The sequence below is a fragment of the Bos indicus genome, chromosome 22 (assembly GCF_029378745.1).
Source record: "Bos indicus isolate NIAB-ARS_2022 breed Sahiwal x Tharparkar chromosome 22, NIAB-ARS_B.indTharparkar_mat_pri_1.0, whole genome shotgun sequence".
In the NCBI taxonomy this organism is placed as follows: Eukaryota; Metazoa; Chordata; class Mammalia; order Artiodactyla; family Bovidae; genus Bos; species Bos indicus.
In genome coordinates this window covers 20,151,599-20,295,777 of record NC_091781.1, presented here as the reverse complement: position 1 = coordinate 20,295,777, position 144,179 = coordinate 20,151,599, and positions in this window count along the sequence as shown.

Below are 144,179 nucleotides of genomic sequence, written 5' to 3'. Positions count from 1 at the left end.
AGTGGGTTGCCAACTCCAGGGATCTTTCTGATCCAGAGACTGAACCCGCGTCTCCTGGGTCTCCTGAACTGCAGGTGGATTCTTCACCACGAGCGACCAGGGAAGCCCCCTAAGAAAATCCTGCAGTTTTGCACTAAGTGATCAGATTCCACCAAAATGGATCTTGAAACTGAGTAACAGAGGAGGTTTTCTTCTTTAATGTTATAGTCAATCTGTATATAAATACATAATGAAAACTTGTATTATACTGTTTAACACAGGCTATTTTTACTCTCTGTGATAGAGAAGACATACACAATGAACTATGTTGAGAGAAAACACGACTTGGACAAATCTCAAAATCTAGTGTTTTCCAACATTGTTCTCCCTACTCCATCTGCTTTTTCTCTCCTTGGAAAACTCAACTTTGTCCCTCAGGATGTATTGCTACGTTAGAGGTAAGATTCTCTGCTTCAGAATCACCCACATCTCCCCCTCTGCTCAGTAACATTCTGTGCACACTCTTTTAATATTATGATTTAAAATGGGCGAAGATAAGTACCAGTTTTTACCTCCTATTTCAATGAGTGATCTTCTTGAGGACACAATTAGTGTGCTATTTACTTTTAAACCTTCACATCTAACAGTGTTTGACTCGGAGTAATTACTCAGTCAATATTTGCAGTATTTGTTGGTTAATCGAATACATAAATCCCTGGGATCCTGTCTGGAGCATTTAACTATTCCTGTAAGATAACTGTAGAACACGAAATAAAAAAAATGGAAGTTAAAACTTAGCTCAAAAGTTATTTCTACCTCTACTCACTAAGGTAACAATTTAACAATGTGATGTGTCTTTCCACAACTTTACACACTGCATCAGTTAACTGTTGCTGTATAACAAGCCACCTACAGATTGGTACTCACAAAACAAAAATATGTATTATATCAGACTTTCAGAGAGTCAGGAATCCAGGAGAGACTTAGGTGGGTGGCTCAAAGTTTCTGCTGAGGTTGCGGTTAGGATGTTGGCAGGGTCCTTGTAAGAGGACTCCCTCACGCAGGCTCTGGCCCCAGTTCCTGGCTGGTTCTTGGCAGGAGGCCTCAGTCCCCACCATGCGAACCTCTCTGTGGAACTGCTAGAGACTCCTCACAATACGGCCACTGGCTTACCCCAGAAAAAACCCGTTCTATAGAAAAAGCAAGGCATACGCTTTAATTTCTTTTATGACCTAGCCTTGAAAAATCACACACTATCACTTCTGTACTTTGTTGGTCACACAGACCAATTCTGAGGGAAGGAATGACACAAAAGCATGAACACTGAGGGGCGGCCATCATTGGGAGCCATCTTAGAGACTGGCTGCCACCCATATAGACAATTTTGGATATTGCTTTTATCAAAATATAATCATGCTATATATATTCATTTGCATGCTTTTCTTCACATAAAAATACTTTACTTCTCTTCCTACCAGTCTGGTAATCATGAATCTAATTCACTCTTTGTATTGTATCTAACATTAGGTTCAATTTATTCTGCCTCTATTGACTCAAGTTGTTTGCAGTCTTCCATAAGAATAGTAAACTAATAATTATTCTTATATGTATATTTTTGCATTCATTTCTATAGAAACTGCCAATAGTGGTAGCTTGTTTGATCAAAAATAGGTATTTTGCTTTTTTTACTTCCAAAGACACTGCTAGATTTCAAAAGAGAAACAGCATTTAGTTTTGTGCACCAATGATGCACAAGACGGAGAAGGCAATGGCACCCCACTCCAGTACTCTTGCCTGGAAAATCCCATGGACAGAGGAGCCTGGTAGGCCGCAAACCATGGGATCGCTAAGAGTCGGAAATGACTGAGTGACTTCACTTTCACTTTTAACTTTCATTTCATTCACATGTGTTGGAGACGGAAATGGCAACCCACTCCAGTATTCTTGCCTGGAGAATCCCAGGGACAGGGGAGCCTGGTGGGCTGCAGTCTATGGGGTTGCATAGAGTCGGACACGACTGAAGGGACTTAGCAGCAGCAGATGCACAAGAGGGGAGAACGAACTCATGTATATGTATGACTGACCCCCTTTGCTGTCCACCTGAAACTATTATGACATTTTAACCTGTTATACTCCAACATAAAATAAAAAGTTAAAGGGAAAAAAGTAATAATTTTCCTATATCCTCCCCAGAATAGGATTGTTTATATACATTTCACCATTCTGAGGGGCAAGAGACATGCTACCTCGTTTTCCACCATATTTATAGTCTGTTTATTTTCAGTAAACTTGAACATAGTTTATTATGTGTATTAGCCTTATATCTTTTCTTTCCTGAAAATTGCCAACTAGCAACCTTTTCTTCAGAGATTTGTCTCTTTTTCTCATCTACTTATAGGGAGCTTTCGGTATTTGCACATAAGTAGAAATTTAATTATCTCTGATCTGGGAAGTTCATAGTAGAGTGTCCTTAAAAGAGGAAAAGGCTTACATTTTGTCTTTTTTTTTTTGATGGGATATACCTAACACTCCACTAGGATTTATATGGATCAAACATAAACAAAATATTGAACATTTTATTTCTAGAGAACTTTAGGTGAAAAACTGGCTGGAGACATTACTAAATGAAACATTCTGTCCCTCAAAGTGGTGAATTAAGCAGTCTGTTGACTTTAAGATTACCTTGGAGATAGATCACAGAATTTGAAATGAAGTCACTCAGAAAGCAAAATTGCTTGGGAATAAAAGGCAATAATTACTATCACTCTTTCTGCAACTAGTGAAATGAAAAAGGAAAGAAAAAAAAAAAAACCCTCCCACTTTAAACCTTGAAACCTCAGCAAATATCTAGAGACTCTTCAGATCACATTTTATGATCAAAGCTGCAATCCTTAGGGTAAGCAAAAACTGCAAACTTCCCTCTCTCTGCGTGTTTTTAAACCCAAGCTACTTTGATTACTTTTCTGTCTAAACACAATAAACACCCTTGACCTTGAATTATACTGTTAGGAGATAAAAATCTGGTGTCTGGAAGAGCACTTAGAATGAATTCCTTGCTCTCTGGCATTTTAATGAACAGTGTGAGCAGTAACAAATCAATAGAGATAGTATGACAAGCTGTGATTAAGGGATTTTTAGATAAAACTCCCAATATAATCAATGTTTAATATATTGGATATCTAAAAGCACATCTCTTGGACTCTTGCTTTACTATTTAGGAATCACTTTGGGCAAATAACGACAGTGATTATTTGGGAAAGAGCAGACAATTTTTGTTTAATATTCCCAACAATGTCTTAAAGGATACCCTTAGAGTTTTAAGTTTTTACTTAAAAAAAAACAAAAAACAAAAAACTTTAAACTTACCTGGGGCATATGCAGGGAAGCAATACCATGGTTTTAATTATTTGGCAAATATGTTCTTTCACAGGATAATTCCTGATATATTATCATTGAAGATCAGTGTGCTGTGTGCTCAGTCATGTCCGACTCTTTGCCATCCCACAGACCGTAGCCCACCAGGCTCCCCGTCCATGGAATTCTCCAGGCAAGAATACTGGAGTGGGTTGCCGTTTCCTTCTCCGAAGATCAGTGAGATATCTATCGTTAATAATCCCTCTTTCCTACGCTCACCACTGTGTCACCATAGGACAGCACAGAAGCCTGGATTATTTTTCTCTATTATTTGCTGCCCTTTCAGTGTCCCAACAGAAAACAGATGGTGCACCCAAAGTAGGAGAAATCCAAGTGTTGTTATTTACAAAGAGACTATTAATTAAGACAGTGCAGAATATAAATGTAATAGTCTAAAACCTTAGTGTTCAAATGTAGAGATGCTGTTACTAATCAAAATGTAAATGGATGAGCTCAGGGAGTAGGACAGAACTTGCAAGGCGGGAATGCTACAGGGAAGGAAGCCCAGAGAGCAGTGGCCTCAGGTCGAGACATACAGCAGGCTGGAGGTGACATCATCTGGAGGTGACCAGGGATTAAACAGCCTCACCTGACTTCCCTTCCTTCCTCCGATATCCCAGAAGACATGGGAGTGCAGGGTTATGGTTTCTATGGTTTTAGGCAACAGAGGCACTTGAGAGGCAGACGAAAGATGGCAAAGTGGGGGGACTTGCACTTGTCTTCGCACTACTGATGTTAGACTTGGCCTTTGTGTTACTCTGGCCAATGACATGTGTGTAGAGGTGATACACACCACTTCTACACAGGATCTTTAAGAACCACCCTGTGTTTCCCCAGGCTCTTTGCTTCTGCCTTCACAGAAATACATATGTGGAGGGAACTTCCATCAGTCTGAGTTCCTGAGTGACCTTGTTCACCTGAACCTTCTTCCCAACCATAAGGAAGAAATATACTGAGTGGTTTAAGACTTTGAGATTTCTGCATTGATATTACTGCAGTATAATTTTGCCCATCCTGATAGGTACAGCAGGTTATTAAATCTCTGAGCCTCACTTTTCTAGCTGTGAAGACAATGTCCTAAAATATATATTAAACTGCTTCCCAAATATAATAAAAGCTATGTGAATTCTAGCAATTTTAAGATGCAGGCTAGCACTTCTACTTTTTTTTTAAGATAGCATATCTGGGAGTATCATAATATTTAAAAGCTAGGGTGAATTTAAAGGAAATTAAGTTTTTGAAATAATAAAGGCTTTTAACTTACTGTTTAACTTCTTTGGGGCTTTTTTGAAAAGGTTATTTTGAAAATGTACGTGTGCAAGCTCATTTTAAGGCTGATTTCAAACTCTGCTAGGATAGCATCTAACCACAAGTTGAATTACTACAGTCTCAAGGGACTGAGGCCCTCCTGTGCCTTCCGTACTAGAGCTCATTTTAAGAAGAATGCTTCTCATCCAGGATGCAAGAATGGAGGACTCAACTCTCATGTAGAGAGGCAACTTTACCTATATATATAAAAAAAAAAAAAATTCCTGCTTTACGTGCCACTCTCCAGTCTGCTTTTATATTGCTGGTTGTGGCAGCTCCGTAAGCGAGCTTTGAAGATCATTATGGAGAAAAGTCTGACATCCTGGATGTTTTGATGCTCATTTATTTCCTCACTGATAAAATGGGAATAGATATCATAAGGGTAATTTGATGGTTAAGTAAATATCTATTTTAAAGCTTGTAGAAGAACCACGCCTTGCAACTAGTAAACTCACTAAATGGTAGCTATGCTGCGGCTGCTCCTACAGCTGCTCCCTCAAACGTGGGGGTTCTGTGCTGACTCTTTTATGTGTGTGCATGGCGCTGTCACTGAAATGTGCAATGGCAGCCTGAAAAGAATGGCCTGCTGACATTCCACTTGAAACACACAGTATGAAGGAAGATCATTGAAATACCATTTATGGATCTAGTCTGACCTACACTTTCAGCTGAGTCTCGGATGTCTGCCACACTGATTCATACTCCTAAACATTGATTGAAAAATCTTTCAAAATCCACAAACTTCTCAAGGGCCATCTGGAAGTAAAGACGAATAAAGTAACTCATTAATTGGTAGGGGAAAAATACAAGGCATTTGATTTCTGTGATAAATGGGAGAGAGTCTTTTTGCAAAGTTGAGTGTATTGGTGCTTCTTGGTGAGATCAGAGACTGAGTTCTAAAATATACTCTCAGGGCCTCTTGCATGCTAGTGGACTTGGTCTCCAGTGGGCTCTCAGCTTGACACTTACAGCACAGCAACTCCCAAGCTTTTAATCACTGCTAAGTGACGAACCAGGATGCTCACTAAAAGGTGAGCTGCATTTCAATAGCTCGAGATTTGGTTTCACAATGTTGTCATGCAATACTTGGAATAGAAGGACATGCCTTGCTTAAGTAACTTAACAGATCATAAATAGACTTATAATAGTCATCGGGACATGCATACACAGATGCATATGCACACAGACTCACACACATTCACATCCCTTATCTCAGAAAGAATTAAGTGGATGGGATGGGGAGGGAGGTGGGAAGGGTGTTCAGGATGGAGGGACACATGTGCACCTGTGGCTGATTCATGTTGATGTATGGCAAAAACCATCACAATATTGTAAAGTAATTACCCTCTAATTAAATAAATTAACAAAAGGAATTAAGTACAGATCTATTACAACTAATTTTAAATTAACCTGAAACATGGACACATGTTTCCTACTTTGAGTCTCTGATAGATTTAAACCTACATGAAAAACGAAACAAGTCTTTGGTTTTCTGAGAGGAAGAATGATTTTTCCTGTTTACGACAACACAAGTAATGTTTTGAAAGCAGGAAAGTGATCCAACTTTTCTAAGCATTTCATTCTCTGAATATCCATTAGATATTTGGGGAAGTTTTATTAGACCTACTCTTGGAGATGCCCAGTGCCCTAATTTGCTTTAAGGAAGATATTTTCCTTTGTGCTTTATCTGGGAATCTGCAGGTCATCAAGAACCAGGTGTCAATACTGTGTTGCACAAAATCAGGGACCAAATGTGTACTTGAGAAGATACAACTTACTATGTTTTATAGAAATGGAAGATAGAGCTGTAATATTCCAGTTAAGCTAGTCTGTGCTGGGATAATGCATCAACCCTCAAAGCTCAGAGGCTTAACTCACAAAAGTGTGTATCTGGTTCTTACAATGTCTGCTTTGGCTCCAGCTATTTTGGATTGCCCATCATCAAGCAAAGTTCACATCTGTTTCTATCTTGTAATTCCCTCTTCAAAACCGTTAGCTTTCAAGATTGCCATTGTTTTCCACGATGCCTGGTTTCATCCTCTTAGATCTTTCTTTCATCTCATTCTCTTTCTTGGCCACAGTCGAAGTTTACCTTAGACATATGCTCTTCTTGGAGCCCAGGCCTTCTTGGAGGCCACACGGCCTGCTCATCCCATAAGAAGTGGTGGACCAAGAAGAATTTTAAGTTTGACATTAAGTCACAGGCCTTTTTTCATTTTTAATTAAGATTTCTTTGATAATAAAATGATTGGAAAAAAATCTTATGAAGCTTTTCTTCCACTCTGTGCCAGTAACCGCACATAGCATTTGTTTATATATTTTCTTAAATCATTATTTCTTTGCTTTCTCATCCCCATGTTTATCAATTTAAGTAGATTATTAGGCTTTAGATGGTCAGTCCTGAACTTGACTTTTTGTCTTCTCAGGGAAATCCGCTCCCCCCCAGGCCGGCTTCTTTAATACATGGACACTACTTCCATCACATTGCTCTGCCATCTCAACATATTGCTTCTGATTGTTGAGACAGAGGAAGAGAGAAATGGGAGGATTCTTCACATGTTTCTTTCACCCAAGGCTCCTCAGAATTATCTGTATGGTAGGCTGGGAGGTATAGAGTTCTGTATACATAGGGAAGAAATAAGAATTGATTTAAATTCCAGAGTCATCAAATGTCAAAATAGGGTGAGGTTTTTTTGTTTTGTTTTTTGAGGTAATCTAGTCCTATGGTGCTAGTTTAGATATGAGGAAACTGTGATGCTAAAAAATTTATCAAGAATTAAAAGTGTTAGTGACAGTGATCCAGAACTAGACCCAGGTTCTCTTGAAGTTCAGTCCAGAAGTATAGTTACTGTCCATCTAATCCAACCATTGTTGCAACAGTTTCTATGCCATTAAAACTAAACAGCTGGATTTGCATTTCAAGATCACATATAGATGAGTGGGTATGAGCATATTGGTCATTTTTTCTCACTCATTTATTCAATGTGTTTGACCTTGTGTTCAATAGAAAGGAATATGTATATAAATCCCATCCACTTTGTCATTAAGGAAGAATCAGAATGTTGGAAACAGAGATGAGTAAACAGAAGATAGTAATAAAATATGCAAGTACTAGAATAAGCTGTACACTGACCCAGGGAGGTAGATCTCTCAGAATTTGATATGGAGGCTTCCTAAAGTGGTACAGAAGAATCACATACACAAGAAATGATTATTCCAGTTTCCCCTAATGGAACTAGACATAGATGTCATAGTTTATAATCAATGTGCCTTTGGCAGATTTCTATCTAAACCTTACTTTTCTCAATCATAAAATAGAGCCAATAATCCCTGCCTTGCAAGGTTGATGTATGGAACAAATTAATACATACAACGTGAAGGTGAAAGTGAAAGTCACTCAGTAGTGTCCGTCTCTTTGCGTACAGTCCATAGAATTCTCCAGACCAGAATACTGGAGTGGGCAGCCTTTCCCTTTTCCAGGGGATCTTCCCAACCCAGGGATCGAACCCAGGTCTCCCCCATTGCAGGCGGATTATTTACCAGCTGAACCACAAGGAAAGACCAAGAATATTGGAGTGGGAAGCCTATCCCTTCTCCAGGTGATCTTCCCAATCCAGGATGAACAGAGGTCTCCTGCATTGCAGGGGGATACTTTACCAACTGTGCTATCAGGGAAACATGCTTTGTATGTTAGTACATACAAAGCACTAATAAAAAATTTAGCATTTGGCAGGGATTCAATAAATGGTACCAATTATTGTTATTCATGATTTTACTTCCATATTCAGATTCAAAATACCTGAAATGTCATACTCAGTACTAAGGGTGGGTTAACTATGTTAATGCCAAAAATAATTGTAGTACATAGAAAGGATATCAATTCTGTAACTCACAAAGACATCCCCATACCTCCTGCACAACTGCTGCTGCCATCATCATCATCATCATTATAACATTTATAGAAATAATAACAGTTGATGGCATGGATGGCAAGGACTTCTATATTACAAGATATTGTACCTTATGTGTCTGATCTCACTGAACCTTCATAGAGGTTCTGTGAGGTAGTCAATATTATCACCACCATTGACAAATGGAGATCCAGAAGTCTGAATAATATGCTCATATTGATGGAAGACCTATTAATTTATTCTCATGAATGATGCCTTAGATATTTTCTAGTATCAAGTGTGATATATATATATATATATATATATATATATGAATTCATGCATAAATATGGGTGAATGAATGAATATAAGACCTGGAATATAGAATACATAAGATAATGTCATAAAATAAAAAATAAAACAAAAATAAGATTAATAACTATGAAAGAATGCTAATATATAAAGAAGCAAGAAACTCCAAAGACCCAAAAGATATTTCACACATTTCAAGCAGCAATTTGAACTGACACCAGGGTCCAATGGATCTGGTATTCTATTGCAAATCCACAGATAAACTTGGTATTTGCAATGCTTTTTCTTTGCACTCAACAAATATTTATTATAAGAGTGCTAGGCTGGAAGCTTACAATCTAATGGAGGGGATTAAACAAGGATACCAGAAACTATAACAGAAGACAGATTAAGGTAAATGAAATCCCAGCTAAAAGAAAAGCAACCTGTTATCATAAAGCCTCGAAAGGAGGAAAATGTGTATTTGACAAGCTGGATCCAATGAATAATGCTGTTCTTTCAACTTGTTCTGTTCCACCAGCAATAGAAGGGCGTGCTCATCCAACCATGTACCTTCCCTAGGTGATGATATTCTTAGTCAAGGCTGAGAAAGAGACGTAGGCAGTGGGCTCTGCTTACTCCCTGGCCTCTTGTCCTGCCACTTTCCCTGTTAGCTTCTAAGGTCTTGATGCACCAGTCATCTTTGGTTCCTGAACTCTACCAAGCTCCCACTTCTCACCCATCTTTTGCACATTCCACCATATGGCCATTCTCTCTCATCCAATTTCCCCATTTCCTCCTTTCACTTGTAAATTCTACTTATTACTTTATATCTCAGGTCTAGATTCACTTTCTAAATTTTATAGATTAGTTTCTCATGGAATATAGTTGCTTTGCTTGCTTGCTTGCTTGCTAAGTCACTTCAGTCGTGTCCGACTCTGTGCGACCCCATAGATGGCAGCCCACCAGGCTCCCTCGTCCCTGGGATTCTCCAGGCAAGAACACTGGAGTGGGTTGCCATTTCCTTCTCCAATAGTTGCTTTATACTGTTGAATTAGTTGCTGCTGCTGCTGCTGCTAAGTTTCTTCAGTTGTGTCCGACTCTGTGCAAGCCCATAGACAGCAGCCCACCAGGCTCCCCCATCCCTGAGATTCTCCAGGCAAAACCACTGGAGTGTGTTGCCATTGCCTTCTGAATTAGTTTCTACTGTATAGCAAAGTCAATCAGATATATATATATATATATATATATATATATATATATATATATATGCCCTCTCTTTTGGATTTCCTTCACATGTAGCTCACCACAGAGTATCAGGTAGAATTCTCTGTTCTACACAGTAGGTTCTCATTAGTTATCTATTATATATATATTGTACAATAGTGTAGATTCACTTCTTTAGTGAAGCCTTCCCTTTTCCAGTTCAACTCAAGTGCTGAAAGCATAGCTTTGTTATTACTTTGTGGACTATGTTCACTTCCCTCAGAGCTCTCTCATCTCTAGTAATAATTTGCACGCAATTGTCACCCCGCTTATTTAACTTATATGCAGAGTACATCATGAGAAACACCAGGCTGGAAGAAGCACAAGCTGGAATCAAGATTACTGGGAGAAATATTAATAATCTCAGATATGCAGATGACACCACCCTTATGGCAAAAAGTGAAGAGGAACTAAAAAGCCTCTTGATGATAATGAAAGAGGAGAGTGAAAAAGTTGGCTTAAAGCTCAACATTCGGAAAACGAAGATCATGGCATCTGGTCCCATTACTTCATGGCAAATAGATGGGGAAACAGTGGAAACAGTGTCAGACTTTATTTTTCTGGGCTCCAAAATTACTGCAGATGGTGACTGCAGCCATGAAATTAAAAGACACTTACTCTTTGGAAGGAAAGTTATGACCAACCTAGATAGCATATTGAAAAGCAGAGACATTACTTTGCCAACAAAAGTCCATCTAGTCAAGGCTATGGTTTTTCCAGTAGTCATGTATGGATGTGAGAGTTGGACTGTGAAGAAAGCTGAGTGCCAAAGAATTGATGCTTTTGAACTGTGGTGTTGGAGAAGACTCTTGAGAGTCCCTTGGACTGCAAGGAGATCCAACCAGGCCATTTTAAAGAAGATCAGTCCTGGGTGTTGTTTGGAAGGACTGATGCTAAAGCTGAAACTCCAATACTTTGGCCACCTCATGTGAAGAGTTGACTCATTGGAAAAGACTCTGATTCTGGGAGGGATTGGGGGCAGGAGGAGAAGGGGATGACAGAGGATGAGATGGCTGGATGGCATCACCAACTCGATGCACATGAGTTTGAGTGAACTCTGGGAGTTGGTGATGGACAGGGAGGCCTGGTGTGCTGCAATTCATGGGATCACAAAGAGTCGGATACAACTTAGCCACTGAATTGAACTGAATCAGTTTAAGAGTGCTTCCCAGGTGGTTCAGTGGTAAAGAATCTGCCTGACAATGAAAGAGACATGGGTTTGATCCCTGGGTTGAGAAGATCCCCTGGAGAAGGAAATGGCAACCCACTGCAGTATTCTTGCCTGGGAAATCCCAAGGACAGAAGAACTTGGCAGACTCTTGACTGTTCATGGGGTCACAAAAGAGTTGGATATGACTTAACGACTAACCAATAATAATAATCAATTTAAGGGTGGGCTGGCCTATATAGGACACAAACAGGGAACTCCTTCATAGAGACCATCATATAAAGTCAGGAGATGTAGAAATTTATCTCAACCATTTGCTGATCAGTGGTAGAAGGTTTGGGCATTCATGCTAGATGTTTCCATCAACCTTCACCATTTCCCCTACCCTCTCCAGGACCCATGCCTTCCCCTCCCAGCTCCTGTCCCATCCACTTCCATTTGCATTCTGCTGTGAAACAACCAGCGGGTCTTCTTCTGTTCCTTCCTCTGTGGGTCTCTTGGACATCTTTGGCTTCTGTGTCTTGTCTCACACTGTCCAGTGCATCTAACAGCTCTTACTCCCATCTTCACATACCCTGTGAAATTCAGTTTTTGGTTTGAAGGCATCTGGTTAACATCCTTCTAAAATCCTTAGGGAAAATGAGCAAAAGACAAGAGTAGGCATGAAAAAACTAAGATGATCAGCCAATGTACAGCACCAGTCTGGAGGCAATGCTAACCAAATAAAATGAAAGTGTGATCATTTTGCTAATATGTAGCTCCAAAATTATGATTTTTTTTTTGGACAAACCTATGACAAATTTGACATATGTGCCTTTCTGACTATCCACCCAAATAGTTGTGTTAGGTTTCCAGAGAGCCTTTAACCTTGAGGTAGTTCATAAAATGGCAGATGAATAGATAACCTTGAAAGTAAATTTATTTGAATTCAAGCAATTGATTACATAAAAATTTTTAAATGTGCCAAGTTCAGTTGTCACTAAAGTACTGAAGTATTCAATCCACATATTTCATTTGATGTTTTCAATTATAAAGGGGAAAACAAAAAACAACAGTAAAAGCTATCAGATATATGATTTGTACTTTAACTCCTTTCTCTCTTCTGTACTGATTTCAGCTCTGTGACCAAAAGCCTTAGACACAGATATTTTTGAAAAATTGCTGAGGGATTCCAGCTCCTCAGAGGAGATGCCCTGACGATTGTTTCTCTAATTAGAATTGCCACTTTAAGAACTATGGTAGTTTTATTTTAATGTTGTTAGAGGTAAATTATGGAATTTTCTTTACAACCACAGTTTGTTACATTTTTGGATGATTTGAGGTCTAGATCCATTATACATAGCAAAGATTTTGAGAAATGAAAATTGCAGCTTAAGTTAAAAATACATCAGTTATATTTCTCAACAGTTCCTTAAATACAGTATGTTAATTTAAAAGCTGTGCTGCACAATGTTCTCTTCAATTGTGTTATTACATGACAAGCATTGTGAGAGCATAATAAAATATTGAATGAGTAGTGGGTTGAATGTGCTGATGTGCTCAGTCGTGGCTGACTTTTTGTGACCCCATGGACTATAGCCTGCCAGGTTCCTCTGTCCATGGAATTTTCCAGGCAAGAATATTGGAGTGGGTTGCCATTTCCTTATCCAAGTGGGTTGAATCGTGGCCCACAAATATTTGTATTCATGCCCTAAGCCTTATGACCTGTGAATGTGACCTCATTTGGAAAGAGAATCTTTGTAGATGTAATTAGCAATGTGTAGATGAGGTTTATGATGTGTTGCTGCTGCTGCTAAGTTGCTTCAGTGGTGTCCGACTCTGTGCGACCCCATAGATGGCAGCCCACCAGGCTCCTCTGTCCCTGTGATTCTCCAGGCAAGAATACTGGAGTGGGTTGCCATCTTCTTCTCCAATGTGGGTGAGCCCTATATCCAAACATAATTGTTCTTTTTTGAAAAAAAAAATTTGTCTACATTGGGTTTTAGTTGTGGCACACTGGCTCAGTATTTGCAGCACACGGGCTCTCTAGTTGTGGCATGTGGGCTCTAGTTGTGTGGGCTTAGTTGCCCCTTGGTATAAGACCTTGGGGTCTTAGTTCTCCTACTAGGGATCAAACCCGTGTCCCCTGAATCAGAAGGCAGATTCTTAACCACTGGCCTGACAGGGAAGTCCTGAAAAGTGTCCTTTTAAAATAAAGGACTCAAGAGAAGGAGTCCCAGACACAGAGGATAAAGCCAGCGGGAGAGAGAGGTAGAGATTAGAGTAATGCAGCCAGGAAGAAGGTCTGGAGGCAACAATATCTGGCAAAAGTGAGGTAATTCTCCCAAAAACCCTCCAGAGGGAGGACAGTCATGCTGACACCTAGGTTTTGGAATTCTGGCCTTCAGAATCGTGAGAAAATAAATATCTGGATTTTTTTAATCCATCAAGTTTGTTGCAATTTGTTATGGCAACCCTAGGAAATGAATATACTACCTACCTATTCTGTATACCGTTGCAGTCTTTGATTTCATTTATTATAGGTTATTATATTCATAATATATTGTAGTCTATTCTATTCATAATAAAATAATATTAAATATGCTATTATATTTATGTATTTCAAATTGATTTTGTTGCTGGAATAAATAATAGTTTAACATGTGAAAAGTGAAAATGTTAGTTCCTTAGTTGTGTATGACTCTTTGTCACCCCATGGACTATAGCCCACCAGGCTCCTCTGTCTATGGAATTCCCCAGGCAAGAACAGTGGAGAGGGTTGCCATTTCCTTCTCTAAGGGATCTTCCTGACTCAGGGATTGAACTCATGTCTCCTGCATTGCAGGCAGATTTTATATAATCTGACCCACCAAGGAAGCCCATGTGCACATCTAAAAATATTTATAGAATGTCTACTATGTACCAGACACTTTGCTTACATGTGGCCCACCACACACATGTTGGAGAAACTAAGACTTACTGTTGTGTCACTGTATTGCCCAGTAGTTGGGAAAATCAGTTAAACTGGTACCTTCTGGATGTATCTTGTGCCAGCTTATTAGTTTTTATTTTACAGGAACTAAAAGAAAAATTAAGAATCGTAATGTTGGCAGACAAGGACTAGAGACACCTGCTGTCACTTAAAAGGCAATCACCATGCCAGTCAAAAAACTCATTATTTGACATCTATGGATATTAATGTTGGAAGCAACTAGTTAGACTTCCGTCCCAATACTTATTCTCTTTACTTAAAAACTGTAACTCTTAAAAATGCTAGGGCAGGAAGGAAAAGTTATCAAACTATATACTTTCTACTCTACAAAATGTGTACCCAATAATTAAAACATCAGAATGAGAAGCAGAGAACAGAAGCACATTATTAATGTAGGGAAGAAGCAGATTTTCATTTTTCATGTTATACTGTATAGCCTTTGAGCATCACAGAAAGAAGCAGTGAGTAAGGGCTTTGGGGAGCAAAAGATGTTTACACCAATTCAGATTAGTCATATTACATGAATACTGAATGAGGAAGGGATACATAGAAAATCTGAAAAGGGATTTGAAAATGTATTGTTTAAGTATTTCCTTTGGGCAGAACACTGTGCTAGGTGTGGCAGTGCTGAAATCTTCCTAATGCCTCATAATTCAGTCAAATTACATGTCCTACATGAAAAATTTTCTTTTTGTTTAAATCACATCTGTGTCTTGTAATACACAGCAGTAATTATGATCTACATAACTAGTCAAGCACTCCCATCTAGATCTGCAAGACTCAGTGTTACTCAGCGAAGAGAGGGAATCAGGAAGTCTTGGCTTGGGTTCTCATAAAGGATATGTGTCTTCACAGCAACCCACCCTTTGAAAATCTATTACTCTCTCACGGCATGTGATCCGTGAGGTGGTCACTGTAGTAACCTACAATTTTATAGTAAATCACACACGGCTAAAATATTTGGGAGCTGTTTATGGATGTTTGCAATTGACTGTGAGGTGTGTAAACATGAGAAGGTTTAATGCATAGAGGTACAGATGAATAGATATGTAAAACAAAAACAAAATTAGTAGAATACTAACAGTAGAATGTAGATGGTCAGTATTTTTATGTTCACTGTGGAATTTTTTCAAATTTGCTCTATGTTTAAATAAACTTTAATCTTGGAAAAATCTAATTGTGCCTTTTGGTGCGATTTTCATTGTAAGTTATGTTACTTCTTAAATATCTTATTTCAGGAGAGAAAAAACCTGAAATTTGTTTCAGAATGAAGCTCCTGGCTTCAGCTAATTGGCCACAAACAGCTAATTCTGATGGAGAAGAAACCACCTGGTATTCTATTTTTTTATTTCTGACAAAGGTAGTTTTGACATTTGTGCAGATGTTGCAAACACTTAACTTTGTCGCTACTTCCTGGTACTTTTTCAATAACCAGCTGACCCAATTTTGATGACTTCATCTGCAGGTATTTTTGAGGAGATCTAAATAAGAACTCTTTGGGTACCTAGTAGGGATCCCAAGAACACACACCAAAGTAGCCTTTGGCAGGACTGCTTTAGCTCCAGAGAACAACTACACACATGTCTACAGTGACTGTCTCTTTCAAGTGCAATGACAGAACTGTTCTCTTTGAAACATCAGCTCTTCTGGGCACTTATGTACAAAATTCAATTCTAGACACAGGGAGTTCAAAGATGAATCAGGCATTCACTTTGCCCCTTAGCAGGATTCATAAAATGGTCTAACCACACTGCTACCTTAGAGCAAGTACAATGTTACTCGGGCCACAAGTAGAAAATGTTATGAAAATGATGAGTAAATTAATGATAGGAATCCATACATAGGACATCACTTTTTTTCCTCCAGCCTCACCCATATCTTTAGGAATTTCCATCCCTTTTACCCATATCTCCTCTCCAAAGAGTGTGGGAAAATCCTCTAAATTTTCATGTAGCTTCTATTAGGTTAATTTTGGGTTTCAATGCCCAGGTTATTCTTGTACCTAGAAATACATAATTACAACCCTTTATTATTGGGGGGGGGGTCCTTCAGGGATCAAAATCAAACTCTTAATATAAAATGAAGAAATAATCCTTTGAGGTAAAATAACTTGCTCAGATCACATAGGAACTTCTTTGTCTTTCAAATTGTTGTACTCAATAATTGAATGAAAGTCCTTGATGTTTCAGAGTAGAATTGAAATCTATGAATGGACATTTTAAGTTGCTCTAACATTTAAATTTCAGACATAAATTGTAAAGAATTATTTTGAAGCATAGTCCTTAAAATTATGTCTTTTAGTGAATCCCTCTTTTATTTTTCCATCTAAAGTATGCAAATATTTCACTTTTTTACCCTGTTTGACACCGCAGGCTTTTTACAAATGCTTCATCTGATTTCCTGGTGGCTCAGAGGTTAAAGCATCTGCCTCCAATGTGGCAGACCCAGGTTCGATCCCTGGGTTGGGAAGATCCCCTGGAGAAGGAAATGGCAACCCACTTCAGTACTCTTGCCTGGGGAATCCCATGGATGGAGGAGCCTGGTAGACTACAGTCCACAGGGTCACAAAGAGTTGGACACGACTGAGCAACTTCACTTTCACTTTCACTTTCATCTGACACTTGATTTTATTTTCAATAGATTTCACTACCTTCAGTCTTGCTCCTCCCTGATTCCTTTTTCTTGAGGCAGTCAGGTATATTTACATTTATTTATTTCCCCAAAACTTTTCATGGATTTCCCAACTACTTAACAGAATTTAACTTTAGCTTGCAATACCCTAGAAGACAAGGTTACAGCTTATCTTTCTTTCTGTCTCTCTCCATGTTTCCCTCTCTTTTTTCTTTTTTATCAAATATATACTTAGTTTCTTCTATGAATGATGGTCTCAATAAATGCTGAATACATTGATTTCAAAAAAAAAAACAGACTATATTATTATGGAGAAAATCCTAATCTTTTTGAAAAGTATTAAAGATAGCAATGGAAATGACACCACCCTTATGGCAGAAAGTGAAGAGGAACTCAAAAGCCTCTTGATGAAAGTGAAAGAGGAGAGTGAAAAAGTTGGCTTAAAGCTCAACATTCAGAAAACAAAGATCATGGCATCCAGTCCCATCATTTCATGGCAAATAGATGGGGAAACAGTGGAACCAGTGTCAGACTTTATTTATTTGGGCTCCAAAATCACTGCAGATGGTGACTGCAGCCATGAATTTAAAAGATGCTTACTCCTTGGAAGGAAAGTTATGATCAACCTAGATAGCGTATTAAAAAGCAGAGACATTACTTTGCCAACAAAGGTCCGTCTAGTCAAGGCTATGGTTTTTCCTGTGGTCATGTATGGATGTGAGAGTTGGACTGTGAAGAAAGCTGAGCGCTGAAGAATTGATGCTTTTGAACTGTGGTGTTGGAGAAGACTCTTGAGAATGTCTTGGACTGCAAGGAGATCCAACCAGTCCATTCTGGAGGAGATCAGCCCTGGTATTTGTTTGGAAGGAATGATGCTAAAGCGGAAACTCCAGTACTTTGGCCACCTCATGCGAAGAGTTGACTCACTGGAAAAGACTCTGATGCTGGGAGGGATTGGGGGCAGGAGGAAAAGGGGACGACAGAGGATGAGATGGCTGGATGGCATCACCAGCTCAATGGACATGAGTTTGAGTAAGGTCCAGGAGTTGGTGTACACCCAGTCCTGGGTGTTCATTGGAAGGACTGATGTTGAAACTGAAACTCCAATAGTTCGGCCACCTGCTGTTAAGAGCTGACTCATTTGAAAAGATCCTGATGTTGGGAAATATTGAAGGCAGGAAGAGAAAGGGGCAACAGAGGATGAGATGGTTGGATGGCATCACCGACTCAATGGTCATGAGTTTGGGTAAACTCTGGGAATTGGTGATGGACAGGGAGGCCTGGCATGCTGCAGTTCATGGGGTCACAAAGAGTTGGACATGACTGAGCGACTGAACTGAACTGAACTATATATTGTTTTAACCAATATATTTTGTATATTGTTTTAACCAATATATTGTGTATATTGTTTTAATCAATCTGGCAAATACCTTGGCATTACTTAGTAAAGTTGAAGATGGGGAAGCCCTATGACCCAGACAAATAGTATCTGGGATAGTCCCTAATAAAACAAGTAAGTCCCTACTCTTATACCAGGAAACACACGTGAGATCATTAACAGATACCCAACAAGAGTAGACTATAAAAATCAAGGTTGGCAAATCATGCAATGAAGTACTATATATCAGAAAAATGACTTAAAGACAGCTATATACAATAATATGTATCATTCTCAGAAATGACACAACAAGCCAAAAAACACGTCATGGCAAAATATAATTGTGAACATTTTATTAAGTAGATTTGATACCTGCTAGATTAATCAGTATATTGTTATGAAGATCTATGTGTGGTAAAATTATAATGAAAATCATGGGTACTCTAGGGAAAGGGAGGCAGTAAAAGAGGAATACACAGGAGCCTTTCAAAGGACTGAGATCTGGGTAACAAGCATTTGTTGTATCATTATCCTTTAAATCATACACATTTTCACAAATTACATATTTTTTCCTACTCAAACTTGCTTATAGCAATTAGATGGGGAAACTGAAAGAACTTTTTGGCCAATCCAATATTTTAAAAGTGCCAAAGTGACTTCTTAACTCATCCCCCAAAGCCCAAGGATTGCCCTTGCATGCCTTCCTTCTGTGGGAACAAGAAATGCATCAAGAGCCTCAGCTATGAATCTAATAACTAAAGAAATGTACTTATGTTTGTCGGAAATTGATTCATTCTGGTGTTTTGGAAAGAGAGAAGAGATGCTTCTAAGTAGTTCAGGGAATAAGCCTTGGCTGATAATTCTTTTTAAGATGACAACACTCTGTTCCTGTACTTGATGAATGAGGATCGTGCCCATGGCACTTAGATGTTCCAATAATGGCAAGTTTAAAGCCAAATGGAAATGTTCTTAGAAAGAGAAACTTTTAAGCAGTGAAATGGGGAGAGTGTACGAGAAGAAAAAAGTGAGAGCTATTAGAGATTTTAATTCTCCAATATCCATTTAGATTGTTCTTAAGTTTCTACAATGGAAGTTGTTTGCATCTGCAAGAACAAAGATCATGCCTGAACTGCACAGCACCTGTTTGCAGAGTCACTCATCAGTTTCTTTGGTCCAAAGGTAGAGCACTTAGCCGGAGAAGGCAATGGCAACCCACTCCAGTACTCTTGCCTGGAAAATTCCATGGGCGGAGGAGCCTGGTGGGCTGCAGTCCATGGGGTCGCTAAGAGTTGGACACGACTGAGCGACTTCACTTTCACTTTTCACTTCCATGCACTGGAGAAGGAAATGGCAACCCACTCCAGTGTTCTTGCCTGGAGAATCCCAGGGACGGGGGAACCTGGTGGGCTGCCATCTATGGGGTCCCACAGAGTCGGACACGACTGAAGTGACTTAGCAGCAGTAGCAGAGCACTTAGCCTGGCCTAATCAATCAGTACCAGATTCTCCTGATCCAAAGTGACTGTTAATTTGATTCCCATATTCCAAAGGGGATCAAACAAAAGTGGTTATTAGTTGATTTGTTTATAGATGGCATATAACTCAATTCAAATCTATGCATTATAACAAAACTGGCTAGAGTTTCTGAGAAAGGGCTAAAAGAACTGCCGCTGCTGCTGCTAAGTCGCTTCAGTCGTGTCCAACTCTGTGCAACTCCATAGACGGCAGCCCACCAGGCTCCCCCGTCCCTGGGATTCTCCAGGCAAGAACACTGGAGTGAGTTGCCATTTCCTTCTCCGGCTAAAAGAGCTAAGGAAGTATAAAACCTGGAGTTGAAAAGTGCATGAAAGTGAAAAGTGAAAGGGAAGTTGCTCAGTTGTGTCTGACTCTTAGTGACTCCATGGACTTCAGCCTACCAGGCTCCTCCGTCCATAGGATTTTCCAGGCAAGAGTACTGGAGTGGGGTGCCATTGCCTTCTCGGGCTAAAAGAGCTAAGGAAGTATAAAACCTGGAGTTGATGTGGCCAGCTGACTAGGTTGAAAGAGGAAACTGAGAATGCAACCTAAATTGAAAAAGGTGACTGAAAGGTGTAGCCAAACATCAGTGATATACGTTGAGTCCTAAATTAGTTGTACTTGATGATGGAATCAAAAGGCTCAAGAAAGATAGCATCCTAATAGATATCTTTTATCTCATCATGGCAGGAGCAGGAACTAAAACAAACGGAGAGTCAAAGCAGCCTGGGAATTGGACAAGATGATCCAATGTTGAACTTCTGAATATTTGGTTCTAGGGCTGAGAAATAGAATGAAAACTCTACCCATTTTCATGATTACATTTGCTCTCTAATCTCTACTTGGACTGGTGGAGCAGACAGGCAAAAAAATACTGTTTTCACAAAGCTCTTTCTGTTTTAAGTTCTTAAGTGAGAATATGAATTGTTTCAGTGCATATGGTAAAGGTATGTAGCAAGGTCTGAGGAATCTGTATTGCTTGTTTATCCTGATGTTAAATAAGCATATACTGGATGCCTCCTATGAGTCAGGAACTTCCCAAGCCCAGATAAAACTGTAAAATGTACCTCCTCTCTATTCTCAAAGAACAGAGACCATGGTATTAGTGACTAGAAGCATGCATTTTGACTTCAAATCCTGACGGGCTTCACCATTTATTAGCCACCTAACATCTCTACCCTAATAGCTCAGTTGGTAAAGAATCCGCCTGCAATGCAGGAGACCCCAATTTGATTCCCGGGTCAGGAAGATCAGCTGGAGAAGGGATAGGCTATCCACCCAAGTATTCTTGGGCTTCCCTTGTGGCTCAGCTGGTAAAGAATCTGACTGCAATGCGGGAGACTTGGGTTGGGAAGATCCCCTGGAGAAGGGATAGGCTACCCACTCTAGTATTCTGGCCTAAAGAATTCCATGGACAGTCCATGGGGTCACAATGAGTCAGATATGACTGAGCGACTTTCACACACACACACAACATCTCTACAGCTTAGTTTCTCCACTTTTAAAGCAGGGTTTATAATTGACCCTACCTGATAAATGTCCTGTAATGATTAAGTGAATTTTTATATATAAAGCACTGAGAAAATTACCAGTCACACAGTTACATTATATATGTGGTCATCAAATAAATATAAGTTAAAAAATGTAAGGAACTCTTACTCCAAAGGGCATGTTTCACAGAGAGAGAAAAATACTGTTTTTGAATGTTTACTATTTTTCAAGCGCTGTACTCAACATCTTATTTACATGATAATGTTGACGTCTTCCATGTTGGGTGATATTCAAAAGGAAAGTTATACCTCAGTACATATATGATGAGAAGTCCTTTCCAAACCATACCATCAGTATTATAGGTTGTTACCAATGTCCTGGGGGAGTCAGTGAAAGTGGAGCCTGACTTTTAAACTTTTACCTGAACTAAGGATATTATCTATGAATTTAATAAGTCCTTCTTGACTTTCTTTGTGACTTCATGCCATAACTGTGGTGTATTCAGAATACAGAACATCTTCTGAGCTAGTAGTTTATTCCTATAAAACCCACCGGCTCATCTTGGCTATGAAACCATGTCTGAGTTTTGCTTGGGCCTCTTGTGCCACCTCTGTGTCCATGTCTTGGTAACACTTCATCAACACCCTAAGATCATTCTCCTTGACATTCACCTACCAGGAGAACATACCTATTAAATACTCCATCTCCCTGCTGCTTTCAGGACATTTCTGTTATTCTGAAAGGTACTGCCTTTCATGTGCCTGCACTCTGAAGGAGAAGCTGAGCCTAGCTGGTCGTCCAAGTGCCAATTGTGAAGTTATTATCTGCTGCCCTGAGGCAAGAGTGGCTGGCAGCCCCTGATGGCAGCCCCTTCATGGGGGCTCCAGGTTGCCATAATTGGCTTTCTTGCCTCTACTCCCTGCCTTAATGAGGATATGCTATGTTGGGCTTCAACCACCCACCACTTTTCAGTGGGGCAAGTTTCACTCCATGTAAAGTTGATCAAGCAAAAGCTTCAACAGCTGAGCAGAGGAGTTTTGAATACAATGAATCCTTTGGAGGCTGGAGCTGGTTGTCCTAGTGCAAAAGTCACAGCTGCTAGCTCAATGCGGGGCTCATAGACAAGGAATCAGGAAATTTTGCCTTCAACATCAATTTTTGTCACTGGTCTCCATTTTTCTTGATTATCAAGACTTGAAGTTGTGTATGATCTGTTTTCCTGGCTCCCACTGTGTATTTCATTCAGTGCATCAATTAAGACTTTGTCTGAAATTGTCACTTTGGCCACAGAGCTTATGGACATACTATTTTAATAAGAGTAAATATTTATTCAATGCCTTCTGCATTCCAACCAGGAATCTAAGAGTTTTAGCTCTATTAGCTTTTTTACGGTTCATAGAAACTCTATGATGTTACAGTGAACATCATTCCAATTTGCAGATGAGATTAAGAAAATCAAGTCACATAAATAGGAGATGGCCCTAGCCTTGAAATTTAGGTAGTCTGCTGTCAGCACCAGTAAACTGAACCACAAAGCCTCAAAATGAAGTGTAAGGACTGTGGGCTTTCATATCCCTGATACTAGCCCACCTGCGGCACCCCTCATTTCCCCCACAGCCACATCCTCCTCTCAGATTTCCCTCATATGCCAACTGTTTCCTCAGCTATAGCCAAATGTATCTCCTGGTACAGCATACCTGACCCAGGATACCCCAATCCAATTCTGTGTCAAGACTTTGGAATAAGAAACACAGTGAGTTACATGAGCCCATGGGGGCGTCACAAGATCACATGGAGATGAGGTGATCTTGTGACCCTTTAAGATGGCGAGGCCAGAGGACCATGAAGTCCACTCCTCCTAAGACGACAGCAAATCTACAGCTACATATGGAATGACTTCCCCTGAAAAACAAACAAACAAAACAGCAACAACAAAAAACCCCTAAGAGCCAGGGAGCAACTCCTATGTATCACATGGGGGCAAAATGGAGGAGTTTTCCTGGAAGTAGGTTGCAAAGGCCAGGGCACCATGTGGCCAGTAATGCCATCCCAGTGCCAAGACCCACAGTTAGGAGGAAACTCGACACCCAGAGCTTCCTGAGGACTCGACTTTGAACTCCACATCGAGCACCCCAACTTTTAAGATCTACACCTGGGAGACAAGGCTCTAAAACATTCAGCTTTGAAAATCTGCAGAGTTCAGTGTCCAGGAGACACACAAGGGTGTGCGGATCTAAGAAAGGCATGCAAAGGGCTCCAGCCCGGACTTAACCCGCCTCAGGTCTCCGTGGAAACTGCGGTTGAAGGGTGCCAGAGGTCGTGTGGGAAGAGGTGCCTTTGCTGTTTCGGAGCGTCAACCTGAGGGGCAGGTGTTAATGTGACACACGTCGAGGTCCCGCTGGCTGGGCAGCCCTGCGGAGGGGGCCAGTGGGCGGTGTCATCTCCCCCCCTCCGCCCCCCACCACCCGCCATACGCGGGGCTCCTCAGCGCCCGCCCGGAACCTTCCACAGCAGCACCTGTCAGTGCCTCTCCGGTCCAGATTTTCGTAGCTGCCACCAGGGTACCCATGTACTTTCCTTGTTCTGGTGACCCAGTGGGGTCCCACAGGCTTGTCACCCACGAGAGAAAGTTCTTCAACAGCCGCCACCTCCAGGGCAGAGCAGGAGGTGACAGATCAGGAGCTGAGTCTTTCTCTGTGAAAGAGGCCTAATTTTCATCCCCATAGTGCAGCCTGACAGGCGGCTTCTAATTAGACACGTGGTGAGGGCAACTGTGATCCTTTCCAGAGACTTCCCGAGGCTGTTTTCTGCACTCCCTCAGCTGCGGTGCTCCATGCACCACTCTGGGCAGGGTATACACTCTGGAGCCTCACGGGACTGCAGGCACCAGAGACCCAGTTTGTGGCAGGCAGAGCCCAGACTGAGGACTGAAACACACCTCCATTTTAATTTATTTTCCCCCTGAGAAAGAGGCCTGTTTGTGAGAAGCTCCAGCCTGAGGGGAAGCTCTCACGTCCAGCCTCCCCACGTGAAGAGGCTGCGCTGCCATCTTGGCACCCCCTCCGCCCGCACGGCTGTCCCGGGCGCCACACACGGGAGCTTCCACACTCGTCCGGAGCCCCGGTGTTTGTCACTGCCCTGGAGACAACTCCAGACGCCTGGTTCTGGCGGCTTCTGTTCCCGCCCCCACAGGACCGTGTCTGTGAGTTTGTAGAAGAGCTGCCGCCTGAAGCTGAGTTTGCTGTCAGCCCCCGTCAGGTGCCCACGGAGACCCCCGCCGCCCCCATCAGGATGCTGACAAGTCTGGTCACAGTCTCACCCACTGGGAGCCCAAAAAGTAAAATAGGCTGCTGGCCGGTCAAAAAAGCCGAGAGACGTCCACTAGCCAGGGCAGGGCTGCAAGATAAGGGCCATTGGCGCGACACCTCTCTTTCTAGACCTGAAAGGTGGCTGCTTCATCTCATGCACAAAAACCAACCCGGAGAGTCCAGCAACATGGACTGGAAGAAATGGAGGAATATGTTCTAAATGGAAGACCACATGGAAAAGGGGCTGGAGTGGCATCTTTGTATTTCAGAAGCACTGGCAAAATGCATTTCCAGGAGGAAGTACCAGAAAGGAAGTAAACAATGTTCCAGTGGCAAGTTTCACAAGATAGAAAAAAAGGGGGGGATAGAAATTCCATTTTTACCAGCATCCTTAATCCTAGAAAAGAGACATTAATCTGGGAGAAGAGAATGATGCGGATGTGCAGAGATATGAAGTGAAAGGAAGACTATGAAATCTTAGATCACCTCCTGGAGAAACTCCAGCTTTCATGTGAGAGTTAGCTACACCTGCCCTGTTTCTTGCCTTGTGGTTCTCTGTTTCCTCTGTAGACGTCAAATAAAGTCATCTCGACCTTAAACCAGCTGAAATGACTGTTCTCTTCAGCCACAGGACATCGGACCAAGATATTCAGGAGAGAATTTGGTAAGTAGCTTGATTTGATCCCAGTATTCCATATTGAGGTTAATTCTCCCAGATTAAGAAATATAATTATGCTATATATTTTCTTGGTATTTAGTGGAATATTATGTTTTCAGGTTTTGACTTCTACCTTTTGGCATGTTTACAGAATCTTGGTTATTTTTGGACACTCAGTGTTTATTTACCTTGTTACTGGGGTCAGTCTCTCTTAGGTTTTAGCTGGGAAGTCACTCACTATCTTCATTTCGGTCCTTCAGGTTGGGGAAAGTGGAATGCCCAGTTCAAAGGGAAAAGATTATTAGGGATTCGCACAGCCCTAACCCAGGGGATTTGATGAAGGACAAACTATTGACCTAAGTCAGTTCAATCAGTAAAAGAGAGTAAAAAGTGTAGGGAATATTGGGATAAAAATGCTCATATTCTGGCTGACAAAAGTGAGTCAGCAGGGAAGGAGCCCTAGGATCACCAGAGCTTACTTTTTGGCCTCCCTCAAGGGAAAAGTCTAGGAAAAGAATTGTTCTAGATGAAGGGGGAGATGAAAAAATGTTGATTGAGTCCCTGTAACCAGCCATGCCTGAATCTGTATTTTTTTTCCTGGATTAATTTATTTGAGCCATGTTTTTAACTTTTTCTTTTCTATACCATTTAATTTGGAGGCATTTTCACGTTATACTGGACAATGTTGAAAGATGTGATGTAATGTATATACTATGACTCCATTATCATTATATAATCAATGCCAAGAAACCATCTCCCTTTCCCCTATTCTTCTCTCTCTTTCCTCATCTATCCAATTATGGATGGATGCACATCAGATTTTAAAACACTGATTACTTAGGGGTGTATATTGCTGCAGGCGGAGTTAGAGGAAGACAGAAGAGGTGGGGATAGTCGTGAGGAATTATCCTGTGATGGTACTTGATTTATGCAAAACCACATAGATGTGGATAGAAACATGATTGTATCATCAATAAAATGTTGATAGTGATTTGCCCAGGTTGATGGGACTTTAACTGATTTTTATATATTTATACTTTAATATATTTTAGTATTTTAGCAATAAGAAGATATATTCAAAAGAAATATGAGTTATACACAGAAAAATATGCAAAGTACTATTCAACATTTCCTAATCTTTAATCAACTGTTAACATTTAAATTTATTAATACTCCTTTTGGTAACATAAGTTTAATAATGCTTTAAAATGATTCCTTGAAAAATGTGTTAATTAAATACTGGAGTCAACAGAATTGAATGCACTTCTTTATGGACTACATATAATATGAATGTATAATGTCAATTTCTATGAGAGGTTATTTAGCATTTCCAAATTTACTGGACCATAGAATACCCCAAAGAACTTGTATAATGTGGAGTACATTTTGGGAAATACAGAAAAAACAAGAAAGGAAAGAAATACTAAGCCTTCAAAGTTGTATATCCTATAGTCATATCAAAAGATGAAATAATTGCCTGGTGTGTGATCTTGAATTAGTCATGTGCCTTCCTCATGTCTCATTAGTCTTATAAACCTCATTCTCAGGGTTACTGTGAGAATCTTCTGCAATAAATGTGATGTCATATTGAAAACAGTCTGTGAATTTGTGGGTGAGGGGTCGCAAAGAGTTGGACACGACTGAGCGACTGAACTGAAATGAACTATATCATTTTCTCTTATGATATGTGTTCTCCAACCCACAAAATAATGTAAACAATTTCAATGCATTTTGTGTTATTTTTTATACCCTTCCCTACTGTGGCTACCACACACTCACATATATACAAACACAAATATATTCACATTTTTTTCTGTTCTATTTTGAAAGAACAACCATTGCACTTTTTATGTGGGCACAAAGCATAATTTACTCTGAGACTGAAAAAATTAAAATCCCTCAAAGAAGCAGTCAACCTTGTGTATTAGTGGAGAAAGGGAAATGACAAAAACAGTTGTATTGTTTATGTCTAATTTAATAAAGCCAGACAAAAACATACTTAAATTAGGCAAAAAGATAAAGTTATTCTGACTTTGAGTTGCTTTACCAAACCAAAGCAAGAAATGCTGTTGGTCCCCCTTGAGTGGCAAGAAATACACCTGGACACCTCAGAAACAAAGAACAGCATCCTCTCTGCTTCCTTACACATCATCTTTTTTCCTTCCTTCTCTGGAAAGCTTCTTTTGCTTTGCTCTATAAATGAGGGAAGCTCTCAGTGTCTGAGTCTCCATTTCTTTAATTCAAATGATGAAGCAAGACACTTAACTCTGTCATCTCCAATGAGAAATTCCCAAAGGAGTGGTTTTTATTGGTTGGTGCAGTTTAAGTCATTATCCACCCTGATCCAGTGAGCCATAGGCATATAGCAACAAATGGCATTAGTGCCACTTATGCCCACCATGTAGGTGGGTTGGTACAGAGCCCAGGGAACTGTGTTTGTGTCCTGTGCATCCATCTCCAAAGACACAACTCCAAGAATATTGGAGTGGGTTGCCATTCTCTTCTCCAAGGAATCTTCCTGACCCAGGGATAGAACCTGGGTCTCCTGCATTGCAGGCAAGATTCTTTGCCGTCTGAGCCACTCTGCACCCTTTCAAACCTGTGAAGTATTGATAAGATGGAGTTGGGGCTGCAATGACAACCTGGATCCTCTCCCCCTAGTTCACATCTCCCCAAATGTCTATAGAAAAGATGGTTAACTAGTCACTGTGGCAGTGGTACTGGAGCAATAACTAGCTAATAAAAAATGGAAACAATCCAACATCCACTTTATTTTGGTTTTCAATGTATTTTTTGACTATTATTTTGGCAAAAGTATTGGTAGATGAAACTGGAGCCTATTATACAGAGTGAAGTAAGCCAGAAGGAAAAACATAAAGACAGCATACTAACGCATATATATGGAATTTAGAAAGATGGTAACAATAACCCGGTGTATGAGACAGCAAAAGAGACACTGATGTATGGAACAGTCTTATGGACTCTGTGGGAGAGGGAGAGGGTGGGAAGATTTGGGAGAATGGCATTGAAACATGTAAAATATCATGTAAGAAACGAGTTGCCAGTCCAGGTTCGATGCACGATACTGGATGCTTGGGGCTAGTGCACTGGGACGACCCAGAGGGATGGTATGGGGAGGGAGGAGGGAGGATGGTTCAGGATGAGGAACACATGTATACCTGTGGCGGATTCATTTTGATATTTGGCAAAACTAATACAATTATGTAAAGTTTAAAAATAAAATTAGAAGGAAAAAAAAAAGTATTGGTAGCCTATACTATTCAAATTAATGTGTATTTGCCATCCTTCAAACCAAGTACATAATACCATAGGCATTTGTGGTAAAAAATAGAGTTGTGATTTGTGATGCAGGATCTCTAATGTAAAATTAAAAAAAAATTCATTGATAATGTGCACTTACTGAAATAAATTTATTGAGCGCCTATTATATGCCAGGCACGGGGCTTTACATGCAATATCATATTTAACCTTTACAATAATCTTATGAGGAAAGTACCATTTTATTCCCATTTTGTAGACAGTGAAACGGAAGCTGAACTCTTAGGTAACTTGATGGATTTTAGTACTTGATGCATTGGAGCCCAGATTTGTTTGGGTTTGGTTTGGATCTAGGTCTGAGCCCTTGGATTCTGTATGACCTTAATAAATAGAAGGTTTATTTTCAGATAATTGTTAGGCAGTTGAAAGATGATTCCTTTGAAGGATAGTGACCTGAGACTCTGCAAAATTGGGGAAAAAAACTCTCAGAACTCAAGTGAGGCCTACATAGTACTTGTTATAAATTCATATGTTGCCCTTGGTCACTCTTTCACTGACCCAGTTTCTGCAGAGGCTAAGCTTTGGCCACTTATTGGCTAATATCTGCTCTTCAGAAAGTTCATAATTTATTTCCTTCTTTGCTAACAAGTGGACAGGGAAAAAAACAAGCAAACTAGAATTTGCACAAGAAGCTTCTACTGTAGATGATCCTAATTTGGAATCAAGTAATAGTGTGAAATAAAACAGATGAAGGAACAGTGCCCAACATAATAGTTTTGTGTCACACAGGAAAGATAACTTGGAAATAAAACCAGATTCATTGCATGAGGTTCAAGTCTAATGAGGTGAAGCTTTGAGATATTATGGAAACATTCCTCAGGAAGTATTAACATCAGAATATTAGAGTGTTGTGTTTTTTTAGTGCTATCTTAAAGCAGTCGCTCTGAACATGAATCACTTTAAGGACTTTGTTCCATATAAACAATTGGTCCTGCTACTTTAGTTCACAGTGAATAATATAAAATGTTAATAAACCTTTTAAAACTTCAGAACTAGCAGTATATTCAAATAATACATTTTATAGCTTATGGTATTTAGGAGGCTAAATCAGACATTATTGTTTGTATTTAATGCTAATTGATCTGCTACAAATGCAGAAGTCCAAACTCTATTTATATGGATGTTCAGTTTTATATTTAAATAACTTTTAATGTTTGCTAGTTGGTTTTTTTCCCTGTGATGAAATTATCAGAGTTTTAAATTCAAGGGACTTACAGTCATAAAGGAAATTAATAGAATACTTATGTTTTCCCCCTAAAAACTACACTAATTTAGTCCCAATGTAGTTGAAGCTATGCCTTTTAATGGAGCTTATATTAGATTTTTTAAGAGTCTATATTCAAATCTACTGATATGCTAAATAATGTATAAAATTGCCTACTGATTATCTATGAGTAGATTATTTATTAAGTAGAAACTCTGATAATTTAGTATAGCAGATAGATTTTTCTTTTTTATTTTTCAGTTTTTTGAGCTCAATAAGGCACAGACTTAGAGTAACCAGGTACATTTTTATATTAAGTAAATACAAATTCAAATATAAATTAACTTTAAGTTATCTTCTGTTGGAACCATGGTACCTATAATTATCAATATTTGTATATTCAAATGGCTGCCAGTATTCTTGTATTTTTAAAAGCTTCTCCCACACCAAAAACTATTTAGATACAAGATTGGATGCTTGGGGCTAGTGCACTGGGACGACCCAGAGGGATGGTATGGGGAGGGAGGAAGGAGGAGGGTTCAGGATGGGGAACACATGTATACCTGTGGCAGATTCATTTTGATATTTGGCAAAACTAATACAATTATGTAAAGTTTAAAAATAAAATAAAATTAAAAAAAAAATAGATACAAGATTGTACCCAGATATAATTTCTCCCAAACTTACTATATTAACTAATTTGCCTTTTATATTTATTCTTAAAATAAGTGTCTAGGATATCATATTGTTTGGACACATCTTAAGTGTTCTAGTATCAACTCCAACCTGGGAGGTGGGTTCTTCCACACTACCAGACCAGTAGAGTGTCTGAGAATTTAAATCAATTCTGATAGTATCTATTTGAAGATAGCATCACATTTAACAGGTTAAGAGTTCAGACCTACAGGACTGCTCACTTGCTGCCCGCCCCCAACACACACTTCAGATGCAGGTGGCAAGACAAGGTACTACCTGTCCTTCTGACCAACCCACTATTGATCGGAGGTTCCAGTACCCTCCTTCAACTCAGGATGCCAGTTGCAAATTCAGGTTGTCACCTGTACATCTAACTAACTGGCTATAAATAAAGGTTCCCATGACCTCCTCCTCAGATCTGATTAGCTAGAGTGGCTCCCAGAACTCAGAGATATGTCTTACTTTCTGGATTGCAGATTTACTAAAGAAAGATACAATTCGGAAACAGGCAGATGGGAGAGATGCACAGGGCAATGTGTGGGGAGATGGTGCAGAATTTCCTGACCTCCCCGAGAGTCATTCTTTCATCACCTCTGCTTGTTTCTCAACCTAGAAGCTCTCTTAACCCAGTCTTTGTGGGGTTGAGAAGCTTTAGATCCTTAATGGAGGCATTATTTAGAGGGATGATTGATTAAATCTTTGGCCATTGGTGATAGAAGTCAATCTTCTAGTCCCTCTCTCCTCCCTTGAGGTTCTGCATCAGAGAATGAGAATGAAAGTTCCAGTCTTCTAATCACATAGCTGGTTCTGCTGCTGCTAAGTCACTTCAGTCGTGTCCGGCTCTGTGCGACCCCATAGATGGCAGCCCACCAGGCTCCCCCATCCCTGGGATTCTCCAGGCAAGAACACTAGAGTGGGTTGCCATTTCCTTCTCCAATGCATGAAAGTTCTGCTGGCCATCAATCCCTATCCTAGTCACCTAATTAACATAACAGAGACATCTTTATTGCTTTCAGCCCTTAGGAAATTTCAAGCTTTTTAGGATCCCTATGCCAAAAATTGGACAAAGACCAAATACGTATTTTGGTGCTCGGGGCTGGCTGCCCTGCAGTATACCAAAGTGGCACAGAGAGACAGTGACTGTCTGAGAGCAGAAACTGAATCTCCCATGTGAAAGGTGCTCTCCAGGCTTCTGGAGGTAGAAGGACACCCTTATTACCAGAGACAGGGAATTCAGGCCTACAAGCCTACACAATAATTTCCAAACATACGAACTTTCAAGTGGTCAATTTCCAAAGATGTGAATGTGCGTTCACACCTCCAATCACTTGTACATTCGTGTGTCTGGTGTACATTGTCACATGTATGCATCCTCTACAAGTGGCTGTGCTTTTGTGTATTGTTCTGTAAGATTAAAAAGGTTTTACTTTTTGTTTTTCATATATTATTTGTATGAAAAGTATTATAAACCTATTATAGTAATGTACTATATAGCCAGTTGTGTTGGTTGGGTACCTAGGCTGACATTGTTGGACTTAAGAACAAATTGGATTTAGGAAAGCTCTCTGTACGGATTTCATTCATAGGTAGAGGACTTACTGTATAAACAAACCTTGTTACTTCATTTCTAATTTACTATCCAAGCCCAAACCTTGCTTAAATTTCTTACTAAGTAGGCACTCAAACCTAAGTTTCTTTGTCCTGTCAAATCCTTATAAATTTGTTTCTTTGTATAAAAAGATATAAGAGCTGCCTGCTTCTGGTTACTCTCTGAGCTTCATTTTATAATCACAAAAAATTAAATTGGCTTTTATCTTGTTAATATGTCTTGTGTGTTAGTCTACCCACAAGAACTCAAGAAAGGTAGAGGTGGACACTTTCCCCTTCATGACAATTTATTATTATGTATCACAATATCACATACACACACATACACATACAAATAAAATCCCTGGACAAAGACATGTTAACTCTTTTTTTTTTTTCATGTTAACTCTTAAAACTGAGAATTCATTGAATAATTCAAAGCTATGATCGGAGCCTTAAGATTTATAGACTTTTCAGGAAATGTCATCCTACCCTTTCATAATGTGCTTTTTTTGGAGTATAGCTGCTTTATATTGCTGTCAGTTTCTGCCGTATAGCAAAGCGAATCAGTCATATACATACATACATTCCCTTTTTTTCAGGTTTCCTTCCCACTTAGGTCACCACAGAACATTGAGTAGAGTTCCCTGTGCTATACAGTAGGTTCTCATTAGCTATCTATTTTATATATAATAGTGTGTGTGCTAAGTCACTTTGATTGTGTCTGACTCTTTGCTACCCCATGGACTGTAGCCCTCCAGGCAAGAATACTGGAGTTAGTTGCCATGCCCTTCTCCAGGGTGTCTTCCCAACCCAGGGACTGAACCCATGTCTCTTTGGTCTCCTGCGTTGGTAGGCAGGTTCTTTACCACTTTCAATGGCAACCCACTCCAGTACTCTTGCCTGGAAAATCCCATGGATGTAGAAGCCTGGTAGGCTGCAGTCCATGCAGTCGCTAAGAGTTGGACACAACTGAGTAGCTTCACTTTCACTTTTCACTTTCATGCATTGGAGAAGGAAATGGCAACCCACTCCAGTGTTCTTGCCTGGAGAATCCCAGGGACAGCGGAGCCTGGTGGGCTGCCGTCTCTGGGGTAGCACAGAGTCGGACACGACTAAAGTGACTTAGCAGCAGTAGCAGTGCCACGTGTGAAGCCCATATATAATATGGGATTGACATATGTACACAATTACGTCAATCCCAATCTCCCAATTCATCCTACCACCTCCCTTTCCCCATTGCTATCCATACATTTGTTCTCTATGTCTTTGTCTCTATTTCTCTTTGCAAATAAGGTCATCTGTACTATTTTTCTAGATTCTAGATAAAACATTAACATACAATATTTGTTTTTCTCTTGCTGACTTACTTCACTCTGTATGACAGCCTCTAGGTCCATCCATATCTCTGGAAATGGCACAATTTTGTTCTTTTTTATGGCTTATAATATGCTTTTGACTTAATAAGTTTTATTTTTTAATTTAAATTTTATTTTTAATTGAAGGATAATTATTTATAATATTGTGATGATATCTACCATACATCAACGTGAATCAGCCACAGGCATACACATGTCCCCTCCCTCTTAAACCTCCCTCCCCAGCTCCATCCCCATCCCACCCTTCTAGGTTGTCACAGAGCACAGGCTTTGGGTTCCCTGCATCATACAGCAAATTCCCTCTGGCTGTCTGTTTTACATATGGCAATGTACGTTTCAACACTATTCTCTCATGACTTGGCCATTTTAAAAGAGCAATTCCAAGTTATTTAGAAACTAGACACTTCTAGTGTCTAGTTTTAACATAGTGTCTAGTTTTAACTTCTAGTGTCTAGTTTAATATTAACATATTAATATTGAAGGAAATATCTGAGGACTCTGTTCTATGACTGAGGACAAAAGACATGTTCCTGTAAAAGATGGCATTATTTTGTCAATTCATCCCATGGAGAATCCAGAGTCATTCCTCAATTGTAAATACAGGAGTCTGTCATCAAGGCCATGGTGATTGGCAGAGCATTGCTATCTCTTTTCACAGATGGTACTGTCCTGCAAGCTGGGTGAAATACAGGATGACTTCCTGTTTTCTTTCAGGAAAATTCAGAATATTGTGTTCTGTCCTTCTTTGCATCCTAAGGTCTCCTCAGCCCTGTCTGAATTCTGGACTTGCTAGTTTGTTTCATTTTAAGTGAAACCTAAGACACAGGTTACTGTGTTTAGGAAAAAGTGTTACCTAAGACACATGGTGCTTTTTAATTTGAAGAGTGAGACAGTCTGTATTTAAATCTGGAAAGTTGCTGTCTCTCATTATTACATTAGCACATTGTTGGTAACAAACAGTGAGTAACTTGGTTTCTTTGCTGAAGTCAGTTTAACAAATGTGTCTAGCTTAATCTGTTTCTGATATCCGCTTTTCCATCCATTGCCCTATCCATACCTAGACACTTGCTTTTCTGGAATTTCTTTACAATCTGTGAGTCTTACTAAAGAAAAACTACCAAATGCACCTGGAATCTAGGTAAGAGAATCAAGAAAAAGAATGAGGCAAAGAATTAGCAAATGAATCCACTAATAAAATGAAGTTGGTTCTCAAGTTTCTTTTTGAATGTTTCCAAAATGGGATTCCATATCAAGGACATTGATGGATTTATTATGTAAGAAACTGAATGATTCTCTTATTTCTGTAATAAGACTTGGAAGCTGAAAAGGCACAACTCAATAATGCAGTTAATAAGCACTGCTTTCATTTGAGAGGTTATAAACACATGATTCTTACACTTTTGACATTTCCAGAAAGTTGAATCATCTGATTAAATCTTTGGTGGTTTTGTATCTGGCAAGACAAATTCCCTTTCCAAAGCATGTTTTAGTACAGAAAGAATAAGTAATTTTTACTTCCCTTCTCCTTGCCCTACAGCCAGCAAGTATCTGTCTATATAAGAAACCATCAATAACAGCAATTTCCCTCTGTGACCCAGTACATTTTCTTCTGGATATTTACATAAAGGTTATTCTCATTGAAGGTGGAGGCCTTGGTAGATATAAGAAACTCTATCATTATAGATAATAATAGTAAAAACATTTATTAAGAACTATTTGCCAGGCACTTGTATCAGCTATGATTCTTGTAATTTGCAAGTAAAAGTAATGAAACAAGGAATTAACTGCTCACAAAACTGAAAAGCCATGGGCAGAATGAGTATCAGACCATTGGACTAAATGACTGAAATGATCTAACAAGGTCCATCTCAGGCTGTAAAGGGGACAATATGGTTGAAGACTGGCTGAGGCAGTTCAGCTTCATATCTTTGATGTGAACCTAATGACAAATGCCATTTTTCTACATTTAGAGCAAAAGCTAGGGGTTGACTCTTATGGGCTCTTTGGTCAAGTTTTGATCTTTGTGTTGGTTCCCGAAGCAAATAAAGAATATGGTAGAATGAGAAGATTCGTTTATACCTAGTTGTTATGCTTTACCCTGGAAGAAGTGGTTAAAACCTACCAGAAATTTATGAACTAGGAATGAAGGATGAGTGATTCTCTAGAATAAAAATTTGGGATTTATTGGCAAAAATAGGTTAAAGATACTGGATAGGCCCAGGTCAACAGATGTCCACTTTAATACTTCATATATATTTTACAAACACTGAATTTATTTAATGCTTACAAAAACTCTTATCAGAGAGTTTATAGGGACTTCTCTGGTGGTCCAGTGGTTAAGATTCCATGCTCCCAGAACAGGGGACCTGGCTTCTATCCTTAGTCAGGGAACTAGATCCCACATACCACAACTAAGACCCAGTGCAGCCAAATAAAAAGTTTGTATTATTTTCCCCATTTTACAGATAAGATCTCTCAAGTAAACAAGTTATGGTAACGTATGAGTTGTGCGGTAGAGTGGGCTTTAAACTCAGGGTTCTCTATCGGCAGAGCCTGGACCTAACACTCTTCTCCACAGTATCACTGAAGGAATCGCACACAGAAAAGCTGTGGCATCTTTAGAATATTTTTGGCAGGAATCTGAATCAGAATGCTGGGAGCCAGGGTCTAGAGAACCAGGGACATCAGAGCTAGATTTGGGGCATTGATTTTTGAGTGTAATTAAAATTAAAAATTAAAACATTCATTTAACTAAAAAATTAATGACTCCAGGAAAAGCCTATATCCTTATGACAACAAAGCTGTGGAGTCTAGAAATGTGGGTAATGCATACAAGATTCTTTATACCTGGAAGACTAGAAATAGGCAAGTATGAAGCTAAGTGCACACTCTCCTCCAGTGCCTAAAACCTCAATAAAATACCATGGCATTCTAATGCACCTGTGAGGAATATATACTATGCAGGGGCAGAAGGATCTTTTGGTATTTTTTAAGACCAATTAAAGATATTTTTGAAAATCTTGAGGACCATGGTAGAATACTAACCTTTCTAAGGGTGACAGTTGAGAACCTAAACCACCCACACACTCAGTCTGGGCCCTAAGAACCAAAACCATACCCTACTGTCTACACTGACATCACTTTACTATGTCTCTGTGTTCATTAGCATGCTTTGTGTTTCCACAACTCTCCTTCTCATGCAAATGGTTTGATTGTTCACTGCAGCAACATCCCAAAAGGCCTATCAACTTTTCAGCTGACGGTTTACACCCTAAGATTCTTTGAATTCTTTAAGTCAAAACATTCACAGTACTCAAATACTTGCTGTTTTCACTATTCTTGGACTGTTGCATCATGATTCTAGTCAAGTCTCTAGAATCTAGAATAGTGGGACATTGAAAGCCCCGCTGTAAATCAGATTTCCAGTTCCCAGTAAATTCTAGCATCACCTTTCCTCTAAGAGACAGTCACAGCTTTGAAAGTTGGGGTTCTGCCTGACTTCCCTAAGCAATAAATTCAACTTGCCCTATCAATAAATAGGTTGTTTGGATGATACACGGGGAGCCATTTTTTTGATGTAGCCTATAACAGTGGTTCTCCACTCAGAGGGTTCAGTGTTGTCTTCCAGAAGACAACTGGCAAATGTGTGGAGATAAGCAGAGGGGTAAGAGGTGGTTGCTGTTCGTACATGGTGGGTGAATGGAGGGGTACTGCTGAATGTCTTCCAGTGCACAGAAAAGGCCTCTGCAACAAAGAATTATCCTGCTCAAAATGTCAGTGGTGCTGAGGATGAAAAATCCTGGTCTATAATAATTCATGGCATGTCTGCCCAGTCTAGATGAGTCAGTTGTATTTTAGGCTACTTCTGTGAATATACATACATGCTGTCCCAAGTGCTAATGTGATGGTAAGCTGTAGGTGACTCATTCTGAGTACCTGGCACATCTCATTTTTGTCCTCAGAGGGGCTTGGCTGAATCATCGGAAGTTTTGAAATTAAGGAGACCTCCAGGGTGGCACCCTTCAAGGCCCATACTACTGGAAATGCAAGTAGTGGGAAGAAGGCTCATGTCAGAAGAACACCTAGATTGTAGCCTTTGATCTGCTGCCAATCAGGGAAAAGTCACTTTGGTGTCATAGTTTGTATCTATATTAATGAGGACTTTGGTATCGATGGTTTTCAGAACCCCTGATGGCTCCAGTACCCTAAGATACTATGATCAGTGGTCTGACAGCATCCAGGGCTCATAAGGAAGGCCTTGTGATCTTCTCCATGGGGACTGAAGCACATTGCATGACTCTCCTGAGAGTCAGTAACTGATAGAAGATGACCTGAAAGGCCTGCACACTTCTAGTGTGTGGCTCTGTTTTTGTAAGTGCCCTTGAATTTTCATAGCACATGTATATATTCTAGGTCAAACTTCCAGCTCTGAGATTATACAGGCCCCTTTATTGTCCTCCGATTTTAGTGATAGTGAAAGTTGCTCAGTCATATCTGACTCTTTGCCACCCCATGGACTGTAGCCTGCCAGGCTCCTCTGTCTGTGGAATTCTCCAGGCAAGAATACTGGAGTGTGTAGCCAGTCCCTTCTCCAGGGGATCTTCCTGACCCGGGGATCAAACTAGAGGATTCTTTACCAACTGAGCTACCAGTAGTCATCTGAACACAAAAAGTAAGAATCAGTCCCCAACCTGCCCCCACCCCTACCCCAGCACATATCAAGGAATCAATCTCCTTGATTGAGACCAACCTAGCATGTCAGATACAAGAACACATATTTTGCTATTTTTTGTTTACTTAGTTTCTCCTTCTCTTACCCCAGGGAGAAGTAGCCCTTCTCTATGATCTCAATTTTTTTAAAAACATATATTGTTATTATTCTAATTAGTTTCCTCTTTGGTTGTATGGTAGGTAACAAAAAATACTAAAGAAATGAAATCACTCTTTTGCAAGCAGCCTGAAGCTGTTTTAATTCTCACCAGGAAGTGATAAAGATTTCATTCATGGAAAAGGAAAACAGGTTTGGGGAAAAAACACTTTAATGGACGTTTGATTTTGCTAAAGCTGATTTCATAGGTTCTTCTAGGAACAAAGTAGAGACAGTGAGAAGCTAAACTGTTCTGCAGGGTCAACGGAAGTGCTGTCTTATAAGAGTAGTTGACTTTGGATTCCTACTGAGCAGAGTGAGAAGATGAAGAAGAGTTGAAGAAGATGGGAGAGGAAATTCATTGATTTATATGAAAATAGGTTACAGAAAAGTGAGTGCCATTTGGGCTCCTGAAAGCAGAGGTATGTCTGAAAAGATGCAGGCAAGGAGAGAATAGATGGAGAACCTCTGAAAAAAAAAGTTATGAGTGATGGACTAAACATAGCAACAGTTGTATAGGGTGTTCAGTCTTTCTTCAACTGAATATTAGTGGTCGTTGAAGAATTAAAGGAAATGCTTTGTCCAAAAAAAAAAAAAAAACCAAAACAAACAAACAAAAAAAACGAGTCATATGGTGACAATTATCAGATGGCCAGAGTGATGAGAGAAAAAGTTGGATGTAGAAGTTAGTCACAAGAGGTGAGAAACAACTGGGACAATGAAAACTTTTATAGGGATCATTCAAAGCATGTGAGGAGGGCCTGGACTTTAATTAGATCACATGGCAGCAAATCATGGTTATTTGGAAATGAAAGATGGAGCCCAGAATGCTGGGACACTTAGTATCATGTATTTCACCTCGTTTCTTTTTTCCCGTGGGACTTAAGACATGGTTTATGCTCAATAATTATCTGTTAACTTGAGAGAGAGAGAAACATATGAATGCAAAAAGAATCAATACTGAATTTCTAGGATCATTTCCAGTGATTAAAACATTGTCTATACTATGCAGTTATTTCTCCAGGTTAATTGGCCATCTATATAATTGATTGTTTTCAGGAGATCAACCATACTAACGAAATAAGGAGGTATATATAGGTATTGACTCTTAGTGGATTTTCAGAACTAAGAATGGAAGGATACAGAGAAGGCTGGAAATAATGCAAAAGACAGAAAATAAAGGAAAAACAAGACAATTACAGTGTGAATGCATTTCTTGGACATATCCTCAGTTCAGTTCAGTCGCTCAGTCGCGTCTGACTCTTTGCGACCCCCTGAATCACAGCAAGCCAGGCCTTCCTATCCATCACCAACTTCCGGAGTTCACTCAAACTCATGTCCATCAAGTTGGGACATATCCTAGACCAGTAGAAAAGGCAAAATGTTAACCAGCCTTATAAACTTGCTCCCTAGAGAGGAGTGAGTCAAGTGAATATCATCTTTAAAAACAAAAGGAAAATAACAACACAACAAAAAGAAAGAAGAATGTATGCTTAACTGAAATTGGCTTGATTAGTTGGTTGCATCATGGATAGATACACTGGAAAATTATCAATATTCTTTTGGTAGTCTAGTGAAATCTGAGAGAGATCAATCCAAGCTAATTCATCAAAGTGGGCTGTTAACCAGCAGCAAATTAATTACCTGACAAGATTAAGAGGTCTGACACCTAGAATATCTATATTTTATTTTACTGAAACTTTAGAATTTAAATACTTGTAGATATTCTCTATTTGAACTTCATAAGGGAAGGGTCTGTGTCCTATGTAGCCTCATTGTCTAGGCCAGGGATAAGCAAGCTACAACCTGTCAGCCAGTTCTGGCTAGACACTCATTTTTCTAAATAAAGTTTTATTGGAACACAGCCATGCCAATTTATTTACTTATTATCTATGGCTATTTTTGCACTGCAAAGGCAGAGTTGACTAGCTGTGACAGAGACCATATGGCCAAACAAATCTAAAACATTTATTATCTGACCCTTTACAGGAAATGTCTTCTAACTCCTAGTCTAGGTCCTTGCTATTCAGAATATGTTCACTGACCACTAGTATCAGCATTGCCTGGGGCCTTGTTGTAAATGTAGCATCTCAGGCTCTAACGTAGACCTCTGTTTTAAATTAATTTTTTTATTGAAGGATAATTGCTTTACAGAATTTTGTTTTTTTGTCAAACCTCAATATGAATCAGCCATAGATATACATATATTCCCTCCCTTTTGAACCTCCCTCCTGTCTCCCACCCCATCCCACCCCTCTAGTTTAATACAGAGCTCCTGTTTGAGTTTCCTGAGCCATATATCAAATTCCCATTGGCTATCTATTGTACATGTGGTAATGTAAGTTTCCATGTTACTCTTTCCATACATCTCACCCTTTCCTCCCCTCTCACCATGTCCATAAGACTATTCTCTACATCTGTTTCTACATTGCTGCCTTGTAAATAAATTTTTCAGTACCATTTTTCTAGATTCCATATATATGTGTTAGAATATGTTATTTATCTTTCTCTTTCTGACTCACTTCACTCTGTATACTAGGTTCTATGTTCATCCACCTCATCAGAACTGACTCAAATGCATTCCATTTTATGACTGAGTAACATTCCATTTCCAAGGGAGCATTTCAAGCAAAGAAGGGCACAAAAAGGACAGAAATGGTATGGACCTAATAGAAGCAGAAGATATTAAGAAGAGGTGGCAAGAATACACAGAAGAACTATACTAAAAATATTTTCATGACACAGATAACCACGATGGTGTGATCACTCACCTAGAGCCAGATATCCTAGAATGTGAAGTCAAGTGAGCCTTAGGAAACATCACTACGAACAAAGCTAGTGGAGGCAATGGAATTCCAGTTGAGCCATTTCAAATCCTAAAAGATGATGTTGTGAAAGTGTTGCACTCAATATGCCAGCAAATTTGGAAAACTCAGCAGTGGCCACAGGACTGGAAAAGGTCAGTTTTCATTCCAATCCCAAAGAAAGGCAATGCCAAAGAATGCTCAGACTACCACACAATTGCACTCACCTCACACGTTAGCAAAGTAATGCTCAAAATTCTCCAAGCCAGGCTTCAACAGTACATGAATCATGAACTTCTAGATGTTCAAGCTGGATTGAGAAAAGGCAGAGGAACCAGAGATCAAATCACCAACATCCACTGGATCAAAGAAAAAGCAAAAGAGTTCCAGAAAACATCTACTTCTGCTTTATTGACTATGCCAAAGCCTTTGACTGTGTGGATCACAACAGACTGTGGAAAATTCTTAAAGAAATGGGAATACCAGACCACCTGACCTGCCTCCTGAGAAATCTGTATGCAGGCCAAGAAGCAACAATTAGAACTGGACACAGAACAACAGATGGGTGCCAAATCGGGAAAGGAGTATGTCAAGGCTGCATATTGTCAGCCTGTGTATTTAACTTATATGCAGAATACATCATGTGAAATGCCAGGCTGGATGAAGCACAAGCTGGAATCAAGATTGCTGGGAGAAATATCAATAACTTCAGATATGCAGATGACACCACACTTATGGCAGAAATTGAAGAACTAAAGAGCCTCTTGATGAAAGTGAGAGAGGAGAGTGAAAAAGTTGGCTTAAGACTCAACATTCAGAAAATTAAGATCACGGCATCCAGTCCCATCACTTCATGGCAAATAGATGGGGAAAAAACGCAAACAGTGGCTGACTATTTTTGGGGGGCTCCAAAATCACTGCAGATAGTGACTGCAGCCATTAAATTAAACGATGCTTGCTCCTTGGAAGAAAACCTATGACCGACTTGGACAGCATGTTAAAAAGCAGAGACATTTCTTTGCCAACAAAGATCCATCTAGTCAAAGCTACGGTTTTTCCAGTAGTCAAGTATGGATGTGAGAGTTGGGCTATAAAGAAAGCTAAGCAATGAAGAATTGATGCTTTTGAACTGTGGTGTTGGAGAAGACTCTTGAGAGTCCCTTGGACTGCAAAGAGATCCAACCAGTCAATCCTAAAGGAAATCAGTCCTGAATATTCATTGAAAGGACTGATGCTGAAGCTGAAACTCCAATACTTTGGCCACCTGATACGAAGAACTGACTCATTTGAAAAGTCTTCTTTGGAGAAGTGTCTATTTAAGTCTTTTCCCTACTTTTTGTTTGGGTTGTTTGTTTTTCTGGTACTGAATTGTATAAGCTGCTTGTATATTTTGCAAATTAATCCTTTGTCAGTTGTTTCATTTGCTGTTATTTTTTTCCCATTCTGAGGATTGTCCTTTCACCTTACTTATAGTTTCCTGTGCTGTGCAAAAGCTCTTAAGTTTAATTAGATCCCATTTGTTTGCTTTTGTTTCTATTTCTGTTTCTCTAGAATGTGGGTCATAGAGGGTCTTACTTTGATTTATGTCATTGAGTGTTCTGCCTATGTTTTCCTCTAAGAGTTTTATAGTTTCTGGTCTTACATTTAGGTCTTTAGTCCATTTTGAGTTTATTTTTGTGTATGGTGTGAGGAAGTGTTCTAATTTCATTCTTTTACATGCAGTTGTCCAGTTTTCCCAGCACCATTCATTGAAGGAGCTGTCTTTGCCCCATTGTATATTCTTGCCTCCTTTGTAAAAAATATGGTACCCATAGGTACATGGGTTTATTTCTGGGCTTTCTATCTTGTTCCATTGGTCTGTATTTCTGTTTTTGTGCCAGTACCATACTGTCTTGATGACTATAGCTTTATAGTATAATCTGAAGTCAGGAAGGTTGATTCCTCCAGTTCCATTATTCTTTCTCAGGAATGCTTTGGCTATTCGGGGTCTTTGTGTTTCCATGTGAATTGTGGAATTTTTTTTTCTAGTTCTGTGAAAAATGCCTTTGGTAATTTGATAGGGATCACATTGAATCTGTTGATTGCATTTGGTAGTATAATAATTTTCACAATAATGATTCTTCCTACTCAGGTGCATGGAACATCTCTCCATCTGTTTATGTTGTCTTTGATTTAATTCATTAGTGTCTTATAGTTTTCTGTGTACAGTTCTTTTGTCTCCTTAGGTAAGTTTATTCCTGGATATTTAATTATTTTTGTTGCAATGGTGAATGCAATTGATTCTTTAATTTCTTTTTCTGATTTTTCATTGTTAGTATATAGAAATGCAAGTGATTTCTGTGTATTGACTTTGTATCCTACAACTTTGCTAAATTCAGTGATTAGCTCTAGTAATTATTTGATACAATCTTTAGGGTTTTCTATGTACGGTATCATGTCATCTGCAAACAGTAAGAGCTTTCCTTTACTTCTTCTTTTCCAATCTGGATTCCTTTTATTTCTTTTTCTTTTCTGATTTCTGTACCTAGGACTTCCATAACTATGTTTAATAATAGTGGTGAAAGTGGACACCCTTTTCTTGTTCCTGACCTTAGGGGGAATGCTTTCAGTTTTTCACCATTGAGAATAATGTTTGCTACAGGCTTATCCTATATAGCCTTTACTAAGTTGAGGTAGGTTCCTTCTATGCCCATTATATGGAGTGTTTTAATCATAAATGGGTGCTGAATTTTGTCAAAGGCTATTTCTTCATCTATTGAGATGATCATATGGTTTGTATCTTTCAATTTGTTAATATGGTGTATCACATTGATTGATTTGCATATATTGAAGAATCTTTGCATTCCTGGAATAAACCCAACTTGATCATGGTGTATGAGGTTTTTGATGTGTTGCTGAATTCTGTTTGCTAAAATTTTGTTGAGGATTCTTACATCTATGTTCATCAGTGATGCTGGCCTTTAGTTTTCTTTTTTTATGTGTTGATTTGTTTGGTTTAGGTATCAGGGTGATGGTGGTCTCCTAGAATGAGTTTGGAAGTGTTCCTTCCTCTGAAATTTTTTGGAAGAGTTTTAAGATGGGCATTGCTGCTGCTAAGTCACTTCGGTTGTGTCCAACTCTGTGCGACCCCATAGATGGCAGCCCACCAGGCTCCCCCATCCCTGGGATTGTCCAGGCAAGAACACTGGAGTGTGTTGCCATTTCCTTCTTCAATGCATGAAAATGAAAAGTGAAAGTGAAGTCGCTCAGTCATGTCCGACCCTCAGTGACCCCGTGGACTGCAGCCTTCCAGGCTTCTCTGTCCATGGGATTTTCCAGACAAGAGTACTGGAATGGGGTGCCATTCCCTTCTCCATTAGCTCTTCTCTAAATGTTTGACAGAATTCTCCTGTGAAGCCATCTTGTCCTGGGCTTTCATTTTTGGGGGATAGTTTTGAAAGTGCTGCACTCAATATGCCAGCAAATTTGGAAAACTCAGCAGTGGCCACAGGACTGGAAAAGGTCAGTTTTCATTCCAATCCCAAAGAAAGGCAATGCCAAAGAATGCTCAAACCACCACACAATTGCACTCATCTCACACGCTAGTAAAGTAATGCTCAAAATTCTCCAAGCCAGGCTTCAGCAATATGTGAACCGTGAACTTCCAGATGTTCAAGCTGGTTTTAGAAAGGGCAGAGGAACCAGAGATCAAATTGCTGACATCCACTGGATCATGGAAAAAGCAAGAGAGTTCCAGAAAAAACATCTATTTCTGCTTTATTGACTATGCCAAAGCCTTTGACTGTGTGGATCACAATAAACTGTGGAAAATTCTGAAAGAGATAGGAATACCAGATCACCTGATCTGTCTCTTGAGAAATCTGTATGCAGGTCAGGAAGCAACAGTTAGAACTGGACATGGAACAACAGACTGGTTCCACATAGGAAAAGGAGTTTGTCAAGGCTGTATATTGTCACCCTGTTTATTTAACTTATATGCAGAGTACATCATGAGAAATGCTGGACTGGAAGAAGCACAAGCTGGAATCAAGATTGCCGGGAGAAATATCAATAACCTCAGATATGCAGATGACACCACCCTTATGGCAGAAAGTGAAGAGGAACTCAAAAGCCTCTTGATGAAAGTGAAAGTGGAGAGCGAAAAAGTTGGCTTAAAGCTTAACATTCAGAAAACGAAGATCATGGCATCTGGTCCCATCACTTCATGGGAAATAGATGGGGAAACAGTGGAAACAGTGTCAGACTTTATTTTCTTGGGCTCCCAAATCACTGCAGATGGTGACTGCAGCCATGAAATTAAAGGACGCTTACTCCTTGGAAGGAAAGTTATGACCAACCTAGATAGCATATTGAAAAGCAGAGACATTACTTTGCCAACAAAGGTCCGTCTAGTCAAGGCTATGGTTTTTCCTGTGGTCATGTATGGATGTGAGAGTTGGACTGTGAAGAAGGCTGAGCGCCGAAGAATTGATGCTTTTGAACTGTGGTGTTGGAGAAGACTCTTGAGAATCCCTTGGACTGCAAGGAGATCCAACCAGTCCATTCTGAAGGAGATCAGCCCTAGGATTTCTTTGGAAAGAATGATGCTAAAGCTGAAACTCCAGTACTTTGGCCACCTCATGCGAAGGGTTGACTCATTGGAAAAGACTCTGATGCTGGGAGGGATTGGGGGCAAGAGGAGAAGGGGATGACATAGGATGAGATGGCTGGATGGCATCACTGACTCGATGGACGTGAGTCTGAGTGAACCCCAGGAGTTGGTGATGGACAGGGAGGCCTGGCATGCTGCGGTTCATGGGGTTGCAAAGAGTCGGACACGACTGAGCGACTGATCTAATCTGATCCATTTTATTGCCATATAGTTGTTCATAATAGTCTCTTATAATCCTTTGTGTTTCTTTATTGTCCTTTTTTTCCTTGATGAGTCTAGTTAAAGGCTTGTCAATTTTGTTTATCTTCTCAAAGAACCAGCTTTTAGTTTTATTAATGTTTAGTATTGTTTCATTCATTTCTTTTTCATTTATTTCTGCTTGGATCTTTATGATTTCTTTCCTTCTAATCTGGGTTTTTTTGTTCTTTTTCCAGTTGTTTTAGGTGCAAAGTTAGGTTTTCTATTCAATGTTTTTCTTGTTTCTTGAGGTAGGATTGTATTGCTATAAACTTCCCTCTTAGAACTACTTTTGCTGCATTCCATAAGTTTTGAGTTGTCTTGTTTTCATTGTCATTTGTTTCTAGAAGTTTTTTGAATTCTCTTTTGATTTCTTCAGTAACCTGTTGGTTATATAGAAATGTGTTGTTTAACCTCCATGTGTTTGTGTTTCTTACAGGTTTTTTTCTTGTAATTGATATCTAGTCTCATAGCCTTGTGGCCAGAGAAGATGCCTGATACAATTTCAATTTCCTTAAATTTACTGAAGTTTGATTTGTGACCCAAGATGTGGTCTATCCCTGGGTAGGGTCCTGCTCTGTAGTTCAGTGTGTCAGGCATTTTATGGCCAGCCTCTCTGTTATTCAGCTGCCAGTGCTGGCGTGTGGGGAGAAGGAGGTGATCGCTCCACCTGCTATGCATGACTCATCAGTATTGCCTTGCTTCCATGGCTGCCCAGCTTTCCTCCATAGGCATTTCCCATCACAATCTCTCTCCTCCCCTCCCCTCGATCTGTCTCTCCACAGTCAACAGCAGCCCTCATCCTGGGATCACTCCACACTCCCCAAATGCCAGCTCCAAGCCACTTCACCTTCCAGGGGACCCTCCTCCCTGTCGGGGTATGTATGGCTGTGACAAGGACTGTCTGATTCTCATTCCATTTAGGCTGCTACAGATCAGCTGTTTCACTCTCAGCCTTAAATGTTTCTCCTCTGACTCAGACAGTTGCCCAGATGTGGGGATCGGATCCCTGCTTCAGTTCCCCCACCCACCGAGGGCAGGTCCAGTCCTTCTAACACTCCTGTTTCCCTCCCTTGTTCCTTTGTCCTACCGAGTTTTGTGTGGTTGTATATATTCTTTTCCTCTGGTCAGGTACTCCTGTTGTCTCTCAGCTGGTTTTCTGAATGTCCTTCTGTGTCTGAAGGTGTATTCCTGATATATCCATGGAGAGAGATATACTCCATGTCTGCCTAACTTCTCTGCCATCTTGTTCTCTAACTTAGATCTCTTATATCAATATCCTTATTTAAAAAAAAAAAAATCCCCAGTTGATTCACACGATGTTTGAGAAACTGTGATCTGGAATAAAGGCTGGGTCTTAATACAATAAGTAATTATTCAATGAGCAAATAATTAGACCAATATGCAACCTTTAAAGTCAATCAGTAGATGTTTGTTTACTATGTATGATGTATCCATCCCTCAGCTAAGTTTGGAAAGTGGTCAGAGAAATGATTCTATTCCTCAAGGCATATAAAATTTATTTGGGACCAAAAAATCTGCAGATGTGAAATGTAGAGAATATTACAATGGAACACATGTGATAGTATGCTGGTTATGTGTAGCAAATGGTAAGTGATGAAGCAAAAATCATATTGGAATCTCAAAGAAATAGAAAAACTCATCAGTATGAATGGCTTTGGACTGATTAGGGTAGAGTCTCAGGTGTGGTTCATAAATACAAAACTTTGGAGGGAGTCGTTCCTTAGTTTATCCAAGGGCTTTTTGAATTATAGAGAAGAGTGAAATGAGCTCAGACAAATGGTTCTAAGGCTCTTAGTGAAGCGAATAAATGCATGAACACGTGCGTTTTTATGGCAAATAAATTAGGCTGTAAATCAAAGAACAGAAGATAGAACTGAACATTTCAGCAGTTAAAAATGTGACAAGAAATACCTGAACAGCCTCCAATGAGATAATTGATAATGGCATGGTGAATTAAATGTCTACAGTAGAATTAGGTATGGCAAACTTCATCTTTTTTCTACATTAAATGCTAATTTAATGTAGAAATTACATTAAAGAATAAGGCAATTACAAAGTCACAATCCTGCCACCTTTTGTTTTTGCTGTTGAGCTATATGTAAGCACTTAATTAGTGCTTTCTTGTCGGGGGTTCTTTCCTTTCAGAATAAATAGCATTTCTTAAAAAGTCAGATGCATTTTAATTACTTGACGACAATCCTCTACTTGATGCAGTTAATAACGTTTGAGGAAAACAGAACACCCAATCTCTAGATATAGAGGCCCCCACTAATTTATTTGTTTTGCATTTGTTTAAGTAGAGTACAGAGAAACTACAGTATTCCATTTAGAATCTCAAAATAAAAGGCCACAAAGTCTATTTTGTTGCTTTTATAGACACGCTGGTGGAAGAGAGTCATGAAGTACTGGTGGTGAGACATAGTTGATTTTTAATTACTTCTGTGCACTTGATAGCTCCTGAGTGTTTGGCTCAGATTTCCATGTCCTGAAACATAAAATTCCAAGAGTCTCAGGGTCCCTATACTGTCCCTGTACTCTAGTTTGATCCATGGTGAGGACAGTAGGACTGAGCCAACAAGGAGAGTGAGTTAGTACATGGATAAACGAGCAGCACGTTTTCACATAGTGAGTGCTCAAGTCAGGGCAGGGCTATAACTGTCATCACATTTCAGCTTCACCTCGAACCCTAAGCCTTGCTCCTAGCATGTGTACATGTCTAGAGGTAGTGGGTTGAATAGGGTCATTTGAGATTCCTACTTCACTTGTTTTTTAAAAATATTTTTTTTTAACTGTGCATATTTGGTAGTTCTAATTTGAGAGTAGCAGGTATCTCTATGGTGGGAAGAGGGATGTTATCAGGGAATATATACAAGAACTTCATTCATTTGGGGAGTTGTTATCTTTTGTGGAAACATGGCAGGTACACAGCTACATTCTTATGGCTCCAGCTTTCCATTCAGAAGCTGTGGCCCTAATTTGAATACTAACTTTAGAAATTGGAATATTGAATTCTGTAGGGAATCTAAGAGATCCTTTTTGTGTCATCACATCTGTGGTTCTTGCCCACTTTGTTCAAACTCTAGAGAATGGATAGATTGAGTGGATCACAGGAATCGTATCTGTCAGCTCCTAGAGAGAGTTTTCTGTCCAGCAGAAAGTAGGACCTGAGTGTTTCTGGGCACTGACCCAGAGCTTGACAGTGGGAAGAACAGTAGGTGGATCTGAACTCTTGAGTTCTGATCCTGGTGATGGTAAAATGCCATCCTTTCTCACACAAGCCAGGTTTGCCTTTGGGTATTGGTTTTCTTATCTGTGAAACTAAGCAAGTATATAAAACATAGAGTTCCCAAAACTGGTTCATCATCAGAATCGCCAGAAGGAGATAAAGATACAGATTCCTTGCCATCATACCTCTCCCCTAGGGCCTAATCCTGAGATATCAATTTGCTAGTTCTAGGCAAAGTCCAGAAATTTGTATTTTTAAATATTCTCAGAATATTCTGATTTACAGAAAGATTTGGGAGCCCCAGAAGTAGAGTATTTCACTGGTTTCTTTTATTGATAAAATATCTGTTATTATTTGATTTCAGTGAGCTAAGCAGATTTAATGAGTGTAGTTTGTTTATTTCTATTGGCATGTTATATTGAGTTCTACTCCGTACCTGGTTTTCCTACATAAATATTTCTTAGGTAATTTAGCTTCTCAGTATTCAGTATCATTTCTGTAATTGTCTAACTTTCTTATCACTGAAGAAATTAAAGAATGAATGTAACATGGTAGCTATATTTTCCTGATTTCAAAGTAGCTAGTGATTTATTTTTTCTATTCAATTTTGTATTCTTTCATCTATTTAAAAATGGGTTTATTGGGTGGTTATTATGTGCCAGGCACTGTTGTAGGCTCTTGGGCTATAGCTCTTAATAAGATGTACCATAATCCCTGCCTTTATTGAGCTTATATTCTATTGAATTTACCTTCCCCATTCAGAGAGTCTAGGTGAGCAGAGGTAAAATGTGTCACTTCCAGGCTAACCCATAAAATCCTTCCACAGGCGATTCTCCATGCTCCTTCCCTTCTTAATGCCAGGTTGAGGCCCCCATGATGATGACTTTGGATACCAAATATTAAAGATGGTGGAGCCAGGACACAGAGCTTGAGTCCCTGACTCACTGCTTTGGGAAGATGCAGCCAGTGATCAGGAACACCCAGTTTGGATTTTATTTGTATAAGAAATAAACTTTAGTTTATATAAATCATTCCACATTTTTCATTAGTCTGTAATAGCAGTTAGTATTACTTTATCTAATACATTTAGGAGTCCCTATTAATGGCTGGTTTGGATTACACACTGGTCTTTAAACAATTACCGTTTCTTGTATGTGTGTCTATGTTAGGGGTGTTTCTCTTACCAACCAGGGTTTGGTTATATGCTTATCCCTAAAGAAGGCTCAGTCCCTCTATAGCATCTGGAATGAATAAGAGTGGAAGGGTAGGACATGTTTCCAAAAGATTATTGGATTGTGTTAGGGAAAAAAAATGATTCAAGGTACACTGAACAGCAAGTGTTGAAGATACACTTTATATATTCTCTAAGTCCACTGAAATCTATGCTCTGTTTTACCCTGCAGCCTTTAGCAGTGCCAGAGTTCAGTAAATTTGTTGAATGCATGAGTGCATTTATAGAAAGAAACCAGAAAATCAGCTCAAAAACCTTGCCTTTTCCTCAAGTGCAGCATTATTTAAATGAATTTGAATTTTCTCCACTCTCTCCCTCCCTTTGTCCCTGTTCAAGCATAACCTAAACTGCACTTTAAACCAAGCATGGATTTAATGAGTCAACACAAGTCCCTCTGCAATCTGCTTACATTCAGACTGTGTCTATAGAATATTCAGACCTCAGGCATCCTTGGAACTAAGAAAAAAAGACACAAACATAGCAAATAGCTACAATAGCAAATGATTCATAGTGATAAACCCAATGGTGAAATATAGAACAATTGACCAAGATATGTATTCTGGCAATTTCTGTTTTAGCTTGTAAAAATTATCATTAATATAATACAAAGAGGAAAATTATAGACATTCATAAACTCTCTACTAGAGGCAAGTAATCTTAGTCCATTTCCTTCTAATCGTTAATCATGTGTATGTGTGAGTGTGAGTGTGAGTGTGTGTGTGTGAGTGTGAGTGTGAGTGTGTGTGTGTGTGTGTGTGTGTATGTGTGTGTGTATCTCCTTTTTAACTTCCACCACATCTGGGAGTTAATGCAGGCACAATCTATTACCAGAAAAATCTTGATCTCCTTAGGAGCTGACAACTAGCTGTCCTAGAGTGCAAAGTATAGTACACAAATACTTATTTCTCCTTCCTTTTTGAAAAGTTTTTCTATTGATATCAAATTCTTTTAATTAGGTACTCAGGAATTCTGTCCCAATTGGCTTTCCTTTTCTACCTCTCCATCTTTCTCCTCTTATTCCATCACATTCTGAGGGTTCCTGATCCTTCTGATCCTTTCTACCTATCTTGTGTTCATGTAACCTCCTGAAATGTTTCCTCTACACCAGGAAGGCAACAGTAGACACCTACAGTTTTCAGAGTGCAGCATCTATAAGGTAAACACATCAGATAAAAATTAGACTTACAAGTTTATTTTGAGTAGTTCTATATAAGGCATATGGAATAGTGCCTGGCACATTGTAACTACTTTGCATTATTATGATTGTTGCTTTACTGTTGATTTCCTTCTGTAACAACTTCCTGTTGATTGACTTTCCTCCCTGTTAATTTCCTTTAATCACAGTTTGAATTCATTATTGTTACAAAGTCTTTCTCCTTATCATGATTGACAATGATGACATATGATGGAACAGGGGGAAGAAACTCTATCTTGTCGTGCATTTATATTTTTACATATTCAAGTGCACACTAGATATATTATAAAAATGCATTTCGTGCATTTTATTTATATTTTTTGCGTGAGCATTTTCTCATGTCATTAAAAAAATCTCCATGTAATGTGACAAAACTCAGCAAGGATTATGCTTTAGATTTTAAATAGGACTCTGAAGTCCTGTCAGCTTGAGGGTCAAAGATTGTCTATTTCAAGCAGTAAGGACTAACTAAGGAATCATTACTTACCTTAGCCTTAACTGAAAGTCCAAATCATTTGCTCAGTTAAATCATTTGTGCATCCATTCATTCACCTAATATTTATTGAGTCTGTATTATGTGCTGAGTGCCGTGATATCTACTGACGATACAAAAGAGATCAATTTAAGTATGGCTTCCATGAGGCCTCCATGAAGCTTATGTTCTGGAGAAGGAGTGATTCTTCAAATAATTCCATAAATATAGTGGTGTAGGATGCAGTGAAGGAAAAACAGTGACAGGAGATGATACTTTGAGGACTGTATTTAGTCTTGGAGCTGGCATAGTGGAGTTGACAATAAGGAGGAGAGCTTTAGGGAAGTGTCTATAGAAAGAGACATTTGAAATGAGAGTTAAACAATGAATAGGTATAAGCAAAAAGGACCAAGAGAAGATTTTACATAGATGGAAGATCATGTGCAAGAGTCTTGGGGTGGGAAGGAGTAAATCTGTTTGAAAAACTGAATGAAGGCCAGGGTAGTTGAAATTTAGAGAGTAAGGACAGAGACAGGAGATAGGAGTGTGTCTGGGGGAGGGTACATGGGGAAAAAAAGCCCATGTTAGCCTTCTACAGAATTTTTTCTTCTATTCTCGAAGCAGAAGAACTCTTTGAATAGTTAGGCCCAGAGAGTTTACCTGTGCAAGACACTATTAGGAAAATTAAGAGAAATCTATTTTCTTTGAGATTGTATGAGATTCTATTAGGTAACAAAGGGTTATTTCCAGTATGTAAAAAATTCTGTATGAAATCATGAGCATATCCATGAAATGGCCACACTAAACTGTAATTATAAAACCAATGCTGAGGGAATAGATGGTAACTTGTAAGATCAGAAGTTTGACATCTGGAGTAGGAAATGGCAACCCACTCCAGTCTTCTTGCCTGGAAAATTCCATGGACAGAGGAGACTGGCGGGCCATAGTCTATGGGGTCACAAGAGTTGGACTCAACTGAGTGACTTTCATTTTCAAAAGAAAGAAAAAAAAGTCACTAGCTAATAGTCACATATTTGGTTCTGAAGGACAACTGTTATTTGATACAGTTTTGATTTTTGGAGAAGATCAAATTTTTTAGTACTCATGTATAGGTTTTCTTCTTTCCTTTAGTATTAAAGGACAAAGTTGAAAGAGTATTCTATATGACAGTTAAAGTGCATACCAAATGCATATTTGATCCCACAGGATTGATTTATTAGTTCTTGCACAGCCTTGTGAAAAGTGCCTGATGTGCCAGGTCCCTTGGGGTCACACTCATTCTCACAGAAAAGAGTAGCATTTCAGAGTCAGGAACCATGGTTTCATGGGGAGAAGTTCTATAACTGACACCAAAAATATTTTGGAAAACAATTATGTTCAAAATTTTAAAATAAATGGGAAATATATGCCTTAAAAAGACACAAAACCAAAGTCTCCACTCCTTACAGACTGCGCTTTAGAAGCTTCAGGGATTTTCACAACAAAAATCTTTGTTTTGTGTGCTATTTATTCAAAGAAATTAATTCAATGATGTGCAATAACGGGTTTCTCAAAGGAAAAAAAAATGTTTGACCTCTTAATTGTGCCTTTAATGGATCTAAGGAAACAAAATTAGCGTTACCTAATAGATCTTGCTGGACAAAATCTTAATATATATGGAGTCATTTGTGAGAATAGAAGAACATAATTAAAGGGGATGCTTGCTGCTGCTGCTAAGTCACTTCAGTCGTGTCCAACTCTGTGCAATCCCATATACAGCAGCGTGCCAGGCTCCCCCGTCCCTGGGATTCTCCAGGCAAGAACACTGGAGTGGGTGGCCATTTCCTTCTCCAATGCAGGAAAGTGAAAAGTGAAAGTGAAGTTGCTCAGTCGTGTCTGACTCTTAGTGACCCCATGGACTACAGCCTACCAGGCTCCTCTATCCATGAGATTTTCCAGGCAAGAGTACTGGAGTGGGGTGCCATTTAGTGATGAACAAAGTTTGGGAACCACAAATGCATAGTGAGAATTCAATTGGAGAAAGGGGTTAAGAGATATTAGAGATTAGAATGTTTTAAGCATTAAAAGATAGGTCACCAGGTAGAAAGGAAAAGGATGAGAGCTATCTATAACCCCCAGAAATTCCCCAGTGCCCAGGGATTTCAGGATTCTACATAGGGCTGATCACACAATTCTTTAGAAAAGAAGGACAAGTACATGCAGAGAAAGCTCAAAGGATGTTCATGGGGGTAGGTGTCTATTACAAGAAATAGGTTAACAGGAGACAAGTCCTCATTTAGATGACTTCTGATAGGGGAAAATTTGATGTCATCGTCCAGATGTCTGCACTGTCTGATTAAGAACAACTGAATATTTGGAGACATCTGGTAACAACATATTTAACTGTTTTCCTGGATATGTGATTTATATCCACAAACACGTGTATTAGATCTGTTGGCTGTGTAATAGGGCATTCTCAAAAGGTTATGATTTCCTAGATCACTTTGTAGATATTATCAAATTCCTAAATCCTGAAAGAAGGTGGTTCTCATGTTAAGATATCAGTATCACCTGGAGTGAATTTTACTGAACACTTAGCTGGTTCTGCTTGCAGAAAATCTGGCTTGTTCGACTGAGGTAGAAGTCCAAGTATTTACATTTTTAACATGTCTGTAGGTGATGCTACTGGTCTAAGGACCACACTTGGAATACAATTGTCCTAGAAAACCCTTTATATTGGTAGTTGGCTGGGGGGAAAGGTAAGATCCAGGCAGAAGTCAGGGACAAGTAGATAAAATCAGAGGGTATCCATCAAATGCTCTTGATAGCCTTGATTCTAAGAGTCAGGGAAGTTATTCAGCACAGAAGTGATTCACATTCTAGTTCAAATTCTCCATTCAAGCATCATAAGATTTATTTTAGCAATCATTTTTGTTCTAAAAGTACCATGTTTTAAAAATGGAGATGAACTAAAGTGAATTTTATTTTGAAAATTTCATGGACCATCACAGAAGTGTTACAAACCATAGTCTGGGAATCACTGTGCTGATGGTGACTCAGCTTCCTGTTAAAGGAAATAAAATGCAAAACATTTGTCACAGGTCCCCAGATGTGATATTATTTCTTTTGAATCCCAAAGTCAGTGTTTTTATTTAGAAGCATTTGGATGACTTTGTTCTGAGGCATTGGACAGACAGGCCAGACAACGCATTGTTGGTTTATTCCTTAACTTGACATATAAGATGTCTAAGTTAAGATGTATGAAGATAGAACTGAAATAAATTGTGTGTCCAAAAGCAGTATTGATTTTTTTTCTTCTGTAAAGCTCTATTCCAACATTAGACAAAAGAGCAAATAAGGGAGACTTAAGAAAATACAGTGGCTTTGGAACTATAAATATACATCACTCTGTCTTTTACTATAAATCCCACAGTATTCTTATTTTATTTTTCTTAAATACTTTCACTATTATTTAACTGTACAAGCATTAGCAAATCCGAGGTTCAGTTTTCATTTGCCCAATGTTGAAATAGAAGTCGATTAATTTTTAAGTTTTGCTTTATTCTTATCTTTCCTTTTAATAATATTTGATTGAAGTTAACTTCCAAGTATCCCATTGCTCAGATCACACTTTGTAAAGAAAAGGTAAACATTATTCTTAGCCTCAGAGAATTTACAATTTAGCCTGATACAACTGTGTTCTTTCTGAATGTATTTTCTCTAAATGATCAAGTCAAAATTGTGTCCTTTATATGAACGCAGATAATCACTATGCTGACAAATAACTGGCTCTCTGTAATAAAGAGGTGATACGAACAAAGGAGAACTGATTGGTAGCATTTGTTTATTTCTATGCCATATATCGCCCTCCTGTGCTGATTTCAAGCCTCCAATGTGACATTACTGCCCATAGACAGGTGTGTGGTATTATATTACTGTATAGAATCTACACCATTAAAAAAAGTATATATTCAAGAGTATAAGTTATGACAAATAGTAAATAATTAGGAAATGATGGTTTTTGAATATTGTTACTTTTATTTTTAATTTTATTTATCTAATTCTAAGTAGTTAAATTTTTGACAATGGAGTTTATAAAAACTGGCTTGCACAATTCCTGAAACTTTCATTGTTGGCTCTCATGAGATTGTATGAGTTGTCTCCAGTACACCATTGGTGTTCTGTCCTCCAAGGAGATGCAAAGGCAAGATGAAAGGTGCAAGGAATTTTGGGGGAGTTATGCTAGTAAACAGGAGGGAGCCAGATAAGGCTGGGAGAATCGTGAGATCATGGCACAGATCTGGCTATGAGGGAAAGAGGGGGAGACTGGAGGTTGCTGGGAAGTATCCTAGTCTAAGGATACTCCCTCATCTAAGGATAGTTCAACAAGGCCATCAAGGAGTCTTTGAGCCAAAGTTAGCAATTAGAGTTCTTCATATTTCCAGGAACAGGACTAGCTTGGTATTCCTGCCATACTTCCCAGGTGGTGCTAGTGGTAAAGAACCCACCTGCCAATGCAGAAGACCTAAGAGACCCGGCTTCAATCCCTGGGTTCAGGAAGATTCCCTGAAGTAGAAAATGGCAACCCACTCCAATATTCTTCCCTGGAGAATCCCATGGACAGAGTCTGGCAGACTACAGTTCATGGGGTTGCAAAGAGCTGGACATGACTGAAGTGATTCAGCAAACACTCAGTCATTGCCAGTGCGCAACTGGTAGGAAGCATGGACTCAGGAAAAATGCTAGGCAGGGTTTCAGAGGAAGCTGGGACTTTTGGTCATTTTGGCTTCTTGTTCTTGGAAATCTGCCAGGTACTGTTCTATGGCTGTTATATCCTCAATACTTCTGTGTTTTATGTCTTCCTCACCTGGTCCATCACCATAGGTTTCCTTTTAATACCATATGTGATCATGTTATGCCTCTCACGTTTTCAAGTGGCTCCCAATTACTCTCGGAATAATCCTCAAACTTTCCAATACAACAAAAAGAGATCCCAGAATGACCAAAGCTTTTCTCCCTGTCCTCAGCTCTCTATACCCTCTGTGCTCTGACCTCACCAGACGTCCTGTTCTCCAGTGTACCACTTCCACCTTGCCCATCCATCCATTCATTCATCCAAAGAATATTTTGTCTGCATCACATGTATGCAAAGACTTTGCTAGTCATAAACAACTTAGAGTCTCATGGAAGATAGCTTGAAACATTACACCAAGAAAAAATACAGATTGTTCATTACTTTGTGGCTGTCCCATGCATAATACAAATCATGGCATGGCACACAGCAAAATTTGGGTGAGTGCCTATCAACTGTTAACTGAGCAAATTTGAAAACCCAGAGAAGACTACTGAAAAGACAGAACTAGAAGAAAATGCAGATGAGTCCTAAACAGCCAGACAAAAAAATTATATAAAATAATAAAGGAGCAGGAGACAAATCCTGCTATTATTCTGTACTACTAAAGTGTGGCACTTGACTTAGTTATTTTCAATAAATTTTCTTTCATTTGCTAGATGCATTGTTAGACATTAATTGATGCCAAATACCAATTAGAAGCCAAATTGCACAATGCGACCTCCTAAGAAAACTAATTTTTCACATGGATAATTGCCATCAGGCTGGATTTGTTCTTTTTAGCACAATTAGTTGGCCTGTATTAGCAATTCAAATAATATTTCATAATTTCTTTGTCTGTGCATATGAAAATTAACAAAAGAGAGAAGAGGTTTAATGCTTGATTGAAAACTATACTTTTAATGGATTTGGAATGTATTTTTATTATTTAATGATAACTGTTTGACCCCAAACTTATTTTACATCTAATGGAAACCCAATAACTAAAAATAAAACTTACTTATTTTTTTTACTACCTTTCTTTGTGGACAATCTAAATAAAAAAAGTTGTCTTTTCTAAATTTAGGTGATACAAGTATAAAAGATGACTTCCCTGTACTTCAAAATAGTTTTTCACATAATGTTAGATACTAATTAATTTCCATTTTAGAGTCAGTCTTCCATAGTTTGATCATTTGTGCTTAAAGATACTTAGGGTAGAATTAAATGGAAAGAAAGAGTAGATAGAATCTGAGACAGCTGAGTAGTGATTCTAACTGATCTTACTAATTGAGCAATAGCAAGGGTACACGTATGCTCAGTCGCTTCAGTCATGTCCGAATTCTTGAGACCCTGTGGACTGCTGTCTGCCATGCTCTTCTGTCCATGGGATTTTTCTGGCAAGAATACTGGAGTGGGTTGCTCTGCCATCCTCCAGGGACTCTTTCTGACCCAGAGATCAAACCTGCATCTCCTGTGTCCCCTGCATTTCAGGCAGATTCTTTGCCACTGAGCCACCAGTGAAGCCCCGAGCAATAGCAAGAACAGGTTGCAAAATTTGCAGCAGATTATTGTCCCAACTACTTTAGATTTTTAACTTTATTCTGGATACAGTAGTTTTAGTAATCTTGAAATCATTGATACCAATGCAACCTTATTCCATATGTTGTGGTTAGAATGTATATTAAGGGAAAAATAATTATGCCCTTGCCTTTTAAAAATCATCCTTCTGAATATGGTTTAGATGTCTTTGTTTAAGAGTGAATTCTCAGGGGGGGGAGATGGGAGGATAATTGAAATAGGTGAGGGAGATTAAGAAGTACAAACTTACAGTTATAAAGTAAATAAATAACAAATGAAATGTACAGCATGAGGAATATAGTCAATAATGTTGCAGTACTTTTATATGCTGACAGATGGTAACTAAAATTATCATGGTGATCATTTTGTAGTGTATAGAAATATTGAATCACTATGCTGTACACCGGGAGCTAGCATAGTGTTGTAGATCAATATTTCAATTTTAAAAAGTGAGTTTTTCAGTCAAATGTGCTGACTTTTTATCCCAGCTGTATTGTTTCTCAGCTGATTGGCCCTATAAAATGCTAGGCAAATAAAAGCTGGCATTATAAGTTATTATCATTGTAATTCTTACTGCTTTAGATCAGATACATAAATATTTTAAATAAAGCAATATGACAGTGCATTTATAATATATTGAAGTAATTGTGGTAAAAAAAATTTGTTCAGAGAACTTTAATTTGTACAGTTTTTAGTAGTTTAGAATGTGATTTCTGTTTGAGCCCTGCCGTAACTCTAGACCATGTATAGGGCATTCATGGTCAATGCTACCATGTCACACTTAAGGAGACTGAATTTTAAGTGACAAAATTTAAACTCAAGCTTTAATAAGGGCATTTTTTGGTTTATGTGATTAAGGGTGATGTTGGGAAGATCTGGGAAGGACTCCAAGATCTGGAAGGAACTATAGGCATGAATGCTCCAAGGCTGGAACTGGGAACTCAGTTCATTTTAAGCGCTCTCCTTCTTCTGTGATTCTTTTCGATTGCAGAGAAGACTTTTCCACATGCAGATAATTTCTTCTAGAACAAGATATAAATCTGAGGGAAGAGTGCTGCTTGGGCCTGCTTGGGTCACATGACCTCTAATGATCCTCTGATTGGCCAGGCCTGGTCATGTGCTTCCTGTGTGGTCAGGATTGGAGAAGTAGAACCAATCAATGTGAGACCTAAAATTGTTGGGAAAAGAAAACTACTGGGTCTCCAGTTCAGGATGACCTGTTTATGAGCTGTGGTGAAGACAAGATTGAGAGGCTCCTCTGACCATGCACCTGCTGCTATCTCTTCTTCATCCTTGCCCATCCTCTCAAGGCTTCTTAAAACCATCGTTTCTTTGTCTCTTTCCCACTTCCACATCCCTAACTCAGATTTCAATTATTTTTCCCATGGTCTAGGATCTAGTTCAATAGATGCTACTTTCTTCACAGTAATCCGCAGTAATACTCGGCCACACTGCTCTTTCTAAACAACATTTTGCTACTTGAAAATTCTTCAGTGGCTATGAAGCTAAGGACAGTCTTGTGCCCTTGCATTCAAGGACCTCCAGAGTATGAGTATCCTTTAACTTTTTAACTTTATTTTGCCTATTGCCCTCTGAAACTGAGCTAGCTATTAGGACTTAAATGTAATTTAAGCTGTTCTGTCTACATTTTTCTCCTAGTTGCTCTTCTTTCCCCCCAAATATAATTTATCTCATTAATGCTCACTTTAAATGTCTCTTTAATACAAAGGAAGAACAGAGTTTAGTCCAAAATATCTTATTGCTAATGTAATCAGATTACATTGAAAGGAAAGTTCTTGGATTGAAGCTATTTCACAATCTGTAAACAATCACTGCCAAATTTGTAAAATAGTGATTTATTCCATTTTATAATTTTTAATTATTTTCCCAATTAGCATTACTAATTTGTGTATTTTTTGATGAAAAAAAATCAATTCAGGATTTCTATAAAACCCATATTTGTTTGTTATCACATTTTTTATCTGAAAAAATTATTATCGTTTATTTAAGAGTACATTGTACCTAAGAACATATTATTTATAGTCAAAATAGGTGCCTGTATATAGAGTAGTTGCTATTTTACTCAGGATGTATTTATGCTGTTCTTTTCTTCAGTGAGTATGTTATTAGTATACTTTAAAAGTGTCAGACACTGTCTAAAGAGCTAGGGTAATGACATGAACATGATAGAGAAGATCTCTAACACTCTGTGGAGAAGATAAGAAATACACAAATATATTATTTCCTCTGATCCTTTAAGCTGACCTAATGCCCTTCTGAGTTAATACAGATAACAAATTCTCTCAAACTAGTTTAAGTTGGATACTGTCATTTGAAACCAAAAAAATGTTGACATATGTGTATATTTTTCACCAATTGTAATATGTTGAAGATTATAATGACTGCACTGTGTATCTCCAGAGGTTTTGATAAAGGCTGAATAAGAAATTGCACCACAATGAATGGCTATGTCTTTTATTTTAAAAAAAGATAGTACTTTCATCAAAGTAACAATAATATTTGTTTACTGAGCCTTTTGCTTATTATAAATCTAAAACATGACTAAATACATTCAGGTCATGCATTTTTCAAATCGATAGAGGATCACAAGAGTAAGTAAAGTAAGCCTGGTAAGTAAAGAGAATCATTTTTCTATCTTCTAGTTCTTAAGGTCCCTTTCCTTTCAACTTCAGACTGTCTCAGTTTGGGATGGTCTGGGAGATTCTGGACCTTATTGTTCCATGGTTATTTTGTTTTAATTTTCATACTAAAAACACCCCCTCCCAGGATTTTTGAATCTGTTTTCAATTGGCACTAATATTATCTCTTCCTATGGTAATATCCTCCATCTGAAGCAAGCCAGCCTCAGTCTATCTAGCTTCATCTTTCCCACCTCTGTGGTGTTAGACGAACTTTAGGCTACATAATTTCTTCAAAGGTTAAATTGGGTACCTACTCACCCATGGAGCCACCTTGGACTTCTTTGTCTCAATGAACTTTCTACTCTCAACAGTCATTGTATCTCCCTACTCTATTAGCATTTTCCAGATTATTTTCCATGGGATTTTATTAGTTGTGAATGGGGTTAACTGCCCAAATATATGTAGGAAATGCTCCGTCTTGCATTTGGAAATCCATGATGCACATGTGTGTTAAAGATTCTGAGATGCCTTATAATTAGCACACATTTCTTTAAAGTTAACTAAGTTATCCATAGTTTATTGATCATAGAACATCCCATTTTTCTCTTACCCAGTGTACATATTAACATCTCTCTTTTTTCCTCTTTTTCTCTACTCAGTATGTATATTAGCATCATTTAGAATCCAAGTTAGGGAGTATTAAATCATACAGAGACTCTCTGATTATTTCATGGATATTTGTTTTGTTTCTTAATTCAATTCCCAAGCTTAGTAAGGGTGAGGGACGCTTCACATTTCTCTTCTGATCTTTAACAGTGGTTAGTTCACTGGTTAAATGCAGCATGTAATTAGCTGATTATAATTGATTACTGAAAGCATGAAGTAGCATTTTATTGATTGAACAGAGATATGTTATGGAATGATTCAGACTTGGAATTTATATCAAAATTGACCACTAATTAGTCACATTGCTTTAGGTAAATGACCTAATATTTATGATAACCACTTAGTCATCTATAGAATGGGGGATCTATTTATATCATTCTTGCTGTTGTTGTTCAGTCATGCAGTCGTGTGTGACTCTTTGTGACCCTGTGGACTGCAGCATGCCAGACCTCCCTGTTCCTTACCATTTCCTGAAGTTTGCCCAAGTTCACGTCTATTGCATCGGTGATGCCATCTAGCCATCTCATCCTCTGATGCTCTCTTCTCCTTCTGTCCTCAATCTTTTCCAGCATCAGGACTTTTTCAGTGAGTCAGCTGTTCGCATCAGATGACCGAAGTACTGGAGTTTCAACTTCAGTATCAGTCCTTCCAATGAGTATTCAGGGTTGATTTCCCTTAAGATTGACTGACTGGTTTGATCTCCTTGCAGTCCGAGTGACTCTCAGTAGTCTTCCCAGCGCCTTAGCTTGAAGGCATCTATTCTTCAACACTCTGCCTTCCTTACAGTCCAGGTCTCACAACAGTACGTGACCACTGGGAAGACCATAGCCTTGACTATAGTAGTTGTTGTATAGTATGTTGGTGTGGTAGTGTCTGTGAGTTTCAGCATGCTATCTAGATTTGTCATAGCTTTCCTGCCAGGAAGCAAACGTCTTCTGATTTCATGGCTGCAGTCAGCATCTGCAGTGATTTTAGAGGCCAAGAAGAGGAAGTCTGTCACTGCTGTTCCCTTTCTCCCATTTGCCATGAAGTAATGGTGCCAGATGCCATGATCTTAGTTTGTTTAATATTTAGTATAAGCCGGCTCTTTTACTCTCTTCCTTCACCATCATCAAGAGGCTCTTTGTTCCTCTTGGCTTTCTGCCATTAGAGTGGTGTCATCCACATATCTGAGGTTGTTGGTATCTCTCCCCCCATCTTGATTCCAGCTTGTAACTCACCCAGCCTGGCTTTTCTCATGATGTGCTTAACGTATATATGAAACAAACATGGTGACAGCAGACAGCCCTGTCACACTCCTTTCTCAGTCTTGAAATCACTCTTGGTCTATAAAAAGCTGCTTAGGAGAAGGCCTAGGTGTCTAATAAATATTAATCTCTTACTGTCTGAACTGCAGTGAAAAAATTTCAAGCTCAGTGAAATGCATTCTTTGTAAATTGTATAACTAAAATTAATGAGATTAACAAACTAGCCTGTCTAAATGAGTAGCTGAACATAAAATAGCTCAAGAATTTAATAAATATATCTATCCTTGGATATCACCAAGATATTATAAATCCAAAACTCAAGGAATTGAGCCTTTATTTTTAATACGTTGACTAAATGATACTATGTAATGGTCCATGTCCTACTTTTGGGACTCCCTGACGCCAGTGTTCTTGCCTGGAGAATCCCAGGGATGGGGGAGCCTTGTGGGCTGCTGTCTATGGGGTCGCACAGAGTCAGACATGACTGAAGTGACTTAGCAGCAGCAGCAGCAGATCTATGTGTGGAAATGGATATTTCTCCATTTACCACATTGACTTCCCATGTGTGAATGCAGTAACAGTACATTTCTTTAACAATCTAGTCATTAAAATGCATGTGACTGTCTTTAGATTACATATGGCACAGGAACACATGCTTTTATCTCCTCTGGTTACTACTGAGGATTTCCCACGTGGCTCTAGTGGTAAAAAAACCTGCCTGCCAGTGCTGGAAACATAAGAGATGCAGGTTTGATTCCTGGATTGGGAGGATCTCCTGTAGGAGGAAATGGCAACCCACTCCAGTAGTTTTGCCTGGGAAATCCCATGGACAGAGGAGCCTGCCAGGCTGTAGTCACCTTGCAGGCTACAGTTATTACTGACACCCCAGTATAATGAGAATAAAAACATTGAATAAATAAAGACCTACCAGGACAAGAAATGGAGAAAAGACAGTAGCATATGAGAGTTGTCAATACATATTGAAAGGTGGTGCAGGGATAGAGGAATGGTCGCTGATGAGAAAGAAATTCAAGAAAAGAAAGCAGGAGACTGTTGCCAGCAGAGGAAGATGCTGAAGATCCTGATGAAAAGTGGCCAGTTTATTTTTCAGAAACTCAGAAAGGCTCAGCAGTTTGGAAGCATTAAGCTGTATAAAGATCAGTGCAGTTCAGTTCAGTCGCTCAGTCATGTCCAACTCTTTGCAGCCCCATAGACTGCAGCATGCCAGGTCTCCCTGTCCATCACCAACTCCCAGATTTTACTCAAACTCATGTCCATAGAGTCAGTGATGCCACAGAAAACATTAAATACCAAGACTCTGGTCCTGCTTCTTCATGCTGACTGACCGCACTCTTTTCCTTCCCCAGAGAAGCTTTGGGACACCAGACACAACAGATAGCATGGCTGAGGCACCATTCTGATAAAAGTGTAATTAAACACACATTCCAAGTCCTGAGATGCTCTAATCTTCTTTCCCCAAATGTCATGGCCAGATTCATCTTCCCTGGAGCAATATCTGTCATTACACAGGTGGCACTCGTGGTAAAAGAACTCACCTGCCAGTGCAGGAGATTTAAGAGACACGGGTTCAATCCCTGGGTTGGGAAGATCCCCTGGAGAAGGAAATGGTTACCCATTCCAGTATTCTTGCCTGAGAAATATCATGGACAGAGGAGCCTGGCAGGCTACAGTCCATAGGGTTGCACAGAGTTGGACATGACTGAAGTGACTTGGCACAGCACAAAGATTCTTCTATCCCCTCCAATAGAAGCACTCACATTGCTAGATCACTCTACAGTGAAATACACTAGTCTACAGCTTGATGTGTGTGCTTCTGCTGCTGCGAAGTCACTTCAGTTGTGTCTGACTCTGTGCGACCCCATAGACGGCAGCCCACCAGGCTCCGCCGTCCCTGGGATTCTCCAGGCAAGAACACTGGGGTGGGTTGCCATTTCCTTCTCCAATGGATGAAAGTGAAAAGTGAAAGTGAAGTCGCTCAGTCGTGTCCGACTCTTGGCAACCCCGTTGACTGCAGCCTACCAGGCTCCGCCATCCATGGGATTTTCCAGGCAAGAGTACTGGAGTGGGGTGCCATCACCTTCTCTGTGATGTGTGTGCAGTGAGGGTCTAAATAATTTAGTGCTTTCTAACTAATATTAGGAAGACAGCAAAAAACCACAAAATACTTGTGGTAAACCTCCAATACAAGAGTGAAATCCAACCACACAATTAAATAAACAGGAAAGAAAAAGAATAAAGGTAACAAAATAAATTGCATTTTAAACTGATGGAGAAATAAGAAGGGCTCTTTCATCCATGAAATAGGAAGAGAACCTTATAAAGACAAAACAAAAAAATCTCTTGGTAAAGATAATTTTAGCAGCTGAGATTTAAAGTAGTAAATAGGTTGGAAGATAATGTCAAAAAATGTACAATAGAACTTCAGCTGAAGAAAGGTAAATTAGAGTTAATGTAAAGGCTCCAAAATCCACCTAATTGTCTTAGGGGAAAAAAATGGAGAAAACATAATGGGGATTGTCAAAAAAATACTAAAAAAAAAAAAAAAAAGTCTCAGACCTGAGAATAATAAGGATAAAGAGGAGATCCTACTTTACAGAGAGGAGACAAGGACATTGCAGCAGGTTCTGTACAAATGAGTGGGTATCAGAGTTACACTTAGCAAACACTGAAAGATAAATATCTTTACTATTGGGCTTCCCTGGTGGCTCAGATGATAAAAAATCTGCCTGCAATGCAAGAGACATGGATTCAGTCCCTGGGTCAGGAAAATCCCCTGGAGAAGGCAGTGGGAACCAGCTTCAGCATTCTTGTCTGAAGAATTTCATGGACAGAGGAACTTGGTGGGCTATAGTCCATGGGTTGGAAAGAGTTGGACACCGCTGAGTGACTAACACTTTGACTTTCATCTTTACTATGCTGAGGGAGAACATTAAACCCTGACATAAGAGGATGTGTTTAATACGGACATTTTAAAACAAGGAGAATCTCAGACATTTTTATGTATTTGCCCCTTTCTCAGGAAGGTGTGGATTATGTGCTCTACCAAAATAAGAAGACAAACCAAAAGTATACTTGAAAACATGGGATTCAGGAAACAGAGCCTTCTCAAAGGGAGGTGTCAGTTGATAGTGATGGGAAGTCCCAGGATAGAAGCTTCATAGCACATCTAGAGAGAAAATAGAACCATTTGAAACTGGAGGGTGGAAGTTCCCTGGGGGAGTTCCCCAGGGGGGAAAATGGAAATGATATCTCTGACATCTTGGAAAACCAAATGGAGAGACTTTTGTGTATTGTGGGAAGAAGCTGCAAAGCTATCACAAAAATATGCCAGTATTAATACAATAAAAATCAAATTCTGTTCATTAATTGGCAACTATGATATAAATAAATTAGAAAAATAGGTGTATGGCAGGTAGACATTCATGCAAATGGTGGAGAATGAACTGAGGAAGGTAAACCCATTTTGTACAGTAATATAAAATTGACATCTGTTTTCAATTAATAAATTCAGAAATAATGTGGACACAGTATGATGATCTATGGCAGAAAAGTGGAGAGGAGTTACCCATGGTTAACTAGGTGGATGAGGACATTGATAGAAGGGGGTGGTTGAAGCAAATACTCACTTCCAAAATATCTTTTGTTATTATTTCTTACTGGCTACTAAAAATTCTGTGTGTAACTATGGTTAGAAATAAAAGTTATTTTAAATTGTCCGAGTCCATTAATTAGTAGCATCACACACCCTTTTATTCCCCACTGTGGGAGAATAGAAAAATAAGAGGAAAAATAAAAAGAGAGAGAATCATGAAATTTCACTTCTGCTGGGGAGGTTTTCAAAAACATGCTGGTGTGTTGATCTGTATGACAGTTCACAGCATTAGAGAATCAGAGGATTAGGTTTCTGTGCTGTATTTATTTTTAACTATCATAAGATCTTGTTATAAATGAAAAATACCTCAATAGGGACTCTTAGGGCAATTGTTCTTTGGAGATGGTATCTACAAAATGTGATTATCTCTAATGGCATTATCCTAGGAGGTAATAAACTGAAGCAGGGCTCCTGCTGAGAGTTCTTTAAGGTGATTTAGAGAGGAAGATGCATGTGATTATCACCAGACTAATGGAGGCAAGGGTTTAAAAATTGGTCATTCCAGGCACGAAATGATTCTCATGTGCTCTGAAAAGCAAGATTGAAAATTTGGTGAGGGAACAGGAATCAATGGATACAGAATGGCAAGTTGTTTAACAAGTTAAGTTTTATTGTATTCAGGTATGGTGAGGTTCACAAATCAGAAGACAACTGAACTGCCATTGCAAAGATAGTTTGTTACTCAGTTCCCAAGAAGAGTGGACATGCCACAGCACGTGAGGCCACATGGAGATGCACCAGGGTCAGGCTGGAAGCAGAGGGAGCAAGGCGGCAACATGAAATGGGATCTTTATTGTGGTTTCCATGGGAAAGGCAAGGCAGAGTAAGCAGGTTTAGGATTGACTAGTTTGAGTAATCTCAGTAGGTTCTGGTATACAGGATATATTGCTGTTTGTCTGAAACCTGGCTCTAGATGGTTAGGGCAGAGGAGTATAAGAGCCAGATAGAGGAGGTGCTTTGGAGTGCAGACTCTAACTGGTTAGTTTACATGTGAAGACATGCTCCTATGTCTTCATAGGAGACATAGAAGAATTCTTAGAAGAATTGGGTAGCTATGAGATAAACAGACTCTCTTCTGTTTTACAGTCCCAGATGCCAGAGCATCAAGAATACAGAAAATAAGAAAAACATCATTAATACAGTGAACCAGAAGGCCAACAAAGATGCAGGTATAGGACCAAGAGGCAAGAGGAGTGAATATAAACTTTAGCAGGATGTCAGAATTAATTAGGCTTTCAACCTTTGAAGGCACAGATCCATGTAGGGCAGGATTGCAGACAGGGATGACGAAGACCCACCCAGGATCTCCTGAGTAAAACCTTACTGGCTCATACGTAAATCAGTCCCAAGATGAAATAAAGGTGAGCATATTTAAATAAAGAGAATGTGATATTGGGCAATTAAAACTTATTCAACAAAATTTGAGCACATATGGTATGCCAGTCACTGCTTGATACTGCAGGCAATTCAGATGTGAGTAAAGTGGGTGGGGTCTATTCCTTCACAAGGACGTGAAACAGGTCAAAGATGTAGGTAAAACAGCAGTTGAATGATTTATGTATTGGTGATGTTACTAAGAAAGGGAAATAGGCAGAGATGGCAAAGAGATGCTGTCTTCCATTCTCACACCCTTGGCAGACATCACTAATCTATTGTGATGCTCTTTATCTTTTTTTCAGATCTGATCTCTGATTTCTTCTCAACAGAGTCACAGTGTATGCCAGATGAAAAGGTTATAAAATTAAAATAGCTAACATTCCCTATGTGCTTACAACATTCTTAGCAATGTAATGTTTTAAGACACACACACACACACAATGTATCAGACAATGTATCTAATAAGTGAGGTGTAGTATACATTTGTATTTATATGTTAATTACTTATAGTCATTTAATATAGTTTTCATATTATATTTTAATATTTTCATATATATATGTGAAATATATATTTTTTAATAATTTTCATATTCTATATTTTAATATATATCTTGCTTATTGTATAATGAAGTATATATGATATAATACATTCACACAAAATATGTAATATACATCTTGCTTATTTTATATTTATATATATATATATATATATTTCTCTACCATATATAGACAAGTAAGCTGGAAACAGAGAAATAACCCACATATGTGTACACAGGCAGTAAAGGTCATGGTCTAGGTTTAAGAGCAAGCAATCTGACTCTAGAGGCTATACTCTTAAACATTATACTACACTGTGTCCCATATTTTATAGTAGTATTTAATTTAAAAGTAGACACTGAGGAGCTTTCAGTTTCCAAGGTAAATATTAATGTAATTAGATATGGGCTTTAGGACAATCTGCCTGGAAGAAGCGTATAAATAGTTAGATAGTGATGGGATAGAAGGAAAACACTGGACTTTTTGTGTGTGATTTTACCATGCTGTAATAGAGAAGTGCTTTATGAATTGTCTTATGAATAATTAAGAACCTCCAAAACCCATTTTCCCCTGGGATATTATTGCATGCATAAAAGTAGAAGCAAGAACTGGTAGCAATACTGAAAAAAGGAATTAAAAAGCATCTGTCATATCAATATGCACTGTGAAGTGAATTCCTAAATCTCTCAATTTACAATTACATGAGCAAGATTTGTGGCTACATAGGTGGCCTTACCGGAGAAGGCAATGGCACCCCACTCCAGTACTCTTGCCTGGAAAATCCCATGGACGGAGGAGCCTGTTGGGCTGCAGTCCATGGGGTCACTAAGAGTCAGACACAACTGAGCGACTTCACTTTCACTTTTCACTTTCATGCATTGGAGAAGGAACTGGCAACCCACTCCATTGTTCTTGCCTGGAGAATCCCAGGGACAGGGGAGCCTGGTGGGCTGCTGTCTATGGGGTTGCATAGAGTTGGACACGACTGAAGCAACTTAGTAGGTGGCCTTACTGATATGTTTCATTCAGAAAAAGGGATGATCCTTGGGGGTGGTGCAGTAGGTCAATCAGCCAATATTTGAATGACAGTATGTCTGCACCTGTGAATTTAATTAAGATAGAACAATCACCTATCCCAATGGAAGAAAACATGGTTCAGATTTTCTACCTGGACTAACACACACAAGAGCTCCTTTTCTTTGACTCGCCTCTAGAATTCTTCCTTGACACCAGGTGAATGAGCACAGATAGCTGTCTTCCCAGGTAATTCTAGGGGGTTTGATTGATCTTGCTGAAGCTGTAGGTTTAACACTATTCTACTGTCACTGCCATAGGCAGCCCATGGGTTAGGCAACATTTCTAATTGGATGAGAAAAAAATACCACTTTTATTAGAATGTCGCAAAAGCTACTACAATGAAGTTCACAGGATGCTACTTGACTGTGTTGTTCTTGCCCCTTAAGTAGGATCTGTGGATCAAGACTTAGTTCTTAGTGACTTTCCTAATCTCTGCTGTCAAGTAGGTAGCAGAAGACTGGGTGTCAAATGATGCTCCCCAAGTGTCTCCATGGAAGTCATTCACTGTCCTCAGCATTCTGTGTTTCCAGTGATCTGAAGAGCAGAAGTTAGCTGGAATTGAGACTTGAGATGGCAGTTTTATAGGGCTGAGGATGTTGACTTTAGGGATTATAAGCTTTAGAAACAAACTTGTGAAACGTGAATGCCAACTGACATGCCCAAGCATTCTAACTCTAGTCATCTCTCAATGTCCTAATAAAGGGGTCACATTCTGGGAGAGATGACAGACTCTGTATTTACCTTAGGGTGAAGTGACCCCTCCTTTCTTTTACTATCACTTTAATCTGAGGGAATTTCTAGTGGATTTTTGTAAGGCTATAATGGATTTGTAGGTATTTCTATTTGAACCAGATATGTGTCCCATGAGGGCTAAGACTGTGGCTTAACTGTTGCACCCAGGTGGCTTAGCACCAGGCCTGCTGTCTATGTACTCATTGAAAATGCACAGACATTGGTTCAACATATAGTTTTTGAGGACCTATGACATTCCCTTTGCTTGCTATTATGGTCTTGCCCTCTGCATTTCACTAAGTTAACCTTACAGAGGAAATACCATTTTAAAGTGCTTTCATTGGTCTTTAAATTGCTTTTCTGAAAACTCTAAATGCAAGTAGATAGTAACCACATGCTAGTGCACAAAACCTAAATCATTCAGTATTTGTAGTTAAACCAGACAGATATCTTTGCCATTCCTCAGCATCTCACCCCCACACTTCTATTCCTGCTTCACTGGTGACCTCCATAATTAGTTTGAGAGCAGGTATCTTAACTCTTGACATTGAGGGCTTATTTTGGTAAAACAAGTTACCATCACAGTCCAGAAAGTTCCAGATCTGCCTACTCTATATGTAAATATTGAAAATGGAGCAGGGAGGGACTGCCAACTGTTCATTACCGGTCTGCAACAAGATAACAGAAATAAATAGTTCAGAAGATTTTAGAGCAATTTAACAGTCATTTTTAATGTCTTTTGGATTTAATAAATAAGAAACCAGGACTTGTATTTATTTTGTACATCTTTTTGAATATTATTTTTCATTAGTAATTTATGTTTATTGCAGATTTTAAAGGCTCAGTTCATAATAGACTAAGAAAAAGAAGAAACAAACTTATCTTTGATCACTATTACTTTGAGAAGTTTCTTTCCAGATCACTTGTAGTTGAAATCACTGCCTTAAAGCAATGCATAGTGGACATTATTCTTTGCATTTTCACCCTTTTTTTTTTTTTTTTTAGTTGATGTGATTTATACATTCAAAAGTCAGAGATTTGAAGATAAGAGTTTCTCAAAGGTAGTTTCCATAGCTCATGTACAGAGCACTATAAAATAAGAGTCTGATGCTTGGGACCAAGTTATGATTGCTCTGAGCATGATAACTTTGAGCTCTTAGCTAGCCAGCAAGCTTTATGTTATTACCTATGACATTGCATTAATATGATTTGGGGATTACTGATTTCAGTGACTATCTTCACTTACATATTTTTTTCTTGGCAGCTTTTCTGTGAGCCTTTAAGACTTTTAAGGCTATTTCTAGGTCCAGTAAATTACCTTCTACTCAAATCCAGGTGTCATTGTGGCAGGGAAATGCCTAGGGTGTTTCACCCATAAGACAAACAGTACTTTCCCTGGCCACGATGATGTTGTAGACCAAGAAAGAGAGCTGTGTAAATCAGACACAGGCACTATCTTATCTCATCCAGAGGTAAGAGAATAACTGATGCTCTTCTGCATGGATGGTTCTTCCCTTGCCTCTTTTCCTTCAAGAATATCCACATAGAGGAAGGTATACCTAACAAGTCATTGCACTGAGCTGGACATCTAGCTCCCTGTGGTAACTATGGAGGCTTTCTCAGTGGTAGCAGTGGCAATACAAGCTACTGTTTAATGAATGCTTACTCTGTCTCATACACCATGTTACATACCTTATGTATATTCTTTCATTTAAGGTCTAGGTTTCATGACATAGGAATTCTCTCATTTCACAAAGGAAAGAAATAAGATATAGAGGTCAGTAGCAAAGGTCATATTTAAAAGGAGCCCTGTTGGACTTCAAAGACTTCTGTTAAATACTATTCTAATCCTAATGATCTACTGTGGTGTGTGTGTGTGTGTGTGTGTGTGTGTGTGTGTGTGTGTACCCAAATGCTCACAGCAGCTTTTATTCATAATGACCCACACCTGGAAATAACCCAAATGTAAATTTAGATCAACAGGTGATTGGACAAATTGTGGTTCCTTAATACAATGGAATGCTATTCAGTAATGATATAAATGAACTTCTAAATTCATGCAACAACATGGATGAAGACACTAAGTGATGTCCTAGATGAAAGAGTACATATTGTATGATTCTAATTATATGATATTCTAGAACTTGCAAAATCACTCTATAGTTTTAGAAGTCAGGATAGTGATTCCCTGGAGAAGGCACTGGCACCCCACTCCAGTACTCTTGCCTGGAAAATCCCATGGACGGAGGAGCCTGGTAGACTGCAGTCCATGGGGTCATGAAGTGTCGGACACAACTGAGCGACTTCACTTTCACTTTTCACTTTCATGCATTGGAGAAGGAAATGGCAACCCACTCCAGTGTTCTTGCCTGGAGAATCCCAGGGATGGGGGAGCCTGGTGGGCTGCCGTCTATGGGGTTGCACAGAGTCGGACACGACTGAAGCGACTTAGCTGCATAGTGATGCCCTTTATGGGGGAGTGAGTGGAAAGGAGCACACAGAGATCTTTGGGAGGGCTGGAAGTGTTCTATCAATATTTCTCCATCTGTCTAAGTGTTGTTGATCTATCCTCTTTTATGAATGTGTATGTGCTCAGTCGCTCAGTCATGTCTGACTCTCTGTGAACCCATGGACTATAGACCACCAGGATCCTCTGTCCATGGGGTTTTCCATGCAAGGATACTGGAGTGGGTTGCCGTTTCCTAGTCCATCTGCTGCTTTTTGTACTACCCCATGTTTAATCAGAGGGCTGTCAGAAATCACTTTAGAACACCGTGTTATAGAGAAGACATATTTGAGAATCACATCAACCTCATAGCCCAGCTCAGGGTTTGGCAATCTTTTTCTGTAAGGGACCGGATAGTAAATATTTTAGATTTTGTGGACCATATAGCCTCTGTTACAACTCCTCAACTCTGCTCTTATAGCTTGAAAGCAACAATAGACAGTATGTAAATGAATGGTTATAATTACATTCCAATAAAACTTTACTTGCAAAAACAAATGGTGGTCCAGATTGGGCCCACTGATCATAGTTTCCCAACCCTGGGCTAAATGTCTAGATATATAAAGGATGTTCCTAAGACCAGGAATAGGCATGGACTTGTCCCAGGCCAGAAAGGCAATACTGACAAAGATTGATGCCTTTCAGACTTGAAACTCCCTGTGTCTTCTCTTTGATCGCTTGGCTCCTAATGTGATACCTATGGTTTTTGATATCTATGTATATAAAGGAATATAATCCTATTGATACATAAAGTTGCAATATACCTTTGTATCATCAACTCAGGAAAGGCTCATTTGAGTACACATGAGTGAGGACGATGTTACTGCAGAAACAACTCTGAATTTATTCTAATTAAATGATAGTAAAGTGCTCAGAAACTTTAGAAAGTTTTCACTAAGAATAATTGCTTGAAGCACATTTATTGTCTGATTGTGACCTCTGGACACACTAGTGAATTGTGATGTGAAGAACTCTTATGATTTTCTTTGGTGCCAGGTAAAAGTGTATATTGATTTTATTTTTGTCCATTCATGTTCTCTTAAATTCAGTTTTTCACAATCATGTCTGTCAGTGTTTTCACATTTGCCATACAAAATGTTTTTTTAATGACTACAAATTCTCTGTTATTAAACCTACAAGCAAATAAGCTGTCCCTTCTAATCATAAAAATTAAGCATTTTCAGTATTCAGTATCCTTAATAAATTGTCCATTGCAAATTTTCAAAGATCCTTGCCTGCACCTGGACAGGCATTAACAAAGGTGCCAATATACTTTTCTTTTTAATCTCAAAATGTACAATTGATAAAGATACAGACCTTTAAGTATGACCTTTTCAAGTCTGAATCTGTGAAAGAAAGCAGGTTTTTGGTTTGTTTTTCTTAGAGAGATAATAAAATTAGAAGAAAGTTTGTTACAGCATAAATGCTCATGATAACCCATGGGATTCAGTGAAAGTATTCCTTGAATACTTACATGCTTTTATTCAGAAACAAATGACCTTAAATTCATAGAAAACCAGGTATAATCAGTGCTCCACATTTTATGTTTCTATCCAATTCTAATGGGGGTGCTGTCACTGACTATTCTCTTGAAAAACAATTTTGCAGAAAGTTTTAACATACAACTTCTATCCTCAAAGTGGGGCAAAAAAGGCACAGTACATGCCATTCTAATGGTGGTGTTTTGAAGCAATACACATCCCCTCCTGAACTGGATTCAGCCTCTTATTAAAGAGCTACATCTTTGTCAGCTGACTGTGTCTTAGTTGTGTGTGAGATTTCAATAGAGACAGATAATTCCAAGGACAGGATTCTCTTTCTCTCATCTTTCCATGAAGTATAGACTGGCACTCTGTCCACCATGGATTTGATGGTAGTAGCATTCTGCATCTTGCTAGAGAAAATGGGCTTAGGAAAAAGTTGTACTCAGTCTTTGTATGGATTTATTCATTGTGATTGTAGCTCCTTGAAGATTCATGGTATGAAACTTATTTGTGGCCCCTATGTTTTCCTCTTTAATCCTAAATAAGGATCTTGGGAATAATAGGTCCACATGATACTCCAGAGTTCCCTTTCTTGTTTGTTGTCTGCCCTACCTGCCCCGCCTTGTGGATTCATCTGGACAAAAATATTTTAGTTGTTTTTTTCTTCTGTATTTCTTACCTAGTTTGTAGACATTAGAAATATTGCCAGCATATTTTAGTGCCTCTAGGAGACTCCATTCAGGTATGACCTAAATCAAATCCCTTATGATTATACAGTGGAAGTGAGAAATAGATTTAAGGGCCTAGATCTGATAGATAGAGTGCCTGATGAACTATGGAATGAGGTTCGTGACATTGTACAGGAGACAGGGATCAAGACCATCCCCATGGAAAAGAAATGCAAAAAAGCAAAATGGCTGTCTGCAGAGGCCTTACAAATAGCTGTGAAAGGAAGAGAAGCGAAAAGCAAAAGAGGAAAGGAAAGATATAAGCATCTGAATGCAGAGTTCCAAAGAATAGCAAGAAGAGATAACAAAGCCTTCCTCAGTGATCAATGCAAAGAAATAGAGGAAAACAACAGAATGGGAAAGACTAGAGATCTCTTCAAGAAAATTAGAGATACCAAGGGAACATTTCATGCAATGATGGGCTCGATAAAGGACAGAAATAGTATGGACCTAACAGAAGCAGAAGATATTAAGAAGAGGTGGCAAGAATACACAGAAGAACTGCACAAAAAAGGTCTTCATGACCCAGATAATCACGATGGTGTGATCACTGACCTAGAGCCAGACATCCTGGAATGTGAAGTCAAGTGGGCCTTAGAAAGCATCACTATGAACAAAGCTAGTGGAGGTGATAGAATTCCAGTTGAGCTATTTCAAATCCTGAAAGATGACGCTGTGAAAGTGCTGCACTCAAGATGATGCTGTGAAAGTGCTGCACTCAATATGCCAGCAAATTTGGAAAACTCAGCAGTGGCCACAGGACTGGAAAAGGTCAGTTTTCATTCCAATCCCAAAGACAGGCAATGCCAAAGAATGCTCAAACTACCGCACAATTGCACTCATCTCACATGCTAGTAAAGTACTGCTCAAAATTCTCCAAGCCAGGCTTCAGCAATATGTGAACCGTGAACTTCCTGATGTTCAAGCTGGTTTTAGAAAACCAGAGATCAAATTGCCAACATCCACTGGATCATGGAAAAAGCAAGAAAGTTCCAGAAAAACATCTATTTCTGCTTCATTGACTATGCCAAAGCCTTTGACTGTGTGGATCACAATAAATTGTGGAAAATTCTGATAGTGATGGGAATACCAGACCACCTGACCTGCCTCTTGAGAAATCTGTATGCAGGTGAGGAAGCAACAGTGAGAACTGGACATGGAACAACAGAGTGGTTCCAAATAGGAAAAGGAGTATGTCAAGGCTGTATATTGTCACCCTGCTTATTTAACTTATGTGCAGAGTACATCATGAGAAACGCTGGACTGGAAGAAACACAAGCTGGAATCCAGATTACCGGGAGAAATATCAATAACCTCAGATATGCAGATGACACCACCCTTATGGCAGAAAGTGAAGAGGAACTCAAAAGCCTCTTGATGAAAGTGAAAGTGGAGAGTGAAAAAGTTTGCTTAAAGCTCAACATTCAGAAAATGAAGATCATGGCATCCGGTCCCATCACTTCATGGGAAATAGATGGGGAAACAATGGAAACAACGTCAGACTTAATTTTTTTGGGCTCCCAAATCACTGCAGATGGTGACTGCAGCCATGAAATTAAAAGATGCTTACTCCTTGGAAGGAAAGTTATGACCACCCTAGATAGCATATTCAAAAGCAGAGACATCACTTTGCCAACAAAGGTCCATCTAGTCAAGGCTATGGTTTTTCCAGTGGTCATGTATGGATGTGAGAGTTGGACTGTGAAGAAAGCTGAGCGCTGAAGACTTGATGCTTTTGAACTGTGGTGTTGGAGAAGACTCTTGAGAGTCCCTTGGACTGCAAGGAGATCCAACCAGTCCATTCTGAAGGAGATCAGCCCTGGGATTTCTTTGGAAGGAATGATGCTAAAGCTGACACTCCAGTACTTTGGCCACCTCATGTGAAGAGTTGACTCATTGGAAAAGACTCTGATGCTGGGAGGGATTGGGGGCAGGAGGAGAAGGGGACGACATAGGATGAGATGGCTGGATGGCATCACTGACTCGATGGACATGAGTCTGAGTGAACCCCAGGAGTTGGTGATGGACAGGGAGGCCTGGCGTGCTGGGATTCATGGGGTCGCAAAGAGTCGGACACGACTGAGTGACTGAACTGAACTGAACTAAACTGAAGAGACTCCATGCTTGACTTTTTGTACTAAAGTAGGATTTAGAAAGCTCTAAATATTCAGGAAATGTTCCTGGGGGTGTTAGAGGGTATAATTGCTAGCTAAACTTTTTCTATGCACTTATTTAGCCTATTCTGAATGTACTAATGTGAAAGCAAATGGCTCATCTGTTTAAGTGAAATGGCTTTTCAAGCTTAGCTAGCCCCCACGGGAGGAATATGTGGTGGTAGTATAGACCATGGAGTGTAGTTGATAAAGTCAGATGACCTGGATTGGAATCCCATCCCTACCTCTTCCCAGTTGTGTGCACTTTATGTATGTTACTTTATCTCTAAGATCCTACTTCCATTTAGGAATATATGCCCATTATCTAGGGCTGTCCTATAGATAAAGAGGTAAACTATGGAATGCCCTTAGAGGTCAATAAATATTTGTTATAAGTCTGGGATTCAAGAGTCCTCAAGCATTGTATTTATTTTTTAACCAAGAGACTACACTACAGCTTAGAAATATATCCACTTAAAATTAAGCTTTTTTTTTTTTTAAATTTCATGAGCTTAAAGTTACATAAAATTTGAATCAGCTCACACTCTTAGATATTTAGCAATAGAATATTCTTCCTATTTTGATTGGCATCTGATTGTTGCTCCTCTAGAAGTATTTTGTTTTGGTTTGCCTTGCTTGTATGTCTTTATCTGGTTCTCTGAAAGTGCACCTGCTTCCCACATCCTTGTATCCTTTGCTAATCTAGCTCTTCTCTGAAGTTTTTGAAAGTTAATGCTCCTGAGTAGTAGGTCTTGGGAATCACTGGTCAAGAAAATAGATTCCTCTGTAGATTTGAAATTAAACAAAAGCAAACATGTAAACTAAAAATACATCTTGACATGCTGCCAGTGAGCATGCCTCAATCACATGACCTTGAGATAACTCCAGGGAAGGCTGAGAAGTGTTCCATTGCACCCCAAAAGAAGGCAATGAAATGGAATTTAATGAACAATTAATTAGTTTTCTCTTGCTCCCGTTGTTAAAAAGAAAATGTCACATCGTAGTTGTCATTCTCATCTTAATCACAGTCACTGTCTGATTTAAAGGTTAAGTCTTAGACAACTTACAGTTTTCTAGGTCTTGTGTAGATATTAGTTGGTATCTTTTAAATTTCTACATCTATATAGTTTTTTGATGTCCCTGAACACAAATTATTTTTCTGTTGTCACTTATATACATTTTAAGCTGAACACACATTGAACGCTCCAAAATTCATTTCATAAAGCACAGATTTTTGGTGCTTATGAAATGTGAGATTGAAAATTATTGGCATCAATACATAATTTTGACAGGATAGCCATTTGACTTTAAATTAATGACACCAAAAATACTGATGTAGTCTAGTCACTAAGTCATGTCTGACTCTTTGTGATCCCATGAACTGTAACCCACCAGGCTCCTCTATCCATGTGATTTCCCAGGCAAGAATACTGGAGGGGGTTGCCATTTCCTTCTTCAGGGGATCTTCCTGATTCAGGAATTGAACCCACCCCTTCTGCATTGGCAGGTGGATTGTTTACCACTGATCCACCACGGAAGGTCCCAAATACTGATAAAATCATATTAGGACAAAAAGTAGACTTGGTGGCAATCACCAGTCCAGATTTTCTTGTTGTTGTTATCTTTTCACAAGCACCTAAATGTTCTTACTCTAGGTATCTCAGTGGTTGATGAAGATTTTCTTTAAACTCTGATTGTTTCTAACCTCCCTCCCACTGTTTTATCACACAAAGTCTCTCCTTTAGTTATAACTCTGTTTGAGTGAGTCTACCTACTATACTAGAAATGCAGTCTCTAAAAATGCCTGTCTGATAATGTCTTGCTCAAGCTACAACTCTCTGTGTGGTCTTCTTTCAAAATTTTCAACCCATTTTGCTTTCTTACTTGTGATATCCCAGAATTGAGCATAGGATCTCAATATGTCCAATAGCTAGTGATTGGACAAATTAATGCATTTATATATTTGACCCTTATTTTTGTTTCAGTTACTTGGGTCCTGTGTCATTTAGGACATGATAAATTAATTTGTGATCTGCCAAAATCTCAATGACTTATAAAATGAAAGGTACTGCCTATTCTTTGTGGATCAGCTGTGGTTCTGCTTTATGCTGTGTTCACTGCAGGGGCTAGATTGCTGGAGCAGCCTCTATCAGGAGCATTTTGATTGTTGTATCAGTGGGAGAGGAAACAGGGCACTTACATCCTGACTCTAGAACTTCTGCTTGGAAAAGCTGTGTATCACTTCTGCTTTCTTTTCCTAGACAAAATGAAGCATCCTTTCATTTGGAGTTCAACTTTATTGGAATGTTATCATCCATCCTCAGGGAGGAACATGCTAAAGGAAATTGACAAATAGTAATACTAAATCAAATTTCTTATGATTATACTGTGGAAATGAGAAATAGATTTAAGGGACTAGATCTGATAGACGGTGTGCCTGATGAACTATGGATGGAGGTTCGTGACATTGTACAGGGGACAGGGATCAAGACCATCCCCATGGAAAGGATGCAAAAATGCAAAATGGCTGTCTGAGGAGGACTTGCAAATAGCTGTGAAAAGAAGAGAATTGAAAAGCAAAGGAGAAAAGGAAAGATATTTCCATTTGAATGCAGAGTTCCAAAGAATAGCAAGGAGAGCTAGAAAGCTTTCCTCAGCGATCAATGCAAAGAAATAGAGGAAAACAACAGAATGGGAAAGACTAGAGATCTCTTCAAGAAAATCAGAGATACCAAAGGAACATTTAATGCAAAGATGGGCTCGATAGAGGAGGGAAATGGTATGGACCTAACAGAAGCAGAAGATATTAAGAAGAATACACAGAAGAACTGTACAAAAAAGATCTTCATGACCCAGATAATCACGATGGTATGATCACTGACCTAGAGCCAGACATCCTGGAATGTGAAGTCAAGTGGGCCTTAGAAAGCATCACTATGAACAAAGCTAGTGGAGGTGATGAAATTCCAGTTGAGCTATTCCAAATCCTGAAAGATGATGCTGTGAAAGTGCTGCACTCAATATGCCAGCAAATTTGGAAAACTCAGCAGTGGCCACAGGACTGGAAAAGGTCAGTTTTCATTCCAATCCCAAAGACAGGCAATGCCAAAGAATGCTCAAACTACCGCACAATTGCACTCATCTCACACGCTAGTAAAGTACTGCTCAAAATTCTCCAAGCCAGGCTTCAGCAATATGTGAACCATGAACTTCTTGATGTTCAAGCTGGTTTTAGAAAAGGCAGAGGAACCAGAGATCAAATTGCCAACATCTGCTGGATCATGGAAAAAGCAAAAGAGTTCCAGAAAAACATCTATTTCTGCTTCATTGACTATGCCAAAGCCTTTGACTATGTGGATCACAATAAACTGTGGACAATTCTGAAAGAGATGGGAATACCAGACCACCTGACCTGCCTGTTGAGAAACCTATATGCAGGTCAGGAAGCAACAGTTAGAACTGGACATGGAACAACAGACTGGTTCCAAATAGGAAAAGGAGTTCGTCAAGGCTGTATATTGTCACCCTGCTTATTTAACTTATATGCAGAGTACATGATGAGAAACGCTGGGCTGGAGTAAGCACAAGCTGGAATCACAATTGCCAGGAGAAATACCAATAACCTCAGACACACCACCCTTATGGCAGAAAGTGAAGAAGAACTCAAAAGCCTCTTGATGAAAGTGAAAGTGGAGAGTGAAGAAGTTGGCTTAAAGCTCAACATTCAGAAAATGAAGATCATGGCATCTGGTCCTATCACTTCCTGGGAAATAGATGGGAAAACAGTGGAAACATTGTCACATTTTATTTTTCTGGTCTCCAAAATCACTGCAGATGGTGACTGCAGCCATGAAATTAAAAAACGCTTACTCCTTGGAAGGAAAATTATGACCAACCTAGATAGCATATTCAAAAGCAGAGACATTACTTTGCCAACAAAGGTCCATCTAATCAAGGCTATGGTTTTTCCAGTGGTCATGTATGGATGTGAGAGTTGGACTGTGAAGAAAGCTGAGCACTGAAGACTTGATGCTTTTGAACTGTGGTGTTGGAGAAAACTCTTGTGAGTCCCTTGATGCAAGGAGATCCAACCAGTCCATCCTAAAGGAGATCAATCCTGGGTGTTCATTGGAAGAACTGAAGCTGAGGCTGAAACTCCAGTACTTTGGCCACCTCATGTGAAGAGTTGACTCATTGGAAAAGACTCTGATGCTGGGCAGGATTGGGGGCAGGAGGAGAAGCGGACAACAGAGGATGAGATGGCTGGATGGCAATACCGACTCGATGCACATGAGTTTGAATGAACTCTGGGAGTTGGTGATGAACAGGGAGGCCTGGCGTGCTGTGATTGATGGGGTGGCAAAGAGTCGGACACAACTGAGCGACTGAACTGAACTGAATACAATCCATCACTGAGAGATATACATCATGTAGTATGTTTATTTAATTGTTTTGTTCCTTTTGAGTTATATACCTAACCTTAGTATAAAATCACGTACAAGAGTAAGAAAGTTCCTTTTGAAAGTTAGCAGCAGGCCGTTTATAATGAATAAGTACCAGGAACTTATAGACTCATAAGTTTGAGTTGATGACATCATTTTTGTTAGCCTAAGGAATAGTTTTTATAACGGCCCTCTGATGAAATACAGACACAAGGACCTTCTCACTTCGTGGGTCACCTGTGGTTCAGCTTCATGCTGTGTTCAGTGGAGGAACTAGGTTTCTTGTCCTTTCGTACAAATAACCTTGTTCTAATTTCATGTTTTCCCAATTTTGAAGAATAGGATGTTGAACAAACTACCTTCCCTGGTGATGACTTTCCAGTCTGGTGCATTTCTCCACAGTCTGCTCCCTCCTTCGATTCTGCTGTGACTCAGACCATTTCAGAAATCTGAACATTTGAGCAAAATTTCCACAGTACAGGACAATGAAGCAATTAGATCCCATTATCATTTGTCTTGCCTTCTTCAATCTGTGTTTAGCATCTTTAGCTTTAATTTAATAACACCATCTCTTATTATTAAATGCATTTAGAATTCACTTTGTTGGCTAATTTTTTAAAAAGAATTTCCCCTTTGGAAAACCTCTAAAATAGTTTGTTAAAATCTGTGAACTTTCTTATGACCACTTTGCTTCCTCTTTTTAATTCTCTTTCTCTTTCCCTCTCTTTCTCCTTTTTCCCTCTCTTCCCTTCCTCTCTGTCTCTACCTTTCTGCTTTTCTCTTCTCTCTGTTTTCTATCTCTTTCTTGCACCCACTCTGCTTCTATCCATCTCTTCCTCTCATTCACTTTTCTCTCATTCTTCCTCTTTCTTTCCTTCTTTTCTTTCTTTGTTCCTCCCTACCTCCCTCTCTTTCTTCCTTCCTTCTTTCCTACCTTCCTTCTTTCTATTTTTAAGTATTTTACTGGCAGGTAGGTAGGAATTGGGTTTAGTACAGTTTTTCCTTAGCATTTAATATCAGGAACTTTGTTAAGGATACTGGGTCTTTTGTCAAATTCAGATCAGACTCAATATGACATGCATAAAATATGTCGGTTCTGCCTCTAGTACAAAAAATTGTAAACTAATGGCTGAAAGGCATTTAGGGACTTCTCTAAAGAATTCAGACATGCTCATTTCTCTGACTCATTCCCAGAAAGGATGCCAAAAGAATGGCTCTGCCTCTCCATGTGTACTTATTCCAAATGCCCCTGAAATAACTTACCTTTAATCGGTCCAAGCAGCTCACACATTTGCTTTCATTACTGACAATACAGATCCAGCACCACCTTGGGCCCTTTAAATGGTAAACAGTACCAGAGCACAAGGACTTATAAAGCAAAGCAAGAGCAGCTGTCCTCCAATGGATTTCAAGCGATTATTAGCACCTCAGTCCTTTTTTTTCAAACTTGTAAATATGCTCTTGTCAGGATTTATATGTAGTTGTTCCCCTCAGCCAGATGCATGCCCTTAATCTCTCTTTTCTGTCAGCTTTACACAGTCCGTGTCTTAGCATTAATTCATATACACATCCATTCATTTCACAGGTATTTATGGAGCTCCTGTCACCTGTCAGGTATGCCATTAGGTACTAAAATCCTGTAGTTAAAGGCTCAGTTCCTGCCCTCAAGGAACTGAGTCTAGACAGAGACAAGCCAGGAAAGGATCATGTTGAGTCCAGAGAGGTAGATGCTATGATCCAAGACCCAGAGTCCTCTGAAAGTATAGAAGGAGTCACAAACTCACCCCTGGGGAAATCGTCATCCTACAAAGAAGGACCTTCCATTGGTCTGTGATCTATATTATCATCATGATTTATCTGGCTTGAGGCAGTCTTTCTCCATTTTTTTTCTTTGTGTGTGTGAACCTTTCAGGTTCCATCCAAGAGCAAGATTTAGTTTGCTGTTAGTGTATGTGTTTACAGAGAGAATTTTTAAAGCAAATATGTCTTTGAAATCTGTCATATATACAGAAAAAGTATGATCATGAGTGTGAAACATTACATATAATAAGCATGCCTGTGACCAGGAACTAGACTAAGAAACAGCATGTTTTCAGCCCCTAAGATTTCCCTTTGTGCTCCTGCCCAAGTGGCAGTGCCTCTAGAATGGACACAATCCTGATTTCTACCACCACAGATTAATTTTTCCAAGGTTTGAAATTCACATAAGTGCAGTGTGGTCATATAACTGTTATTCTTCTGTGTTTGTCTTTTCCGAGCCAACTTCATGTTTATGAGACTCATCCATGTTGTAGGGTTTGGTTGTAGTTTACACATTCTTTTTGATTTGTAGGATTTGATCTCAGAGAAGGCAATGGCACCCCACTCCAGTACTCTTGCCTGGAAAATCCCATGGACGGAGGAACCTGGTAGGCTGCAGTCCATGGGGTCGCTAAGAGTCAGACATGACTGAGCGACTTCCCTTTCACTTTTCACTTTCATGCATTGGAGAAGGAAATGGCAGCCCACTCCAGTGTTCTTGGCTGGAGAATCCCAGGGACGGGGGAGCCTGGTGGGCTGCCGTCTATGGGGTCGTACAGAGTCGGACATGACTGAAGCGACTTAGCAGCAGCAGCAGCACGATTAGATCTAATTGTATGCTCCTTTGAATGACTGTACCAGAGCTTATTTTCTGTTGAGGGATATTTGGGTTCGTGGACTTCCAATACCACTAATGTCCCTTTCAATTAAAAGCATTGGCAAACAACAATAACCACCTGGATTTGAGTAACATTATTTTCATTTTCTTATCTTTACTTGTTTGGTTATTGCCTACTTATAACAAGTTATACCAGTTTGTGTTATTGTTTTAGTAGTGATATAAAGTTTCTTTTAAAATAATTGATTGCAATAAATGAACTAAAGGATTATTCAAATCTTTTAGTCATAATAGAATAATATTCAGATTATATCAATATCAGGGAGGTAGAATTCAAATAGACATGTTTATAAAAAATGAGTTTAAAGGCTTGTTTTTTTTTTTTTGTTGTTGTTGTTGTTAGAAGTTAATAATTTATGTGCCTAGCATGTAATTTTATCAATTAACATCCTCAGCCAGTTGGTTTAATAATTTATCAAAGTGTGTGGCATTAATACAGGCTTGCCTGGTTACCATCCAGGAAATCAGCATGTCAAGAGCTTAAACACATCTGGGAAAGAACTTCAGCAAGCAGTCTGGGCAATGGAAAGAGGGACATGGCAATGCAAGGACAGAAACCACATGGAAACCAGATTGATGAATAGGTTAAAGAAGCAATGCTGACTATGTATATACACTTCTTCCTGGTTCTTGAGACTCTGATTTGGAAGATCAAAGACTGATTTGAATCTTATTCCCTTATGGTTTAATAATTGTACTCGCAATTAAAATCTACTTATTATGTGCAGTTTATGCTATTAGTGTATGCTATTAGTTTTTAGTTTATGTCATTAATTCTTCCAAACCTGAAAGGAAAGTGTATATTATTGTAATAGGTTGAATAATGCCCTAAAGATGTCCATGTCCAAAGCCCCAAGACCCGTGAATCTGTTATTTTTCATTGCAAAGGAAAGATTTTTCCAGGTGGGCCCAGTGTAATCACAGAAGTCCCTAAAAATGTGACAGACGGGGTCGGAGTGAAGTGGTATGAGAACTTGGCCTGCTCTTTCTGTCTTTGAAGATGGGAGCCAGGAGCTGGAGAAGCAAATAGCTCCCACTCAGAGACAACAGGAGGGGTTGTTGTTGTTTAGTTGCTAAGTCATGTCAGATTCTTTCACACCACCACAGGCTCCTCTGTTCATGGGATTTCCCGGGCAAGAATACTGGTGTGGGTTGCCATTTCCTTCTCCAGGGGATCTTCCTGACCCATGTCTCCTGCATTGCAGGCGGATTCTTTATCACAGAGCCACCTGGGAAGCCCAATAGGAAGGAATTTAGCCTGCAGATGCCTTCTTTGATTTTGGGGCAGTGAGACCCAGATCGTACTTCTGATCCACAAAAATATAACAGAACACATTTATGTTGTTTAAACTGCTAAATTTGTGGTAATTTGTTTTGGCAGCCAAAACAAACTAATACAGTTACATAAGAAGAGTTGGACAGAGCCAAGATAAGGCATGGATCTCAAGGTGATAACTAGAAGTGGCTGCACTGGAAATGCAAAATCTATTTCATTCCAAAACTAATACTCTTGATTGTTAACTCCAGTGATCTGAGACTAGAATCCAGGTTGGGTCATTAAATGATTTAGATGTTTTAATTTACCCATTGGAAGGGAGAAAGATAATTAGATAGGCTTCAAAGTTCTGAGGACTGAAAAAGGAAAGTCATCACATGCACAAAAAGATTTATGAATTACAAGCCTTTCTTATACACTTTTGTATAAGGTGGTATTTGTAAGAATGTTTATAATGCATATAGCAGGAAAGCCAGCCCAAAATGGCTGAACAATAAAGGGAAATTTTTGGCATACATAATAGTAAAAATAAAAGTTCACTGCTGTTTCAGCTTTTAATTTAAACTTTATCCATCATTACAGTGAGATCATAATTTCTTCCTTTCTTCCTCCCCTCCCGCCCTCCCTCCCTTCTTTACTTCCTTCCTTCCTTCTCTGCCTTTCTTTGTCTTGTTTACATTTAGAAAGCTAACTCTCCCTGGGTCCCTAGATGACTGTCTGAACCTCCTGTGGCTATGTATTTATTCCCTTTGCACAAAAAGGCAAGAAAAAGAGAATGCCTTTATACCAGGACTCTCAGCAAAAAAGAAAAGGAAAGAAACAGTTAAAAATAAAATGAAATTCACAGTAATTGAAAAGTTTGGATCACATGCTGCTACTGTCCTGTGAAATGAGAAACCCATCTTGCCTAGATTGTAGCTGTCTCTCGAAAAAAATGAACTTCACTGAAACCAAATATTGATTCTCACATAGAAATCAGGAGCCACCAAAAGGAGGACTGGTTCTTACATGACAGAGGCAGCCAAACACACAATCAGAAGGAGGAAGTAGTTCTGCCAAGGAAGTAGAGTTGGTACATTAGATATGAGGTTAATTCATTCACATTTGGGAAGATAAAAACTGAAATCCATTGCATTTACGAATAGTCTCTGTCAGAACAATTTAACTATGTGAGGCTGATACAACATTTTATGGGAGTTTGATCTTGCTGCAGCCAGTAACATATGCAATGAAAGACTCTGTAATTTGTTTATAGTATTCTCTTCCTATATCCTTTTTTGATCTATTTAATAGTATTAAAGCACTTCTTGGAAAATGTTTGGCAGGACTCCATATAGATGGCCAATCCCTTTATTTGCTTAGCAGTTATTATTCCTAGCCCAAAGTCACAGATTTTTTTCTTTTTTTTTTCTTTTATAGTCTACATTCTTTTTTTTTTTGACATTTTAAAAAATTTTTATTTTATTTTCATACTTTACAAAATTGTATTAGTTTTGCCAAATATCAAAATGAATCCGCCACAGGTATACATGTGTTCCCCATCCTGAACCCTCCTCCCTCCTCCCTCCCCATACCATCCCTCTGGGTCATCCCAGTGCACTAGCCCCAAGCATCCAGTATCGTGCATCGAACCTGGACTGGCAACTCGTTTCATACATGATATTTTACATGTTTTTTCTACTGCTTTAAGAAAATTTCAACAGTGAGAGGGTGACAATCTTCTAGATTCTATTTATAAGAACTCTCAACTCCCCATTAAACTCATAGCCAAGAAATATTAATCAGTTGCCAATAAACAGCTCTGTGCTGAAATTCACATATGTTTCTTCTCAGAAATAGCATATGCTTGAATGAAAACTGCAGAACTGTGTCCTCTGGAGACAACATATTTGTTATTAAGTTTCATTACGTGCTTTTTTTGTCATGACTGAACTATCAGTTAAAATGTCAGTTAGTAGTTGGGAAGAAAAAAGACTGGTTACTCTTTTCAATAAATTCCTGATTGCTGATTACATAGAGGGGGAACTATGCTAATGTCTGTCTCTGAATTCTTTACTTGGTTGGCAAAATAACTTGATAGTTAATATGTCTCTCTGGCTTCCCTGGTGGCTCAGACGGTAAAGAATCTGCCTACAATGAGGGAGACCTGGGTTCGATCCCTGGGTTCAGAAGATCCCCCTGAGGAAGGTATGGCAACCCACTCCAGTATTCTGGCCTGGAGAATCCCCATGAACAGAGGAGTCTGGCAGGCTACAGTCCATGGGGTCGCAGAGTTGGACAAGTCTGAGCAACTAAGCACAGCACACAAAGTCCACAAAGTCCTCCTAACCAAATTCAAAATCAGCTATTATTCCATTGGCTGTGTGACCACAGCTAACCTCTATAACCATGTAAAATGACAGTACCGATAATATTAATTTCACCTTGTAGGTTTGCTGTAAAAAATGGGAAGATACATGCAATGTATTGAGTACAATGCTTGACATATGGAGAGCATACAGTGAATGTAGCAAATATTGTCACTATCTGATCCTTACACCAATTTTTACAGATGAAAAAACTGAAGTTTAAAGAGTTTAAACAATTTACCCAAAGTTTCATGATCTCATGGATGCCCTCTCATACTAGTTTGCCCAATGCTTATTTCCTGAAGTAGGCATTATACACTTTTGGCACAAACTATTCATTTTCTAGTTGTGAGTATGTCTGTCTCCCACTGAAACTGAGATTTATGAGGAAAGGAATTGTGACTATTTTTGCACTGTTGTCCCAGGACTTAGCATAATTCTAGTCACATATGACAGCTCCAGTAAGAATTTATTGAAAAATATATCAATACGTTTTACAAACATAATTTTCCAACCAGAGAAAACCATGATTGCTTCTCATTAAGTATATAAATAATAGAAATATGAATTTTCAAAGTATTTCATATTTCATATGTGACTTTAGGCGTATTCCATATAACATGAAATTAGTCTTCAGTCATTTACAGGGTTTACATCTGTTAATTGTGCACACCTATTTGCAGTCAGTGGATCACATTGCAAATTATAGCACTATTGTTAATGAGCCTTGCTGTCCCAAATGTTAACAATTTGCTCCTAAACTGAGTCCGTGAAAATTTCTGCTGACAGATTACTTTGAACTAATACTAGGAAGTTCTTGATTTGGAAAAGCAGAGAATCATCACCGGTATGTGAAAAATTGCAATGTAACATTATAGATGCAAACAAAATAAATATTGGCAAAAATAATTATTGTTGCTTATGGGAGGATTAATAGTTTCAGTCTGCCCTGTTGTCTGTTGAGGTTTAATTTAATTCCGTGGCATGTATTAACAGAGGAAATTAATTTGGGTTTAATTATTGTGTGTAGCTGTTAATGCGCTCACTTTTGATGAATATTTAGTTACAATAAACCAGCCCAGCAGCTGTGCTTATGCTCATTTGCTGATAGGGAGTGTCTGATGAAGGAAGCAGTTTCTATTGGATGGATTCCAAGTGCAGTGTCATTGGTTGTAGGTAGCTGTGATTTAGGGAGACCTGTGATTTAGGGGGAAGGTCAGGAAGGGCGGCGGTGAGGAGATACCCCTTGTCCAAGGTAAGGAGCAATGGCTGTGCTTTGCTGGAGCAGCCGTGAAGAGATACCCCATGCCCAGGGTAAGAGAAACCCAAGTAAGACGGTAGGTGTTGCAAGAGGGCATCAGAGGGCAAACACACTGAAACCATACTCACAGAAAACTAGTCAATCTAATCACACTAGGACCACAGCCTTGTCTAACTCAATGAAACTAAGCCATGCCCGTGGGGCAACCCAAGACAGGCGGGTCATGTTGGATAAATTTGACAGAATGTGGTCCACTGGAGAAGGGAATGGCAAACCACTTCAGTATTCTTGCCTTGAGAACCCCATGAACAGTATGAAAAGGCAAAATGATAGGATACTGAAAGAGAAACTCCCCAGGTCAGTAGGTACCCAATATGCTACTGGAGATCAGTGGAGAAATAACTCCAGAAAGAATGAAGGGATGGAGCCAAAGCAAAAAGAATACCTAGCTGTGGATGTGACTGGTGATAGAAGCAAGGTCCGATGCTGTAAAGAGCAATATTGCATAGGAACCTGGAATGTCAGGTCCATGAATCAAGGCAAATTGGAAGTGGTCAAACAAGAGATGGCAAGAGTGAATGTCGAAATTCTAGGAATCAGCGAACTAAAATGGACTGGATGGGTGAATTTAACTCAGATGACCATTGTACCTACTACTGCGGGCAGGAATCCCTCAGAAGAAATGGAGTGGCCATTATGGTCAACAAAAGAGTCAAAAATGCAGTACTTGGATGCAATCTCAAAAACGACAGAATGATCTCTGTTTGTTTCCAAGGCAAACCATTCAATATCACAGTAATCCAAACCTATGCCCCAACCAGTAATGCTGAAGAAGCTAAAGTTGAACAGTTCTATGAAGACCTACAAGACCTTTTAGAACTAACACCCAAAAAAGATATCCTTTTCATTATAGGGGACTAGAATGCAAAAGTAGGAAGTCAAGAAACACCTGGAGTAACAGGCAAATTTGGCCTTGGAATACGGAATGAAGCAGGGCAAAGACTAATGGAGTTTTGCCAAGAAAATGCACTGGTCATAGCAAACACCCTCTTCCAACAACACAAGAGAAGACTCTACACATGGACATCACCAGATGGTCAACACCAAAATCAGATTGATTATATTCTTTGCAGCCAAAGATGGAGAAGCTCTACACAGTCAGCAAAAACAAGACCAGGAGCTGACTGTGGCTCAGACCATGAACTCCTTATTGCCAAATTCAGACTGAAATTGAAGAAAGTAGGGAAAACCACTAGACCATTCAGGTATGACCTAAATCAAATCCCTTATGATTATACAGTGGAAGTGAGAAATAGATTTAAGGACCTAGATCTGATAGATAGAGTGCCCGATGAACTATGGAATGAGGTTCATGACATTGTACAGGAGACAGGGATCAAGATCATTCCCATAGAAAAGAAATGCAAAAAAGCACAATGGCTGTCTGGGGAGGCCTTACAATAGCTGTGAAAAGAAGAGAAGCGAAAGGCAAAGGAGAAAAGGAAAGATGTAAACATCTGAATGCAGAGTTCCAAAGAATAGCAAGAAGAGATAATAAAGCCTTCCTCAGTGATCAGTGCAAAGAAATAGAGGAAAACAACAGAATGGGAAAGACTAGGGATCTCTTCAAGAAAGTCAGATATACCAAAGGAACATTTCATGCAAAGATGAGCTCGATAAAGGACAGAAATGGTATGGACCTAACAGAAGCAGAAGATATTAAGAAGAGATGGCAAGAATACACAGAAGAACTGTACAGAAAAGATCTTCACGACCCAGATAATCACAATGGTGTGATCACTGACCTAGAGCCAGACATCCTGGAATGTGAAGTCAAGTGGGCCTTAGAAAGCATCACTATGAACAAAGCTAGTGGAGGTGATGAAATTCCAGTTGACTTATTCCATATCCTGAAAGATGATGCTGTGAAAGTGCTGCACTCAATATGCCAGCAAATTTGGAAAACTCAGCAGTGGCCACAGGACTGGAAAAGGTCAGTTTTCATTCCAATCCCAAAGAAAGGCAATGCCAAAGAATGCTCAAACTACCGCACAATTGCACTCATCTCACATGCTAGTAAAGTAATGCTCAAAATTCTCCAAGTCAGGCTTCAGCAATATGTGAACCATGAACTTCCAAATGTTCAAGCTGGTTTTAGAAAAGGCAGAGGAACCAGAGATCAAATTGCCAACATCCGCTGGATCATGGAAAAAGCAAGAGAGTTCCAGAAAAACATCTATTTCTGCTTTATTGACTATGCCAAAGCCTTTGACTGTGTGGATCACAATAAACTGTGGAAAATTCTGAAAGAGATGGGAATACCAGACCACCTGATCTGCCTCTTGAGAAATTTGTATGCAGATCAGGAAGCAACAGTTAGAACTGGACATGGAACAACAGACTGGTTCCAAATAGGAAAAGGAGTTTGTCAAGGCTGTATATTGTCACCCTGTTTATTTAACTTATATGCAGAGTACATCATGAGAAACACTGGACTGGAAGAAACACAAGCTGGAATCAAGATTGCCGGGAGAAATATCAATAACCTCAGATATGCAGATGACACCACCCTTATGGCAGAAAGTGAAAAGGAACTCAAAAGCCTCTTGATGAAAGTGAAAGAGGAGAGTGAAAAAGTTGGCTTAAAACTCAACATTCAGAAAATGAAGATCATGGTATCCGGTCCCACCACTTCATGGGAAATAGATGGGGAAACAGTGGAAACAGTGTCAGACTTTATTTTTCTGGGCTCCCAAATCACTGCAGATGGTGACTGCAGCCATGAAATTAAAAGACGCTTACTCCTTGGAAGGAAAGTTATGGCCAACCTAGATAGCATATTCAAAAGCAGAGGCATTACTTTGCCAACAAATGTTCGTCTAGTCAAGGCTATGGTTTTTCCTGTGGTCATGTATGGATGTGAGAGTTGGACTGTGAAGAAGGCTGAGCACCGAAGAATTGATGCTTTTGAACTGTGGTGTTGGAGTAGACTCTTGAGAGTCCCTTGGACTGCAAGAAGATCCAACCAGTCCATTCTGAAGGCTCTCAGCGTTTGGATTTCTTTGGAAGGAATGATGCTAAAGCTGAAACTCCAGTACTTTGGCCACCTCATGTGAAGAGTTGACTCACTGGAAAAGACTCTGATGCTTGGAGGGATTGGGGGCAGGAGGAGAAGGGGACGACAGAGAATGAGATGGCTGGATGGCATCACTGACTCGATGGACGTGAGTCTGAGTGAACTCTGGGAGTTGGTGATGGACAGGGAGGCCTGGGGTGCTGCGATTCATGGGGTCGCAAAGAGTCAGACACGACTGAGCGACTGATCTGATCTCATCTGATCTGTGATTTAGGGAGGCCTGTGATTTAGGGGCTTGGAGTGAGAAGAGCACAAGATTTGGGTGCTGGCTGTGCTGGTAACAAGCTGTGTGTAACCTTAAGCCTCAACTGGAGAATGGTATGAGAAAGCCAACTTATCCTAGGAATTTGTTTTGAAAACAAAATTAATTTATTCATGTGAAAACAGATTTATGAACTGTAAACTTCTACTTTAAATGAATGGAATTTCTCTGCTAACCTTTTCATTTATCCATTTAATGACTAATTCATTTAAAAAGTTACATAGGTTTAAACAGGTGCCTATGGAGCAGTCAAGAAAGCATTTGTTGATGAATGTAGCTTGATTAAGTATGAACATCCATTTACCACAAATATTACCATGAATACAACAAGAAAGATGATTGAATCTTCTTGCTCATTTCAAGAAGTAACTGACACCACAAAATTCCTGTATGATAGGACTTCCCTGGTGGTTCAGTGGTTAAGTCTCTGCATTTCCAATGCAAGAGGTGCCGGTTTGATCCCTGGTCAGGAACTAAGATCCTGCATGTCTTGCAACCAAATAAACTAAACAAATAAAATGTATAACTTGAAAAGTTTTGAACAGATTTATTTTTTAAAAATTCCTGTATGGCCACAAGTTATAAGATTAAGATGTGTGCATTCTGGAGCCGGACTACCTTGGCATAATCACAGCATAGTTTGTCAGCTGGATGACTGGGTTGTTTATTTCATGTTTCTAAACCTCAGTCTCCTCATCTGAGAACTTCAGGCATAACACTTCAGAGGACTGTTGTGAGAGTTAAATGTGGCATGTATGTAAAAGGGTATGCAGAAACACTGGCTGAAAGTTTCTCAGTCAATGTTAACTTTGCCTTACTAGAAGATTTTGCCATTTTAATAGTATTCTTTGCAGTGGCATGTGACTATTGAACTATTAAAAATGAAGACAGGTAATATCTCTGTATAAACAATGAGGATTACTGACTCTGGGCCTGGGCATGTTTCATATCCATACACTCAAGTTTTCTCTTGCTGTTCTCTTCTTGTATCCAGGCCCAGGGGTTCCCTTTCAGTGAGTAAAGTAATAATGTTAAGCTGTCTCATCTCACACTGGAGGCCTGTTGGCTCAGTGGGGCAGTTACAACTCTTATCTCTTCTACGTGTGTTCTACTCATCCCTGGGATGCTGGAAAATAAATGTCTGGGAGGGGAAACATACAAAAGGTTCAGTGAGAGAAGCTGGCCTCAAGTTAATGGAATCTGGCTTTTTTGAAAGAAAACAATTCACTAGAGAAGCCTGCTGTATTCATTCAGCAGAGAGGCTGTTGGCCTTTCTTCATATGTGTTTGATTCTCATTTTCTCACCCAGGGCTCCTTTTACAAAGGAGATCAAATTGGGTGGATGTTAACCCTTCCATGCATTTTACCCTTGGCTGGTGTGCATATGTGACAGGTCAGTCTTTGCTTTTATAGGAATATATGTATATGTGTGTATACATATGTTTATACATGTATATATGTATTCATATGTATACATACAGCCCACTCCAGTATTCTTGCCTGGAAAATCCCATGTACAGAGGAGCCTAGCAGAATACTAGTCCATGAGGTCACAAATAGTCACACATGACTGAAGTGACTTAGCATGCACACACACACACACACACACACACATATATCCACTCTTTGTGACGCCATGGACTGTAGTCTGCCAGGCTCCCCTGTACATGGGATTTTTCAGGCAAGAATACTGGAGTGGGTTGCCATTTCCTTCTCCAGGGGACCTTCCCAACCCAAGGATAGAATCCTTGTCTCCTGTGTTTCCTGCCTTCCACCGAGCCATCTGGGAAACACATGTATGTATGTATGTGTATATTATTTGTTAAGAAAGAGTAGCAAATTCATTCAGTCGGTCAGCAAGTATTTATTGATTGTGTACTCTGTTATGGTTATGGTTTAAAGTGTCGTCAACCATCCAGTAAAGAGACAAAACTAACGTCTAAATTTTCTCGAGTGTTTTTTACACAAGTCAGTATGCTAAAGCTTAAATAGTTAATCTTCATAAATCTTTATGGTACAGATATCATTAGGTCTTATTTATAGTTAAGGAAGCTGAGACTTAAGGAGCTTAAATAACTTGCTCAAGGACATTTAGCTAATGAGTGGTTGAGCTTGGATTTGAAATGACTACGTCTAACTTGTATGAGTATCATGCTATAGCCTCCACTGTATGAGCTAAAAAATAGCAAAGAGACATTCTAACCTCCACACAAGACTTACTTGACTAAATAGACAGATATAAGCACGTTTCACAAAATTCATAATGTATATATTTATGTTTGTGCATAGTCAGTTGTGTCTGATTCTTTTGCAACCCCCTGGATTGTAGCCCATGAGGCTTCTCTATCCATGGAATTTTCCAAAGAATTCTGGAGTTGGTTGCCATTTGCTAATCCAGGGGATCTTCCTGACCTAGGGATTGAACCACCATCTCTGTTTCTCTTGCATTGGCAGGCAGATTCTTTACCACTGAGCCCCCTGGGAAGCCCATATACATGTACACACACACACACAAACACACACACATTTATTGTGCTCATTTGACATGCTAACAAGGTAATGCTCAAAATCCTTCAAGCTAGACTTCAACAGTATGTGAACTGAGAACTTCAAGATGTACAAGCTAGATTTAAAAAAGAAGAGGAACTAGAGATCAAATTGAAAACATCCATTGGATCTTAGAAAAAGCAAGAGAATTCCAGTAAGTTATCTACTTCTACTTCATTGACTATGCTAACACCTTTGTGTGGATCACAACGAACTGTGGAAAATTCTTCAATGGATAGGAATATCAGACCACCTTACCTGTCTCCTGAAAAACCTGTATGTTGGCCAAGTTAGAACTGGACATGGAATAATGGACTGGTTGAAAATTGGGAAAGGAGTACATCAAGGCTGTATATTGTCACCCTGCTTATTTAACTTTATGCCAAGTGCACCATGCAAAATGTTGGGCTGGATGACTCACAAGCTGGAATCAAGATTGTGGGGAGAAATATTAACAACCTCAGATATTCAGATGATGACCGCTGTAATAGCAGAAAGGGAAGGGGAACTAAAGAGCTTCTTGATGAGGGTGAAAGAGGAGAGTGAAAAAGCTGAAGTTTAGAACTCAGCATTCAAAAAACTAGAATCATGGCATCCAGTCCCATCACTTCAGGCAAATAGATGGGGGAAAAGTGGAAACAGTGACTGATTTTATTTTTGGGGGCTCCAAAACCACTATGGATCCAACTTCAGCCAGAAAATTAAAAGATGCATACTCCTTAAAAGCTATGACAAACCTAGACAGCATATTAAAAAGCAGAGATACCACTTTGCTGACAAAGGTCCATATAGTCAAAGCTATGGTTTTTCCAGATGTCATGTATGTATGTGAGAGGTGGACCATAAAGAAAGGTGAGTACTGCAGAATAGACGCTTTTCGCTTTTTGTAGTGCTAGAGAAGACTCTTGGGAGTCCCTGGGACAGCAAGGAGAGCAAACCAGTCAATCCTAAAGGAAATTAGTCCTGAATATTCATTGGAAGGACTGATACTGAAGCTCCAATCCTTTGGTCACCTGATGAGAAGAGTCAACTCATTGGAAAAGACCCTGATGCTGGGAAAGAGTGAGGGCAGGATAAGGGGATGACAGAGGATGAGATGGTTGGATGGTATCACTGATTCAGTGGACATGAGTTTGAGCAAACGCCAGGAGATTGTGAAGGACAGGGAAGTCTGGAGTGCTGCAGTCCATGCTTCTGTGAAACCATCACCACCATTAAGGCCAAAAGCATATCCATTTCCTTCCAAAATTTCCTACCATACCCTTTATTATTAGTTGCATGGGAGTGCATGTGTGTATATGTTAAGATTACTTAACATGAAATCTACACCCTTAGCAGATTTAAGTGTTGAGTATACAGTATTGTTAGCTATGTACAGTTATATCTGTTATATAGCAGATCTCCATAAGTTACTTATCTAGCATAACTGAAACATTGTACTCATTGACCATCACCTTTAAATTTCCCCTCTCTCCAGCTGTGGTAACCATCATTCTGTGCTTCCATAAATCTGACAATTTCCCACTTCTTCCCAGAGTGCCTTCATATCACTCTATCCATCTTCTTAAGGTTATGCTAAGTTTTAGCTAACTAAATGCTAAATTTTACTACCTCTAGCTGGTAAAATGGATTTATAATGATAAAGCAAATGTCTCTTTACTTTCCTGAGCAGTTAAAGAATAGTTTTCTCCCTCTTCTGCATTTTTTTTTTCTAGTTAAAGTGCCTGTCAAGAGAAGTAGGCAGCAGCTTCAAAAGCTGAGGCCCCCCTGGGCCTTCAGGGAAGAATGTGTGTTTGTGGACTGGAAACCCACATTGTCTTATGAATTCTGATAAGACCTTAGAATTTGAGAAATCTGGAAAGCAACTTCTTCTTAGTTTTTCTTCTTTTTAAGCTTTACTAAAACTTTTAATTCTCGTTAGTTTTTAACACTCTACACTACACAAATGGTTAAAGTTTGTCTCCGTAGCCTGCTTACCTAGAAAGCACAAATGCTTGATTGTTGTGATTTTTGAAACGAACCAAGATTGGATTCTCTGAAATCTAGTTTTTGTCATGCAGAAAAGACAGGACAGTCTGTAAACTTATACACAAATTACAGATGTTCCCACACATTTCCTTGGTGCCCACCCCTTCATGGGTTCTCAGATTTTTCTGACAATAAAAAAGAAAAGAAGTAAACAAATAACCACAGGAACAACCGAACAAAAACTCAGCTATGGCATTTGCTTGGAAAACTTAGTTCAAAGACTTAGAAATAAAAGTGCAGTATATCTTGAGAAAGTACAGTATCTTGAGAAAATTTTAAGAGACCATGATATTCATTTGTATTCTTCATTCAATCTGATACTCACACTCATCAGATTATTGTGATAAGGGGGCTCTCACAGCCCTCCATACTGAAATAATTAAAAAAAAAATCCAGGTGGTTGCTCATGCATTTTAAACTTAAAGCAACTCTTAAGAAAACATACTGAATGATATTGCTCTTCTAGTTTGAAAAACCTGAGGGAGGAGTTTCTTAGGCCTTGGGTATGCCCTTGGAAGGATATTTTCCCCCTATTTATTACTGTGAAATAATTATAGACCCACAGATATCTGCAAAAAGAGTACAGAGAAGTCCCTTGTACCTGTCATCCAGTTTTCCCCAATGCCTATGTCTCATGTAACAATAGTAAAATATTAACACCAGGACATTGACATGGGTACAATGTGCGCCTAGATTTCTGGGTCTACAAGTGTAGATTTGTGTACCCCCACCCCAGTCAAGGTACAGAGCATTTGCATCACCACAAAGGAACCCTCCAGTTATTTCTCATAGTCACCCCAATCCACACCCATCCCTATCCCTCACCCCTGGGGGAAAAAAACAGAGCCAAAAATGAAAGCATTCAGTTGGTCATTTGTGCCACTGTCTTCATCTAAATATATAAATTTCTTTCTTCCTCCTTTCCTCCTATGGGGACACACAATAAAACTGAGGATCTGAACAAGGCTTTAATATAGGCTTACATGGGTGATTCCAAGGCTCTATGACATTTCTGATCTCAGTAATATCTGACAGTAAGCAGTTGTGTGAAGCTAGATCTTAATTCCATGCCCAGGAATTGAACCTGTGTAGCCTGGTAGGCTGCAGTCCATGGGGTCGCTAAGAGTCAGACACGGCTGAGGGACTTCACTTTCACTTTTCACTTTCATGCACTGGAGAAGGAAATGGCAACCCACTCCAGTGTTCTTGCCTGGAGAATCCCAGGGATGGGGGAGCCTGGTGGGCTGCTGTCAATGGGGTTGCACAGAGTTGGACATGACTGAAGCGACTTAGCAGCAGCAGCCTGGATGAAAACCAGGAATCCCAGCCATCAAACCAGCAAGGGTTAGACGCTAGAAGCTGTTTATCCCTGAATCTTTTTCCCCAGTAAAAAATGTATTTATCATGGAAACATAAACTATAAATGCAGATACAAAGTTTATTACTAGAGATAGCACAACAAATAGGAGAGCACACAGAGAAATGGTTTGTTTAGTTAAGACAGAGGGAAGGTAGAGATGCACACCTGGAGAGAAAGTGTGTGGGCATCTCCTCAGTGAGGAGGAGTGCCGTGAAGAGGTGGTTAAGTCCTTTATATAGGTCAGTTTTTCCTGGTCTTTGTCTTTTGTCAAACCAGTTATCTGGTTTCTTTTCCCACATTTGACCTACCCTGGGATTCTCCACTGGATGTGCACATAACCCCTCAGCCAAATGGATCTCAAAGTGAAGGCTTCTGGAAGAGCAAGATTCATTATGGCCTGGTATTATTCCCTGAATTTTGACCCACAAGGAGCCTTTCTGCACATGTGCAGTGTCTCCCTTGTCCCCAAAACGGGGGTAGTGGAGCTCCCTTAATCCTTTACTCAGAGTTTCACCCCTCTTTGTCCTTGCCATGACTATTACCTTACTATTGCCATGACTATTATCTTAAGGTGTTTACAAGGACAAACACTGACTATTTACCCTGTTTCTGTTGTTCCATTTTGGAAGGCAAACAGGAGGCAGACTGTAAATGCCTTAACTGGAACCCAGCTATCTGTCATCTCAGGAAATCCTAACAGTTGTTAGTATCCAGCCTAAAGTCCACTTCTTCGTGCCCCATGAAATATAAACAGAGAGCCAGTTGTCAATGTCTAACCTGGATCCTATCAAGCTTCTCTCTAAAACATAGTAAAGGAATTAGTACTGCATTTCCAGTTGCCAAGGTTTCTTCCCAGAGGAAGTAATCAAGTGGGTGAGAACACAGTCTGTCTTTGACTGATAATGCAGTTGTTATGGCCAGCATTCTGTTGCAGGTAGCAATCACTGTTCTGTCCTCTGCCACCAAAGTTCCCAGAGAATATGTTTATTTTCAGTAATTGAAGGTGTCAAACTTAAGTGAGAATAGGGAGCATGTGTAGTAATTGGACATGGCTTGCTCTGGATATTATGAAGAATATTTAAAGGACATTTAAAAAAATTGGCCTAAGAGAGAATGAGTGAGAGGTACTTTAAAGCTTGAGGAAATAAAAACATTTGAATATGATCACATATTATCAGATACAGGTAATTAAAATTAAAAACTGGCTTGATACCTACCCCTGTGGAAAGAGAGGAAAGGATTGAACACCAATGGTTTTGAGACTGCCACTTGGGACTTAATTTTACTTGACGGTTTAAAAGAAGTGTGGCTTTTTGTTGACTCTGAATAAACAGAAAAAGAAATATGAAAACCCTGGGCTTTACAGGTTCAATAACAGATCAGAAAATTTAGGAGCAAAACTTGGTTATTTGGCTCATCTCTCTGCCTATATATTCTGAAATTTAAATCCATGAAATTAAATAAATTGAGGGAAAAGTTTCAGCCAAATGAGGTTGCAATGCCAAAATTTGGAAAGGAGTATACAAACAGTTGGAATACTTAGCTTGGAGGATAAAAAAGCTAGTGATATATATATATAGATATAGATATAGATAGATAGATATAGATATAGGTATAGATATATATAAGAGATAAAATGCTAATGTATGATGCATACACAGTTGTTCAGTCATGTCCGACTCTTTGCAACCCTTTGAACTGTAGCCCATCAGGCTCCTCTGTCCATGGGATTTTTCAGGCAAGAATATTGAAGTGGGTTGCCATTTCCTCCTCTAGGGGATCTTCCCAACCTAGGGATGAAATCCACTTCTCCTGTCTCCTGCATTGCAGGTGGATTCTTTACCCACTGAGCCATTGGGGAAGGCCAAGGTGCCTATTAAGGCACACATAAAAATCAGTCAACACTAATGAGATTAGAGCTGGATTTAAAGGGAAAACCATGAAAAGTATTCTAACTTATTTCACAACCTCTAGACCCTTCTACGGAGAAGGCAATGGCACCCCACTCCAGTACTTTTGCCTAGAAAATCCCATGGATGGAGGAGCCTGGTAGGCTGCAGTCCATGGGGTCGCTAGAGTCGGACATGACTAAGCGACTTCACTTTCACTTTTCACTTTCATGCATTGGAGAAGGAAATGGCAACCCACTCCAGTGTTCTTGCCTGGAGAATCCCAGAGACGGGGAAGCCTGGTGGGCTGCCATCTATGGGGTCGCACAGAATCAGACACGACTGAAGTGACTTAGCAGGAGCAGACCCTTCTAAGGAGAAGGCAATAGCACCCCACTCCAGTACTCTTGCCTGGAGAATCCCATGGATGGAGGAGGCTGGTAGGCTGTGGTCCATGGGGTCTCGAAGAGTTTGACACGACTGAGTAACTTTGCTTTCACTTTTCACTTACATGCATTGGAGAAGGAAATGGCAACCCACTCCAGTGTTCTTGCCTGGAGAATCCTAGGGATGGTGGAGCCTGGTGGGCTGCCCTCTATGGGGTCGCACAGAGTCGGACACGACTGAAGCGACTTAGCAGCAGCAGCAGCAGCAGCAGACTCTTCTAGCAACAGGAAAGAATGGTATTGCACCTTCTTCTCAGTGAGGAGAAAAACATAAACAGAGTCTTATTTTTTTTTTTTAATGTGAAAAGGATAAAGGTCTGAAAAAATGTCAAGGCTTTATTTGAGCTCTGAGGAGACCAAGAATGTTGCCTTCAAAAGTGAAATGGCTGGTTTTAAGCTTTTAATGAAGCTTGGAGGCAAACAGTTTATAACCCTGGAAATATTTAATTTGGGGAGGTTTATGTTGAGATAATAAAATAATTAGCTTTTCCTCATTAGAGGCATGCAGAGCAGTCTGGTTGTGTGTTCTGGAAAATTACATTTCTGCTCCTTCACTGACTTCACATGTGTGGATTGAGACAGATCAGATAGCTAACTGACAGACGCTTTACACGTTTACCTTGTTTTAACTAATTGCCCGTTCAGAGTCACTGGAGGTTCCATTTTAAATTAATGACTGTGCAGTATTAAATGCAAACATGCATCGACTGAGAAATTAGGAAGGAATATCAAACTCCACCTTGCTTCTTATCCAGGCTCTCACTCAGTTCTTGGTTGCCTGACATTAAAACAGCAGTGGATAGCAAACTGTGGCCCTCCCATCAGATCCAGCCCATCACCTGTTTTTGCAAATAAATTTTATTAGAACATAGCCCATTTGTTAGTGTTAGTGTGCAGCTACTTTCCTGTTACTGAAGCAGAACTCAGTAGTTGCCTCAGACATGATATGTCCACAAAGCCTGAACTATTTATTTTATGGCCCATCAGGGAAAAAGCTTGCAAACCCCTTCATTAAAGGATACCCACTCCCTCACCCCCTACTATATTTTATAGTAGTTCTTAGGCCAAATGTCATTTTAGCTAGAGACCTTGTTTCTAGTTCTCCTTGATGACCAGTGGAAAGTACACAGTTAGCAAGTAAATGCAGCTTTGGTGTTTTCTCTCAGTCCTTCTTATTAGTCTTAAATGACTCCCAGTGCACTTGTTTGGACAGTCTGCATGAGTCCATGAAATTCAGAATTAATTTTGGTGACTGATGAAACATGACTTAGTTTGGCATTCCTGTGCTTCACAATTCATGCTTTCATTGCCACTGAACTTTATTCGGATTATTTTCCTGGCTCATAAGAACTTCAGGGAATTGACAGAAAAACTACCTGGTACATTCTCTCATTTACCATAAATCTTGTTAATGTGGCATGAAGAAAAGGAAATAAATTTTAATTCACTCCTAAAACCAGAATCTTTGTATGTCCCATCCTCTTTTTTGGGGTAAAGAAGAGGACTGGCCATGCTGACACCTAAGGACACTACTTGCTTCTCAGGTTTTTAAATAGAGGACTGTAGCTGAGAGGGAACTGCCCCTTTTCCCCCCACCCCCCCCCCCAAAAAAAACAGAAAGAAAGAAGAGAATTATGTCTTGATGAATTAGAGAAATGTTTTAATTTTCCATAATCATTTTCCTGCTATATCCAAAGGAAATATGATTTTCTCGCTACTTTTACTTGATTGACCTACTCAACTTTCTTTTCCCCATCAACATATGCAAACTACTTAATTCTGGGAAAGTTTTAAAGAAGTTGAGACCCTAGGCATAGCATCTCCTTTCACTTTTTATCTCTTAATCATTACTCAACAGACCCTTCTATTGAAAAACTAATAACAAGCACAATAAACAGTGGAAAATTCTGAAAGAGATGGGAATACCAGACCACCTGACCTGCCTCTTGAGAAACCTATATGCAGGTCAGGGGGCAACAGTTAGGACTGGACATAGAACAACAGACTGGTTCCAAATAGGAAAAGGAGTACGTCAAGGCTGTATATTGTCACCATGATTATTTAACTTTTATGCAGAATACATCATGAGAAACGCTGGGCTGGAAGAAGCACAAGCTGGAATCAAGATTGCTGGGAGAAATATCAATCACCTCAGATATGCAGATGACACCACCCTTATGGCAGAAAGTGAAGAGGAACTCAAAAGCCTCTTGATGAAAGTGAAAGTGGAGAGTGAAAAAGTTTGCTTAAAGCTCAACATTCAGAAAATGAAGATCATGGCATCTGGTCCCATCACTTCATGGTAAATAGATGGGGAAACAGTGGCAGACTTTATTTTGGGGGGCTCCAAAATCACTGCAGATGGTGACTGCAGCCACGAAATTAAAGGACAGACACTTACTCCTTGGAAGAAAAGTTATGACCAACCTAGATAGCATATTCAAAAGCAGAGACATTACTTTGCCCACAAAGGTCCATCTAGTCAAGGCTATGGTTTTTCCAGTGGTCATGTATGGATGTTAGAGTTGGACTGTGAAGAAAGCTGAGCACTGAAGAATTGATGCTTTTGAACTGTGGTGTTGGAGAAGACTCTTGAGAGTCCCTTGGACTGCAAGGAGATCCAACCAGTCCATTCTGAAGGAGATCAGCCCTGAGATTTCTTTGGAAGGAATGATGCTAAAGCTGAAACTCCAGTACTTTGGCCACCTCATGCGAGGAGTTGACTCATTGGAAAAGACTCTGAAGCTGGGAGGGATTGGGGGCAAGAGGAGAAGGGGACGACAGAGGATGAGATGGCTGGATGGCATCACTGACTCGATGGGCGTGAGTTTAAGTGAACTCCGGGAGTTGGTGATGGACAGGGAGGCCTGGCGTGCTGTGATTCATGGAGTTGCAAAGAGTCAGACACGACTGAGTGACTGAACTGAACTGAACTGAATAACAAGCAGGATAATAAATGCACAAGAACCCCATTTAAGTCTTTGGATATGTAACTGGATTTCTATGTTTTCAGGGGAAAAAATCAAAAACTTACTCTTTGAATCAGTTCTATATCTATTTGGTTGGCCAATCCAATAATTTTGACTATGAGGAAGAGGTGACTGAAGGAGTAGACATGATTTGTAAGAAAGTAGAGATGAATTGTAAGAAAATAGAGATGCCATTTAAGAGTTTTTAAAGAAATACTATTATTTTATTTCATCCTTTAAAAGAAATAGTGGAAACTTCCCTGGCAGTCCAGTGGTTAATACTGCCTTCCAATGCAGGGGATGTGGGTTTGATTCCTGGTTGGGGAGCTACGATCCCACATGCCTCGTGGCCAAAAATTCCAAAACATGAAATAGAAGCAATATTGTAACAAATTCAATAAAGACTTTAAAAATGGCCCACATTAAAAAAAAAAATCTAAACGAATTAGTGGACATTACCATGCTGGAGCTATGCTTAGTGCCGAAAAGAAAAGGAGAAACATACAGGGTCTATGTTCAGTGAGCTCACAGTTTCATGGGGGAGACATGCAATCCAGGCTGAGAAATGGACCAGTGTAGTAACACAGATGATTTTGAGAATATACGTGTGATAGAAAGAGGAGAGGAGGGTTATAGGGTGGCCAGGGTCTAGATCTTAAAGAACTATATAGGCCAATGAAGTAAATCTGTTGTAAGTTGAAAACTGTGGGGTTTTGAGAGGTATAGATCTTATTGAGACTGAATAGTCAAGAAGGCAACATTCAAAAAAATTGTTTGTCTGAAGACAGAAAAGCAACATGTTTCATTTACCTTAAATGATTATGGTGCCCCAGTAAGCTGTACAATTTATGTGAGGTTGTCTTTATCAAGATGAGAATGGTACACCACAGAGAGAAGAAATATAGATACCTTTCATATATTAATATTTCTGGGCTTTATTTTATCATAGTCTAAGTCCCACCCTGTGAGCCTAAGCCCCTCCTTTCATGGATTAAACGTGATCAATTTTCTGTTGCCTTCTCTGTGGAGACATTTAGAAGTGTCTGAAGACATTTTTGGTTGTCACAACTAAGGGTGATATGCTACTGTCACTGCTGTGTAGATTCCAGATGTGTTATTTTAGCTTTCTGTAGTATGCAGGACCAGAGAAGGCAGTGGCACCCCACTCCAGTACTCTTGCCTGGAAAATCCCATGGACGGAGGAACCTGGTAGGCTGCAGTCCATGGGGTCGCTAAGAGTCGGGCACGACTGAGCGACTTCACTTTCACTTTTCACTTTCATGCATTGGAGAAGGAAATGGCAACCCACTCCAGTGTTCTTGCCTGGAGAATCTCAGGGACACAGGAGCCTAGTGGGCTGCCGTCTATAGGGTCGCACAGAGTCGGACACGACTGAAGCGATTTAGCAGCAGCAGCAGTATGCAGGACAGTTACTACAAAGAATGTTACTACCCCAAATGTCAGTAGCATCAAGGTTGGAAAATCTTGACTGAGAATTATATTTTCTGATTCCATCCTGCTTACTGTCCTGTGTATGTGACCCAGGAAATAATAAACAGAGTTGAAGGTTTACAGGAGATTTTCAGGGCAGCCTACAAGATTAGGTGGAATTGGAATCCTCTAATTGGAATCCTCTAATATTTCTGGGCTTTATTTTATCATAGTCTAAGTCCCACCCTGTGAGCCTAAGCCCCTCCTTTCATGGATTAAACGTGATCAATTTTCTGTTGCCTTCTCCATGGAGACATTTAGAAGTGTCTGAAGACATTTTTGGTTGTCACGACTAAGGGGTTGTGGCTGGTGGCTCAGATGGTAAAGAATCTGCCTGCAATTCAGGAGATCCAGGTTCGATGCCTGAGTTGGGAAGATCCCCGGGAGAAGGAAGTGGCAACCCATTCTAGTATTCTTGCCTGGGAAATCCCATGTATGGAGGAGCCTGGCAGGCTACAGTCCATGGGGTCACAAACAGTTGCACAGGACTGAAGCGACTTAGCACAGTACAGATCATGGCAAAACAGTTTAGTCCCCAGGGGCCAGTAAACCTCTCTAACTTTTAAATTCTACTGTGATTAGGCATAGCAGTTGTGGAGCTTTTCATGGTAGAGAATAACATTCATGGTTCTCCTGGACTTTCTTTAATGGAAAAAAAAAAAAAAATGCAATTCCTGGAGGAAAAGTCCACTTAACCCAGGGAACATCTGTGTTTGCTTGTGACATATTCCCTAGCCAAAAAATTCCAGGGATTTCTCTTAAGTGGTGGTTTTCCCAAATTAGCCCTATATTCTTGTGTTCATGTTCTTGTTATGAAAAAATTTCCCAGACTCTCTTGCCACGGTGGGAAGTAGCTTTGTATTTTTATCCTTCTCTGGAAAGAAATGGTGCTCACAATACAGAAACTGAAGAACTGTATTTTTAATTCCCAGGAAAAGAAGAATAGCTGGTATTCTGTTCACACATATATTCCATGTAAGTCTTTACATTTCTGATTTACCTCAAGCCAGAACAGGAAATGCTGAGCAATTAAGAACAATGGAGCAGTGAAGGCACTGGGATAATCCTTCATATAGAGCTCTCAGGGAAAGTGGTGTGAGGGGTATGAATTAGTCTTGGCAAGTTAGACAAATGGCAATGGCACAGCTGTACCTTTGTATCCTGCTACTGTCTGCTACTCCACAAAAAGTAATTCTTTTATAGCAAAAACTGAGCCCAGAAAACTTGAGCTAAAATAGTTACATTCAGCATTCTATCCCCTAAATGAATGCAAATATAATTTTAAAAGCATTTTTCTCACAGCTTTGTGTATCTTAGCTTCTTATAAATACATTAGAATTATTTTTCCTCATAAAAGAGGCTGGTTCTTAATTTTGGAACCCTGTGGGTGGGACAAATGATACCTCCAAGGAGAACAGCAGGAATCTTTCTGAGAGGAGCACACCCCAGGTCACACTCTTTTATCTAGTTGAAAATCTCCAGAAGACAGCCGTGTCCTGCCCTCATCATTTGTCTAATTTGCTGCTGTTGTTGTTCTTTTTCTCCTTTTCTTGGAGAGAATGATAATAAGTGAACGGTTCATAATTTATTTCTCTGCCTCACAGGACATTTTACAAACAATGACATCATTCTTCTTTCCTTTGCATGTAGTCCAGACTGTTGGAGACTAGTCAAATCTATCAAACGTACAGAAGAAAAGGGTCCTCAGAATTCAATGAGTTTAACTCCTCTCTCTTTTCCAATAAGGAAACTGAGGTTGAGTGGGGCAAGGAAACTTACTCAGGGTAGCAGAACCAATTTATAGGCAGATACACTTGTCTGGTGCTACAGCATTCTCCCAGGGCAACCCCTGCTTCTTAGACCTTGGTGACAGACTTGCCAGATAAGAGGAAAAAGATCAAACACATACAATGCTTGGGACATACTTATACTAAAATTTATTTATTATTTATCTGGAATTCAGATTTAGTTGAGCATCCTGTATTTTATCTAGCAAAACAGACTGAGATTTTTGGGAAACTTGTGCTCTTAGTTAATTGAAACAGTTGAATAAATACACACCGTTGACTATGCCTAAAACCAAAAATTTTAGGACTTCCCTGGTAGTCCAGTAGCTAAGACTCCAGGGTCCCAGTGCAGGGGGCCTGGGTTCAATCCCTGGTCAGGGAACTAGACCCACATATGGTAAATAAGACCTGAATAAATAAAGTCAAATTTTTCTCTAATTATCTGTTTGGGTTTTTTGTTTGTTTTATTTTGTTTTGGTCCCAGGGCTTGAGCACTGAAGATAGAGCAAAGGTTATAAAAATAATTGAGTATGCACAGGGGAACATTTTCAGTTAGAAGCACTGAGTTCATCTGATGAATCCTACCAATGAGTTTCCATTGCAACGAATGCCCCATTCCCCAGTCCCATGTAAGGTAGGGGGAAGCAAACAGTATGGTATATCCTGATGTGCATTCTTAAGGCATTCTGAATTCTTTTAGGAATTGTATAATTATTTTGGTTTTGTGCTTCATTAAAAAATTCCTGATTCTTCTTCGAAGAATATCAGTAAGAACTTAAGAAAATAGACGTTTGAAAATAAAAACTGAACACATTTATAATTCATCCATTTATGTATTAATTTATTGTATAATCATTATTCCATGTTGACATGCTGTAATAATATGAAGATATTTGATCTCTACTACAGGATAACTTGTGTTCTTAGTTTCTGGAATTAGTCTAATGTGAATGTGATTCTTTTTAACCTCTGGTGCTTATCAGTTCAGTTCAGTTCAATTGCTCAGTCGTGTCTGACTCTTTGCAACCCCATGGACTGCAACTCACCAGGCTTCCCTGTCCTTCACCAACTCCTGGAGCTTGCTCAAACTCGTGTGCATTGAGGCTTGATGCCATCCAACCATCTCATCCTCTGTCATCCCCTTCTCCTCCTGCCCTCAGTCTTTCCCAGCATGAGGGTCTTTTCCATTGAGTCAGCTCTTCGCATCAGGTGGCCAAAGTATTGGAGTTTCCGCTTCAGCATCAGTCCTTCCAATGAATATTCAGGACTGATCTCCTTTAGGATGGACTGGTTGGATCGCCTTGCAGTCCAAGGGATTCTCAAGAGTCTTCTCCAACACCACAGTTCAAAAGCATCAATTCTTTGGCACTTAGTTTTCTTTATAGTCCAACTCTCACATCCATACTTGACTACTGGAAAAACCATAGCTTTGACTAGTTGGACCCTTGTTGGCAAAAATGTCTTTCCAGAAATAAATGATTTATTTATTCCTATGCAGGCGAGTTGATACCAGCATTCATAAATTTAAAAAACCAACAAACAAAAAAACTGGTTTATGTTCTAATGTCCTAGTAATCTCTCCAAGTTTAACACTGTCCAACTCTTAGGACTGGAAAATGAACTATTTGCTCTGTTTTAGTTTTGTCAGTGACTGCACGGAGAAGGCAATGGCACTCCAGTACTCTTGCCTGGAAAACCCTATGGACGGAGGAGCCTGGAAGGCTGCAGTCCATGGGGTCGCTAAGAGTCGGACACGACTGAGTGACTTCACTTTCATTTTTCACTTTCATGCATTGGAGAAGGAAATGGCAACCCACTCCAGTGTTCTTGCCTGGAGAATCCCAGGGATGGAGGAGCCTGGTGGGCTGCCATCTCTGACGTTGCACAGAGTCGGACACAACTGAAGTGACTTAGCAGGGTAGCAAGGGCATGTGGTTAAGAGAACAAATTCTGGAGCTGGGCTGATGGATGTGATTTTGGGTAAGTCACTTCGTTTATGTGTCTCAGTGCTTGTTTTCTCATTTGTGAAGTGGGGGTAATAAAAGCATGCTTCATACCCTTCTTTTTAGATTTAACTGAGCTGTTATATGAAAGGTAGAACTGTTCAAGGCTCTCAATCAGCCTGATGTAATCGTTAACTGTCACTATTCTTTTGCTTCCTTGCTCGTTTCTGCACTTCCTGCCTCCTAGGGCCTTAGATATTTCTTCTTTCTATGCTCTGTTTTATGGTTTTCTGTGGTTCTAAGATGAATACTGACTTTGTGATTTCCATGCGTTTCACCCCCACAGCCATGCACCAACCTTAGCTAAAGTGGACCTTTACTTACATAAGAAAGGAGTTTAGGAAAGTTTACTCCTGTCCATACTGTTCCCATTCTGTTCCCAGCTCCTAGACTGTGTGTGGTTGAAATGTACCACATATTTACTTAATAAAGTAAGAAATAAACTTTTAAATGCTTAAGTTTGATACAGTATTTTTCCTAACCTCGAAGAAGCTATCACAGTTAATTGGATAGATATCATTAAAGAAAAATGTCAGAGTTAGATGATCAAACTCTTTTAAATGCCAAATGCGGCATGTACACATGGGAAGACCCTTTGATCATTGCTTTTCCCACTTCATAAAATTGTGTGAGATCGCTCTAGGGATGGTTTTTCCATTAGTTCTTAAGATTCTTATTTCCCCTTACTAAAAGAAAAACTAACATTGAAAACAAAGTTTTCTTGTGAAGGCATTTTTGCTTATTTCTAAAGGAAGAATGGATTAAGTTTTGATTTCTTTTTGTCCATTAATCTCATAGAGACCACCCATCAAACTTCTTTTTTGGGTAGTGTCTTCAGAACTCCTCTTTTTCTATTAGGCCATTCTATTTCTCTTTTATTGTTATTTATTCTCTCAATGACTTATTGAGATTGATTTTTAAGTCACAATTACAGAGCATAGCTTATTCTGGTTGGGGCATCACAAAAGGTTTTTTCTTTTGGTTTTTTGTTTGTTTGTTCTTGTTAGAAAAGACAAAAAAAAAAAAGTGGGGGATATGACAATGCACTCTGATAACATCCAAATAAGCTTCTTAAATCACTGGTGGTTTTAAGTTAAAGTTAAAATTAGTCTCAGCTTTCTTCTGATCATATCTCTCCCATTAGCTTTTGAGTAAATGCAATACTTATGAGTTCTAAAGGAATGTCATTCAGGTCCTTGAATATACTGCCTGGGCATACAACAGAAGATAGCATGCCTTTATGATCTAATCTTAACTCCATATATTTTCTTTTTTTCTAATTAGAAAGCTTACTATAATAAGCTCTCTCTCTATGTGCTTGTGGTTTCTTCTCTCATCTTCCTTAAAACACATAAAATTATATAAAGTAATAAGTATAACTGTATTGCTGCTAACTCATGTATTTTCTTTATTCTAGTTGATTCTCCTGTTATAAACTTTGTGATATAACTATTATTATGCAATGGAAATATCAGTGAAGGGATAAGAATTAGGGGAGCCCCTGACAGCAATTCAGCATCTTTCCCAGTTGCTATTGTCGCTCTGTCGTGTCTGCCTCTTTGTAACCCCCTGGACTATAGCCTGCCAGGCTCCTCTGTCCATAGAATTCTCCAGGCAAGAATACTGGAGTGGGTTGCCATTTCTTCTTTTAGGGGATCTTCCTGACCCCAGGACTGAACACCTGGCTCCTGCCACGTCTCCTGCATTACAGGTGGATTCTTTACCACTGAAGCTCAAGAGGCTCTTATTCTTCAAGTTTATAACATCATCCTCTTTAAATACTTTTGTGGTATTCAAACTCTTTCTCTAACTCAGGATAGGTATGATGGCTCCTTGTTGGTTGTTTCTTAGAATATTTATTAAGACTCCTCACAAATATTTTAACCCTTCCCTTCCATGAACATGCAGTTCCTCTCCTCCTTTGTGGCCTTATCACCTGTTTTTGACATTCAATCAAAATTGATGTGAAGACTCTTTAGAAGTGAGTGCATATGTCCTCATATTCTCTTCTCCCTCTTCTAATCTATATGTCAAATGTCCAGAAAGTGGCCGTTCTATAAACTGGGTCCTAGAAAGCAGTGATGACATAGAGCAGAATGCCCAGCTGGCAATGATGAAAGAACAGCACAAATGAACATTTGTTGTTTTAGGCTACTGAGATCTGGGGATCATTTGTTATCACAAAATAATCTACCCTGTTTTGATTGATATATTTCTACAGCATCCATCCCCTTTTTTTTGTTTGGTAGCTGCTGCTGCTGCTGCTAAGTTGCTTCAGTCGTGTCCGACTCTGTGCGACCCCATAGACGGCAGCCCACCAGGCTTCCCTGTCCCTGGGATTCTCCAGGCAAGAACACTGGAGTGGGTTGTCACTTCCTTCTCCAATGCATGAAAGTGAAAAGTGAAAGTGAAGTTGCTCGGTCGTGTCCGACTCTTAGTGACCCCATGGACTAGCAGCTGATTTTTATTTGTGATTTCACGTGGTTTCCAAGAAATTGACTTTTCTCATACTTTAAGACTAGAGAATATGACTGGGGCTAGAACAAGTGTATATTCAGTACCCTGATGACAAGAGTTGATTCAGAGTTGGGCATGTGATATAAGACTGTATAATTAAAATGCAGATGAGGAGATGTGTCAAGATAGTTTGGTTGAAGCTGATTCCTTTTACTGTTCATTGTGAAAGAAGAACCATATTATTTCTGGATTTTATGGCTTCTTCCCTTGAAATATTGAAGGGATAGGTTTTGGTATGAAATGGATACTGTAGAAGATAAAGACAAAAGATGGAGAAAGCCAAGTCTTTGGAGATGTCATTGAGATACTGAGTCAAGGCTTATTGGAAGTTATTCATTATAATAATTATGTGTGCCTAAGTAGTAATCCTAAATTAATTTCATTATTTGCCCTACTTGAGCCCATTTTTCTGATACCTGGAACTAAAAAGACTTCAACTGACATGGTGTTTGGCTATAAACTCTCTGATATGATGGCTTTGTAAGGTGTATAACCTTTAACACTGGCCCACAAAACCCAGGTTATGCTCAGTTATGGCTTCAGGAGAGAACTGATGGCTAGGGTGGAGTTAAACATGGATGGAGAACGAGTGGCCATCACACTAGAGGCCCCATGCACGTGAGTGTGTGCTCAGTCACTTCAGTTGTGTCTGACTCTTCGTGACACTATGGATTGTAGAACATCAGGCTCCTCTGTACATGGGATTCTCCAAGAAAGAATACTAGAATACTGGAGTGGGTTTCCATGCCCTTCTTCAGGGGTTCTTCCCAATCTAGGGATGGAACCCACATTTTCTCACGTCCTGTATTGCAGGCAGATTCTTTACCACTGAGCTACCAGGGAAGTATCAGTGGCAACATGATGTCAAAAGGTAAAGAAAGTTGTATGTTCAAATTCTATGTTTGCTATACATCAAGCATCCCACCTAAATGAAAGACATTCTGTCATTTATTAGGAGTGTTGCATGTCTATGTGTGGACAATTACAAATGCTAGATAGACAGCTGGAGTATAGTTTAAATGAAGTATTTTTAAAGAAAGAAACCCATTCTGTGCCCAGTCTTTGTGTATCAACCTCAGAATGTTGTCTCTCCTACTTTCTCTACCACTTCATCAATTGACCATTTTGTCTCTGCTTGTTCTGCAGGTCTAAGTATAAGGTAAGTACACCTAGAGCAGTTGTGATTACAAGTAGTTCATGACCATTTCTTTCTAGTTCTTCTATCCCCTTATATATGAGGTGGTTATCATCAAGGAATTCCAACCTAGCAAACTTAGGTCCTGTTAAATTTAGTAGAACACATCCAATTCAAAAGCATAACTAGAAAAATTGTCATTTATCTTTCTCACTTTGACCTTTATTGTAAAGTCTTTAAGGAGGAAAGAAAAAAGGAGGGGAGAGCATAATTGTGCCATAATAGAGTATAGTAATCCTATGTTCATTTTAATTAACTTGGCAGTCCCATAGGAGCCATTCAACTCCTCAGAGTCATCAGAAAATCCTATCATATTTTATTTCCATTTCACAGTAGCATAGAGATTGTTTTGCTTATCTCATGGGATCTGAGACATCATACACAAGGGATATAAAGTACTGTTTAAAATTAATCATTTTGAAATACAAAACATTATTGGGAACAGTGCTATTGTTCTGAAGATTTATTAACTGGTTGGCACATAGTCATTACATGCAGAGTCACACTGGGTTTTTAAATTTCATACTAAATGCTTTTTTTTCAAAGTTATTATTAGAGCATAGCTAGAGTTCAATGCATGTTAAAGTAAAACAATGTGATGAGGCATGTTTGCCTGACATCAGTTTCCCAAAGATACATCCTTTTAGAAAGTTATAAATGAATACATTAGTGAGGAGATTTAAGAGCCTAAGAGTAAAGGAAAAAACAGTTAGATTTTGAGAGTTGAGGTCAGAGAGATCTATGTTTGAATCCTGGATATGCAACATGGAATCCTAAGACCTTGGGAAAGCCACTGACATCTCTCAACTTTGAGTTAGAATTTGTTTCCCACTCTCTTTCTGTGGGTAGAACTTCAGTCTGTCAGAAAGTTCTAGAGTCACAGTCAACAGACTTTTTCTGTTAAGGAACAATGCCTTAGTCAGCTTGAGCTGCCATAACAATAGCAGATGCCTTAAACAGTTATTTCCTACAAGCTCAAAATATGAGGTCAGGGATGTCAGCATGGTTGGGCTCTTGGTGAAGGTCCTCCTCTTGCCTTGCAGATTGTCACCCTTCTTGCTGTGTTCTCACATATATCTCAGAGAGACAGGGAGAGTGAGAGAGGGAGATCAAGCTCCAGTCCTCATTCTCTGCTTGTAAAGGCACTGCTCCCATCACAGTCGCTGTGCCTCACAACTTCATCTAAAAGTAATTGCTCCCAGAAGACCTTCCTACTAATACCATCACACTGGGAATTAGGACTTCAACATATGAATTTTGGAGGTACACATTCAGTTCACTGCAGCCAGATAGTAAATATATTTTGGCTTTGTGAATGACACAATCTTTGTGGCAACTCTTCAATTCTGCCTTTTAGAGCAAAAGCAGTCACAGGCAATATGTACACCAGATGAGCATAGCTGCGTCTCAAAAATAATTTGTGCAGAGACACTAAAAATGAATTACATATAATTTTTATGTGTCAGGAAATATTAGATTTCTGTTTTGTCTCTACTATTTAAAAATGTAAAAAATATTCTTCAGTCATGGATCATTAAGAACAAAACAACAAACAAAACCAGTTAGCAGCCAGATTTAGCCCCCAGGCCAGAGTTTGCTTATTCCTACTCTAGGAGATTTTAGTCTCTCCTGGTGAAAGGAACTTTGACCTCTGTGTCACCACGTGGAGGAAAACTGCCTACAAACTAAGAACATTTTTCTGATTTTTCTGTGAGAAATATCTAGTATAAGAAGCTCTGAAAGTATGGATTTCTTTTGCAAGAGCTTCTAGCATAACCTTATTTAACATAACACCTCCAAGTAATATGTGAGGATAAAATAGAAAAACCTGGATGAAAACACTCAGCACAGTGCTAGCACATAGTGGGGATTATTTACTGCTGTGTTCTTGGATATATAATGCAGGCTGAGTCCATGTGAAGTCGCTGAACTCGCCAACTCTGAGACACGGTTCCAGGGTTGAGAAGTTCACATGTGAGGATAGTGGCAGATACCTGCTAGAATCTCCCCAGTCTTAGAAATATCCTAGAGAATAAGACCAGATTGTCTTAAATCTTAAAATAAGATTAAAATAAAAGCTCGCCGATGGTGACCTTATGATCCTATAATTCAGGGGTCCCCAACCTCAGGCCATGGACTGGTGCAGCAGGAGGTGAGTGGCAGGCAAGGGAGCAGAGCTTCATCTATATTTATAGCCACTCTCCATTGCCTGCATCTCCCCTCAGTCCAAGGAAAAATTGTCTTCCATGAAACCAATCCCTGATGTCAAAAAGGTTGAGGACCAGTGCTATAATTCTTTGACACAATGCTGCCAACAGGTCAAGCTCTCACTATAACATTCAATACATACATACTGACCCATCTTTGAAGCTAGGTTTGTATTCAAAACGTGATTAATAAGAATTTTACACCATGGAAAACAACTGTTCTTTGTGTGAAGCCAAAAACTCAATTAAATCATTTGTATTTTTCAATGTAAGACATCACTTATTATAAAATTATATTTAAGTAAGATTTATATGTGAAAAATATCTGGAACATTTTCTAATCACTTGCATCATACATATTCTTACAGATGTCATATTCCCACCATTACCATCAAATGTTATTTAAAATCACAGGGTATTAAATACCTTATGCTACTTTTCCTGAGAGGCAGAATTTAAAGTCTTCAGTCTCTTTCCAAACCAATCATACTAAGTCCATCAGAAAATTCCAGTCTTATTCTTAGAGCTTATTATTTTACTTATTGAACTATAGAAATTAGTTATCTTCACAATATATTTAAAAAACAACAATCAGAACATGAGTTGGGTACCTTTACATATTACATCTATTTGGGCCTTTCTGCTCAGCTTGCCTGTAATTTAACAAACTCAATTTATATGAATAAGTAACATGAAAAAAAGAGCTCTAAACCTAGAGTCAGGTGACTTGATCTTTTGGTCCCCTTGTTACTCAGGGTGTGATTTAAGGAAAGTTATGAACATCTTTGTGCTTCTATTTCCTTACTTATAAACTGGGGACAATCATAGCTACACCAGAGGTTTGTAGCGAGGATGAAATGGAATCATGCTCGTGAAAGTGCTTTGTAAATGGCGAGTCATCAGAATGATGTGAACAGCTGTTTTGCATTAAAGACTGCAAAGAACCTGTTTGTTCATAAGGTTTTCCTTATTTCCTTCCTGTAGCAATGAATATTTTGTTTTTCAGGAACTAATTCTCTCCCTCTCTCTTTTTCTCTCCCACCCACCCTCCCTTTCTCAATCTCTCCCCACCCCTCATTCTAGCTCTATCCCTATATCTATCACACACATGCGTGCACGCGCACACACACACACACACACACACACACACACACACACTGTGATGATGCTGTTCTGGGAGAAACATTTTGCCCATTTTGTCCACTTCTGACCATATTTCCTCTTTCTATGTGGGTAGAGTGAGGGGAAATCTGGATAGGAATGTTAGAAAATGAGGACAGCTGACTGAACGTTGGCATCCATTCATTGAAATTTTATCCCTTCTGTGCAAATCTGGAGAATTTGATTTGCTAACAGGAAAAATTTAGAGCAAAATAAAATAGTTTATTCAACAGTTTTGGAAGTTATTAGTTTGAAATGATGTATGTATTGAGAGATGCAATAAGAGGTGGATGGCCCATCAATTCTGGATCTCTTCTGAGAATTAGATATTGACAAGATGTCTCTTTCCCCATCCTTTCTCTACATCCTCATCTTTCCCTCAGTTCTTCTAAGTGCTGACTTCAATGTATCTCCTTATTCACACTTTCACTGATGAACTGGTATTTTGTAATTTTGAAATTGATAAATTGTATTAACTTTTTCATTAGGAATAAAGGATGTCACATAGGTTAGTTTAATGTGAAGAAAGGTCACCAGATTAAACTCAATGAAAGCTTATTTTAGCTCTAAATAACCACTCAGAAACCCAAATGGTTCAGGCAGAGAAATGATTTTCAAGGTAGCCCCAACACTAGGATTGCATGAAGAGACATGAGCTCTCATTTGCTAAGTTCAAAAGGAAGTCCTTCATCTGAGAGGCCTATCTCCAGTGATCTGAAATCACAGCACTGACATCTGGGTCAGTGCACTGAAGGATGTGCCTCCTCGTGTCACTTTGAAACTGGTGCTTTTAAGGTGCCTCAGCTACAGGGAATGAATCCTTACTGGTTCAGAAAGTCAATCTTGTTTAAGTTTTCACTTGGCTCTAAAAGCCTCCCACAGCTAAGGAAAGTGAAGATACTGTATCTGTCCTACTCTGATGCCAGAACTCTCAAAAAAGTATTTCCACAGGTGCTGTTTTGGACATTTGTGAGTAGACTTTTTCTCCTTTTTTTTTTTTTTTACATTAATGAGGATGGAGAAGCATTAATAGATAGGGGCCAGGAATGTCAGATGTTTTGCAATGGATGGAGTTCAGTTCAGTTCAGTTCAGTCGTTCAGTCATGTCCGACTCTTTTCAACCCCATGGACTGCAGAGTGCCAGGCTTCCCTGTCCTTAACCAACTCCCAGAGATTGCTCAAACTCATGTCTGTCGAAGAGGTGATGCCATCCAACCATCTCATCCTCTGTTGTCCCCTTCTCCTCCTGCCTTCAATCTTTCCCAGCATCAGGGTCTTTTCAAATGAGTCAGTTCTTCGTATCAGGTGGCCCAAGTATTGGAGTTTTAGCTTCAGCATCAGTCCTTCCAATGAATATTCAGGACTGATTTCCTTTAGGATGGACTGGTTGGATCTCCTTGCAGTCCAAGGGACTCTCAAGAGTCTTCTCCAACACCATAGTTCAAAAGCATCAATTCTTTGATGTTCAGCTTTCTTCATAGTCCAACTCTCACATCCATACATGACTACTAGAAAAACCATACCTTTGACTAGACGGACCTTTGTTGGCAAAGTAATGTCTCTGCTTTTTAATATGCTGGCTAGGTTGATCATAGCGGTTCTTTCAAGTAGAAAGCGTCTTTTAATTTCATGGCTGCAGTCACCATCTGCAGTGATTTTGGAGCCCCTCAAAATAAAGTCTGTCACTGTTTCCCAATATTTGCCATAAAGTGATGGGACTGGATGCCATGATCTTAGTTTTCTGAATGTTGAGTTCTAAGCCAACTTTTTCACTTTCCTCTTTCACCTTCATCAAGAGGCTCTTTAATTCTTCACTTTCTGCCATAAGGGTGATGTCATCTGTGTATCTGAGATTATTGATATTTCTCCTGGCAGTCTTAATTCCAGCTTGTGCTTCATCCAGCCCAGAATTTTCCATGATGTACTCTGCATATAAGTAGAGTGACAATACACAGCTTTGACATACTCCTTTCCCAATTTTGCACCAGTGTGTTGCTCCATGTCCAGTTCTAACTGTTGCTTCTTGACCTGCATACAGATTTCTCAGGAGGCAGGTGGTCTGGTATTCCCATCTCTTTAAGAATTTTCTACAGTTTGTAGTGATCCACACAGTCACAATGGATGGAGTACCTAAGAACAAAAAGAATTGTCATCTAGGGCTTCCCTGATGGCTCAGTGATAATTTCTTTGCCAAAGCAGGAGATATGAGTTCGATCTCTGATCTGGGAAGATCCCACATGCCATGAAGCAACTAAGCCTGTGCTCCACAGTTATTGAGCCTATGCTCTAGAGCCCAGAAACCATTGAGCCTATGCTCTAGAGCCCAGGAACCACAACTCCTGAGCCCACAAGCTGCAACTACTGAAGCCTGAGTATCCTAGTGCCTGTGCTCTGCAACAAGAGAAGCCACCTCAATGAGAAGGCCACACACCACAACTAGAGTAGTCCCCATTGGCCACAACTAGAGAAAAGCCCACGCAGCAATGAAGACCCAGCACCGCCAAAAAGAAATAAATAAATTTTAAAAATTGTCCTCTATCTGACATTTTAACACCACCTGGACTACTCTGTTTATCATTACCAGAACTTAGAAGCTAGATTCATTGTGCATATAAAAAGAAAACACATTTTGCCTAGTCTCAAAATATTTTTGGGGGGTGAACTGCTCCATCAGCTGAGCTAAGATTGTATTCTGTTTCATTTAGAAACTTTGTCAAGAGTTGTTCATTGTTATAAAAAATCATGTTGCTAACAGTTATGCTGTTTACAGATTTTGGATCATTAATAAAAATACTCTGGAGTTAGTCTACCTTTGTTATTGTCACATTCACAGTGATTCTCCCTGTAGGATATACATCTGCATGTTTTTCAGTATAGTTGTGTCCATTTATTTACATATTGACATGAATAGTATTTGATTATAAACCACTGCTATTTTTCTCCTTTGAGTATAGTTGTGACATTATTTGTTAGTTTTGAGAGTATATATATATAGGTAGGATTTAATATCTTGAACCTAACTTGAGGAAAGTGAAAGAGTGTTGAAAGAAACTTCTCATCAAAGTGGGACACTGAATTCAAAAGATTAACGGCAACTAGAATTCATATTCATGGCTATAATGCTAATGTTTTCAGGGAAAACTAATGGGATCCAAGTGATGTAACCAAGACTCAAATCCAGTGACTCAGATATCTTACAAACCTCCCAACCAACCAATAGCATTTTCTCTATCCATGGTAAATACATACTGTATCTATGATGTAGTAGTAGCCCAAGCATTTCTGAGAAACTATTCTTTTTTCTCTCAGGCAACCAGGAACTGTTTTTGCAGTAAATCACTTAATAATAGACTCTTTCACAGTTTCTTCAAGATAGAAAGGACCATAGGACATTTATAAAACAATCTTTCTCACAGGGAGAAGATTCTCTTTATGCAACATCACTTACAAGCCCAAAAGCTGTTGCTTTAATGCCTCCAGGGATGGAAAACATAGTATCATATAAGATGAATTGTTTATATTGTTGAAAGCTCTTTTTTAGAAAGATTGAGCTAAAGTTTCCTTAAAATTTTGCCCTCTAGTCTAAGTTTAGGTCTCGTTAACCATTAAGCCACGTGTTTTTACTCCCTGACATAACCGACTTTCATGTTTGAGAAGAATGCTCACCTAGCATTGTAATGTAACCAGTTCTGCGGTGAAGGCAATACATGAAGGCGTGTGTTATGGGGTTGGTGGGGAGTAGAGTCTCCACATTATGAATCTGAGTTGAGGCTACCAGCCAAAGGCAAGGAGATGACCTTCAGCTCCAGCATTAATTGCTTCAGCAACTTCTCCCTTAGGGTTGCCATGATTAACGCCACCTCCTCAAGCCCTAATAAGTAAGTTTTCAGAGGAGACAGTTCAGTGAGAGAAAGGGGAACATGGGGAAAAACATATCTATTAGAGATGTTGAACTCTGTGAGGCTCTAGCCTGTATAAATCAGTTCTCTGTGGTTTCCATGAAAGCCAGAAGGCATAATCTCGACACTGTTTCTTGGGTGTTTTGGGGAGCTCGTAAACTCCACTAGAGAAGGCAAAGGAACATTTTCCTCTCTGTTTGTTCATCTTTCCTGATATCCAAGAGCTCAAACCATAAAGATATTTTTTTTTTCTTCTGAATTATCAAACTCATACCCTGAGCAGCACTGTTCGACTAGGGGGACTTGCCTACCTGAAATGTTTTACACTCACACCCATAACACTTGTATGTCAGACTGTGTCATTCAATAAGATCTTCCTTGGCAACACTGATATAAAGCAGGTTCCCTCAAACCTGGTTCTTCTGTATTAGATTAGCAATTTCCATCTTTCATGGCACTTGATTAGGTATGACTGAAGTTTGTTTAATGATCTCTTTTGTTCATTACTTTTTTTCTTACTAAAATTTAAGTTATATGGAAATTTGGAGCCAATTTGTCTTGTTCACTGCTATATTTTCAGGGCTGTTAACAGTTTCTGGCACATGACACAGTGAAGGTGAGGAATTTTCTATTTTTATCCCTAGGAATGCTTAAACTCTAGAAACAACTCGTTAAATCTGTGCTGTGTTATGCCTTTTATATGGATTAAGTTTTGATTATTTAATGTGTTTGGATTTCTGGGCTGTATCCCCTAGCGTATTGAAATTATTAGCTGGGAGTTTATTGAAATAATATCAATTATAGTGATATCATTGGGATAAAATTGATATATAGGGAATACTATGTACCTTTGGTATAGACTTATTTTATTAAACATAACAGTCTCATGCTTTTTGTCTTTATAAGTGTTGTGCCAACAAGGGTGTTATTTTTCGATTTATTTGGAGAGAACAGTAACAGACAGAATTCTTAAAAGTTTACCACTGGTATTAACTTTTCTGTTTTGGGGGTTCAGGTGACAGTGACAGTTGTCAGACTACTGTTTATATGTTCTGCAGCAGGATTTCTGATTTGTTATTACCCATGCATATGTCTTTTCATACTGTTCATGGGGTTCTTAAGGCAAGAATACTGAAGTGGTTTGCCATTTCCTTCTCCAGTGGACTATGTTTTATCAGAACTTTCCACCATGACTGGTCCATCTTGGGTAGCCCTACATGGCATAGCTCGTAGTTTCATTGAGTTAGACAAGGCTGTGATCCATGTGATCAGTTTGATTAGTTTTTTCTAACTGTGGTTTTCATTCTGTATGCCCTCTGATGGTGAAGGATAAGAGGCTTCTGGAAGCTTCCTGATGGGAGGGACTGGCTGTGGGGGTATCTGGGTCTCACTCTGATAGGGGAATCAGGGCCATGCTCAGTAAATCTTTAATGCAGTTTTCGATTGATGGGTGTGGCTTTATTCCCTCCCTGTAGTTTGGCCTGAGGCCTAAGTATGGTAAGGGTAATAGCAGTAATGGCAACCTTCTTCAAAAGGACTTGTACCAGCATGTTGCAGCTCCCAGGACTGTTGTATTCAGTGCTCCTGACCCCACAGCAGGCCAATGTCGACCCACACCTCCACCAGAGACTCTTGGACACTCACAGGAAAGTCTGTCTCAGTCTCTTTTGGGGTCACTGCTCCTCTCTCCTGGGTCCTGGTGTACACAACATTTCGTTTGTGTCCTCCAGGAGTCTGTTTCCCCCGTCCAGTGGAAATTCTGTAGTCAGATCTCACTGGCCTTCAAAGTCAAATTCCCTGGGGATTCTCAGTCCCTTTGCTGGATCCTCAGGTTGGGAAATCTGTTGTTGGCCCTAGAACTTTTGCAATAGTGTGAGAACTTCTTTGGTGTAATTGTTCTCCAGTTTGTGGGTAGTCTGCTGGGAGACTATATGGTGGGGCTAATGGTGACTTCCTCCAAGAGGACTTATGCCACACGCTGTGCATCCCTGGTCTGCTGTAGCCAGAGCCCCTGTCCCTGCAGCAGGCTACTGCTGACCTGTGCCTCTGCAGAAGACACTCCACAGGAGAAAAGGGAAAAAGATACGACACTGAAAGATGAGCCCCACAGGTTGGTAGGTGACCAGTGTGCTACTGGAGAAGAGTAAAATAGCTCCAGAAGGAATGAACAGACTGAGCCAAAGTGGAAATGCCCAGTTATGGAGTGTCTTGTGGTGAAAGTCAAGTCTGATGCTGTAAAGAACAATACTGAATATAAACCTGGAATGTTGGGTCCAAGAATCAAGGAAAATTTAAAGTGGTTAAACAGGAGATGGCAAGAATTAACCTCAACATTTTAGAAATCAATGAACTAAAATGGACTGGGATAGGCAAATTTAATTCAGATGACCATTATATATACTACTGTTAGCAAGAATACCTTAGAAGAAATGAAATAGCCCTCATAGTCAACAAAAGAGTCTGAGATGCAATACTTGGGTGCAATCTCAAAAATGACAGAATGATCTATGTTTGTTTCCAAGGCAAATCATTCAGTATCACAGTAATCCAAGTCTATGTCCCAACCACTAATGCTAAAGAAGTTGAAGTCAAACAGTTCTATGAAGACCTATAAGACCTTCTATAACTAACAACAAGAAAAGATGTCTTTTTTGTCATAGGAGACTGGAATGCAAAATTAAGAATCAAGAGATACCTGGAGTAACAGGAAAGTTTGGCCATGAGGTACAAAATGAAGCAGGGCAAAGGCTAACAGAGTTTTGCCAAGAGAATGCACTGGTCATTACAAACACCTTCTTCTGACAATGCAAGAGAAGACTCTACACAAGGATGTCACCAGATGGTCAATACTGAAATCAGATTGATTATATTCTTTGCAGCCAAAGATGGAGAAGCTCCATACAGTCAGCAAAAACAAGACTAGGATCTGACTGTGGCTCACATCATGAACTTCTTATTGCCAAATTCAAACTATTGAAGAAAGTAGGGCAAACCACTAGACCATTCAGGTATGACCTAAATCAAATCCCTTACGATTATGCAGTGGAAGTGACAAATAGATTCAAGGCATTAGATCTGATAGAGTTCCTTAAGAACTATGGAGAGAGGTTTGGGACATTGTACAGGAGGGAGTGATCAAGAGCAACCCCAAGAAAAAAAATGTAAAAAGGCAAAATGGTTGTCTGAGGAGGCCTTACAAATAGCTGAGAAAAGAAGAGAAGTGAAGGGCAAAGGAGAAAAGGAAAGATATACCCATCTGCATGCAGAATTCGAAAGAATAGCAAGGAGAGATAAGAAAACCTTCCTCAGTGATCAATGCAAAGAAATAGAGGAAAACAACAGAATGGGAAAGACTAGAGATCTCTTTAAGAAAATTGGAGATATCAAGGGAACATTTCATACAAAGATGGGTACATTAAAAGACACAAACGGTATGGACCTAACAGAAGCAGAAAATATTAAGAAGAGGTGGCAAGAATATACAGAACTATAAAAAAAATGATCTTAATGACCTAGATACCTGTGATGCTTTGATCATTTACCTAGAGCCAGGCATCCTGGACTGCAAAATCGAGTGGGCCTTAGGAAGCATCACTACTAACAAAGGTAGTGGAATTCCAGCTGAGCTATTTCAAATCATAAAAGATGATGCTGTGAAACTGCTGCACTCAATATGCCAGCAAATTTGGAAAGCTCAGCAGTGGCCACAGGACTGGAAAAGTCAATTTTCATTCCAATCCCAAAGAAAGGCAATGCCAAAGAATGTTCATACTACCACATAATTGCACTCATCTCACACACTAGCAAAGTGATGCTGAAAAAGTCAGCTAGGCTTCAACAGTACGTCAACCGAGCATTTCCAGATGTTCAAGCTGAATTTAGAAAAGGCAGAGTAACCAGAAATCAAATTGCCAACATCCATTGAATCATAGAAAAAGCAAGAGAATTACAGAAAAAAAATCTACTTCTGCTTCATTGACTACACCAGAGTCTTTGGCTGTGTAGATCACAATAGACTGTGGAAAATTCTTAAAGAGATGGGAATACCAGACCACCTTACCTGCCTCATGAGAAATATGTATACAGGTCAAGAAGCAACAGTTAGAATTGGACATAGAACAACAGACTATTTCCGAATAGGGAAAGGAGTACATCAAGTCTGTATATTGTCACTCTGCTTATTTAACTTACATGCAAAGTACATCATGTGAAATGCCAGGCTGGATAAAGCACAAGCTAGAATCAAGATTGCTGGGAGAAATATCAATAACCTCAGATACTCATATGACACCACCATTATGGCAGAAAGTGAAGAAGAACAAAAGAGCCTCTTGATGAAAGTGAAAGAGGAGAGTGAAAATGCTGGCTTAAAACCCAACATTCCAAAAACTAAGATCATGGCATCTGGTCTCATCCCTTCATGGCAAATAGATGGGGAAAGAATGAAAACAGTGAGAGACTTTATTTTTTGGGGGGGACTTCAGATTCACTGCAGATGGTGACCGCAGCCATGAAATTAAAAGACGCTTGCTCCTTGGAAGAAAAGTTATGACCAACCTAGCCAGCATATTCGGAGAAGGCAATGGCACCCCACTCCAGCACTCTTGCCTGGAAAATTCCATGGACGGAGGAACCTGGTGGGCTGCAGTCCATGGGGTCACTAAGAATCGGACACGACTGAGTGATTTCCCTTTCACTTTTCACTTTCCTGCATTGGAGAAGGAAATGGCAACCCACTCCAGTGTTCTTGCCTGGAGAATCTCAGGGACAGTGGAGCCTGGGGGGCTGCCATCTATGGGGTTGCACAGAGTCAGACACAACTGAAGTGACTTAGCAGCAGCAGCAGCCAGCATATTAAAAAGCCGAGACATTACTTTGCCAACAAAGGTCCATCTAGTCAAAGCTATGGTTTTTCCAGTAGTCATGTATGGTTGTGAAAGTTGGACAATAAAGAAAGCTGAATACTGATGAATTGATGCTTTTGAACTGTGGTGTTGGAGAAGACTCTTGAGAGTCCCTTGGACTGCAAGGAGATTAAACCTGTTAATCCTAAAGGAAATCAGTCCTGAATATTCATTGCAAGGACTGATGCTGAAGCTGAAGCTGAAGCTCCAATGCTTTGATCACCGGATGCGAAAAACTGACTCATTAGAAAAGACCCTAATGCTGGGATAGATTGAAGGCAGGAGGAGAAGGGGATGACAGAGGATGAGATGTTTGGATGGCATCACTGACTCAATGGACATGAGTTTGGGCAAGCTCTCAAGTTGGTGATCAACAGGGAAGCCTGGTGTGCTGCAGTTCATGGGATTGCAAAGAGTCAGACTTGATTGAGTGACTGATCTGAACTTAACTGTACATATTTCCTGTACCCCATTTTCCCATGTTTCTCACTGTCCCTGCCAACTGGTGACTTTTTATATCTCTTAGGTCATGGCATGGACCACAGCATATCTGACTGGTGGTTAAGTGGTCAGCAGAACAACAATGCCAAATATAACTCCAGCACTACTCAAACCAGAAAAAGTTGGACATTTGGTCTAATATCTCACTATCAAGTGTATCAGGATATGTACTTGATAATTGACCTTAATTCTATTACATCAGAAAAGGCTCAGGAAAGATAAGGTGGGACATGCTGTTGATCATTCACATTTAGTTTTGTTAAGGTGGGCTCTGTTTACTACTCTTTTCAGCATGGCTGGGAAATTCCTGGTAGAAGCTGGAAGTACTAGGTGATGGTATTTCAAAGCCTACGGTTATTTTAATGCAGCTCAAATCAACAGTGCTTTGTTTTAGAATAACTAATCCTGGACAAATGCCAGGGCAATAAATCCTGAGTACACTGGGATGTATGATTGCTGTGCTTAGACACATTGTGACAGAGAAACAAAGACTTTCCCTGCCCTTGAGTGCCACCCACATCAAAGATGGAAGATGGAAAGTCATTTTTAGCACTTAGTCTCATGATGCTTTTGTCCTTTGTTATTTTCTGTGGATGCTACTCTAAAAGTACTTTATTGAACCTAGCGATCAAAAGTCAGCCTAAGAGTTATAGGTTTACCATGCAGTAATCTTTCAAGGACCTTTGAGAGATTGGCAAAAAACCAGTATGCACGTCACCACTTCCTGCTTCTACAGGTATGAAAGAAAGACACTCCTGCTGGTGCAGCTGCTAAGTCACTTCAGTCGAGTCTGACTCTGTGCGACCCCATAGACGGCAGCCCACCAGGCTCCCCCATCCCTGGGATTCTCCAGGCAAGAATACTGGAGTGGGTTTCCATTTCCTTCTCCAATGCATGAAAGTGAAAAGTGAAAGTGAAGTCGCTTCAGTCGTGTCCGACTCAGCGACCCCATGGACTGCAGCCCACCAGGCTCCTCCATCCATGGGATTTTCCAGGCAAGAGTACTGGAGTGGGGTGCCATATTAATCCCTAATAGATCTTACACTATCCAGGACTGCTTTGCCTGATGTTTCTTTCATAAATATATATGTGTGTGTATATATATACACACACAAACACACACACACACTTTTGCAATGTATTTCTGAAAAAGTTGTGTTACATCAGTTTTGTTAAATCATACTTTAATTGCACAAACACTTCACTATTTAAATGAATCCCACTGTGAATATATTTGCAAATAGTCACTAATTAATTTTATTCTTATGTAACTTGCTTAAAATTAATCCATTATCCAGAAATGTAGTTATAAATAGTATATGTCATTATTAATCAGCCAGGTAGAAGGGGTCAAAGAACCTTCCAAAATGATCAGAACCTCAAATTGTGCTTTTGCTAGCACTTCTGAATGTATCTCTAAACTTTTGAAAGTCAAGCACTGGATATATTTTCCCCAGCTGAGAGCAAGACAGTATATTCTTTTTCTAGTAAATCTGTACTCATTCAGGGCTTTCAGCTTGATAAAATGACATTTGTCGAGATGAGTAAATTTTAATATTTGTATTTATTCCTTTAATGATTATTTATCTCATGAATTCCATCATTTATCAACTAGACATTTAGCACAGTATTTAGCACCAAAGAGAGAGAAAAGAATCAGTGTCTGGAGGATTCCACAGCCTAAGGTAAATGGGAATGATATAGACAGTTTTGTAAATTTTTACAACTATTTTGGAAAGGGATTTGATAATATTTCATGATCATCTATTAGTTTCTAGGTCTCCGGGGCATACTTCAACATGTTTAATTAAAACAAAAAAAAACTGAAATTACGGATAATAACCCATTTTTAGGAGTAAGAACTTTAAGATTAGTGGTGTGTAAGCTTCTTGCCCAAAGCCTTTCAGCTGTGAGGTACAGTAGTGATAGTAGTGGGGAATAAAGTTTGCATGAAAGTTTATTTGATCATAAAATCTATGCATTTTTATTAACCTAATTAGCTTTTGTCTATCTGATAAGATAAAGATGCAAGATTTATCAACATTTAACATCTGTCCCAGAAGAGTTTATCATATTTCCATCAAGAATTAGACAAACAAGGAGAAATAAAATTTAAGAGGCCTGGGATGAAAAGCTTCCTGAGAAGGCCAGCTAGGGTGGGTGGATGTGGGCACTGGACATCTCAACACTGATGTAAGATCGTTTAGCAGAGACAGCCAGATAGACTCCAGAGAGTCTATCCAATTCAGTTCAGTTGCTACGTCGTGTCTGACTCTTTGTGACCCCATGGACTGTAGCTCGCCTGGCTTCTCTGTCTATCACCAACTCCTGGAGCTTGTTCAAACTCATGTCCATTGAGTCGGTGATGCCATCCAAGCATCTCGTCCTCTGTTTATTAGTAGAATTATTTCTTCCAGTTTTCCTTCTCCCTTACCTTCCTCTTCCTCTCTCTCTGGCTAGGGACTTTCTGATTATTTTCCACTCTACATTATTACAAAATAGAATGTAATTTCCCATGCTACACAGTAAATCTGTGTTGCTTATCTATTTTATGTATAGTGAGTGCATGCATGCTCAGTTGCTTTAGTCATGTCTGACTCTTTAGGACTCTATGGACTGTAGCCTGCCAGGTTCCTCTGTTCGTTCCCAGGCAAGAATACTGAAGTGGGTTGCCATTTCCCCCTACAGGGGATCTTCCCAACCCAGGGAATGAGTCCGTCTCTCCTGCATCTCCTGCACTGCAGGTGGGTTCTTTACTGCTGAACCACCAGGGCAGCCCTTTATGTATAGTTGTTTCAGCTGACCCCATACTCCTAATTTTATCCATCCCCCTCTTCCCCTTTGGTAACCATAGGTTTGTTCTGTCTGTGAGTCTCTTTCTGTTTTGTATGTAGATTCATTTCTGTTATTTTGTAAGCTCCACATATAAATGAATATATGCTATGTAATATATGTATTTGTCTTTATCTGACTTTCTTCAGTTGGTGTGATAATTTCTAGGTCTATCCATATTGCTGCAAATGGCAATATTTCATTCCTTCTTTATGACTGATTAATATTTCATTTTATATACACACATATCTTCTTAAACCAATCATCAGTTGATGGACATGAGAGTTATGTGGCTTGTTTTCATGTCTTGAAAAGTGAAAGTGAAAGTCGCTCAGTCACGTCCAACTCTTTGCAACCCCATGGACTATACAGTCTATGGAATTCTCTAGGCCAGCATACTGAGTGGGTAGCCTTTCCCTTCTCCAGGGGATCTTCCCAACCCAGGGATTGAACCCAGGTCTCCTGTATTGCAAGCGAATTCTTTACCAGCTGAGCCACAAGGGATTATGGTAAATGATGCTTCTGTGAACATTGGGGTGCATGTAACTTTTCAAATTATTCAATCAGTCAGTTCAGTCACTCAGTCTTGTCCAACTCTTTGTGACCCCATGGACTGCAGCATGCCAGGCTTCCCTGTCAATCACCAATTCCTGGAGTTTCTCAAACTCATGTCCATCAAGTAGGTGATAACATCCAACCATCTTATCCTCTGTCATCCCCTTTTTATACTGCCTTCAATCTTTCCCAGCATCAGGGTTTTTTCCAATAAGCTGGTTCTTCACATCAGGTGGCCAAAGTATTGGAGTCTCAGCTTTAACATCAGTCCTTCCAATGAATACTCAGGACTGATTTCCTTTAGGATCGGCTGGCTTGATCTCCTTGCAGTCCATGGGACTCACAAGAGTCTTCTCCAACATCACAGTTCAAAAGTATCAATTCATCAGCATTCAGCTTTCTTTATGGTCCAGCACTCACATCCATACATGACTACTGGAGAAACCGTAGCTTTGATTAGACAGACCTTTGTTGGCAGAATAATGTCTATGCTTTTTAATATGCTTCTAGGCTGGTCTTTTCCATGGGGATGGTCTTGATCCCTGTCTCCTGTACAGTGTCACAAACCTCTATCCATAGTTCATCAGTTACTCTGTCTATCAGATCTAGTCCCTTAAATCTATTTCTCACTTCCACTGTATAATCATAAGGGATTTGATTTAGGTCATACCTGAATGGTCTAGTGGTTTTCCGACTTTGTTCAATTTAAGTCTGAATTTGGCAATAAGGAGTTCATGATCTGAGCCATAGTCAGCTCCTGGTCTTGTTTTTTTCTGACTGTATAGAGCTTCTCCATCTTTGGCTGCAAAGAATATAATCAGTCTGATTTCGGTGTTGACCATCTGGTGATGTCCATGTGTAGAGTCTTCTCTTGTGTTGTTGGAAGAGGGTGTTTGCTATGACCAGTGTGTTCTCTTGGCAAACTCTATTAGCCTTTGCCCTGCTTCATTCCGTATTCCAAGGCCAAATTTGCCTGTTACTCCAGGTGTTTCTTGACTTCCTACTTTTGCATTCTAGTCCCCTATAATGAAAAGGACATCTTTTTTGGGTGTTAGTTCTAAAAGGTCTTGTAGGTCTTCATAGAACTGTTCAACTTCAGCTTCTTCAGCGTTACTGGTTGGGGCATAGGTTTGGATTACTGTGATATTGAATGGTTTGCCTTGGAAACGAACAGAGATCATTCTCTCATTTGTGAGATTGCATCCAAGTACTGCATTTCAGACTCTTTTGTTGACCATGATGGCTACTCCATTTCTTCTAAGGGATTCCTGCCCACAGTAGTAGATATAATGGTCATCTGACTTAAATTGACCCATTCCAGTCTATTTTAGTTTGCTGATTCCTAGAATGTCAACATTCACTCTTGCCATCTCTTGTTTGACCACTTCCAATTTGCCTTGATTTATGGACCTCCTCAGATATGCAAATGACACCAACCTTATGGCAGAAAGTGAAGAGGGACTAAAAAGCCTCTTGATGAAAGTGAAAAAGGAGAGTGAAAAAGTTGGCTTAAAGCTCAACATTCAGTGAACTAAGATCATGGCATCTGGTCCCATCACTTCATGGGATATAAATGGGTAAACATTGGAAACAGTGTCAGACTTTATTTTTGGGGGCTCCAAAATCACTGCAGATGGTGATTGCAGCCATGAAATTAAAAGACACTTACTCCTTGGAAGGAAAGTTATCACCAACCTAGATAGCATATTCAAAAGCAGAGACGTTACTTTGCCCACAAAGGTCCATCTAGTCAAGGCTATGGTTTTTCCAGTGGTCATGTATGGATGTGAGAGTTGGACTGTGAAGAAAGCTGAGCACTGAAGAATTGATGCTTTTGAACTGTGGTGTTGGAGAAGACTCTTGAGAGTCCCTTGATGCAAGGAGATCCAACCAGTCCATCGTAAAGGAGACCAGTCCTGGGTGTTCATTGGAAGGACTGATACTGAGGCTGAAACTCCAATACTTTGGCCACCTCATGCGAAGAGTTGACTCATTGGAAAAGACTCTGATGCTGGGAGGGATTGAGGGCAGGAGGAGAAGGGGACGACAGAGGATGAGATGGCTGGATGGCATCACCGACTCGATGCACATGAGTTTGAGTGAACTCTGGGAGTTGGTGATGGACAGGGAGGCCTGGCGTGCTTCGATTCATGAGGCCACAAAGATTCAGACACGACTGAGTGACTGAACTGACTGAACTGAACTAGGCTGGTCATAGCTTTTCTTTCAAGGAGAAAGCGTCTTTTAATTTCATGGCTGCAGTCACCATCGCAGTGATTTTGGAGCCCAACAAAATTTACAGCTTGTCAATGTTTCCTTTGTTTCCCATCTATTTGCCATGAAGTAACAGGACCAGATGCCATGATCTTAGTTTTTTGAATGTTGAGTTTTAAGCCAACTTTTTCACTCTCCTCTTTCATTTTCATCAAGTGTCTCTTCAGTCTCTCCTCACTTTCTGCCATAAGGGTTGTGTCATCTGCCTATCTGACGTTATTGATATTTCTCCCGGCAGTCTTGATTCTAGCTTGTGTTTCATCCAGCCTGGCATTTTGCATGATGTACTCTGAATACAAGTTAAATAAGCAGGGTGACAATATACAGCCTTGATGTACTCCTTTCCCAATCTGGAACCAGTCTTTTGTTCTATGTCACATTCTAACTGTTGCTTCTTCACCTGCATACAGGTTTCAAATTAGAATTGTAATCTTTTCCAGATATATTCCCAGGTGTGGGATTGGTAGAAGAGATCTCCATGCTGTTTTCCATAGTGGAGGCAACAATTTATATTCCCACTAACAATGTAGGAGAGTTCCCTTCTCTCCAAATGCTCTCCACCATTTATTATTTGTAGGATTTTTGATAATTGCCATTACGACAGATGTGAGGTAATATTTCACTGTGGTTTTGATTTGCATTTCTCTATTAATTAGCAGCATTGATCATCATTTCATGTGCCTGTTGGTCATCTGAATGTTTTCTTTGGAGAAATGTCTACTTAAGTCTTCTGCCATTTTTATTTTTTTTTATATTGAGTTTTATGAGCTGTTTGTATATTTTGAATATTAATCTCTTGTGGGTTGCATCATTTCCAAATGTTTTCTCCCATTCTGCAGGTTGTTTTTTAATTTTATTGGTTGTTTCATTTGGCATGCCAAAGGTTTTAATTAGGTCCCATTTATTTACTTTCCCCCCCTTTTTTTTTATTTTGCTTTGGAAGACTGATCTAAGGAAATACTGCTATGATTGATGTCCTAGAATATTTTGCCTATGTTCTCTTCTAGGAGTTGTATGGTGTCATATGTTATATTTAGATATTTAAACCATTTTGAGTTGTGAGGCTGTCTAGCTTTCCCAATATCATTTGCTGAAAGTACTGCCTTTTCCTCATTGTATATTCTTGCCTCTTTTGTCATATTAGTAGATTAGTTGACTATAGGTTTGTGGGTTTATTTGGGGGCTCTCCATTCTGTTCCATTGAAATATATGTCTGTTTTTGTGCCAATATCAAGCTGTTTTGATTACTATATCTTAGTAGTATTGTCTGAAGTCTGACAGGGTTATGCTCTTTTTCCTCAGGATGTTTTGGCAGCTCTATGTCTCTCATGGTTCCATATAAATTTAGGGTTGTTTGTTCTAGTTCTGTGAAAAAGTCATGAATATTTTGATAGTGATCACATTAAATCTGTAGATTGCTTTGAGTAGTATGGCTGTCTTACCAGTATTCTTCTGATCCAAGAACATGGGATATCTTTCCATTTGTTTGAATCATCTTTATCTTTATCCTAACGTTTGGGATGTGCAGAATTACAGGTTTGGAGCCTCAGGAGGGAAAGCTGTATCACTCTGTATGGTTTTTTATCATGAAGACCCAGGCATATTCACATGTTGACTATGTTCCAAGAGAGCAAAAGCAGAAACTTCAAGATATCCTTAGGCGTAGGCTCAGAACTTACTTGAAGTCCCTCCTGCTTCATTCTGTTTGTCAAATATAGTCACAGGGCTAGCCCATATTGAATATGTGGTGGGGAAATAATACCTGATTCTTGATGGGAAGAACTGCAAAGAATCTGTGGATATTGGCAATATACAACACTTTTGGATGGAGAAGTAAATATTCCTGGTCTATTATTAGTGATTGCCAATGGCAAATGTCTTCTTGAATGCCCAGCTAATCTGTATCAGTTGTCAGTTCCAATAACCTTAACACTAAAGAGACTCTGAGAACAGTGTTTCCTGTGCAGAGCCATGAAAAGGTTTGTACAAAAGGAAAGATGTTTGTTACATTAAATTTCTAGAATTAGCCACATTACAGTTGAACTTCAAACATGGATTCACATTTTAACTAAGTTGTTTTCAAGCGTTAGACATTGAGGAAATGTTGCTGTTTCTGTAGCTATGGTCTTTGAATTATAGAATTCAGGCATAGTTCCTACACTAAATTTACATGAATTTTTCAAAGGGGAAAGTTTAATGGTTCTGTGAACATTATCTCCTGAAAATTCTGAGAAATTCATAGAACTTCAAAATGATAAAAAAAAAAAAAAAAAACACACATGTCTATTTCCCCAGATCTTTCGAAATCCAAGATCAAAAATTATTAGATATCCCAGAAACTACTAGATGTGATTACAGACTTGGTCATTACTTCTTATTTTCCAATTTTTTATGGCATGAGCCCATGATTACTTGATCAAGTAATCTTAATGTGTGTTCCCAAGCACTAGTCAGCCCTGTGTTTTGAATCATGTTCCATTCCATGTTCCATGTTGCCAGGTCTTTTAGAGAGACTTCATCATCACTTGCACTGGCCACTATGAGAATGCCAACATTTCTACTAAGAATACCATTTCCAGAGTGTTTCTAAATTCTCAAGTTCATGGATATCAGGAAAGTGGTGGGTTCTATTTAGAGATGGAAATATTTGACAACTATGTGACGTATTTTGCTGTCTGGGCTTCATAGTAGCTCTGCTTGTGGAACCTAGAGTTCCTTTTAAGCAGTTACTTTAACTCCATTCTGCTAACCTCCGTATTGTATTGCTTAACTGTCCAAGGATCTTTGACTCAACAAATAATTTGAACACTTACTGTGGAAGCAGGCACTGTCCAGGGTTCTGAGATGGAAGTGAACACAATATTTCAAATCTATTCAATTAAAATATAAACATCTGAATGCAGAGTTCCAAAGAATAGCAAGAAGAGATAAGAAAGCCTTCTTCAGTGATCAATGCAAAGAAATAGAGGAAAACAACAGAATGGGAAAGACTAGAGATCTCTTCAAGAAAATCAGAGATACCAAAGGAACATTTTATGCAAAGATGGGCTCGATAAAGGACAGAAATGGTATGGACCTAACAGAAGCAGAAGATATTAAGAAGAGATGGCAAGAATACACAGAAGAACTGTACAAAAAAGATCTTCATGATGAAGATACTCACGATGGTGTGATCACTGACCTAGAGCCAGACATCCTGGAATGTGAAGTCAAGTGGGCCTTAGAAAGCATCACTATGAACAAAGCTAGTGGAGGTGATAGAATTCCAGTTGAGCTATTCCAAATCCTGAAAGATGATGCTGTGAAAGTGCTGCACTCAATATGCCAGCAAATTTGGAAAACTCAGAAGTGGCCACAGGATTGGAAAAGGTCAGTTTTCATTCCAATCCCAAAGAAAGGCAATGCCAAAGAATGCTCAAACTACTGCACAATTGCATTCATCTCACACGCTAGTAAAGTAATGCTCAAAATTCTCCAAGCCAGGCTTCAGCAATACGTGAACCATGAACTTCCTGATGTTCAAGCTGGTTTTAGAAAAGGCAGAGGAACCAGAGATCAAATTGCCAACATCCGCTGGATGATGGAAAAAGCAAGAGAGTTCCAGAAAAACATCTATTTCTGCTTTATTGACTATGCCAAAGCCTTTGACTGTGTGGATCACAGTAAACTGTGGACAATTCTGAAAGAGATGGGAATACCAGACCACCTGATCTGCCTCTTGCGAAATTTGTATGCAGGTCAGGAAGCAACAGTTAGAACTGGACATGGAACAACAGACTGGTTCCAAATAGGAAAAGGAGTACTTCAAGGCTGTATATTGTCATCCTGTTTATTTAACTTATATGCAGAGTACATCATGAGAAACGCTGGACTGGAAGAAACACAAGCTGAAATCCAGATTGCCGGGAGAAATATCAATAACCCCAGATATGCAGATGACACCACCCTTATGGCAGAAGGTGAAGAGGAACTCAAAAGCCTCTTGATGAAAGTGAAAGTGGAGAGTGAAAAAGTTTGCTTAAAGCTCAACATTCAGAAAATGAAGATCATGGCATCTGGTCCCATCACTTCATGGGAAATAGATGGGGAAACAGTGGAAACAGTGTCAGACTTTAGTTTTCTGGGCTCCCAAATCACTGCAGATGGTGACTGCAGCCATGAAATTAAAAGACACTTACTCCTTGGAAGGAAAGTTATGACCAACCTAGATAGCATATTCAAAAGCAGAGGCATTACTTTGCCAACAAAGGTTCGTCTAGTCAAGGCTATGGTTTTTCCAGTGGTCATGTGTGGATGTGAGAGTTGGACTGTGAAGGCTGAGCACCGAAGAATTGATGCTTTGGAAGTGTGGTGTTGGAGAAGACTCTTGAGAGTCCCTTGGACTGCAAGGAGATCCAACCAGTCCATTCTGAAGGAGATCAACCCTGGGATTTCCTTGGAAGGAATGATGCTAAAGCTGAAACTCCAGTACTTTGGCCACCTCATGCGAAGAGTTGACTCATTGGAAAAGACTCATGCTGGGAGGGATGGGGGCAGGAGGAGAAGGGGACGACAGAGGATGAGACGGCTGGATGACATCACTGACTTGAGGGACGTGAGTCTGAGTGAACTCCGGGAGTTGGTGATGGACAGGGAGGACTGGCGTGCTGCGATTCATGGGGTCGCAAAGAGTCAGACACGATGAGCAACTGATCTGATCTGATCTGATCTGATTCAATTAAAAGAGAAAGAGATAGACAGAAAAGACCCTACCCTCATGAATGTCAAGCTTACTCCTCTACTTCTCCTCCCTGCCCTAAGCCTGACTAAAACTTCCTTGTGCTTATGAATAGATATTAAAGTCTCCTGAGGAGTACAAAGGGAGATGATGGAGATGGTTTGCTGCAGGAGTCTCTAGCTGTGCCTACCAAAAATGCTGTGTTAACATTTATAGGACCTCAATTAAACAGATTTACTAAGGATATATTTAAATAATGTCAGATACATTGGTTGAAACTTGAAACATTTGACTTGTTTTGTTTAAAAGACTGCTAGTACTCAGCCCATGAACAGAGGAGCCTGGTGGTCTACAGTCCATGGCGTTACAAGAGTCATGACTGAACAACTAAACCACCACCACTCAGCTTAAATGTTCTCCCCCACCCCCCACCTCCATCCACACTCCCCATCCCCTACCACTTAGTTTGAAGGAATGCACGGGGCATCAGGTAATCAAGTAGGTACAGGTTTGGGCAATTGATTGAATTGAAACAGAGAACTTGAAATACCGAACAAATAGCTAGATTGCATTTTTCGTTTTCTATTTGGGCACCTCAGCATTTTGTTGTAAGAGTCAGGGAGTGAGTCTAGCATAACTTTAATACAAGCTACCTGCTTTATGTCTCAGAGCAAGTTACATTCATTGAGTTATGTAGTGTTTGGAGGTAAACTTAACAGTTGGGATGAATTTATATGAAGTTTCTCAAAATAGTGGTATCCACAAATATTTTAAAATAAGAAACATGAAAGGCAGAACATTTGACTTGGAATTAGGGAGGAAACAGGAAAGTTTTTTGTATGAGATAATTGTTTCAAAATAGGAAATAGAAGATAAGTTCTTTTGCTACGTATTTACATATACAATCAGTTCCTCAATAAGAAGGTGAAAGCTTTTAATTTTCAGTTTTATTCTTTTTAGTTGCCATTTATTGTGTACTTAATACCATATGCCAGAATTTAATGTCAAAGTACATAATGTACATCTCCTTATATCCTCAGGTAAATGAGGATATAGATACTTATATTCCTGTTTAACATAATGAGGAAACTAAAGCACAGAGAGGTTAAGTGACTTGACAAAGATTGTGAAGTCTGCTAGAAACAGATGTTTAATTCAAAACAGAGAACTTAGTTCCTTATCTGTCTTTCTCAGTGCACATAAAGCAATCTTGGTCTTTGTTCTAAGATCATCACCTTGCAAATAGTAAGGTTTTTTTTCTTTTTTTTTTTTTTACAATTTCCAATCATTGAAGTTTAGTGTATCCAAAAGGGAGAATTGTTATTGGTGCTTCTTCTTGAGCACTGAGAGCTCTGTGGGGAACACTAAGTTAGACTTGGATTCAAATATTAGTTAATTGATTACTTGATGTATATCTTTGATCAATATTTAAATACCTGAAGCCTCATTTTACTCATTCAGAATATTATGTTTTATTGATTCTTGTAAAGATTGAGTGATTAAGGCAGGGCAGTGTCTAGCATGGTCCCATGCACTGTACTGTCAAATTTTAGACACAGTGGTTCTTAAACTGTGTGTGTTAAGAAAACAGGCACATGTGCGGACACACACGTACAAAAACTCAACAACACGGTGTCTAAATATTCCCCAGGATATGGTATATACTTTTCTTTACTTTCCAAGTGACATCATCCAGATTATGATCCTAGATTGTTTGTCAGATTTTTTATATTATACTTATAATTTCCTAAAATTTGTTTTAAGATATTAATTACACCTTTGGGCTTATGTTCCTTTCATCTTCATTTTACCATGAAATATATGATAAATAAGCATAAATTCTCCAGGGCTCTGATTCTTTTCTGTAATTCCAACTTAAGCAATTCTGTTTCCTTTGAAGAAAACCTTGGACATCAGGACTTATGTAGACCCTATGTTAACTCATAGAGTACAGATAAGGCAGTGAGATATTCTAAGAGCTGGCCAAATGGGAGGTTGATTTTTATAATTATCACTGAATTGATGAATCAAGGATATTTTTTTAAAAAATGGTTGTGGTGATGGCAACAAAAATGACAGAGAAGTGACTTCTAAAAATTCTTTCCTCCTTGGAAGTAATGGAAACATGGGGAAAATCATCAGAATTACCTTTTTTTAGGCTTTGGATATTAACCAAAGGCTTTCAACAATCTGAAGAATGTTAATCCAAGAGAAACAGCTTTCTTGAATAACCTCAGTAAGAACATATTAGACTCTGTGGGATTTTAATTTTTCCTGTCCTCATTCCCCTCATCATCTCTAAAACAGTCTTCAATAATCCAGAATCATGGTGAAAAATAGCATCCTGGTAGTCACTGGAGGTAGCAGAACTGGATTGGAGCTACTTCAAAATCCCGTTATCAGTAAGTTGCCATTGTGTGACCTGCAGTGATTCCCCAGAAGACTCTATTCACAAAGCCATCTTTGACCTGACTCAGAGTTTGACGGCGTGACCATCCCTTTCTTCAGAAGCATTTATCTAAAAAATAAGTAAACAGATAAAAATCAGATGCAGTTGCTTAATATCTCAGGATGCCTGACTGAGATGGTTGAACATAGTTGAATCAAACAATAGGTTAACAAAAAGCATAAAAGGGTAAGTTGAGAAATGAGATGTCCACAAGAAACTAAAAAAATTCTGCTGTATTTCTGTGAATACAGAAGGCTATGTGCATATATAGACCTATGCACATTCTTGTGGCTGTGTGGATCCTGAAGACCTGATATAGTCCTAAGATTTCACCTCCGGCCAGTGTTAAGGCTCTATGTATACAGGAAATAAAGGCTAAGACAGAGTAAAAATTTTGACTGAGAATTGAGAGCATACCCCAAAATGCACAGAGTCCTTGGCAAAGATGAGGAGACTTATTATTGCTTGTATGCATTTGAGAAAATATGTACAAAATCATTATCTGACCACTAAGCAAAACACACACATACACACACGCACATATTTCAGTGGCTGTATGCAACAAAGAATACAGACTTGAAAGAATTCACAAACAACCATGCCAATAACAAACTGCAGCAACAGTATACATTGAGGAAGAGAAAAATCTGATGTACAGAGCTGCAACATTACCTTATTTAAAATGATCAGTTAAAAAAATTATAAGACATGTAAACACATGAGAAAGTATGATTCACACACAGGAAAAAAGGAAGCATACAGAAACTGTCCCAGAAGAAGTCTAGATATTTTGCTTATACTACAAAAATTTTAAATCAAATTTAAAGACATTCAGAGAATTATAAGAAACCACTTGTAAAGTACTAAATGAAAGTGTGAGAAGGATGTTTCACTACAGCATATAAAAAGAATCAAATTATTAAATAATAGAAATTCTAGAATGGGAAAGTAGAATAAGTGAAGTGAAAAATTCACTATACAGTCTTAATCTTCAATTTGCAGACAAAGCAGTAAATTTGAATGTAGATCAGATGAGATTATCCAGTTTGAGAAACAAAAGGAAAAAAGAATAAAAGAAGGCTAAGAGTCTGAGACACTTGTGGTTTACTACTAGGTGTATCAATATATGCATGAGGCTCAGAGGAAAAAAAGAGATGGGAATAGAAGTAATATTTGAAAAAATAATGACTGAAAACTCCCCAAATATGATGAATAATGTTAATATATCATCTAAGAAGCCAAATGAACCTTAATAGGATTAAATCAAATAGATCCACAGCAGGATATATCACAATTGGACTTTTGAAAGCCAGGACTTTTGAAAAACTTGAAATCAGCAAGAGAGAAGTGATTCATTTTGGACAAAATACCTCAATATAGGGGGGCACTCATATTCTCATTAGAAGTCATTGAGATAAGAATACAATTGAATGAATATTCACTGTGCCAAAAGGAAAAAAAAAAAAAATAGTGAGCCCAGAATTCTATACCCATCATAAATGTAAGAGAAAAACATTTCCAGGTAGACAAAAACTGACAGGATTTGCCACTAGCCCACCAGTCCTGAAAGAATTATGGGAAGACCCTAACGCTGACATGGAAGCACACTAGCAATAACTTGAATCCACGAGAAGAAAGGAAGAAAACCAATGAAGGTAATAATGTATTTAAATATAAACATACGGTGTAAATGTATTTTTCTTTGTAACTTCTTTCTAAAAATCATATCTGATTTTTAAGATAATTGCATAAAGCAATGATGGTTATAAAATTGTGTTTATGAGCATCAGTGTGTAGAAATGTAGCTTGCATGACAGTAAGTCAGGGGGAGGTAATAGAAATATATAAGAGCAAAGTTTTTGTTTGTTACTGAAATTAAGTTGAAATTAATCCAAACTAGATCATTATAAACTTTAATTATAATCCCCAGGGCAACTGCTAAGAAAATAACACAAAAAATAGTAGAAGAATTATATGGAAATGAAAAAGATATATAGGGAAATAGGTTTTTAACAAAAAATAAGGCAGTAATGGAGAAAGAGAAGAACAAAAAAGACTCAAGACATATAAAATAAATAGCAAAATGGCAGGTACAAATTTTACTTACCATTAATTATGTTAAATAGAAGTAGGTTAGACACTGTAATAAAAAGGCTAATTTGACAGAATATTTTTTATGTGATCCAAATACACAGTATTTGCAAGAGCCATACTTAGATTCAAAGACAAAGATAGGTCTAAAGTAAGAGATTGGAAAAATATATAACAAGCAAATAGTAACCAAAGGATAACCGGAGGTTTAGCAACAACTGTTTTTTCATTAAAATTCCCTTCTTTAACTCTTAACAACAGTTTTTTGCCTTTTAGTTTATTTTTTCTGATATTAACCTATATTAATATATTATTAAGCAATGATTACTAATTCCTGACCCACGGATCGAACTTGGGTCTCCTGCATTGCAGACAGATTCTTTATCATCTGAGCTACCAGAGAATCCCAATTAATTGTTATGGTAAATAGTAATTCTGTAATTGATATTAAGTATATTAAATCACTTAACAAAAGTGCAATGTAATAATGTTTATTGTAGTGTTCAATTATCTGATAAGGATCTAATATTCAGAACATATAAAGAAATTTTACAACTTAACTATTAAAAGTCAAATAACCCAGTCAAAAATGGATGAAGCATTTGAATAGATATTTCTTCAAAGATGTAGAAATGGCCAGTAATCACAGGAAGGCATTTTCAAAATTATTAGACTTCAGGAAAACATAAATAATGCAAATCAAAACTACTACACTGAAATACCATTTTTAACCTATTTAGGTTGGCTATAATAAGGAAGAGAGGAATAACTATTGATGAAGTGGTGGGGAAATCAGACCCTCATACATTACTAATGGGAATGTAAAATGAAGCAACTGATTTACAAGAGTTTGACAGTTCCTCAATAAAGGTAAAGTTTCTTTATGACCCTATTTATATACACGAGAGAAACTAAAGTGCATCTTCAAAAATAATTGTACACAAATAGTTATTGGCATTATTTACAGTAGCCAAAAGCAGAAGTAACTCAAATGTTCATCAGTTAATGAATGAAGAAAGAAATGTGGTATATGCCAACAGTGGAGTATTCAGTTCAGTTCAGTCGCTCAGTCGTGTCCGACTCTTTGCGACCCCACGAATCGCAGCACGCCAGGCCTCCCTGTCCATCACCAACTCCCGGAGTTCACTCAAACTCAAGTCCATTGAGTCAGTGATGCCATCCAGCTATCTCATCCTCTGTCGTCCCCTTCTCCTCCTGCCCTCAATCCCTCCCAGCATCAGAGTCTTTTCCAATGAGTCAACTCTTTGCATGAGGTGGCCAAAGTACTGGAGTTTCAGCTTTAGCATCATTCCCTCCAAAGAAATCCCAGGGCTGATCTCCTTCAGAATGGACTGGTTGGATCTCCTTGCAGTCCAAGGGATTCTCAAGAGTCTTCTCCAACACCACAGTTCAAAAGCATCAATTCTTTGGCACTCAGCTTTCTTCACAGTCCAACTCTCACATCCATACATGACCACAGGAAAAACCATAGCCTTGACTAGACGAACCTTTGTTGGCAAAGTAATGTCTCTGCTTTTGAATATGCTATCTAGGTTGGTCATAACTTTCCTTCCAAGCAGTAAGCGTCTTTTAATTTCATGGCTGCAGTCACCATCTGCAGTGATTTTGGAGCCCAGAAAAATAAAGTTTGACACTGTTTCCACTGTTTCCCCATCTATCTCCCAGGAAGTGATGGGACTGGATGCCATGATCTTCATTTTCTGAATGTTGAGTTTTAAGCCAACTTTTTCACTCTCCTCTTTCACCTTTATCAAGAGGCTTTTGAGTTCCTCTTCACTTTCTGCCATAAGGGTGGTATCATCTACATATCTGAGGTGATTGATATTTCTCCCGGCAATCTTGATTCCAGCTTGTGTTTCTTCCAACCCAGCATTTCTCATGATGTATTCTGCATATAAGTTAAATAAGCAGGATGACAATATACAGCCTTGAAGTACTCCTTTTCCTATTTGGAACCAGTCTGTTGTTCCATGTCCAGTTCTAACTGTTGCTTCCTGACCTGCATACAAATTTCTCAAGAGGCAGGTCAGATGTATTATTCAGTCCTAAAAGTGAATGAAGTAGCTATTCATGTTACAACTGAATGAACCTTGGAAATATTGTGATAAGTAAAGAAACCAGACACAAAAGGCCATATATTGTGTAGTTCCATTTATATGAAATGTTCAAAATATGCAAGTCCATAGAGAAACTGAGAGACCAGTGTTTGCCAGAGACCAGGAATCCATATGGGATGTAGGGGGTACCAAATGGAGTTTGGGGAGCATAGTCTTGTGAATATAGTAAAACTTACTGAATTATACTCCTTAAAAGGGTAGGTTTTATAGCATAGCAATCTTGTCTCAGTATTTTTAAAAAAGAACTAATAAGCAAAAAAAAAAGCTAATACATATTTATTCTCTTTCCTGTGCCAGATACCAGTATAGCTTTATCTCTTTGCTTCCCCCTGCACAGGTTATGTAATGTATGCTGAGTGTGAGACTCAGGAAGGTGAAGTGTCATGGTTAAAGTCACATTAATCATTGTAGGAAACCACAGAAACATTTCCAGAATTCTGCTCCATTCGATTCTTTTAGCATGTCTAATGAAATGAGGTATGCTTAAAGTTGATAAATATTTAGCTAATACTTGATAAGTTCAGTGAAAGGAACCAAGGAAATTTGCAAATGTTGAAACTTGGCCATGAATTGTATATATATTTAATAAAGATGCATTGAGAATCTGCTCAAGTACAAGTGCCCCTATACCTTTAACATATATTTGTTAGGATCAACAAGTGTCCAATGCTTTGGTCTTTGGAAAACCACACATCTGTGAGAACACACATCTGTTCTTCACAATCTAGTGTTTTATATTATCCAACCTCTATTGGTTGTTTACTCACTAAGTCATGTCCTACTCTTTGCAACCCCATGGACTGTAGCCCACCAGTCTCATTTGAACATGGGGTCCCATTCCCTTGTCCAGGGAATCTTCCCATCTCAGGGGTTGAACCCATGTCTCCTGGAAGTCTCCTGCTTTGCAGGCAGATACTGAGCCACCAGAAAAGCCCATCCATCCTCTATTAGATGCCAGGAAATATGCTGCACTGTGAGGCTACGAAGTTGAGTACATCTTCACAATTCTGAGAGATCTGATTTTCCACTTAAGAAAGAATTTCAAAGAAAGGAGGGAAGAGGCTTAGTGGCTGGAGCAAAGAATAGAGAAATTTGCCTTTCCTTTCCTCCGTGGTGTCTTCTGATAAAAACTCTTGCAACGGTGATGACGTGGTGTATTTCCCCGAGGTCTCCTTTATTTCTGTTGGATTTGTAATTCATATGTAGAAACATTTTGGCTTGTAGCTTTGCACAATTCAAAATAATTTATTCAAATAGGAAAAAAAATGCCCATTCACAGAAAGTAGTTTTCTATGAACAACAAACATATCAACACTTTCAAAAGAAAATATGCAAGAGGATTCAGTTCAGTTCAGTCCAGTCATTCAGTCGTGTCTGACTCTTTGCGACCCCATGAATTGCAGC